This window comes from Rhinoraja longicauda, chromosome 12, assembly GCF_053455715.1.
Source record: "Rhinoraja longicauda isolate Sanriku21f chromosome 12, sRhiLon1.1, whole genome shotgun sequence".
Classification (NCBI taxonomy): Eukaryota; Metazoa; Chordata; class Chondrichthyes; order Rajiformes; family Arhynchobatidae; genus Rhinoraja; species Rhinoraja longicauda.
The window spans coordinates 14,843,856-14,988,034 of NC_135964.1; the positions used below are offsets into that span (position 1 = coordinate 14,843,856).

Consider the following 144,179-nt stretch of genomic DNA (forward strand, 5'->3'; position numbering starts at 1 on the left):
TTTTCTCTGTATCGCTGTCCACGTGGCAATAAACTCAACTCACGAGTTGACTGGTGTCAAACTGCACTGGTCATTTGCTTTCTCAAATGATATAGCAATAATAAGCTACCATCCATCTGGTATTTTAAAATCCAAAAAGCCATTTAGCTTAAACGCTTAGAAGCTTGTTGGCACACATTTTCTGAAATTGTTAGTACGTGGAAATAAACTTGATATGCCAAACAGTTTTAGTTGAGTTTTCTACTGTTTCATCTTTATGTGGCATTGGTATGCAAATATTCCTTGTTCCCTTCTGAAGAAAGTCCGACCCAAAATATCACCTATTCTTTTTCTCCACAGATGCTGCCTGAGATATTCCTGCTCGTTGTGTCTCTCTTTGGTATAAAACAGCATCTGCAGTTCCTTTCTTATTTCCCTCAATAGAAATGGAAGGAACCCTTAAATGTATCCGTTCCTATGATTTGAAAATTCATTTCTGCCTTTCTCAAGTTAGAGAGTAGTCCAGCATGGAAACGAGCCTTTCCGCCCAATTTGTCAATGTCAATCAAGATGCCCCATCAGCTAGAGTTTGGCCCAGATCCTTCAAAACCTTTCCTATCCATGTACCTGTCCAAGTGTTGTTTAAAGACTGGTATTGCATCAGTCTCAACTACCTCCTCTGGCAGCTCATTCCATCTAGCCACCACCTTCTGTGTGAAAGAGTTGCCCCTCAAGTTCCTATCACCTGTCCATGTTCTCCAGAGATACTGTTTGACCTGCTGTGTTACTCCAATACTTTGTGTCTTTTTTTGTACATCTGCAATTTCTTATTTGTGGTTAGGTACATGGATAGGATGAGTTTAGAGGGATAAATGCAGGCAAATGGGAATAGCCTAGTGTGGTGATTTAGTTGGCAAGGACCAGATGGGCCGACAGGCCTGTTTCCATGCCTTTATGAAGGTTTTCCTGCAGAATGGAGTGAAAAATTAAGTGACAGAAATAACTAGATTGATAAGCAACTGTATACACAGCAACAATAAGCTACGCAGCAACGCAACATTATAAACCACTGCAGCCATGCAAAATGTCTAAACTTTAAATTTATGTATCACTGATCGCCAAAGTGATCCATTATAAGTGGGAACAACTATCCATGTGAATTTATTCAGAAAGTTTCCAATTTTTGCCCTGTCTGCTTACTGTTGTTTTTGCAAACTTTGTGTGTTTTCAAACTCATGAAAACCCCACTGCTGACACTCTTTCTCTCAGGAAAACCAAGCCCATTTTCAGACTGCTTTTCTTTGGTATAAAATTACGGCACACTTTGAAATCAAAAACACCACGTACTATACCCTGGCAGAGCTGTTCTAACCAAATGCCATCAAAAGGAGGAACTCAGAACAGTGACTGAGTGTACACTGGATTTATCTACTGGCATATTATATACAATATCTATAGTGATTAGTGCACTTTGGATTCAAACTACATTTCACATTTGTTGGAAAATTGCACCACCTAGTGACTAGGTAAACCAGTACACGAGGAACAATTTACAATTTTTACCGAAGCCAATTAACCTACAAACCTGTATGTCGTTGGAGGGTGGGACGAAACCGGGGCACCCAGAGAAAACTGATACAAGGAGAACATACAAACTCCACGCAGACAGCACCCGTAGTCAGGATTGAATCCTGGTCTCTGGTGCTGTATGGCAGCAACTCTACCGCTGCGCCACTGTGCTGGCCCAAACCTTTATCATATAAAGATCATTTTGTGGTATCCATACTCCTTGAGATCTATAAAAATTGTGAGTAAAATCTTCATCAAATCATAAATGTGGTCAAGTAAGATTATCCCACAACTCCATAGATGCTGCCTGACCCACTAAATGAGTCAGAGGAAAAGGCTCTTCGGCTCAGCTCATCCAAGCCAACCAAGGTGTCCCATCCAAGCAAGTCCCATTTGTCCACATTGGCCAATATCCTTTGGTCTGAAGAAGGGTGTCGACCCGAAACTTCACCGATCTTTGTTCTTCAGAGATGCTGCCTGATTCGCTGAGTTACTCCAGCATTATGAACCTTTCCTATCCGAGTATCTGTCCACGTCTTTTAAATATTATTGTACCTGCCTCAACTACCTCCTCTGGCAGCTTGTTCCTAAACCCCACCACCCTGTGTGTGAAAAAGTTGCCCCTCAGTTTCCCAGTAAATCTTCCTCCTCGCACCATAAACCTATGCCCTCCAGTTCTTGATTATACATGGGAAATGTAAAACTGAGCTCCAAAAAGCTTGCCTGTAGTCCAAATGTCCTTTACATGTTATAATTATACCTGCCTCAACTAGTCCTCTGTTCAATAGGCACAAGACACAATGGTATGATTACCTCTTCGAGGTATGTCCACTTTGAAGAAGTTCTCCTCCTCTCTTCGATGAGAGTTTAGCAACATGCTCTCTCGCTGCTCCCCCTCTGTGATTTCTCCTGCCCTCCTACTCTACGACCACATCTTGACCCAGACTCGCTACCACAGCCACATCTGCTTTCTTGGGACTTGCCTGCGCCTCCATCTCCTGCCTCGTGGTTTCCAGCTCCGTTTCCAGACCTCCGAATTCGGACCCAACCCGGACTACCGGCTCCAACAGACCATCTGCCACTTCTCTGAACAGTTTTCTTTCCGTGCCCTGCGTTGTACCCTGGCTGGGATGCGCCGGCACCAGCAGCCCCTCTCTCTGACTCTCCCACAGCTCCGGGCCTCACTAACCCACACCTGCATCTCTTCATGGTATGATTATGCTTCTGTTACTAATTCCAATAAAGAAATCCTCCATTAAATTTAATGAAGTGTTTTCATAAAGTGACAATTAACAAATGAATTAATGTCGTGCAAAACAAAAAATCTGTGGAAAAAGCAGGACAGCCAGCTTTTGTTGAGGGAAATGAACAATGAACGTTTTGCATTGAGACCCTTTCTCTGGCCTGGGATTCACCAAGGTGCTGGCCTTAAAAAAAAAAGATCCATCAGAGATGATCTTCTTTCATTAAGTTGCCAGCATGATTCATTTGCCATGTGTGTGTAGATTTTTGTGCAACTGGATGCACATAAAAATAACTGAAGATTTGTAACAATGGATTCAATATACTGTAGATTACAGAGAGTGGTGATCCATCACAGTATTGACCTTCCCATCATCGAAGGGATCCACAGGAGTCGCTGGCTAAAAAAGGCAGCCAGCATCGTCAAGGACCCACACCACCCTGGCTGGCTATGCTCTCATTTCACTCTAGCCATTGGGAAGAAGGTACAGGAGTCTGAAAACCACGACCAGCAGGTTCAGGAACAGCTTCTTCCCAACAACCATCAGGCTCATGTGTAAGGGTTAAAACTGTGAAAACCATTTTGTGCCAACTATGGCAGACATTTTAAGCTGAATATGCTCCCGTGGGAAGTCGGCCTTCACGGTACCAGACACCTGTAGATAAGAAGTTGCTTCTCAGGGTTTAGAAGTTGTTTCTCATGGTTTATTGAGGACTGGACATTCCAATGTTCTAAACTAGATGCTATGGTGTCTCCTTATCACACAACGGTGCCTCTCTAATCATCTTAGCTATGCAACTCCTCTTTACTCCTGTTTGACTCCCTAACACAATTAAAGGAACTATACTATGGGAACTCTACTATGTTATTGTTAAGACTGGCTTATGTCATGTAACTGTGGAAAATTATTGAACGGTGGAAAATTACTGGATGTGCTTTTTGTGCTGCTTTGTGCTGTATAAATATTGCCTGTATTCAGGGTATTCTTTGAGAGGACAGAAGCAGGTACTTGAGTGAAGAACAGTACACTCAGGTCTCTGTGCCTTCTCCAACCTTGGTGTTAAAGTAAAACGTTTTGTTAACTGACTTCCGTGTTCTTTGAATTATTTCATAGATAAGTCTAGGCGACTATCACACATGAACACTGATCTATACTAGGTGTTTCTATGGATTGCCTTTAGCTGCATGAAGGACTCAGTTTTGTGTAGGAAGGAACTTGGTTTTGTGTAGGGCCGAACCGCTCAGTCCGTCTTAACCTACCTGATCTCCCGGTGGCTCAGCACTTCAACTCCCCCTCCCATTCCCAATCTGACCTTTCTGTCCTGGGCCTCCTCCATTATCAGAGTGAGTCTCAGTGCAAATTGGAGGAACGGCACCTCATATTTCACTTGGGTAGTTTACACCCCAGTGGTATGAACATTGACGTCTCTAACTTCAGATAGTCCCTGCTTTCCCTCTCTATTCCCTCCCCCTTCCCAGTTCTCCCATTAGTCTTCCTGTCTCTGACTACATTCTATCTTTGTCCCGCCCCCTCCCGACATCAGTCTAAAGGGTCTCGACCCAAAACATCACCCATTCCTTCTCTCCCGAGATGCTGCCTGACCCGCTGAGTTACTCCAGCATTTTGTGTCTACCTTCGATTTTAACCAACATCTGCAGTGTTTTTTTCCTACACAAGGAACTGCAGATACTGGTTTAAACCAAACATTGACACAAAATGCTGGAGTAATTCAGCAGGACAGGCAGCATCCTGGAGAGAAGGGATGGGTGATGTTTTGGGTCGAGACCCTTCTGACCGAGAGACAGGGGAGAAGTCGTCTAGAGATATGGAAGGGTGTGTAAAAACGACAGATCAAAGCATATAATGATAAGGAAATGTAGAATAGTTCTTGAGGGGAAGGTGACAACGAGGCACACAATCAGTAAATTAATCAAATGGACAGTGAAACTAGTCAGAGAACTAGAGTGAGGGAGGTATGGAGAGAAGGAAGGTGAGGGTTACTTGAAGTTAGAGAAATTAATATTCATACTGCTGGGTTAGAAGAGTTTGGTGTTTTGCACTAATATTATCGAGGAAATCTAGACTGCCTCATCACACGGACCTTGACATCCTACCTAGATCAACTGCGACATAACAAGCTTTTTACCGTAGCTTCAATCTAATTCTCTATTTTTGTAATCTATTCTTCCATTTATATAGAACAGTCCAGCACAGGAAACAGGCCCTTCAGCCCACAATATCTGTGCTGGGCATTATGCTGAGACAACTCTTATTTGCCTGCATGTAATCCATATCTCTCCATTCCTAGTATCACATATGGTTTTCTAATTCCATTCTCAGTAAATCCTGCTTTACTTCAACGTATTGGAGTCATCTCGTCATGCACCGTAGAAACTGACCCTATGGCCTAAATTGCCCATGCCGAACAACATGCCACATCTACACTAGTCTCACCTGCCTGCATTTGGGTCATATGCCCCAAAACCTATCGACGTACCTGTCTAAATGTTTCATAAACGTTGTGATACTTTTGCCCCAGCTACCTCCTCCAGTAGCTCGTTCCATACATCCACCACCTTTTCCTCCTATATCCGGTTTCCTCCTATATCCCAAGGATGTGCGGGTTTGTCGTTTAATTGGCTTCTGTTAATTGCCCCAAGTGTGTAGGGAATGGATGTGAAAGAGGGATAATATAAGTATTGTGAACGGATGATAAATGGTCGGCGTGGACTCGGCCTGTTTCCAACTTTTATCATCATATATATATACAGCCGGAAACAGGCCTTTTCGGCCCACCAAGTCCGTGCCGCCCAGTGATCCCCGCACATTAACACTATCCTACACCCACTAGGGACAATTTTTACATTTACCCAGCCAATTAACCTACATACCTGTACGTCTTTGGAGTGTGGGAGGAAACCGAAGATCTCGGAGAAAACCCACGCAGGTCACGGGGAGAACGTACAAACTCCTTACAGTGCAGCACCCGTAGTCAGGATCGAACCTGAGTCTCCGGCGCTGCATTCGCTGTAAAGCAGCAACTCTACCGCTGCGCTACCGTGCCGCCCGGTATTTAGGGATACTAATAGGAATATTAAAGCATTTGGAGAGCTTTTGTACAGTGCCCTCCATAATGTTTGGGACAAAGACCCATCATTTATTTATTTGCCTCTGTACTCCACAATTTGAGATTTGTAATAGAAAAAAAATCACGTGTGGCTAAAGTGTACATTGTCAGATTTTAATAAAGGTCATTTTTATACATTTTGGTTACACCATGTAGAAATTACAGCAGTGTTTATACATAGTCCCCTCATTTCAGGGCACCATAATGTTTGGGACACATGGCTTCACACGTGTTTGTAATTGCTCAGCTATGTTTAAATGCCTTCTTAATGCAGGTATAAGAGCTCTCAGCACCTAGTCTTTCCTCCAGTCTTTCCATTACCTTTGGAAACTTTTATTGCTGTTTATCAACATGAGGACCAAAGTTGTGCCAATGAAAGTCAAAGAAGCCATTATGAGACTGAGAAACAAGAATAAAACTGTTTGAGACATCAGCCTAACCTTAGGCTTACCAAAAACAACTGTTTGGAACATCATGAAGAAAAAAGAGAGCACTGGTAGCTGACTAATCACAAAAGGACTGGCAGGCTAAGGAAGACCTCCACAGCTGATGACAGAAGAATTCTCTCTATAATAAAGAAAAAACCCAAACACCTATTCAACAGATCAGAAACACTCCTCAAGAGTCAGGTGTGGATTTGTCAATGACCACTGTCTGCAGAAGACTTCATGAACAGAAATACAGAGGCAACACAGCAAGATGCAAACTACTGGTTTGCTGCAAAAATAGGATGGCCAGGTTACAGTTTGCCAAGAAGTACGTAAAAGAGCAACCGCAGTTCTAGAAAAAGGTCTTGTGGACAGATGAGACAAAGATTAACGTACATCAGAGTGATGGCAAGAGCAAACTATGGAGGAGAGAAAGAACTGCCCAAGATTCAAAGCATACCACCTCATCTGTGAAACACAGTGGTGGGGGTGTTATGGCCTGGGCACGTATGGCTGCTGAAGGTACTGGCTCACTTATCTTCATTGATGATACAACTGCTGATGGTAGTAGCATAATGAATTCTGAAGTGTATAGACACATCGTATCTGCTCGAGGTCAAACAAATGCCTCAAAACTCATTGGCCGGCGGTTCATTCTACAGCAAGACAACGATCCCGAACATACTTATAAAGTAACAAAGGAGTTTTTCAAAGCTAAAAAATGGTCAATTCTTGAGTGGCTAGGTCAATCACCTGATCTGAATCCAATTGAGCATGCCTTTTATATGCTGAAGAGAAAACTGAAGGGGACTAGCCCCCAAAACAAGCATAAGCTAAAGATAGCTGCAATACAGCCCTGGCAGAGAAGACACCCAGCAACTGGTGATGTCCATGAATCACAGACTTCAAGCAGTCATTGCATGCAAAGGATATGCAACAAAATACTAAACATGACTACTTTCATTTACATGACATTGGTGTCCCAAACATTATGGCGTCCTGAAATGAGGGGGGTGGGGGGAACGGGACTATGTATAAACACTGCTGTAATTTCTACTTGGTGAAACCAAAATGTATAAAAATGGCCTTTATTAAAATCTGACAATGTGCACTTTAACCACATGTGATTTTTTTCTATTACAAATCTCAAATTGTGGAGTACAGAGGCAAATAAATAAATGATGGGTCTTTGTCCCAAACATTATGGAGGGCGCTGTACGTACACATTTCAAAATATTATTTATTTGATGCGGTTTTGGCTGCTTACTTTTACAGCCTTGACTGAAATCTTCTGTATCCATTCTTGGCCCGAGCAGCAATCCAAAACTGTATAACGTCACCCCTCTTGCCGATCACTTTACAACCAAATGGAAAAGTAATTGAAGATACAAAACAAAATTCTAGTTTCTACATCATCCAATGTGCACACAGACCTTTCATGTAAACACGTGAAGAATTTGATGCAGCATCATAAATCCATTCAGCAGATCTGAATTCACCATGATAGTATTTCAAAAGAAATCTTCTACTGAGATTTTTTTAAACAGAAAAATTTACAATCTTTCACAACTCCATGCCAATAGTCATTTAGAAGGTACAGCAAACAACGTTTTTTCCTTCATGTACATGCCATTATAGATATAACCAAAAATAATGTCGAAATGTAGGAAGCATGCTTTCATCTAGCATAGAAACAAGGAACTGCAGATGCTGGTTTACAAAAAAGGACACAAAGTGCTGGAGTAACTCGGCGGGTCAGGCAACATCTCTGGTCCAACCATCTGCCAATCAAATAAACCTCCTCGCCTGTATCCATCTATCACTCATCCGGCTTTGTCTTGCCTTTCCTCTTTTCCAGCTTTCTTCGCTCCATCTAAAATCAGTGTGAAGGGTCCCGACGTGAAACGTCACCTATCCATGTTCTCCAGAAATGCTGTCTGACCCTCTGAGTTAATCCAGCACTATACATCCTTTTTCATCGAGTGTATCCTGTTCATCACATTTAACAAAGCTATGTTGTGGCCTATCTGTAAAATCGAATGCAGCAACTCAATAAGGTTTCTTTACCTATCCCTCCTCAGCCCACGAGCTCAGCAAGCTGGAAAGGGAAGCAAGGAAAAGAAAAATCATCTCAAAAGGCACAATGGCAGAGTTACTGCCTCGCAACGCATTCTGACTGCAGGAGCGGTCTGTCTAGTTTGCACGTTCTCCCTGTAACTGCGTGGGTTTCCTCTGGGTGCTCCAGTTTCTTCCCACATTCCAAATTGGCCTCTGTAAATTGCCCCTAGCGTGTAGGAAGTGGATGTGAAAGTGGGATAACATAGAACTAGTGTGAACGGGTGATCAATAAACAGTGCGGACTCGGTGGGCCAAAGGTCCGGTTTCCACGCTGTATCTCTAAACTAAACTCTTACGAACATGTTGGCCCGCCTTTTACAAGGATGTTGCCAGGTTGAGAGTACCGTTGCTGTAGGGAAAGTTTGAGCAGGCTAGGACTCTTAGTCCTTGGAGTGTAGGAGGCTTTGGGGTGATCTTGCGTACAAAATCATGAGAGGAATAGATCGGGTAAACACAGTGTCTCTTGCCCAGAGAAGGGGAATCGAGAACCAGAGGACATAGGTTTAAGGTGAAGCGGGAAATATTTAATATGAACCTGAGGGGTAATCTGGGTGGATGTAACAATCTGCCAGAGGAGGTGGTTGAGGCAGGGACTATTACAACGTTTAACAAGCATTTAGACAGGTACATGGATAGGATAGGTTTAGAGGAATAGGGGCCAAATGCAGGCAGGTGGGACTAGTGCCGATGGGACATGTTGGTTGGGCAAAAGGGCCTGTTTCCACCCTGTACGAGTCTATGACTGTTGCATCTCTACCTTTCCAGAAACTGAGTAACCCACTATCGTAAATAGTTATGCCTTAAACTTAGGTCGTGTAATAGTTTGAATTATGCCCAAACATTCCAGTTCAGAGACTATTAGAGTCATAGAGTCTCTGGCGCTGTAAGGCAGCAACTCTACTGTTGTGCCACTGTGACGCACGCAGTGCTTTCTGGGCCTCAAGTGTCAGGGGACACAGGGCAAGTTAGCTGGCTTCACTCGATCTGACCCAGGGATACTTAGGAATTCTTCGTAACAGGTTCCACAATTACAATGGAGGGTCTTCCCAGGTTGGCAATTGATAAATCTACAAGGTTATCAATTTACGTCACAAGATTAAATATCACCACAAACCTTAAAACAAACTTTAAAATAAATTTACATTGTCTCGTTTATAAAAAAAATGTTTCTTTGACAGTATGAAGTTAATCTTGAACCTCAGTAGTGGGAGAATCTAGGACCAGAGGGCACAGCCTCAGAATAAAAGGACATACTTTCAGAATGGAGACGAGGAAGAATGTCTTTAGTCAGTGGGGGGTGAATCTGTGGGATTCATTGCCACAGGCAGTTGTGGAGGCCAAGTTATTGAGTCCTTTTAAAGAGGAAATTGAACGGTTCTTGATTAGCAAGGGTGTCAAAGATTACGGGGGGGGGGGGGGGAGGGAGCAGAATGGGGTTGAGGCGTGATGGAATGGCAGAGCAGACTTGACGAGCCGAATGTCCTAATTCTGCTCCTATGTCTTCAGATCAGTTGTTGAGGAGAGTGGAGTCTTTGCAATATGTTCAAGGAGCGCAGCAGAGATCAGCAGATTTGGGATGTCACCTGCTCAAGCAGGTTAGATAGCACGAGACTGCAGACAGTGATAAATTCCACAAAAAAAGGGTGAAAATAATGGTGAAACAATCTAGTTAAGGTGTATGAGAAATAAAAAGAGCAGCAGGCAAGAAAGTATAAAACAAAAGAAATAATCTTCCCTGGAAGATAGAGGGGAATACAATTATTTATTAGTTTCAGGAGCCATTCTGTTTAAATATGAGAATTATCCATTTTATAAATGGGCGGCACAGTGATGCAGCTGTAGAGGTGCTGTCTTGCAGCACCAGAAACCCGGGCTGGATCTCGACTATGGCTGCTGTCTGCACCTTCTCCCTGTAACCACAGAGGTTTTCTCCGATGCTCTGGTTTCCTCCCATATCCCAAAGGTCCATGGGTTTGTCAGTTAATTGGCTTCTGTAAATTGCTTCCAGTGTGTAGGATAGCGCTAGTGTGAACGGGTGATCGATGGTCAGCGTGGACTTGGTGGGCCGATGAGACTGTTTCCACGCTGTATCTCAAAACTGATCATCACAGTTTTCAAAGATTAAGGATGGTTAGTTTAAGGGAAGGATGACGCGATAACTGATTTTTTGAAAGGGGAGGGATTGAAACCTAAACAGGGAATATTTATAATACAACCATGGGGGCTGGGCAAATATTGTGGATGTCAATATTTACTTTGTTCTGCATGGGTTTGGCAGGGATTATGAAATGGTAATGTTCCATTTACTTATTACAATTCAGTTTCCTGCAGCTGTAAATTGGCTCTCGAGGAAAGAACACCTCTTCCCTTCCACTGGATCCCTTGAATTAAATGTAACGCAGTTGATCAAAGCAGGGGATAAGTTCTTTTTGAACTTCTAGCAAACAGAAGGTAATAGAGTAAACATAAATCCTCAGAGAGACCAGCATGTTTAATCATTAGGTACACTTTTGTTTCAGTATGCATACATTCTACTCCTAATAATTCAAAGTCACATTTGCACTAAATAACTGAAATGCTCATAAATCTGAATTAAGCATAAATAATACATCATGCTGGGAATTTGGAGCTAGAATATTTTTTTTGTTGTTGAAATTCCAGGTAATTTAAGCAACTGAGTTAAGAGGAGCAGATTGTATAAAATAAATATATATTTTTAAGAAGTTTGGGGAAGTGAGAGACAAGCAACGTTTTTGCAGGATTCATTCCGGGTAACTTCTGAAATGTTTCACAGAACTTGATTGAGTGATGCTCACAATACAGATGTCTGTTTCCTCTTTAACACTGTAAAAGATGTGTACAAACTCCAGGAAGTGTGGATTCTCTCTCGTTTGGACGTCTAGCCTCAGGTGCTGAAGAACACCTTGATTAATCTTGAACACCAGCCAATTGTGAACCAAAAGATTAAAATCAGCCACCTTCTTGCCATTTTATCTCAATTCAGTGGCTCGGCCTCAAATGAATTCACCATCTGTGGAAACTAATACTGTACAATAATAAGTGCCACAGTTTCCCTGTCCAAATGAGAACAGAAACATCCTGGAAAAAGAACATCATTTTTTACAATACTGGAAAATACACTACAAGATTAAAGTTCTTCCAAAATAAACCAAGAATGACGATCGACTGTGCCTTCTCATTTGAAACAGTGATACCAATAATCTTTGGGGAAAAAAAACAACACAGACTTCTTTATGAGTAAAGAAAATTTGCAAAGTGCAGAGATATTACAAGCACACTTATACTGGTAAGATTCCACCAATCCCAATATATCAGCAGTCTTATGCTACATCAGAACAGGAACAAACCCCCTGTTCAATAAGGAAGCAGCCACTTGCAAGGATTATCCCTACAAAAATTGAAAGATCTTTTTTTTTTTGGCTAGGAAGAACCGTGTATAGACCGACTCCACAAAAGGGATACCATTTCTTTAAAAACTGAGGCTTTTCCACTCTTGCCAGGGACTCAATGGCTTTAGGTAGTGCAGAAGAAAAAAATCCTGTACTACTTACATACATCTAGTGCTGTTAAGCTTTCTTTGAACATCAGTCATACAGTTAATTGTACAGCAGTCACACTGTACTGATTGCCAACTACACCATGGTAAACTTGTACATTCATTGTTACTCTGCTGTGAAAGATGCATTATCCCCCAGTAGTCCACATCTTTCTTGCATGATTTAAACCTCAAATCAATCAAGTCTTGTTGATTAGGATCCTTTCTTTCCTCTGAAGATGAGTTGCACTTGTCCTGCTAGCACTACGACATAACAGCGGAGTTCACCTCCAGATCTCTTACAGTCCTCATTGAAATACTATATTTCCAGACAGGGTAGTGTTCATAGAACGTAAAATAGGAAGAGGATGAGCTTCTGTGTTAAAAACCCAATAGTCCAAGGGCAAGAGGTCATCACTAGAAAACAGGAGGTACAGGTACCTGAAATTAAAGAAAAACACATTTATGTCATGAAACTCTAATTACAGCAGAAAATGTGTCTAAATTAAAAAAATTAATAGTCATAGTCATAGAATCATAAAGGCCCTTCCCCCCCAACGCCCACTCTGAACAACAAGTCCCATTGACACTTGTCACACCTGCCTGTGCTTGGCCCATATCCCTCAAAACCTTTCCTATCCATGTACCTGCCCAAATGTTTTTTTTAAAGTTGTGATAGTACCTGACTCAATTACCTCCTCTGGCAGCTTGTTCTATATACCTACCACCCTTGGTATAAAAATGTTGCCTCCTCAGGTTTCTATTAAATTGTTCCTCCCTCACCTTAAACCTAGGTCCTCTGGTTCTCGATTTCCCTACTCTGGGCAAGAGACTCTGTGCATCTACCTGATCTAGTCCATTGTGAAATTACATTGCTGCCTCCACCACCAAAATGATCACGTGACTTGATATGGAGAACAGTAAAAACTTGGGACCCAAGCCTATTGGACCATCATACAAATCAACCTCCCTCCCACTGACTCCATCTGCACTTCACGATGCCTCCGCAAGCCCACCAGCATAATCAAGGACCAGTCTCACCCTGATCATTCCCTCTTCTCCCCTCTGCCATCAGGCAAGAGGTCCAGAAGTCTGAAAACGCACACCTCCAGATTCAGGGACAGTTTCTTCACAAGTGTTATCAGGGAACTGAACTATCCTCACACCAGCTAGAGAGTGGTCCTGACTTCCCATCTACCTCATTAGAGACCTTCAAACTCTCTTTAATCGGACTATACTTTGTACTAAATGTTCTATCCGTTATCCTGCATCTGAATACTGTAGATGGCTTGATTGTAATCATGTATAGTCGTTTCGCTGACTGGATAGCACGCAACAAAAAGCTTTTTGCTGTACTTCGGTACACGTGACAGTAATAAACTAAACTGGATAAGCTTAGCTAGAAGAGCCAAGGGAGGTTATTAAATAAGACATGCATTTTGTTAAGCAAAATATTGCACAGCTATTTAACTTAAATGTGCTTGAAAATTATGCATTTTTCTTTGTTCAAATAATTTTTAAGATCATGACGGAAATAGATAGGGTGAAAGCAAAGACTCTTTTACCCAGAGTAGGGGAAATCAAGAACCAGGAGACAGTGTTATTGTGAGAGGGGAAAGATTTAATAGGAACCCAAGGGGCAACGTTTTCACACAGAGGATGGTGGGTATTGGAACGAGCTGCAAGAGGTGAGACAGATCCTATAACAACATTTAAAAGACATTTGGACAGGTACATGGGTAATGAGGTTGTCTTTAAGGATGTAGGGCGAATTGGACTAACATAGATGGGGCATCCTGGGCTGCATGGACAAGTTGGGCCGAAGGGCCTTTTTCAGTGCTGTACTAAGATATTGTCAAGCTGGAAAGGGTAGTCAAGAATCAAGAGTGTTTTATTGTCATGTGTCCCAGATAGAACAATGAAATTCTTACTTGCTGCAGCACAATAGAATATGTAAACATAGTACATGTAAACAATATGATAGAGAGAAAAAAAAAAGTTCAGTGTGTATATATACACACATACCCATAAGTACACACACACACACACACACACACACACACATTTATATATATATACACACACGCATATATATATATATCCATATACACACACACATATATATATATACACATATACATATACATATCCATATACATACTGTATATAAACACATATATATACACACACTCAAAAAACAAACAAGAGAAGATTTACGAGGATGTTGCCAGGACTAGAGAGTGTGAGTTATAGGCAGAGGTTGAGTAGGCTGGAACTCTATTCCTTGGAGCACAGGAGGATTAGGGGTGATCTTATAGAGGTGTATAAAATCATGAGAGGAATAGATTGGGTAGATGCACTTGAGTCTCTTGTCCAGAGTAGGTGACTCAAGGACCAGAGGACATAGGTTTAAGGTGAAGGGGAAAAGATTTGATAGGAATCTGAGGGGTAACTTTTTCTCACTAAGGATGGTGGATGTATGGAACAAGCTGCCAGAGGAGGTAGTTGAGGCAGGGACTATCCCAACATTTAAGAAACAGTTAGACAGGTACATAGATAGAACAGGTTTGGAGGGATATGGACCAAATGCTGGCAGGTGGGACTAGTGTAGCTGGGACATGTGAGCAAGTTGGGACGAAGGGCCTGTTTCCACACTGTATCACTTTATGACTTTATGGCAATGACTACATATCCTCCAAAGAATATGCATTTGTTTATGGGAGATTATAAATTTTATTCAAAACATGGAATATCTATATGAGTGAAAACATGAACCCCCGTGAGAATGCAGTAAATTGCTTTCTCGCCTGCATCAGAACGGGGAGACAAGGAGACACTATTGCCATTCTGAGTGAGGCAAAAAGAGGAGAGAGTGAAGGCAAGGAACTGCAAGGCACATGATTGAGTTCCAAGTCAACAAATAATAATAATAATAATAATGTATTTTATTTATATAGCGCTTTTCATATACTCAAAGACGCTTTACAGAGATTTAGAGAACATAGGGAAATGAATAAATAGATAAATAAGTAAATAAATAAACGAACAGAGAAAGGAGACAGAAGGTGAGGTGACCTTCAGTGGTTGAAGGCAGTACAGAACAGGTGAGACTTCAGCGATGTTTTGAATGTGGTGAGTGTGGAGGAGTCTCTAACGGTTTGGGGTAGTGAGTTCCATTGGGTGGGAGCAGCGATGGAGAAAGCCCTGTCCCCCCAGGATCTGAGTTTGGTCCGGATGTGGGGGGATAGGAGATTGGCAGCAGCGGAGCGGAGGGTGCAGGTGGGAGTGTGCCTGTGGAGGAGGTCGGTCAGGTAAGATGGGGCCAGGTTATGGAGGGCTTTGTAGGTTATGAGGAGGATTTTGTACTGGATTCTCTGGGGGATGGGGAGCCAGTGGAGTTTATAAAGGACGGGGGTGATATGGTCACGGATCGGGGTGTGGGTGAGTAGACGGGCAGCGGATCCGCCTGATCTGATGAGTTCCTCCAGCACTTTGTTTTTTGCTCAAGATTCCAGCAACCGTTGTCTTGACTCTACATTGTATTGGTGACAGCCTCTTGCCATTATTTCTATAATTAGGGGTATTTTGTATTATTGTGCTACTGATATTGTATTCGCACTACTGATAGCTACTGTTTTTCCTCATATTCCGATTGATTTTTTTAATAGCATATATACCTTTAGATCATCACTAACAATGAATATTTCCAAATGTTTAGTTTTAGTTTAGAGATAGTGTGGAAACAGGCCCGTCAGCCCACCGAGTTTGTGCCAACCAACAATCATCTGTGCACCAGTTCTATCCTCCACACTAGGAACCATTTTACTGAAGCTAATTAGCTGACAAATCTGCACATCTTTGGGATGTGGGAGAAATCCAGAGCACCCAGAGAAAACCCATGCAGTCACGGGGAGAACGTACAAACTCCGCACAGAGAGCACCCATAGTCAGGGTGGAGCCCGGGTCTCCGGCGCTGTGAGGCAACAACTATATGATACATATTGCGATCCTGTAAAATGTTATTGTGGGAACAAGTGGTGAAATCTGCTGGAGGAACTCAAAATGTTCATGATAAAATGACAGTAGCTTCAATACTGTTAAGAATTATTTTTCACATTTTAAAATATTAAAGGGAAATATGGTAACCAGGTAATATTATAACAAGAACCAAGGTGAGCACAAAATATCCTATTAAAAAGTTACTGGCAGATATCTAGTGGCTGTTAAATTTATTTTTTGCTCACTTTAGTGTCTCAGCCAAGAAGAAACTCTGCTGTACATCATCGTAGGCTGGTGATGAAGAGTAGACATCTTTGACTCCTGAAAATCCCCCGATTACCCTGCAGTATTTGTCGATAGCCTGCCAACAGAAGCACGGTTAGAAAAATGCAGATTTTAAACCAAAGGTTTTGGGGTAATGTCATACAAGAAAAAAAGGTGCTAATGAAACACATATTTACGATTTATTGAAGCAAAGGAATCATAACTAAAACACTAAAAGATTTTGGCAACGTACCTAGGCTGAAATAATTAGTAGTGACATAATCAGTCTGAAGAAGGGTTCTGACCCGAAACGTCACCTATTCCTTTTCTCCAGAGATGCTGTCTGACTCGCTGAGTTACTCCAGCATTTTGTGTTTATCTTCAGTATAAACCAGCATCTACAGTTCCTTCCTACATGATTAGTATTACTTTAAGGTTTAATTTAGAGATACAGCAGATTTATCTTTCTCTCTCAACCCACTCGGGCTCACCGAATCCATGCCGACCACATTAGTTCAATGTTATCCCCACATTCCCAACCACTCCCTACACATTCGGGACAATATTACAGAGGCCAATTAACCTATCAAACCACACATGTTTTTAGGACATGGGAGTAAACTGGAATACCGAGAGGAAACCCACACAGTTCTTGGTTCTTGGTCCTCCAAAATATTCCAAATGGAATTTAAACTGGAGGTGGGAGTTACAGGGAGAACATGCAAACTCCACACAGCCAACATCTGAGGTTAGGATCAAACCCAGGTCTCTGGTGCTGTGAGGCAGCAGCTCTACCTGCTGCGACACTTTTATTAGAAACATAACTGGGTCTTACAATCTCTTTGGAAAATTATAAACAAGTGCTATTTTGTACCTGAATAATGATAATTGAAGAATTTAAAAGTGAGAAATTCTCAATAATTGCAAAGTCTCTCTTAAAATACAACACTTGAAGTGCAGTAAAATTTAATTTGAGTATTTTTTTTAAATGAACTAATCAATGAAATTAGCTCTAATATTCAGAACTTAACAGGAAATTTTTAATATAATGAAAAACATAAAATTACCATCAAATAAATCTGTTCCATCCACATTTACCCATAGGTACCTTTGAGAACTTACCACGGAAGCAAAGTACATATACTTTTAATATTTTATGCCTGTCTAAATCAAGGTAACACTCTAAAAAAACAAAAATCAGCCCCTTTTCCATCTGAAAACAGTACGTGGGCTCAAATGTTTTAAAAATCAGCTTTACACTGCCAATAAAATGGATATCTTAAAAGTCTAGCACAATTTCATAGCTATTTTAGTATCACTTTCCTGCAATACTACAGTCACATAAAGACAAATACATTGAATGTTTTGTCTTACAGTATGTAATTCTGTTTATAGATTTTCTTCACGGTAATGACAATTAATTACTTCTTACTTTAATTCAAAGATCCATTTATTTAAGACTACATTGTTTATAATGGAAATTTGTTTGTTTCTATAAACCATCAAAAGTGATGTGCAGGGGCTCTGTAAATTGAACTATTAAATATTTTTCAAAGATAACCAAATTTCCTTCCCGTTCTTTCCAAGGATTTGAAAAAAAGATGCCTGTTACATCTTCCACAGGAAACAGACAGTGACGGCTACAACCAAATTCAAAGACTGGATAGAGTGGATGTGGAGAAAATGTTTCCACTTGTGGGAGAATCTAGGGCCAGAGGCCACAGCCTCCGAATAAAAGGATGTACCTTAAGAAAGGAGATGAGGAGGAATTTCTTTAATCAGAGGGTGGTGAATCTGTGGAAGGCGTTGAGTATTTTTAAGGCAGAGATAGATAGATTCTTGATTAGTATGGGTGTCAGGGTTTATGGGGAGAAGGCAGGAGAATGGGTTGAGAGAGAAAGACAAACCAGTCATGATCTAATGGCGGAGTAGAATTGATGGGCTGAATGGCCTAATTCTCCTGCTAGAAACTATGACAGAGGAAAAAGGCAAGTGATACTCAAAATTACTTTTTCTTTCTCCCACAATGTGACAGTGCGTTTCTCACCTGAGCTGCCTCCCAGCCCCACTGCCTGTACTTGGGGTCGTGGGTGAATCTCCACATGTACCAGTAGGTTTCTATGACTTCTGGCCGAAGGATGTAGTATTTCTCATTTTGCCGCAGTGCCACTCCTTCCGTCCCACCTTCAAATTTGAATGCCTCGGGGCCCAACTTTAGCACTGGAAAATATTTTTTTTTGGAAAGAAATAAAGAAAATCAGCATGATAACAGGCAAACAAATCAAAGCAATTCAAAATTCTTCGGCTTCTAATTGTCCATGCGAAATATCACTTAAAGTTGTTATTAGTTCAAAGGTTTCAAAGGTCTTTTATTGTCACGTGTACCAATTAAGGTACAGTGATATGCGAATTACCATACAGCCATACGAAGAAAAAAAAGCAACAAGACACACAACTACATAAAAGTGAACAGAAACATCCTCCACAGAGGATTCCCCACATTCATCACTGTGATGGAAGGCAAAGAAAGTCCACACTACTTCCTCTTTATTCTCCCGCGTCCGGGCGATCGAAGCTCCCGCGTCGGGGTGATCGAAGCTCCCGCATCGGGGCGATTGAAGCTCCCGCGTCGGGGCGATCGAAGCTCCCGCGTCGGGGCGATCGAAACTCCTGCGGCTTGGAGTTCGCGAAGTCGGTCTCTGACCAGAGACCGCGAGCTCCGTGATATTAAGTCCACCGGATCCCACGGTTGGAGCTCCGAGGTCAATCCCTGGCAAAGGGAATGCGAGCTCCATGATGTTAAAGTCCCGTAGGCTCCCCGCGGTTGAGCTCTCAAAAGTCGGTCTCCAGCAAAGGCCGCCAACTCCTCGATGTTAGGCCACAGTGTGGACGGAGATACGATACGGGAAAAGAGCGCATCTCCGTCAAGGTAAGAGATTAGAAAAGGTTTCCCCCGACCCCCCCCCCCCAAATAAAATAAGCTTAAGAACACTAAAAACATACATTTAACACGTACCATTAAAACACAAAGAAGGGACAGACAGACTGCTGGCGAGGCAGCCATTGCTGGCGCCACCCGGTGGAAGTTAATACCATGCTTTGATCGGTAGCTACATAGAAAAAGTTTAAATCTTGTTTTAATTTTAAATTTTAAAGTAACTGAGATGCTAGGTGCAGCCTTTTGAAGGCAGCCCAGTGGTGCAGCTGTAGAGCTGTTGCCTCATAGCACCAAAGACCTGGGTTCAATCCTGACCCCAGGTAAAGTTGTGCGCAGTTTGCACGTTCTCCCTGTGACCACGTGAGTTTCCCCCGGTTTCCTCCCACATCCCAAAGATGTGCGGGTTTCTAGGTTAATTGTTCTCTATAAATTGCCCCAAGTGTGTCGGGAGAGGATGCGAAAGTGGGATAACATAGAACCAGTGTGAACTGATGATCGATGGTCAATGTGGACTTGATGGGCCGAAGGGCCTGTTTCCTCGTTGTATCTCTGCACTAAACTAAGCACAGCTTCCCCATATCAATCTATTACTAAACAAGGATGGAGATGACAGCGACGGGGAATTAAATTACAACATCATTCCCAGTAAGGATCTTTGATATGGAAAGTAAGGCGAGACCTTTCAAATGAACAACTAAGTAATTTAAGCAGATAACTATGGTCAGCTTAAAGGTTATCAGGGCCTTAATGAATAATAAAATCAGTATGTCAGCTAGCACTCATGGACTGAGATAAAGTTAACATTCTAGTTTGAAGACTTGACAAAGCTTTGATCAAGGGTCATCAACCGGCAATGTCAACTGTTTCTCTTCCATTGTTACTGTCTAACTTGTTGATTTCCAGTATTTTCCCATTCTTATTTCAGATTTCCAGCACAGACAGTCCTTTTAAAAATAAAATCAGCACCTGTTCTATTCTTCTGACAACGCGGCAAATAATTTAATTCTTGTTTGTAATGCATGACACAGGACAGCAGAATCCGAACGCTTCATCAATTCTTTATCAGAACGCTTGGGCGGATTTATTAGTGACAGGAAAGGTTCCGAACCTCAATAAATAACTACTACAAGAAATTTGCCTAAAAATAATGTTGAAGGTGACAGCTTCAAAGTTAAAACCTTGGACATTCTCTGCAGTCTTCTTTATATGGTCTCATGAATGCATTCCATCAATGCTTTGGATTGGATGCAAAGACTGAAAATATAATGCAGTAAATATTGGGAGTTATTCAGCGAGTCAGGCAGCATCTCAGTAGAACATAGACACGTGACATTTAGGGTCAGGATCCTTCTTTAGTCTAAAGGAAGGTCCTGACCCGAAATGTCACTAACCCATGTTCTACGGTGATGATGCCTGACCCACTGAGTTACTTCAACACCATGTCTTTTTTGGTAAACCAGCGTCTGCAGTTCCTTATTTCTCCATGTAGTAATTAATACTGCATTCAGATAGCACATAAAACACTTCTTCAAAGTGCCATTCCTTCAAGTTTTTTTTTTACACAAAGTGTGATGGGTGCCTGGGTTGCACTGAAAACGGTGGTGGATGAGGCAAATGCTATAGTGGCATGCAAGTGGCTTTTAGATAGGCAAAGATAAACACAAACTGTTGGAGTAACTCAGTGGGTCAATCTCTCGAGAAAATGGATAGGCGACATTTTGGGTCGGGGCCCTTCTTCAGACTGTGTCCGACCCACTAAGTTTCTCTGGCATTTTATGTCTGTCTATCTTTGGTATGAACTTGCATCTGCAGTTCATTTTGATTAAAGAAAGACACAAACTGCCGGAGTAACTCAGCGGGACAGGCAGCATCTCTGAAGAGAAGGAATGGGTGACGTTTCAGGTCAAGACCCGTCTCTTTTTTTATTACATCTTTTAGATGGGTACATGGATATGTAGGAAATGGAAGGGAAACTAGAATAATGATGTTCTGTGCGATCGTCTTACCTGTTTTGTCGTATGACTGGTGGCAGGTGTGAGCGATTTCTGCACCTAGCTGCAGGTAATGTCCTGCTTTATCGTCCGGGGATCCATCTGCCCCAAGAGCAAACATTCCTCCAGCAAAGCACGTCAGGTGACCCATTTTCCTCTCAAGGTGACCATTCTTCCATTCGCCAATGAAAGTCAAACCACTGTTTGATTTTCTTATCAGATGCTTTTCAATAGCCTATCAAAAATATAAACATTACATTGGCAGGAGTCCAAGTGCCACAAGTCATTTTTAGATTTTTTCAGGTAGAAGAGTCAGGTATGAATATGGTACAAGAGGTATGAATAGGAGTACAGACCTTCATGGTCAGGGTAAGAACTCTACAAATATTTTATTTTAATTTAGAGATACAGCACAGAAACCGGTTCATCAGGCCATTGAGTCCGCACTGACCAGCGATCCCTGCACACTGGCATGATCCAGCACACTAGGGAAAATTTACAATCTTTACCGAAACAAATTAACCTACAAACCTGTATGTCTTTGGAGTGTGGGAGGAAACCGGAGCACCTGGAGAAAACCCACGTGGTCACGGGGAGAACATACAAACTCCGTACAGAAAGCACCCATAGACAGGATTGAACCCAGGCCACTGTAAGGTAGCAACTCTACCACTGCGCCACCTTGCCATTTAGTTGTCCATAACAACTGGGACTTGAAAATGGTGCCAATGCTATCTCAGTGTACGACTTCTATACCCTTGTACTGTATCTGAGATGCTTATCTAAGATGCATCTAAGTGCTTATGTATAGTGATATGTACTGAACTGTGTACAAAAATGAATTTGACTGTAGTTCAGTACATGTGACAAATAAGGTGCCTTTGGAATCAATGTTGCAGGTTTGTAGGAGTTTGGTTCGGCTGCTTTTAGAGTATTGTTTGTAGTTCTGGTTGCCACATTACAGGAAGGATAGGGAGGCTTTGGAAAGCATGCAGAAAAGGTTTACCAGAATGCTGCCAAGATTAGAGCGTATTAGTTTCTGAGAGAAGTTGGACAAACTTGGATTTCTTTTTCTGGAACATCGAAGGTTGCAGGGGGACCTGATAGAAGTAAATCGGAATTGAGGACCAAAGGACATAGGTTCATGGTGAAGGGGAAAAGATTTAATAGGAATCCGAGGGGTAACTTTTTCACTCAGAGGATGGGTGATATATGGAACAAGTTATCAGAGGAGGTAGTGGAGGTTGGGACTATCCCAACGCTTAAGAAACAGTTGGACAGCTACATGAATAGGACAGGTTTGGAGGGATATGGACCAAGCGCAGGCAAGTGGGACTAGGGTAGCTGGGACATTGTTGGCCGAGTTGCGCCGAAGGGCCTGTTTCCATACTGTATCACTCTATGACTCTCTATGACTATATAAAATTGAGAGGCTTAGATAGGATGGATGGTCAGAGCCTTTTATCCCCCAGAGATGTCAAACACTAGGGGGACAGCTTTAAGGTGAGAGGCACAAAGTTTAAGGGAGATGTGCGGTGGAAAGCTTTTTTTTACACAGTGGTGGATGTCTGGAACACGCAGCCAGGGGTGATGTTGGAAGAAGATACAATAATGAAGTTTAAGAGGCTTTTAGATAGGCACATGGATATGTTGGGAATGTAAGGGTAAAGATCACACGCGGGCACATGAGATTAGTTCATCTTGACATCATGAACGGCACAGACATTTCAAGAGTTAGATTTAGCTCTTAGGGCTAAAGGAATCAAGGAATATGGAGAATAAGCAGAAACGGGGTCCTGATTTTAGATGATCAGCCATGATCATATTGAATGGCGCTGCTGGCTCGAAGGGCCGAATGGCCTACTCTACACCTATTTTTCAATGTTTCTATGACATTGTGAGCTGTCCTTGTGCTGTACTATTCTATGTTCTATATAAGCATTTTGTTTGGCAAAGACATTGTGGGTTGAAGGGCCTCTTCCTGTGCTTCACAGTTCTATGGTCTAATGGTGAACTTCATGAATTTTGTAAACCAGCAGGCTGCATTTCCCAGCAAGTTCCAATCCACAAACTTAGGGCAAAACAATGTGAAAGCCACTTGTGAAGGCAGAGACACGGGTTTGATCCCGACTATGAGTGCTTCTGTACGGATTTGTACATTCTCCCCGTGACCTCGTGGATTTTCTCCGAGGTTTTCGGTTTCCTCCCACACTCCAAAGACGTACAGGTTTGTAGGTAAATTGGCTCGGATTTGTATACTCGGTATAAGTGTAAATTGTCCCCTAGTGTATGTAGAACAGTGTTAATGTGTGGGGATCTCTGGTCGGCGCGGACTCAGTGGCCCGAAGGGCCTGTTTCCGTTCTGTGTCTCTAAACTAAACTAAACTAAAGCAATAGTGTTTGCTTTGTACCCAAAAAAATGCTGGTCTGCTGTATTGGCACCAACCATCACAAAAAAATGGTTACGTTTCTCAGGCATGGACTGAGAAAACACTGTGACAAGATATAAGCAACTTTGATATGCAAACAGCAAATGAAAACATAACACATTTTCACTTTGCTTAAAGGGTAATTGCCCCTAGTTTGTAGTGAGTTGATGAGGAAGTGGAATAATATAGAACTAGGAATAGGGGCGGCAGTGGTGTGGCGGGAGAGGTGCTGCCTCACAGCACCAAGGTTCAAGACCCAGGTTCCATCCTGACTCTGGGTGCTGTCTGTATGGAGTTTGTATGCCCTCCCTGTGCCCGAGTGGGCTTTATCCGGGTGCTCCGGTTTCCCCCCACACTCCAAAGGAGTAGAGGCTTGAAGGTTAATTGGCTTTGGTAAAATTGTAAATTGTCGCTGGTGTGTAGGACAGCGTTAGTGCACGGGGTGAACACTGGTTGGTGCAGACTCGGTGGGCCGAAGGGCTAGGCCAGTTTCCGCACTGTATCTCTGAAGTCTAAAGTCTAAACAATCGTGAACCGGTGATCGATGGTAGGTGTGGACTCAGTGGGCTGAGGTGTATCTTTCTTTCAATCAATTCAATCAAGCAATCATGTCTACCGGGTGGCACCAGCAATGGCCGCCTCGCCAACAGTCTGTCCCTTCCTTCTTTTGTTGTTTGTTCGTATGTGTTAAATGTATGTTTTTAGTGTTCTTTAACTTGTTTTATGTGGGGGGGTGGGGCTGGGGGAAACTTTTTCTAATCTCTTACCTTGATGGAGATGCTATTTTTTTTGTATCGTATCTCTGTCCGCACTGCGGCCTAACATCGAGGAGTTGGCGGCCTTTGACTTTTGAGAGCTCCACCGCGGGGAGCCTATAGGACTTACCATCATGGAGCTCGCGATCCCTTTGCCAGGTGGTCGTCCTCGGAGCTCCAATTGTGGGTGCTTGTGGACTAGCATCACGGAGCCCGCGGTCTCTGGTCAGAGACCGGCAACTCCAAGCCGCTGAGGTTTCGACCGCCACGACGCGGGAGCTTCGACCGCCCTGACGCGGGAGCTTTGACCACCGACTGCGGGAGCTTTGACCACCGGCTGCGGGAGTTTTGATCGCTCCTATGGATGGTTCGACTGCCCCGACCACGGGAGAAATAATGAGGAAGAAGAATGGACTTTTTTGCCTTCCATCACAGTGAGGAATGTGGGGAATCCGCTGTAGTGGATGTTTATGTTAACATTTATGTATTTGTGTGTCTTGTTGCTTTTTTTTCCTATGACTGTATGGTAATTTGCATATCACTGTACCTTAATTGGTACATGTGACAATTAAAGACCTTTGAAGTCTTGGAATTAAGAAAAACAATTCAGCCTTTTCCCACTTAGTGTAAAGTAATCTTGCACTTAGTAGTTAATAGCAACTAACTAATCAACCACTACACCTGTAGGTATAGATGCCCTCTCTCCTTGCTGAGAGTCACTCCAATTAATTTTTCAACACATGCTGGAAAGGATGCAGAGGTTTTGTGCTGGAAAGTGTGCAGTGAAGATTAACAGGCCTGTTGGCAAGACTCGAGAGCCTGAGCTATAGAGAAAGATTGTGCAGGCTAGGACTCTATTCCCTGGAGCGCAGGATAAAGGGGTGATCTTATACAGGTGTATAAAATTATGAGAGGAATAGGTCGGGTAAACGCACAGACTCTCTTGCCCAGAGTAGGGAAATCAAGAACCAGAGGACATTGGTTTAAGGCGAGTAGCATCCCCCCTACTCCTGATGCTTGATCACAAAAAATAGTTGAATCTTGAGTATATAGTACTGAGCAATTGCTGCATTGTCAGATGCATTACCTTTCTGAGGAACTGCAGTACCGATGGACTGTCGGCACTCCGAGAGATCTTACGGCACTACAAAGATCACCAGGGTGCCTAGGACAATACTTCCCCCACAATCAGCATTACCACAGAGAAAATTTACTTTAACAGAATATAACACTGACTGCAATTCAAGACAATGTTATCGTTGTGGAAATTTTAGGACAGTTTAGTTTATTATTGTCACTTTTACCAAAGTACAGTGAAAAGCTTTTTTTGTGCGCCATCCAGTCAAAGACGGGACTATAAATAAATACAATTAGGTTGCCCACAGTGCACATATAAAGGGTACAAAATTTAGTGCAAGATACAAAATTGAAGTCAGATTGAAGATAGTTCAAAGGTCTTTGATGAGATAGATGGAGGTGTGAATGTTACCAAATAAATGTAATTTAAATGATAATTGTTTGCAACAATTTTAAGAAGTCGTTCATTAATATAAACTCCGTCTTGATTTTTAATTTTAACATATTAAGTTGTTATATGAAGGAAACAAGGACTCAAACTCACGCAACAATTTGCTAACAGCCTTTCAAGCCAAAAGAATGAAAATTAACACATACTTGTTACTGAACAATTATGAAGAAAAATCAGCATGCAGAATTATCCACAGTGCATTTTAAAATTTACTTACGCAAACCTTACTTTAGCTAGGCTATTGGACAAAACAAACACCAACAAAATTCCAAACTGCTGTTTTTTTTGTACTATATTGTTTTTTTAAATGTTCGTTCATTATATTACCTATTGAGTACTGTGTTTACACACCTGTAATGCTATTGCAAGTAAGAATTTCATTGTTCCGTTTACGTACATATTGACAATAAAACACTCTTTGACCAAGCAAGTTTTTATCAATGCATATTCTTGCATTTATAGTCAAAATTAATAAAGCACCCTTTATAGAAAAATCACAAAAGTCACACAAAGCAGCCGGTTTGATTTTGAAAATCCAAATAAATGTTTCACTTTACCTGCATTGCATCATCGTACATTTTCCTTGCTTCTGTGTCAGTCTTATCCGACACCAGCCAAGCTTTCAGCAAGTATTCATAGAAACTGTCTCCTAGGCCACCCACCGAGGTATGATCTGCACAAAAATGGGGGGAAAATACCTATATGATATATTGTTAACCATCTGGGTGCTCAACATTGCACATTAATTCAACCCAAGTTGTACTGATTTCAAACTATAATCCTAATAAAATTAAGCTGTTGAAATAGAAAACTTTCAAAAGGAGAAACAAAAATACTGAAACAGAGAGCAAAAAAATACACATGGGTAGATTGGAACATGCTGCTGTACATAATCGCGTGAAGAGATTAATCGTAAGGAGGAACTCCAGATGCTGGTTTACACCGAGCATAGATATTCCAGCATTTTGTGTCTATCTTCGAAGAGATGAGATGTTAGCATTGACATGGAATTCAGCTTAAGAGAAAAATGCTATGAAGACAAAAGAAAAACAAAAGTTTATATATATTATGTACTATTACAAAGATCACAAGGTAACTTTTGGAAATAAAGATAAATGCAGATTGCAAAAGTATTTGTATTAATTAACATCATAAATAATTAGAAACATTAAGACATGTCTATTATGTTAGAATTATGTTAAAAATTAATCTGCAAAGAGATAGACCATAATACATCACTTAAGCGTAAATACTAAAGTGGATGCTGTAATAAAAGAAACATTGATTTTATTAATAAGGTTATTTTGTAGCTGTGGTGAGAATAAAGGACAAGCACAGATTGAGCCAAAATCAGTTACATTTGCGTTAGTATTCAGCAATCGATAAAAAACGATCACTGATGTAGGTGAAAGTCATTATTATATTGTAAAGAGTTCAAACTAAGGGCAAAATAAGAGATAAAAATGGGTTATCACCTTGGCTAGGAAATCAGCTAAACCTCCTACCTTTGAATACAACATTCAGAAATCCCCACTCCAAACAGTCAACTGGTTCAGATGCCAAGTGCACAAAAATCTGCGCGCCTATCTTTATATTATTGCAAATGAATAATAATATCATAAAATAGATACCTGGTGCTAATATGGAGGTAAACTGTGGCACGAGATAGCTTTACAAGGAAATGTAATTTATGATAGCTGTTAAAACGGGGTATCACAATCGTATATTTGAATTAGGTATTTCAATTGCCCAACACAATTGAACATACGTCAGGAGGAATAAAAAGGAAAAGCTGCTGGATATTTACAGCGCCCTCCATAATGTTTGGGACAAAAACCCATTATTTATTTATTTGCCTCTGTACTCTACAATTTGAGATTTGTAATAGAAAAAAATCACATGTGGTTAAAGTGCACATTGTCAGATTTTATTAAAGGCCATTTTTATACATTTTGTTTTCACCATACAGAAATTACAGCAGTGTTTATACATAGTCCTCCCATATCAGGGCACGATAATGTTTGGGACACAGCAATGTCATGTAAATGAAAGTAGTCATGTTTAGTATTTTGTTGCATATCCTTTGCATGCAATGACTGCTTGAAGTCTGCGATTCATGGACTTCACCAGTTGCTGGGTATCTTCTCTGGTGATGCTCTGCCCGGCCTGTGTTGCAGCCACCTTTAGCTTATGCTTGTTTTGGGGGCTAGTCTAGGGACCCTGATATGGGGGGACTATGAATAACACTGCTTTAATTTCTACATGGTGAAACCAAAATGTATACAAATGGCCTTTATTAAAATCTGACAATGTGCACTTTAACCACATGTGATTTTTTCTATTACAAATCTCAAATTGTGGAGTAGAGACGCAAATAAATAAATGATGGGTCTTTCTCCCAAACATTATAGATTTTTATCCATGCTATGGGCATTTGGACCTAGTTATTCTATCTGGGAAACAACACAGAAGAGATGGTCCCCACAGACTTTTCAAAGACTTTGTTGAAACAGATTACCATGTTTGGGTAATGCCACTGAGGGGCAACTCTGAACAGATACAAAGGAGGATTATTTGCACAGAGCTCCTTTGGAAGCCACAGAAGATAAAAAGAGATACTGCACCATGTTTCAGCCTCTTTGGTTATGTTAATTATGTGTAATCAGAGTTTACATTTACACGCACACAAATTTTCTGATGATATGAAGTCAGCAGAGTATAACTGTTTAGGAAAAGTACAACAGATCTTTCACTTACACTGACAGCAACATTCTTTTCAGAGGAAAGGGAACTGCAGCTTAATAGGTTTGCTAAATCTATGGAAAGCTCAAACTAGAAGCATGTAGAGGACGTGACTAGTCCAATGGAACATTTAAGGCCGACTGCAGAAACTTACATAATGTAGGTCCAAAGGAATTTTCTGTGTAGAATGGATTGATAAAGTAAAGAAAATGAGAAATGAAACAATTTTTATTAGCATGCCACCGACTATTTATATTCTAACAACTGTTTATATTCTCTCAACCATCCATTTTCCACTTTGCCAGCAGATCATTAATTTAGATACTTAACTTTAATTTGGGAAAGTCATTTAATTAGGAAACATAAAATAACCGTTATCTTGGTTAACACCAAGGTGGCGCCAGCAATGGCTGCCTCGCCAGCAATGGCTGCCTCGCCAGCAGGCTTGTCTCGTCTCCTCCTTCTCGTTGTTTTTTTAGTTTGTGTTAAATATATGTTTTAATGTTCTTTAGCTTGTTTTATTGGGGGGGGGGGGGAAACTTCTTTTAAATCTCATACCTTGACGGAGATGCATTTTTTCCCCGTATCATATCTCCGTCCGTACTGCAGCCTAACACCGAGGAGCTAGCGGCCTCTGCTGGAGACCAACTTCGGGAGCACCAACCGCAGGAACCTGCGGACTTCCCATTGTGAAGCTTGCGATCCTTGTCGGGGATTGACTTTGGAACTCCAACTGCAGGAGCTAGCACACTTTAACATCGTGGAGACCGACTTTGGAAACTGCAAGCTGCAGGTCCTTCGATCACCCCGACGCGGGGTTTTGATCGCCCCGACGCGGGAGCTTCGATCGCCCCGACTGCGGATGGTTCAACTGCCCCGACCGCGGGAGAATAAAGAGGAAGATTGGACTTTATTGCCTTCCATCACAGTGAGGAATGCGGGGAGTCTGCTGTCGTGGATGTTTATGTTAACTTTTATGTAGTTGTGTGTCTTGTTGCCCCTCATCTTAAAGCTTAGAGGTTCATTCATTAAAAATTCAAGTTTTACTAGTTAATTATGTAACATGAAGTCAGTGCTATCATCTACCCAGAATGGTGACCAAAGACTGCTGTAGAAATATTAGACTGGTTAATTTACACATACATATGATGCTTATCTACCAAAGAACACATCAATATTTTACCAAGGATAGGTTTCTGTCATTGTGCAACTGGAGTCAGTTGGACAGGTACATGGATAGGACAGGTTTGGAGGGATATGGACCAAGCGCAGGCAAGTGGGACCAGTGCAGCTGGGACATGTTGGCCGGTGTGGGCAAGTTGGGCCGAAGGGCCTGTTTCCACACGGTATCACTCTTTGACTCTATGGACAGAGAAGATTATTCAAGCACTGAATGAAAAGCGAAACTGGGTAGGCAGGAGTACACAGCCAATATTCTGCCTTTAACATTAACGGCCAAAACAATCTCACAGCCATAAATGTTACTCTGCAATCAAGTATCTTGTTATACACAAATGTAATTAGAGGAATGAATCGCTCTCTCTCTCTCTCTCTCTCTCGCAAATGGGTGAACAATCTGCAAAATAATTTGAGGGCACAGAGGAAGTGGCATTTCCTCCTCTGGAACTAAAAAGAACTTAGCTTTAGTTTATTGTCACATGTACCAAAGTACAAGAAAAGTTTTTTTGTTGTGTGCAATCCAGTCAGTGGAAAGGCTATACATGATTACAATCAAGCCATCCACAGTGCACAGATACAGGAAAAAGGGAATAAGGTTTAGTGCAAGATGAAGTACAGTATTAAAGAAGTTCGATTAAAGAGAGTCAGAGGGTCTCCAATGAGGTAGATGGCAGGTCAGGACCACTCTCTAGTTGGTGAAAGGCTGGTTCAATTGCTTATCTTAGCTTATGGAACTTTGTTCAGTTTAGTTTAGAGAGTGGAAAGCAGGCCCTTCGGCCCACCGAGACCTCGCCGACCAGCGATCCCTGTAAACTAACACTATCCGACACACTATGGACAATTTATAATTTTTACCAAATCCAATTAATCTATAAACCCAGAGAAAACTCCACGCGGTCACAGGGAAAACGTAGAAATTTCGCAAAGCTGGCACCCGTAGTCAGGATCCAGGTATCTGGCGCTGTAAGGCAGCAACTCTACTGCTGTACCGCCCGTTGTATCGAGTATTCTCTTATTTTCGATTTTCCAACTTCTGTACTTAAAATTTCTGCATGATTATTTTATTTTCTCCTTCATTGAAACATAGAAAATAGGTGTGAGGAGGCCATTTGGCCCTTCGAGGCAGCACTGCCATTCATTGTGATCATGGCTGGTCATCCACAATCAGTAACCTGTGCCTGCCTTCTCCCCATATCGCTTGATTCCGCTAGCCCCGAGAGCTCTATCTAATTCTCTTTTAAATTTATCCAGTGAATTGGCCTCCACTACCTTCTGTGGCAGAGAATTCCACAATTTCACAACTCTCTGGGTGAAAAAGTTTTTTCTCACCTCAGTTTTAAATGGCCTCCCCTTTATTCTTAGACTGTGGCCCCTGGTTCTGGACTCCCCCAACATTAGGAACATTTTTCCTGCGTCTAGCTTGTCCAGTCCTTTTATAATTTTATATGTTTCTATAAGATCCCCTCTCATCCTTCTAAATTCCAGGGAGCACAAGCCCAGTCTTTCCAATCGTTCCTCAAATGACAGTCCTGCCATCTCGGGGATTGGCCTCGTGAACTTATGCTGCACTGCCTCAATAGCAAGGATGTCCTTCCTCAAATTAGGAGACCAAAACTACACACAATACTCCAGATGTGGTCTCACCAGGGCCCTGTACAACTGCAGAAGGACCTCTTTGCTCCTGTACTCAAATCCTCTTGTTATGAAGGCCAACATGCCATTGGCATTTCATTCCATTTCATTCTCCTCGTTTGACTTGCATCTCCCTGTGACAGATCTGCTGCAATAAACAAACCTGGCTCAGCCAGCATCACCCCGCTGGTGTATACAGCATTTCTTGAGGTGCACCCTAACACAGGCATTCCTTTGGCTCTATCCACTCCCATCCCTTTTGTGTTTTGACATCCCTCATGTTTGATTTCTGACTTGTTTATTGCAGCAGATTGATCGGAAACATGAACATTTTCTCTCTTCAGATTTGATATGAACAGGGTGAAATCCATTCCATTTAGTTCAACTATGCTTTGGAAGAAAAACATCTTTGACAGAAATAACAGTTTGATGTATTTTTTAGAAAAAAAAGTGAGGCGCAAGTGAGAAAAAAAGGAAAAGCAGCATTGGTAATTCCAAGCTATCACAGCTGAACATATAGTAATGCAGGATGAAAGCACGCCATTCCACCCAACATGCCCAAGATGGCCCAATTCACTAGTCCCATCTGCCTGCCCATATCCCTCTACACCTTTCCTATTGTGTACCTGATCAATCATCTTTTAAATGTTGTTATAGTACCTGCTTCAACTACCTCCTCTAGCAGTTTGCTCCAACATACTCACCACCCTCTGTGTAAAAAGGTTGCACTTCAGGTGTCTATTAAAGCTTTCACCTCTCACCTCCTTTTGATTTCCCTACTCTCGGTAAGAGACTTTGCACATTCACCCTAACTATTTCTCTCATGATCTTATACACCTCCATAAGATCACCCCCCCATCCTTCAGCAAGTAATAAGATCCTTGCCTGCGCATCATCCCCCTACAGCTCAGGCCCTCAAGTCCTGGCAACATCCTCGTATATACCCATAACCAAATATGCACCATCTTTAAAAGCTCCCTACATTAACTGGCCCCTTTAGCAATAACAGAATACTTAGGGAGCCATTTAGAAGCTAATACTAATAGGACAGAATCCCTCTGAGGGACTATTAGTTTGATTTCCTATTATGCTACCAAAGCATCAAAATATAAACCCCATCTGCAAACCAAGGAAACAAAATGGCAATGATTATATTTCAAAACAGTATTTGGCAACTAGTTCAAGATTTGTGCAGCAGGACTATAAATAATTGTGTTTCAAGTGTGATAAAGTACTCACGTTGGCCCCAGCGACCAGTCCTTGGATTAAGGTAGTTAGGGTACAAGCCGTTAGGTCTATCCATATTCTGCAAAAGTTTCCGAATATGTAACACCTGCAATAAGTTGTAAAGATGTGCGTCAATGTCATCTTCAATCATCAGTTTCTTTCACCGCCATTTTAGTTTGACTAATGTTGGTAATTATCGCTCCATAAAAGACAAAGGGATCGGATAACGGCCTTTCTGTCCCTTTGCCTCTCAGACAGGAGTGCAAGTGAGCAAATCCGGCCCTTTCCCATTAGTATTGTTATGTCTACACATTCCCAAGCTCACACACATGTGGCGCGCATTAAGACAAGCAGATTCAAACTAAAGCAGTCCAGAAAAAGACACAAAGTGCTGGAGGAACTCAGCACGTCAGGCAGCATCCCTGGAGAACATGGATAGGTGGTGTTTCAGATTGGGACCTTTCTTTTGACCGACTATGGGAGAGGAAAAAAGCTAGAAGAGAGAATGGGCAGGACAAAGCATGACACACTTTGTCCTGCCCTCCTCTCTTTTAGTTTTAAAGCAGTCAAGAAACTTGAATGCTCTACATATCTGAATGTGAATCTGCAAATACTACATTAGAGACCTACACCCCAAGTAATATGATCCTCAGGAAGCAAGAGGACAAATACCTTATCCATTATCATTGCCAATGCCACATGTTAGCGAGCAAAGCATGTGGCTTGCTGAGAGTCGAGATGCAAGCTTACTGGCCAAGAACGGAGGATCTCATCGACATTGGAATGTTAATTGTCATTCCACATGAGTCTCAGATGAACAACACTTTTGATCAAAGCAGCTAACCTTACGACGCATCCATTTAAGAAGCACTCAATCCTTAAATTTGAATGTTGTTAATTCCATTCTTAAGACTGCAATTCTATTTCAGAGAAACATTATACCAAATTTAATTTAAAATCAACAGTGTATGAATTAACAGCTCCTGAATGAACGTGTGGTGGAGTTGGAGAGGCAGTTGGATGACCTCAGGGCCATCCGGGAATGCGAGTTTCCTCGACAGGACCTATTGTGAGGCTGTCACGCCAAGGGTCCAGGTCGAGCGAAGGTGTGAGACTGTTTCAGGGGGGAGTGGACGTGGACTACAGGAGACCCCAGTGGCTGTGCCTATTGCAAATAGGTCTACCCTCTTGGGAACTGTTGGGGCAGAAGACGATTCCAGTACGAGTGGCGGACCTGTTGGCAAGGATACTCGACAGGGGAGACCGAAGTCAGGAAGAGCCGTAGTGGTGGGTGACTCCATCGTCCGAGGGACGGACAGAAGATTCTGTGGCAGCAGGAGGGACTTGAGGATGGTCTGTTGCCTCCCTGGTGCCAGGGTTCAGCACATCACGGACCGGCTTCAGAAAATCCTAGTGAGGGAAGGCGATCAACCTGAAGTCGTTGTGCACGTGGGCACGAATGACGTCGGGCGGAAGAGGAAGGAGGTGCTACAGCGGGAGTTTAGAGAGTTAGGAAAAAGACTGAGAAGTAGGACGTCGAAGGTGGTTATCTCTGGACTGCTACCGGTACCTCGTGCTGGTGAGGCCAGGAACAGAGAGATAGAGGGTATGAATTTATGGCTGAGGGGCTGGTGCAGAGAGCAGGGATTTAGATTTCTGGACCACTGGGATCTCTTCTGGGCTAGGGGTGACTTGTACAAAAGGGACGGGTTACATCTTAACAGCAGGGGGACAAACATTCTAGCAGGCAGGTTTGCTAGTGCGACACCTGTGGCTTTAAACTAAGTAGTGGGGGGGAGGGGTTAACAAATTGTGAATATGAAGATGAGGTTAAAGGGAATACAGGAGATATTGCAGAAGACTCTCGGAAGAATGGGAACAGAAGTTCTAGAGGGGAAAAGAGATTAAGGGCAGGGTCATTTGTGACCGATGTGAGAGGGGAGGTAAATACAGAAGTTAAAGTGTTGTACTTAAATGCGCGTAGTATAAAAAATAAAGTGGATGAGCTTGAGGCTCAGTTAGTCATGGGCAAGTATGATGTTGTAGGGATCACTGAGACATGGCTACAAGAGGACCAGGGCTGGGAACTGAATATTCAGGGGTACACAACGTATAGAAAAGACAGACAGGTGGGCAGAGGGGGTGGGGTTGCTCTGCTGGTAAGGAATGATATTCATTCCCTTGCAAGGGGTGACATAGAATCAGGAGATGTTGAATCAGTATGGATAGAAATGAGGAATTGTAAGGGTAAAAAGACCCTAATGGGAGTTATCTATAGGCCCCCAAACAGTAGCCTCGACATAGGGTGCAAGTTGAATCAGGAGATAAAATTGGCGTGTCACAAATGTAATGCTACGGTGGTTATGGGAGATTTCAACATGCAGGTAGACTGGGAAAATCAGGTTGGAAATAGACCCCAGGAAAGAGAGTTTGTAGAGTGCCTTCGAGATGGATTCTTAGAACAGCTTGTACTGGAGCCTACCAGGGAGAAGGCAATTCTGGATTTAGTGTTGTGTAATGATCCTGATCTGATAAGGGGACTAGAGGTAAAAGAGCCATTAGGAGGCAGTGATCACAACATGATAAGTTTTACTCTGCAAATGGAAAGGCAGAAGGGAAAATCGGAAGTGTCAGTATTACAGTATAGCAAAGGGGATTACAGAGGCATGAGGCAGGAGCTGGCCAAAATTGACTGGAAGGAGGCCCTAGCAGGGAAGACGGTAGAACAGCAATGGCAGGTATTCCTGGGAATAGTGCAGAGGTTGCAGGATCAATTTATCCCAAAGAGGCGGAAAGACTCTAAGGGGAGTAAGAGACACCTGTGGCTGACAAGGGAAGTCAAGGAGAGCATAAAAATTAAGGAGAGGAAGTATAACATAGCAAAGAAGAGTGGGAAGACAGAGGATTGGGACTCTTTTAAAGAGCAACAAAAGTTAACTAAAAAGGCAATACGGGGAGAAAAGATGAGGTACGAGGGTAAACTAGCCAATAATATAAAGGAGGATGGCAAAAGTTTTTTTAGGTACGTGAAGAGGAAAAAAATAGTCAAGGCAAATGTGGGTCCCTTGAAGACAGAAGCAGGGGAATTTATTATGGGGAACAAAGAAATGGCAGACGAGTTAAACCGTTACTTTGTATCTGTCTTCACTGAGGAAGATACACACAATCTCCCAAATGTTCTAGGGGCCGGAGAACCTAGGGTGATGGAGGAACTGAAGGAAATCCACATTAGGCAGGAAATGGTTTTGGGTAGACTGATGGGACTGAAGGCTGATAAATCCCCAGGGCCTGATGGTCTGCATCCCAGGGTACTTAAGGAGGTGGCTCTAGAAATAGTGGAAGCATTGGAGATCATTTTTCAATGTTCTATAGATTCAGGATCAGTTCCTGTGGATTGGAGGATAGCAAATGTTATCCCACTTTTTAAGAAAGGAGGGAGAGAGAAAACGGGTAATTATAGACCAGTTAGTCTGACATCAGTGGTGGGGAAGATGCTGAGCATTTGGATAGCAGTAACAGGTTCATTCCGAGTCAGCATGGATTTACGAAGGGGAAATCATGCTTGACAAATCTACTGGAATTTTTTGAGGATGTAACTAGGAAAATTGACAGGGGAGAGTCAGTGGATGTGGTGTACCTCGACTTTCAGAAAGCCTTCGACAAGGTCCCACATAGGAGATTAGTGGGCAAAATTAGAGCACATGGTATTGGGGTTAGGGTACTGACATGGATAGGAAATTGGTTGACAGACAGAAAGCAAAGAGTGGGGATAAATGGGTCCCTTTCGGAATGGCAGGCAGTGACCTGTGGGGTACCGCAAGGTTCGGTGCTGGGACCCCAGCTATTTACGATATACATTAATGACTTAGGTGAAGGGATTAAAAGTACCATTAGCAAATTTGCAGATGATACTAAGCTGGGGGGTAGTGTGAATTGTGAGGAAGATGCAATAAGGCTGCAGGGTGACTTGGACAGGTTGTGTGAGTGGGCGGATACATGGCAGATGCAGTTTAATGTAGATAAGTGTGAGGTTATTCACTTTGGAAGTAAGAATAGAAAGGCAGATTATTATCTGAATGGTGTCGTTAGGAAGAGGGGATGTTCAACGAGATCTGGGTGTCCTAGTGCATCAGTCACTGAAAGGAAGCATGCAGGTACAGCAGGCAGTGAAGAAAGCCAATGGAATGTTGGCCTTCATAACAAGAGGAGTTGAGTATAGGAGCAAAGAGGTCCTTCTACAGTTGTACCGGGCCCTGGTGAGACCGCTCCTGGAGTACTGTGTGCAGTTTTGGTCTCCAAATTTGAGGAAGGATATTCTTGCTATTGAGGGCATGCAGCGTAGGTTCACTAGGTTAATTCCCGGAATGGTGGGACTGTCGTATGTTGAAAGGCTGGAGCAATTAGGCTTGTATACACTGGAATTTAGAAGGATGAGGAGGGATCTTATTGAAACATATAAGATAATTAGGCGATTGGACACATTAGAGGCAGGAAACATGTTCCCAATGTTGGGGGAGTCCAGAACAAGGGGCCACAGTTTAAGAATAATGGGTAGGCCATTTAGAACGGAGATGAGGAAGAACTTTTTCAGTCAGAGAGTGGTGGTGTGGAATTCTCTGCCTCAGAAGGCAGTGGAGGCCAGTTCGTTGGATGCTTTCAAGAGAGAGCTGGATAGAGCTCTTAAGGATAGCGGAGTGAGGGGGTATGGGGAGAAGGCAGGAACGGGGTACTGATTGAGAGTGATCAGCCATGATCGCATTGAATGGCGGTGCTGGCTCGAAGGGCTGAATGGCCTACTCCTGCACCTATTGTCTATTGTCTATTGTTCTGCCCACAAAGGACTAAGCATTTACACAGCTCGTGGTTTAAATGACCAAATTTTAAGAATTATAGAATAAAATAAACCAATCCAACCTACATTTCAGAATCTCTGAACAGAGAAACAGATACGGATTTCTAGCTTTTTCTCCTTTAGAAACATTTCTCGAGATATGGGCAGCAAAATATAGGCAGGATTTCTGATTAAGACAATGAATGTGTGGCTGATATGGCAACTTACAGTGCCCTCCATAATGTTTGGGAAAAAAGACCCATCATTTATTTATTTGCCTCTGTACTCCACAATTTGAGATTTGTAATAGAAAAAAATCACATGGTGGTTAAAGTGCACATTGTCAGATTTTAATAAAGGCCATTTTTATACATTTTGGTTTCACCATGTAGAAATTACAGCAGTGTTTATACATAGTCCCCCCCCATTTCAGGGCACCATAATGTTTGGGACACAGCAATGTCATGTAAATGAAAGTAGTCATGTTTAGTATTTTGTTGCATATCCTTTGCATGCAATGACTGCTTGAAGTCTGCGATTCATGGACATCACCAGTTGCTGGATGTCTTCTCTGGTGATGCTCTGCCAGGCCTGCTCTGCTCAGGCCTGTATTGCAGCCATCTTTAGCTTATTCTTGTTTTGGGGGCTAGTCCCCTTCAGTTTTCTCTTCAGCATATAAAAGGCATGCTCAATTGGGTTCAGATCAGGTGATTGACTTGGCCACTCAAGAATTTACCATTTTTTAGCTTTGAAAAACTCTTTTGTTACTTTTGCTGTATGTTTGGGATCATTGTCTTGCTGAAGAATGAACCACCGGTCAATGAGTTTTGAGGCATTTGAACTTGAGCAGATGGGATGTGTCTAGACACTTCAGAATTCATTATGCTACTACCATTAGCAGTTGTATCATCAATGAAGATAAGTGAGCCGGTACCTGCTGCAGCCAGACATGCCCAGGCCATAACACCCCACCACCGTGTTTCACAGATGAGGTGGTATGCTTTGGATCTTAGGCAGTTCCTTCTCTCCTCCACATTTTGCTCTTGCCATCACTCTGATATAAGTTAATCTTTGTCTCATCTATTCACAAGACCTTTTTCCAGAAGTGTGGTTGCTCTTTTAATTACTTCTTGGCAAACTGTAACCTGGCCATCCTATTTTTGCGGCTATCCAGTGGTTTGCATCTTGCAGTGTAGCCTCTGTATTTCTGTTCATGAAGTCTTCTGCGGACAGTGGTCATTGACAAATCCACACCTGACTCCACAAGAGTGTTTCTGTCAGACAAGTGTTTGGGGATTTTTCTTTATTACAGAGAGAATTCTTCTGTCATCAGCTGTGGAGGTCTTCCGTGGCCTGCCAGTCCCTTTGTGATTAGTAAGCTCACCAGTGCTCTCTTTCTTCTTAATGATGTCCAAACAGTTGATTTTGGTAAACCTAAGGTTTGGCTGATGTCTCCAACAGTTTTATTCTTGCCCCCAAAACAAGCATAAGCTAAAGATGGCTGCAATACAGGCTTGGCAGAATGGCTTCTTTGACTTTCATTGGCACAACTTTGGTCCTCATGTTGATAAACAGCAATAAAAGTTTCCAAAGGTGATGGAAAGACTGGAGGAAAGACTAGGTGCTGGGAGCTCTCTTATACCTGCATTAAGGAGGCATCTAAACACATCTGAGCAATTACAAACGCCTCTGAAGCCATGTGTCCCAAACATTATGGTGCCCTGAAATGGGGGGTCTATGTATAGACACAGCTGTAATTTCAACATGGTGAAACCAAAATGTATAAAAATGGCCTTTAATAAAATCTAACAATCTACACTTTAACCACATGTGATTTTTTTTCTATTACAAATTTCAAATTGTGGAGTCCAGAGGCAAATAAATAAATGATGGGTCTTTGTCCCAAACATTATGGAGGGCACTGTACATCGCTAAAGAGCTGGTTGTTTTTTTGTACTGACCATCTAACTTCTTATGTAGTCCATTTCCTAAGATAGAGCTCTTAAGGATAGCGGAGTCAGGGGGTATGTGGAGAAGGCAGGAACGGGGTACTGATTGAGAATGATCAGCCATGATCACATTGAATGGCGGTGCTGGCTCGAAGGGCCTCCTCCTGCACCTATTGTCTATTGTCTATAGCAAACAAGTTTCTAGATGTATTTCGCTGGACACCTTCACATTCCTTCTCTCTGTTCCTTCTCCACCTTAGTCTTCGTACTAGTTTCATTGTTGTCCTATTGAGTTTCGCTGTCTGTGTACCACCTAGTCCACAGCCAACAATGGACCATTGTGGGCTTCATCTTTACTTAATCATCATTATTTTTTGCATATCTTTCATTCATTTGTTCTATATCACCATCTATATCTCTTGTTCCCCTTTTCCCTGACTCTCAGTCTGAAGAGGAGTCTCGACCTGAAACGTTACCTATTCCTTTTCTCCAGAGATGCTGCCTGACCTGCTGGGTTACTCCAGCTTTTTGTGTTTATCTTCCAGCATCTGCAGTTCTTTAGTAACTTGTCAGTTTCTTTGTTGAACTAAATTAAGGCGCATGTTGCAATCAAAAGGGCTTGAACAACCAGCATCTGCAGTTCCTTCCCACACCAGATTTATTAAATTCATTTCTATGGTTTAACATAGGAGAGTTTAAATTCATGATATTCGGTTTGCAACGCCGATAAGACTTAAATCCATAACGATCTTCTGCCCTCAATTCTGTGGTCAAGATTTTATGGACAGCTTTAATATACTATTACAAACAAAGTTTTTTTTTTCCCAGGGGCAAAGCTACCATTTGATATACTGCTGCAGTACAATATTTAAACGTAAAAAGCTGCAAATCAGCGTTCAGTAATATCTAAAATTATAACAAGAGAGCATTACAATGAGTACCACTGGTTTATAAAATAACAGTGGCGAGCACACACTTACTTTTTTGTAGTAGATGGGGTCGCCTGTCAGGTAGCTCAGATGCACAAACTCCAAATGCAGAGTCCCAAATTCAGACAAAATGCTACTCCCAGCAGATGCCCAGCCCCAGTTCCGTCCAACACCACTGGCAATGCAAGAACCAGGCAAGAACAAACATATAATCACAAAAAGAGCAAAGCTGGTTATCAGATGGTTATGGGTTACTGAAAACTGCAAGCAAATAGATGACATTCACTTAATCATTCAGGATATTACCAAATTAAAAGAGGGGAATAATTTAGATTAGATATCTAGGATGTCAAAAACAAATCTGGTGACCCAAAGAGGCATCACGTTTGGCTTTGTCTCTGCTTGATGTTAAATGTTTATGGTTTGCTTCTTGCAACTATTTCTTCTGTCGTTCATCTAAAAGCTGTGTGGTGATCGTCCACTTCATCAAACCGCTGACAATATACGAGTCATCCTGACAAATCACCACATTTCTAGACGACGCTTGCAACTTCTGTCACATCACTCCCTTTAGGAAGGTAGATACAAAATGCTGGAGTAACTCAGCGGGACTGGCAGCATCTCTGGAGAGGAGGAGTGGATTACGTTTCGGGTCGAGATGTCACCCATTCCTTCTCTCCAGAAAAGCTGTCTGTCCCGCTGAGTTACTCCAGCATTTTGTGTTTACCATCGATTTAAACCAGCATCTGCAGTTCTTTCCTAAACCCTTTAAGAAGGTGATATATTGTCCACAAACTCTCTCAACTATTGGAGTTTAGCTTCTTACAACTTCAATTCAACCAGAATGATTACTCCACACTGTCTAGTTATTTTAATCCAAGAAAGTAACATAGGAAGGATAGATGTAGTTTATGAGCTGGAAGTATACGTTCAACTTCCCACCACTTTGCTGTCAATAACCTTTTTGTTTATCAATAAGATCTTCATCGATTGCTGCGAACTTTCCGTAGCCATTTTGACATCAACGCTTACACCTGCTGTTCTCTGACTTGGACAACTGTTAATTTTCCAGCTACAAGTCTAACCATATAATGCCATGGAATAACCTCAAGCTTAGGCCCAGATTTGTGTTGCCTCTATGAAAGCCCAATTCCATACTTGAAAAGAACCTTCATTTTGATCACTTCCAGGTGAGCTCAATGCTCACTCTGAAAGGGAGGACAACGATGGACCTTCATAGCCCCTGATACCCATGTGATCTTAAACATCAAGGTCAATGGCGAATCACGAGAGTGAATACGTAGTGTTTGGCCTGATGGTGTGCCTGCCATGTTTTCAAAATCTGCATGGATCAACTGTCTAGAGTTTTTGTGGCTATCTTCATCTCCCCACTGCTATACTAAACTAAACTACTATGGTCCTCGGTCCCTACCTGCTTTAAAAGAATCCTGGTGCCCAAAAAGAGCAAGGTAACATGTCTCAACAACTACCAACAATGGGACTCATATTCATTGCAGCGAAGTGCTTTGAGAGGTTAGTTATGACGCAAATCAATCTGTGCCTCAGCAATGACGTGAGGCCACTTCTTTACGCCTACTGCCACAACAGATCACCAGTAGATGCGATCGCATTCGCTCTTGAATCTTGGAACATGTTCATCAGGCTGTTGTTCATCACTTCAGCTTGGCGTACAACACAATCATCCCGAACAATCTCAGAGTCAAACTCGGGGAACTGGGTCTCTGCACCTCCCCGTGCAACTAGATCCTTGACTTCCTCGCCGGCAGACCTCGCAATACAGATTGGATTACACTTCCTCCTCTCTGATGATCAGCACAGGGGCTCCTCAAGGCTTCGTGCTCAGTCCCTCTGCTGCTCTCTATATCCATGACATATGTAGCCAGACGCAGCCCCCACGCCATCTTTAAATTCACCAATGTTCCAACCGCGGTTGAGCAAATAATGGGCAACAACGGGTCAGTGTACAGGCGGGAGATCAGCAATATGATTGAATGGTGCCGGAACAGTAATCCTGCATTCAACATTAGCAAGACCAAGGGATTCAGGAAGGGAAAGCTGAGGGGCCATGCATCTATCTTCACCGACAGGACATTGGTGGAGAGAGTCAACAGCTCCAAGTTCCTAGGCGTAGACATGTCAGATGATCTGTCCAGGGCCCAGCAAAGGGATGCATTCAGAAAGAAAGCACACCAATGCCTCTACTTCGTTAGACATTTGATGAGATTCAGAATGTGGGCGAATACCCGGTCAAGAGTGAAGGAGGCTGCAGACAGTAGTAGATATTGGCCAATCCATCATGGGTGCTAACCTCCCTACCATCAAAGGGATCGACAGAAAGTACTCCCTCAAAGGCAGCCAATATCAAAGACCCACACCACCTTGGTCATACTCTCTTCTCCCTTCTACCATCAGTTATAGATGGTACAGGAGCCCGAGAACCATTACATCCAGCTTCAAGCAGTTACTGCACTTAAACCATTGGCACTGCTGGTGGAGCTTCTGCCTCACAGCACCAGAGACCTAGCTTCAATCCTGACCTCAAGTGCTGACTGTATGGAGTTTGCACGTTCTCCCTGTGACTGCGTGGGTTTCCTTCGGGTGCACTGGTTTCCTCCCACATGCCAAAGACGTACGGGTTTGTAGGTTAATTGACCTCAGTAAGTTGTCCCTAGTGTACAGGGAGTGGATGAGACAGTGGGATAGCATAGAACTAGTGTGAATGGGTGGTGGATCGATGGTTGGTGGGATGAAGGCCTGTTTCCATGCTGTATCAATCAAAACATTCAGCCAGTATATTGGATGATAAAAAAAAAATGTTTTTCGATAAAAATAAGACAAATAAATATCAGTGATTTTGATGAGATGCCACAGTTCACTGTTGTTTTCTCAGGTCATTTACCACCAAGACTTGACCACACACCTTAATGTTTCACTGCAATACTGAAAAGAGTATTATTTTGCTGCTATTGCTATGTTTTAAAGGAGTACACACACGTGGCTACAGTGAATTAAAACGGAATTATTCAGAGAAGAGCACAAATGTAGTACAATCAAACACCGCAGGTATAAGTTTCCTCTTGTTATTGATTGTCACTGCGCCCAAAGTGTCAAAACTGCCAAAGTAAAAGCCACAAATAAAGCTCCGACAGAATTTATGAAGCAAAGAATGCCGAAACATGAGAAACACCTTCCAATAACTTCCATAATTCACGTCACACGCGTGCCTGGGCAAAGGCACTGAAGGAATAACTATGATAATATCAGACAATACGTCACGCAGAGTGAGGGTAGCAGATTGATGGCCCCGGGCCTCCCACTGCCACTTCCTTGATGTAGCACCAGGCAACATGTACTGTGCAGTACTGCTCTATTTATCACCGCTGCTAAAAACAACTGAGAATCAACTCAACATGTTTGGGCAAAATCAATTTCATACTACTAATGGGATAAGCAGACCAATTCTTCAACAACTAATGTTGAAGAATTGGAGGAATTAAAAGAAATATTAAAAAAGGAACCTAACCTATTGAACAGTAATTCCGCAGTGAATAAGACAGACTTAAACAACACTATCTTGCAACCATTTACCCAGTGTATGGTATTCAAGATCCAGAGGTCATTGGTTTAAGTTGAGAGGGGAAAGATTTAATAGGAAAGTGAGGGGCAACTTTTTTATGCTCAGAGTGATGGGTATATGGAACAAGCTGCCAGAGGAGGTAGTTGAAGCAGGTAGCAGAACATTTATCATCATATATCATCATATCATATCATATCATATATATACAGCCGGAAACAGGCCTTTTCGGCCCTCCAAGTCCGTGCCGCCCAGCGATCCCCGTACATTAACACTATCCTACACCCACTAGGGACAATTTTTACATTTACCCAGCCAATTAACCTACATACCTGTACGTCTTTGGAGTGTGGGAGGAAACCGAAGATCTCGGAGAAAACCCACGCAGGTCACGGGGAGAACGTACAAACTCCTTACAGTGCAGCACCCGTAGTCAGGATCGAACCTGAGTCTCCGGCGCTGCATTCGCTGTAAAGCAGCAACTCTACCGCTGCGCTACCGTGCCGCCCATTTGGACAGGTACATGGTTCAGAAAGGGTTGGATGGATCAGGGCTGAACGCAGGCACGTGGCACCGGCGCACAGGGGGCATCTTGGTCGGCATGGACATGTTGGGCCAAAGGGCCTGTTTCTGTGCTGTGTGACTCTTATGTACTTCACATGTTTAAATGCTATAACACTGCCAACAAATATTTTGCCCTTTGCAAAATTTCACAAACAGGACTGAGATGAATGACTGATAAACAAGACTGCAGATTTAGACTTTACTTTGGACTTTAGAGATACAGTGGGGGACCAGGTGCTTTGGCCCACTGAATCTGCGTCGACCAGTGATCACCCTGTACACTAGGACAATGCTACACACCAGGGACAATTTATAATTTTACTGAACTCAATCAACCTACAAACCTGTACGACTTTGGAGTTTGGGAGAAAACCAGAGCACCTGGAGAAAACCCACACAGTCATAGGGAGAACGTACAACTCCATACAGACTGCACCTGTAATCAGTGTCAAACCCTGAACTCTGGCGCTGTGAAGCGGCAACTCTACTGCCGTGCCCATGTTGAAATTTAGAACAAAATCGGGATGCTGGAAGAACTCAGCAGGACAAGGTGCAACTGAGGTGGCAAAAGATGCAAGTTGAGGTCTCAGGTCGAGACCCAGCAACAGGAGGGAGGGGGAACAGGAAAGATCACCCGTGTTGCTGTGTGTAAGAGGGTGGAATCGAAGAGGGTAGATGCCACCATTTTGTGGAGCGCCTGTGCTTTGTCCGCAATGACCATCCCGAAATTCCAGCTGCATGTCATTTTTACTCTCCTTCCCACTCCCACATTGTCCTCTCTGTGCTCAGCATTACAGAAAGGCCAAAATCACATAGGAAAATAACATTTCATATTACAATGGTATATCTAATTTTCCAATAAATTGTTCTTCTCCCCCCTCCCCCCACACACACACACACATTCTCCTATCCATCTAGTTTTCTTCTCCCTTTGTTCATCTCTCCCCCAAACTCGTTCCATCTGCCTATCATAAGGTATCAGCTACCAGCCACTGCCCCACTGCTCCCTTTCGGCCCAACTTACCCACGCCAAAAAAGATGCGCATCTACACTAGCCCCACATACCTGCATTTGGTCCATATCCCTCTAAACCTTTCCTATCCATGTACCTGTCCAAATATCTAAAAGTTATGGTACCTGCCTTAACTACCCCCTCTGGCAGCTTGTTTCATATACCTGTTACCATCTGAGCAAAAAAGTTGCCTCTTGGGTTCCTATTTCATCTTTCTCCTCTCACCTTAAACATATGTCCTCTGGTTCTTTTTTCCCCTACACTGATTAAAAGATTCTGCGCACCTACCCTATCTATTCCCCTCATGATAGTATACACCTCTGTAAGATGGGATGAGTTAGCAGATGAATTAAAACACACACCAACAAAAACAGCAGAAAGTTGGTAATATGGCTCCTCTTTGGATCATGCAATGCAGTTTAGTGTTACATGTCGGTGCTAGGCATGTCTGCTCCAGAACACATAACCACAGATTTTACCTTCTCCTCATAAACAGGATTCCCCAATAAACAGGAAATGTGTAGGAACTCCAAATGAAGAGAGCCAAACTCTGCAAGAATGCTGGCTCGCTGAGAGGCCCACACATAATTACGGCCTATCCCACTGAAAAGAGAGAGTCAGGTTCAGTTATAAATGGCACCTCCTCTCCCACTTCTGTTTCCAATGTGTGCAATGCCCCTTGGCCACAAACACAACTAGAAAGACTAAATTTGCAAATCAATATTACTGATCTCACCTCTAACATTCTGCAAAAAAACACAGCAAAGCATGCTTTTAAATGCAACTCCTGCAATATGAATCCATCTGATTTGGCAAACCAGCTTAGTTTAGTTTAGAGATACAGCATGGAAACAGGCCCTTCGGTCTACTGAGCCCATTCTGACCAGCAATCACCCATACACTAGTCCTATCCTACACACAAGGGACAATTTTACAGAGGCCAATTAACCTACAAACCTGCACATCTTTTGGGATGTGGACAGAAACTGGAGCACCCGGAGGAAACCCATGAGGTCACAAGGAGAACGTACAAACTCCGTCCAGACAGCACCTACAGTCAGGATCGAACCAGAGTCTTTGGCACTGTACGGCAGCAACCCTACCACTACGCCACTGTGCCGTCCTCTTGCATTAACTTTGGAGAGGGAGAGATGGAAGATTGCAACTGCATTTGCATCCAGATTTTCCTAGATTTCTAGTCAGGCAAAATAAAAAAACACATATGGCCTTCAACATATCCAAGCTCAGAATCAATGAATGAGAAAAAATGAGAAAACAGCTACAGAATTTTTTTGTGAAGATGCAAGGAACTGCAGATGCTGGTTTACAAATAAAAACCACAAAGTACTGGAGTAACTCCGCAGATCAGGCAGCATCGCTGGCAGAAGTGTCCCGACCCAAAATATCCCTTTTACACGTCTCCCAGAATTGTGTAGGAAGGAACTGCGAATGCTGGTTTAAATCGAAGGCAGACACAAAATGCTGGAGTAACTCAGCGGGACAGGCAGCATCTCTGGAGAGAAGGAAAGGGTGACGTTACGGGCCAAGACCCTTCTTCAGACTATGAGATGTTGTTCCTCCAATTTGCATTCAGCCTTACTCTGACAATGGAGGAGGTCCAGGATAGGAAGGTCAGTGTGGTAATGGGAAGGGAAATTAAAGTATTTGGCAACCGGGAGATCAGGTAGGTCCAGGAGGACTGAGCGAAGGTGTTCAGCGGATTCCCAGAGAAGCAGCCTGACCCACTGAGTTACTCCTGCACTTTTGTGTCTTTTTTTTTTAAAACAGGAAAAAACGTATGTTATCACCAGCATAATTTTGGAGCAAAGCAGCATCTCATTGCAGTTCATTACCATTACTTTGGAAACAATGCCTCTTTCCTCACAGACCAACATTACCTCATGGAATTAATCCTGGACTTTTCCCATTTATCAATATGGTGGGTATCGCAGCACGTAAAATACTGGCAACATCACAACTAAAGTTAGGTCAATAAGTAAATAAATTTGCCCAGGCCTCAAAAAAACAAATAAGTAAAGTCTTCCAATCACTGGAATTCCAAAAAGCTATCTTTCACATATCGAGCATTTCTAGACATGCTACTATTTGCGATCCTTTCAATGTACAACAATTTGGGATATAATTCATAGGGATATTTGTTGTCCAAAACACTGCTTACCTAATGCAGTCGGAGAGAGAGAATCCCAAGTGTAAATATGCAGTGAACCATTAGATAACAAAGTGATAATCCACAATTCCAAATAATGACCTTGTTCGTAATATTACATAATAATTTTCAAAGCCATCATAGTTCATTGTCTGCTTTATATCGTATACCATTTTAATTAGAGAACAATATATACAACAAAATCCGTGTTCATTGGTGTCTATATCATTGGTGCTGAAGAAGAGATGGTCGAGAGCTTCAAGTAAATATATCCAACCATTTAACCTTGTCCAACCTCATTTACTCTACGGTCAAGAAAGCATATCTGTTTCTTCAGAAGGCTAAGGAAATTTGTCAAGTCTCCAATGACTCCTACTACTTTCCACAGATGCACCATATAAAGCATCCTATCTGGATACAACACAGCTTGGTCAGGGCAACAGTTTTGGCCAAAACCAAAATAAATTGCAGAGTGTTATGAATACAGTTCAGTCCATCACACAAACCAGCCTTGCTGCCTCCTCCCACCCATCAACTCCATCTACTCTTCAAGCTGCCTTGAGAAGGCAGCCAATATACACACAACTTTGGTCATTCTATCTTCTTGCTCTCCTGTCACGCAGAAGATGCAAAAGCTTGAAAGCACGTATCACCAGATTCAAGCACAGCTTCTTCCTTGTTTGCATTCTTGAATGAACCTCTCATTAACGAAGGATCAACCCCTGGCCTTCCAATCTACCTCTGCAGCACAAGCGCATTTTTTTAACCTCCACTTTCTCTGTAGCTGTATTACTATATTCTGCATTGTTCTTTTTCTCTCTTTCACTACCTTTGTGCTAATGGCATGATTTGCCCAGAGGGCACGCAAATAAAGATCTTCCAGCATCTGCAGTTCAATGCAATAGTTCAATGGCACATTATTGTCACATGTACCTAGATGCAGTGAAATTATTTGTTTTGTATAAAACCCAGTAAAATCATACTCTCCATAAGCACAATCATGTGTGCACGCATACACACACACTCCAAAATCAATCAAGATAGTGCCCAGGCGACTCTATGCAAGCTGGTCCCAGAAGTGGATCTGCAATCACCCATTACACAGTATACAATGTCTGCAATTATCACAAAGCAATGGTAATCACTTGTATGACAAACTTAAAGTTTACATCTATTTTCAGATCATTTGCTCAGCGACTTTTCCCAGTACATAAAGCTACACAGCCATAGTGTGTGCCACGATTCTCTGAAAGTATTCTCAAAAGTGGTAGAATGGGAAACTATTGAAAATCTATATATTAAGGAAATGCTCACAATATAGAGCCCTGTCTTGTTTCTGCTATCCTGATGGTGAAAGTTAAAAATGCTACCCTTTTGGTGGAATATTCTACATCTTATTCACAATATGTCCATCCATTTTGTGCCAACGTTAAATGACATTAGCTAGTTTTACAGCATGGAAACCAGGCCTTTGACCCACTGAGTTCACGCTGACCAGCGATCACCCGTACACTAGCCCTATTCTAGGGACAATTTACAGAAGCTATTTAACCTATAAACCTGTACTTCTTTAGAAGATGGGAGGAAACCGGAGCACCCGAAGGAAAGCCACTCTGTCACAGGGAGAATGCATAAACTCCGTAAAGACAGCACGCGAGGTCAGGATCAAACCCAGGTTTCTGACGCTGTTAGACAGCAACTCTACCGCTGCGCCACTGTGCTGTGACTAATTTGTTTTCAAGTGGATTCAACTTTAAATATATAAATTGGCAATAAAGGTCACTGAAAAAAACTATCATACCTCCACATGAAAAAAATATAATTCACATGGGTCATTTAACAAAGATGGGACAAACATTGCGAATGAGGAATGAATCTTACTACTAAAAAACTAGCATGTTAAACTTATAGCAGCTGGATGGCAGAGTCAATCCAGCATTCTGGATTGTGATCATTGCCCTAGCATCTAGATTTTTAAAAATTGCAGCATACTGTCGGGTTGAATAACCACTAGGTTTGGCAACAGCTCTGTCCAAGACTGCAAGAGAATAGAGAGTTGTAGATGTGGACGCAGACCAGAGTCCTCGCCACTGACTCCATGCCGCCCTGAAAAAGCAGCCAATTTAATCAGAGACTTGTCCCAACCCGGTCATTCCTTCTTCTCCCTGCTCCCATCTGGCAGAAGATACAGAAGCTTGAAAGTGTGCACCACCAGATTCGGAAACAGCTTCTTCCAGGCTTCTTCCAACAATCTGTCCATGAGCTCAGAGACTATCCAATTCACCTCTACCCCATTTCAAATGTTGGGGTTTGTCTTTGTAACTGATGCGCTGTAATGTTGAAAACTGTATTTTGCACTCTGCATCTTCCCCTTTGCTCAACCAATTTTATCCTGTATCTATACATTGTAAATGGCCCGATTGCAACTGTCTTTCAGTTGTCTGGATAGCACGCAACAAAAACTGCTCACTGTACCTAGGTACACGTGACAGTAAACTAAATTGCAACTTGAGTTTTGTCCTGATTAATGTATCTGATCTGATAGTAGGCAAAACAAAGATTTTCACTGTACCTCAGTACATGAAATAAACTCAATAATAAACCTGAACCTGAAATGGATTCTATAATAAAAAAATCTAAAAGTTAAGGAAATAATCACAATATAAAACGCTGAATTGTCTCTGAAATACTATTACTATAAATTTAAAATGCTCATTTTTGGTGGAATATTTCATTCCCCATTCACAATCTTTGTCCAACCACCGTGCTAAATGACCCATATGACTTAATTATTTTTTCATATGGAGGTATGACAGTTTCATTTTTATCAATCTTTATAGTCAATTTGTATATTTTGTGATATTTTTAATAAAAAACATTAATTATATGTATTCTTCCATGAAATAATCTCCTTTTTAGAATAACCGTCAATTTATAGGTTGATGGTAAACATGAGAGTCAGTGACACCAAGATATCAATTTAAATCAAATCAGCAAGTAAAATGTAAAAAAATAAAATCATTTTGTAATTGAGTAAGAAATGTCTTGCAGTTTTCAGCATATTTGGGAATGCTATAAGCCCTATTTAATTGTAGTCATATTGCATTTGCAAATCCACACATAGTTTGTATTATAAATATGCAAGCCACCAATCAGAACAGATTACTGCCCAGATTTACGAACTTCTCAGTATTGGCAAAGCATGTTCCAGTCCCACACAACATACGTGCACAGAACACAAGCAGTAAACATGCATAATTGTCCATGCATAAATATGATCACACCAAAGTCACTCACTGAACATGAAAATTGGTTTTGAAGAAACGTTTTAAACTTAAGGACTTTGAGAAAAAATGTGATTTTGCATTTGAACAATATTGCAGATGGTTTGATGCCCTCATCAAATATCCTTCATGTACTGACAGATAATTATATTGCTAACCGTGAACTGTGGTAAAGTAACCGACCATTCTGCAGATTCCAAGCCTCCTTACTTTAGGAGATGGTGGAATTAAGGTGGCAGTAAGGCAAGGGTAGGGAGAATGCATGGGGTGTACAACGTTGTGCAAGTTAGCTCACCTCTTTAGATTCACCATTGCCCAAGGGATACCTGTGGGGGTGTTAAAGGAAGGCAGCAGCTTCTCAGCAAGTTGTGCAGCTTTCTGCTTAAACACCTGGAAAAGCAAAGGAGATTTTTTTTCAAGATACTTACACGTTACTTTCACTAGAAGTAAAACATGAGCAGTTACAATATTTAGACTTTTCACAGGCATCGTAGAGTGGGAATGAGTGAACAGAAGTTGATTTCAAATTCGGACCCCATGCACTAAAAATAACAATCAAGGCACCAAATTTTTTTATATAGCTCTCTGTATCAGTCGCACCCAGGAGGCCAGTATCCAGTTATACTAACATCCCATTGCAAGGCTAAATGCAACTTAAAAAATGCTACATTACAAATGCTAGAAATATGAAACAAATCATAAAACGTTGCAAATTCTCAGATGGTCAGGCCACGACACAGCTAACTTTTTGGCTGAAGATTCTGAAGTCAAAATGGGGGAGAGTTAAAAGTTAACTCTTAAAAACGTAAGATTGTGGTACAGTGGCGCAGCGTGGTGTTGCTGCCCTGCAGCGAAAAGCACCCAGGGTCGATCCTGCTGTCTGTTCAGAGTTTGACATTCTCCCTGTGACCACGTGGGGTTTCTCCGCATGCTCCGAAACCTGGATTTCCTCCAACATTCCAAGGATGTGCAGGTTTGTACGATAATTGGCTTCTGTACATTTCCCTTAGTATGCAGGATGCAAAAGTGGCATAACTAGTGTACGGGTGATTGATGGTCAGCATGGACACAGTGGGCTGAAGGGCCTGTTTCCATACTGTCTCTCTAAACTAAACTGAATATCAAATCGCAAACTATCGAAAATCGGTGTGGAGCAATTGGATTTTTAGATTTTTATATTTAGAGATACAGCGCGGAAACAGGCCCTTCGGCCCACCGGGGCCGCGCCGCCAGCGATCCTCGCACATTAGCACTAACCTACACACACTAGGGACAATTTTTACATTTGCCCAGCCAATTAACCTACATACCAGTACGTCTTTGGAGTGTGGGAGGAAACCGAAGATCTCGGAGAAAGCCCACACAGGTCACGGGGAGAACGTACAAACTCCGTACAGACGGCGCCCATAGTCAGGATCGAACCTGAGTCTCTGGCGCTGCATTCGCTGTAAGGCAGCAACTCTACCGCTGCGCCACCGTGCCGCACGGACAAAGGGAATGGCAGTGTAGGCTGTAACCAGGGCTGATAGACACAAAGTGCTGGAGTAACTCAGCGGTCAGGCAGAATCTGGAGAAAAGGAATAGGTAACTCTTTGGTTCGGAGCCCTTCTTCAGACTGGACTGAAAGCCTTCTTCAGATTGTAATCAGGGTTGTTACGTGGCTGGCTTGCTAAGGCAGGGTAGTTACAGGGTGAGAAAGTCTAGTTTAGTGTCACGTGTACCGAGGTACAGTGAAAAGCTTTTTTGTTGCATGCTATCCAGTCAGCGGAAAGACTATACATGATTACAATCAAACCGTTCACAATGTACAGATACAGAATAACTGGAATAATGTTTAGTGCCGATAAAGTCCAGTAGAGTCCGATTAAAATAGTCAGAGGGTTTCCAACTTGCAAAAAAGATAGGTATGATAAAAAGAAATAATAGACAATAGAAATTGCTTTTTAACATAGCGATAATAGGGTTATGGAAATCTTTATCAAATTAAGAGATTTTCAAAAAAGACTTGCAATACTTATTCGATATTACTTTCCCCCTTCAGAATGAAGCTCGCAGTTTCACTCATCTCAGTTCCCCCAGCCCATTTTAGAGCCAGTTCCTTCATTCATCTCTAGCTAGGCAGAATGGAAATTTGTTGCTGCTATTAATTGGGATTGAAGCGAGGAAACAGAAATTACTGTGCAACATAAATGCATAATTAATGCACCAGCTGCTATTTAGCTGACATTAGCACCGTTTTTTAATCATTTTCATATGGGCTATAAAAGAGAAAGTACAAAGCAACAAAATTAGGCACATATTGTATTCCAGCAGAGAACAAGGTAAAGCTATAAAAAAGCAATTCCTTAAACTTCTTTACTGAAAACTCTTAAAAATTAAATTAAAAACGCTAATTAAAAAGTTACAAATGTGTTATTTTTTTAATGGAGTAGAATTGCACAAAAATTGGAAATTCTGTGTAAGATAATGATATTTTCAACTTAGAGGTGAACAACATTCATTTTTATTTCAATTATTTTGGATTAACAACAGTAGCATCTATGTAGAAACAATTTTATAAGAGAATCGTAATGCTCTGAAAAGGTGGGGGGGGGAACAAAATTAGCAATTTGCAAAAAGTTTAGTTTATGATAAACAAAGCTATGAAGGAAAGTCGGAAATATAAGCTGGTAAGGTGTAAATACTCAGGATGAGCAGCATCTGTGAAGAGAGAAACATTAGGATCACGTGATGAACTTACACCTGGAGTAAAAACACAAAGTGCTGGAGTAACTCAATGGGTCAGGCAGCATCTCGGGAGGATGTGGATAGGCGACGTTTCGCGTCCGGATCTTTCTTCCTGGTTGTAGTAGTGGGGAGAGAAGAAAGATCCCGACACGAAATGTCACCTATCCATATCCTCCAGAGCTGCTGCCTGACCTATTGAGTTACTCTGTCATTGTGTGGTTTGCTCAAGATTCCAGAATCTGCAGTTCCATGTGTCTCAGTTCCTGGACTGGCCATTCCCGACACAAAAAGGCTGGCCATCCAAAATTATTGATTGCAATGTCAATTCCTGGGAGGTCTAATGTCAGATAGACACGTGTAGGAGGGAACTGCAGATGCTGGTATACACCGACGATAGACACAAAAAGCTGGAGTTACAGGCAGCATCTCTAGATAGAAGAAATGGGTGACATTTAGGGTCAAGACCCTTCTTAAGACTGGGAGTCAGGAGGGAGGGAGACAGAGATATGGATGGGTAAAGTATGAAGGTGACAACGAGGCATACAAAGATAACATTTAATCAGGAGCACGGTTGGACTGGTTGGAGAACTAGGATGGGGGAGGGATGGAGAGAGAGAAAAAGCAAGGGTTACTTGGTTAGAGGTCATACCACTGGGTTGTAAGCTGCCCAAGCAAAATATAATGTGCTGTTCCTTCAATTTGCTTTGAGCCTCACTGACAGTGGAGGAGGCCCAGGACAGAAAGGTCAGTGTGGGAATCGGAGGGGAAAGTTAAAATGTTTAGCAACCGGGAGATTATGTAGGTCTAGGCGAACTGAGCGAAGGTGTTCAGCGAAACGATTGCCTAGCCAGCTCTTGGTCTCGCTGAGTCCACACCTGGATCGGCGGATGCAGTCGATGAGGTTGGAGGAAGTGCAAGTAAACCTCTGGCTCACCTGAAAGGGCAGTCGGTGTCCTTGGACAGAGTCGAGGGAGGAGGTATAGAGACAGGCGCTACGTCTCCTGCGGTTGTGGAATAAAGTACCTGGGGAGGGGGTGGTTTAGGTGGGATGGGATGAGTTGCAGAGGGAACGGTCGCTGTGGAAAGTGGAAAGGGGTGGAGATGGGAAGATGTGGCTAGTGGTGAGATCCCGTTGGAGGTGACAAAAATGTCGGAGGATTATGTGCTGTATGCGACGGCTGATGGGGTGAAAGGTAAGGACTAGGGCGACCGTGTCCCTGTTGGGACTGGGGGAAGGGGGAGCAAGAGCAGAGCTGTGGGATACCAAGAAAATTCCTAATGTCATATTCCTTGAGCTTAGAAAAGTGAACGAAGACAGAGTCAAAGTGGGTGCAGGATGGAGAATTAAAATGATAGGGAAGCTCTTGCAGCTCTGAGCCACACTTGCAGACTGAAAGATGTGCTGTAAAGTGGTAAGGCAATGTATATTTGTTTTTAATTCAATGTAATGTGGGCCACATAATGAGCACCAATTTTAAAACGTTAAATTAGAAGCACAAGCGAAACACTGCATCATTAAAAGTAACACTTCTGTTTTATGTCAAGGCATTCAACCATTAACGCAGTGAACCCTGCTCACCAACATGACCCACCATCACATCTGCACCTCTAAAAATAGGCATTAGAGATACAGCATGGAAACAGGACCTTCGGCCTACCGAGTCCGTGCCAACCAGCGATTACCCATACACTAGTTCGATATCATCCCAGTATCACATCCTACGCATCCATAGTCAGGATCAAACCCAGGTCTCTGACGCTGTAAAGCAGCATCTCTCCCGCCCACTGTATCGCCCCAGTCATCAGTTAATTTGGTATATCTGTATAAACAATACCATAAATCTACATCTAACTATTGCGATAGTTTCAACCATTCCAGAATCAGTTTCATGGCGACATAAGGAAGTGCAGGTGCTGCTTTACATAAAAAAGACCAAGTGCTGGAGTAATTCAGCGGGTCAGGCATCTCTGAAGAACATGGATAGGTGACGTTTCGGGTTGAGATCCTTCTTCAAACTGATTGTGGTGTGTGGGAGAAAGCTGGAAGAGTTGTGGCAGGATACGGCCTGGCCTGGATAAAGCCTAAGTGAATACGGGTTAGGAGGGGGTTTTGATAGGTCAATGGTTGGACAAGGCCAGAGATAAAGAGGCAAAAAGTGTGAGATAAGGATAGTGCAAATTGTGTAGCCTGAGGAAGGGGTGTAGCTTACATTGCTTCCAACTTAAGATATTGTTCTCAGAATCAAGACATTGTTCTGAGAATCTTGGCAAAGTGCCCAAGTGCATTGGACTGCAGGAAACATTTAGATATTTAATTAGACTACTTCATTTTTCCACCTCACACAATTTGCTACAAAACAATTTAATGCTTCAACTGGATGATTTAATATTATTGTTTACTAACTGGCAATGCAGGTACAGATTTTTAACATTTGATTCACGTGGTGTACAAGTTGACGTCTAATTATTTTCAATGAAACTATTTTTGACCTTTCAAAGCACATTTCTGAACTGCCACTCGCACACATGCATGGAATTGTGGATGGAGAAACGGTCATTTAATATTGGACATAAGAATCAAATACTAAATTTGCTAATAAAAATATGAATCCAAATTTAGTTTAATGAATGTGTTCAACAAATTAAGTGGTACAATTAAACAGTTCCTGACTGCAGCATTTGAGTTTGGCTCTGCCTTTTTGGTCTCTTCATCTCTGGGTGTACATGGATCTTGCCCCAAAACTGGAGAATGTTCAAGATGGAGATCTTGAAATATAACACCACGTTTGAAAAATTGCAGTGAATTTGATAGATTACAGAAAATAGGTGCAGGAAGAAGCCCTGAGAAGCCAATGAAGGAAAGTAATGTAGTAAGGAACTGCAGATGCTAATTGATGATATTTGGGGCAACAAAATCTGCCCATTGTTTACTGCTTAGTTTACAGTTACAGCAAGGAAATAGACCCTTCCGCCCACCGAATCCACACTGACCGTAAATCAACAGTTCACACTGCTTTACAATAAAAAATAACCAAAGTGCTGGAGCAACCCAGCGGGTCAGGCACCATCTCTGGAGAACGTATATTCAGATCACATGTATTCATCTCCAGACTGATTGTCAGGGAAGGAAGCTGGAAGAGAGGAGGGGGCAGGACAAAGCCTGCTTTGATACAGATGAGGAGGGTTTTCTGTAGTTTTGTCGTCCTGCAGTATAATTTTAAAGAGGTTGCAAGATTGTCGACATATGTTGAAGCCCTAGAAACTAACAGCAAATCCTTGGTTTATAAATGAAAAGATTAGGATGGTAAGCTGAAATGTAAAGAGTAGCGGGAAGTCAGAGGATTGGGAAACTTTCAAAGGACAACAGAGGGTAAAAAAAAGGGCAATACAGGCTGAAATTATGACGTACAAGGGTAAGCTGGCAAAGAATATAAAAAAGGATAGTAAAAGCTTCTTTAGGTATGTTAAGAGAAAAAGATTAGTAAAGACAAATGTGAGTCCCTTGAAGGCAGAAACGGTTGAAATTATAATGGGTAACAAGCGGGCAGTAGAGTTGAACTTCGGAACTGTCTTCACTAAGGAAAACACAAACAATCTCCCAGATGTACTAGAGGACAGAGGATCTAGGGAGACAGAGGAACTGAAAGAAATTTGCATTAGGCGAGAAATAATATTGGGTAGACTGATGGGATTGAAGGCTGATAAATCCCCAGGGCCTGATGGTCGGCATCCCAGGGTACTCAAGGAGGTGGCTCAAGAAATCGTGGACGCATCGGTGATCATTTTCCAATGTTCTATAGATTCAGGATCAGTTCCTGTGGATTGGAGGGTAGCTAATGTTATCCCACTTTTCAAGAAAGGAGCGAGAGAGAAAACGGGGAATTATAGACCAGTTAGCCTGACATCGGTGGGGAAGATGCTGGAGTCAATTATTAAAGAGGTAATAATGGCACATTTATTGTCATATATGCCAGGGTACAACGATATTCCTTGCCCACATGAGAATCAACACCCAACGTTACGAAAAGAAAACAATAACAATGGCAGCACAGTGGCACAGCAGGTGGAGCTGCTGCCTCCAGCACCAGAGCCCAGGGTTCGATCCTGACTTCGGGTGCTGTCTGTGTGTGGACGTTGCGTGTTCTCCCTGTGATCACGTGGGTTTCCACCGCATGCTCCGTTTTCCTCCCACATCCCAAAGACGTGCGAGTCTGTAGGTTAATCAGCCTCTGTAAACTGCCCCCTAGTGTGTAAGGAATGGATGAGAAAGTGGGACAACATAGAACTAATGCGAATGGGTGATCAATGGTCGGCGTGGATTCAGTGGGATGAAGGGCCACTTTCCATGCTTGATTTCCAGTCTGTTACTAAACAGTGGGCAGATTTTGTTTCCCCAAGTATGGTTGGTTGCTTGGCCCCACACTATATCATTTGATCCAGCACGGCACACGACGCAGTCTTCTGCTGGAAGCTGAGCTCGTAACTCTTGGCCAAGGCCATGTGCCAGAGTGGAACTGTCTCAGCAGAGGCAGCGTGTTGCAGAACACCTTTGATAGCCACACGAGGAACTGCAGATGCTGGTTTTCCAAAAAGAGTAACCACCAAGTGCTGGAGTAACTCAGTAGGTCACGCAGCCACACGAGGAACTGCAGATGCTGGTTTTCCAAAAAGAGTAACCACCAAGTGCTGGAGTAACTCAGTAGGTCACGCAGTATCGCTGGAGAACATGGTTTTGTTTAGTTTATTATTTTCATCACGTGTACAGTGAATAGCTATTTATTGCAAGCTATCCAGAAAGACTATACATGATTATAAACAGCATCAGTGGAGAGAATGGACAGACCACATTTTGCTTCGGGACCCTTCTTCAGACTGCAGTAGAGGGGGGAATCCTGGAAAAGAGAGATGGGGGGTGGGCCAAAGCCTGGCATGTGATCGATCAGAGAAAGACATAAAATGAGAAGATTGCCCAATTGTCTTTCTGTTGATCACTGATTTTTTAGGAGACAAATACAGTAAACCAGAGATGTGAGATGCTTCCTGACCCACTGAGTTATGCCAGCACCGTGCGTTATCTTTAATAGCCATTCAGACCAATGCACAGTTGGAAATTGGCAGGCATGATGTTGTGGGCATTATGGAGAGGTGGCTGCAAGAGGATTGGAGCTGGGAGATGAATATTCAGAATTGTACATCCTATCAGAAAAACAAAAAGGTGGGGTAGCTCTGTTGGTTAGGAATGAAATTCAGTCGTTAGTGAGGAGTGACATAGGATCAGAAGATGTAGTCATTGTGGATAGTGCTGAGAAATGATAAGGGTAAAAAGACTCTAATGGCAGTTATTTACAGGCCCCCAAACAGTAGCCAGGATATAGGGTACAAGTTACATCTATCTATATTTTATATTATTAAAACTCTCATCTTGTTTATATCTATATTTAACCGTTTGCTCCCGAAATACAGCCAATACGGTGCACGATAGAGTGACAAGTTTAGGCCCACCTTACTCACAATTGTCCTGGGGTGTGCATTAGCGAAGTTTCATTCAAATTGGTGTTATATTAAAAAACTTATTGACATTTTAGAGTTTAAAAAATCACGTCTCCCATTTTTCCTGGCTGTCAGCCACGTTCAACGCCACAATGGGACCCACCCAAGGACGGGAGTGACGTCCAATGAGGGGGGCGGGGGGCCCATGATGGCCGCCGGGGGCGGGACCCGCCAGAGTGACGGGAGTGGCAGCCAATGAGTGGGGGGGGGGGGGGTCGCTGAGCTGAAACTTTAATAAATGCACTGTCCCCACCCCGCCTCCCCTTCTGGGTTGACCGGAGTCCGTCCCGGCCGAATGCCAATGGTTTTCTAGAGAGTAGAAGTCATGGATGAGTTGCTGGAGTATCTTTTATAGATGGTACGCACTGCAGCCAGCGTGTTGGTGGCAGAGGGAGTGAATTCTTGGGGTACCAATAAAATGAGTAGCTCTGCCTCCGTTGGTGCCAATGATGGTAATTGGGGCTACACTCATCCAGACAAACAGAGTATTCCATCACGTTCTTGACATGCTACAGAGAAGATGGGTTTTGGGTGTACAAAGATCAGTTGTTTGCCTAAAGATACTTCTGATCTGTGTCAGAAGGAACTGCAGATGCTGGTTTAAACCAAAGATAGACACAAAAAACTCAGCGGGATAGGCAACATCTCTGGAGAGAAGGAATGGGTGATGTTTTGGGTCCTTCTTCAGTCTGAAGAAGGGTCTCAACCTGCAGCATTTCGTATGTATCTTCGATACTTCTGATCTGTTCTTTCGCCAATGTGTGTGTATATGTGCAACTGGTCCAATTATATTTCTGGCCAAAGATAATTTTACACTTTCAAAAGGCAAATTCAACATTTTAGGGTTTACTTTTGGCATTGTGTTTCTCCACCCATATTAAAACCTGTACAAAGGCAATTCAACAAGATTTATAAAACTCCATAATTACAAGGGAGGAACATTTATTAAAATAAAGTTAATAGTTACACTGTACCTCCTCTCCTGAGAGATAATAGGCAGCCAGAAGGCCTCCAATAAACCTGATATTCACTTCAAAGACAGAGACTTCTGCATTCTGTAGGGAAAAAAAAGAATTAAGCTGTGACACAACATTCATCAATATTAAATTTGAAGTCCTATAGATTTTTGAGCGCCTGAAAGATATAGTATGGAAACGCCGACCACAATCATCTGTTCACAAGTTCCATGTTATCCCACTTTCTCATCCACTCTGAGTAATTTACGGAGACCAGCTAACCTATAAACCCGCATGTCTTTGGGACGTAGGAGGAAACCCACGCGTCCACAGGGAGAACGTGCAAACTCCACACATACAGCATCCAATCTGTGTCTCTGGGGCTGTGAGGCAGCGGCTCTGTCAGCTGTGCCACTGTTTTCTTGATACATAATAAATTGTCCAATTGTCTTTCTGATGATCACTGATTTTTTTTTAGGAGACAAATACTGAAATTTTAAAACTGCTAACTTTACTCAGCATCAGCATGAGTATGGAAGTTGGAAGGTTACGTTGCAGTTATATAAGACGTTAGTGAGACCACATTTAGAGTGCTGTATTGAATTCAATTCTGGGCACCATGTTAAACGAAAGATGTTGTCAAGTTAGAAAGTATGCACAGACGATTTACAAGGATGTTGCCAGGACTCGGGTCCGAGTTACAGGGAGAGGTTAACCAGGCTGGTACCCTATTCCCTGGAGCACAGGACAATGATGGGTGATCTTATAGAGGTTTATAAAATCATGTGAGGAATAGATCGGGTAGACGTGGAGTCTCTTGCCCAGAGTAGCGGAATTGAGAACTAGAGGACATGGTTTAAGGTGAATGGGGAAAGAATCTGAGAGGTAACTTTTTCACACGGAGGGTGGTGGGTGTATGGAACGAGTTGCCGGAGGAGGTAGTTGAGGAAGGGACTATCGCAAAGTTTAAGAAGTATTTAGATGGGTTGAACGATGACTCGTGAGGTAAATGCTCAAATTTTCTTCAAGTAAAAGTTTGATCACTCAATAATATTAAAATTGTGTGCCTTTTTTTTCCATCAACAGCTGTCACAACGAGAATCCAACGTGTTTTGCTCAAATTGTTGCGCTAACGTGTACCGTTTTGGCTGCTTTCTGCCCAACCAATTGTTCAAGCACTTTTGATTGCAACATGTGCCTTAATTTAGTTCAACAAAGAAACTGACAAGTTACTAAAGAACCTTTAGTAACAACGGGACCCAACGGGTCGTCTAGTACCAATTAAATTTCTACCTCCTAACTTATTCCGTATCAAAAATGGCTGAACCTTCTTACAATGGAAGCTGCAGTAAGATTTTATAATTTTAACTAAATATCTCGTGGGATTTACATTAACCCTTTCTCCTGCAATGGATATGTTTTTAGAAATATATACTAATGCATGCATGAATCTATTGTCTGAAAATATTACAAATATGCCTGCATTGACAGGGGTTGGCCAGCAGGTGGAACTTGCTGAGCAATGATGTCCCAGCAATTCAAGGATTGGTCTATCCTTGAATAATCATTGCCCTTTGGAATAGTCATCTAGAAAACCAATGTTCCTGGAAAAGTTACCCAAATGGACTCCATCAAACTGAGTGCCAAATCCAGCATTTTGCTTTCTTAAATCCTTTAAGTAACATTAGGAATAATGGACATGATCAGCTACGGTACAGGTAGTTCTTAGAATGTGATTTGGCATTCACTAGTAACTTAGTGTTCGAGAAAATAACATTAAACAACTGTGCCAGTGCAGAGATAGGGACTGGGGGTCAGAAAATTTAAGACTCGCATTAACAAAGCTTTTTTTTTACTTGTCGGATCATCAAAAATAAAGATTCTTTTAATTGCTTTAAGTTAATTTTTGTTGCTGCAAGCTAAAAATACTAAAGGCTGCATGTCACATTGTTTGATAGCGAGTGTATCATTGCATACATTTCCATCGAAGCAATTGCTTGTCAATTTCTACGGCTACTCGTGGTTAAACTGACAGATTGGGTTATTAAGAGACACCGATTTCTAATTACTGCGGCAGGTTCCATTGAAGTTTTATTTTTCCCTGGACTAGTTTTTTTTTATTTACAAGCAGTTTGTTTTCTGCTTGTCAAATTCCATGGCAACTTTTAAGTAGTTATCTAGTTCCTGATCAAAATTGCGTTAAAAGCATTTCAGCCCACAGAATACAAATAGTGCCCCCTAATTCATCAATCCTGTTATATCCATGAAACACAGTATAGCAGAACTAATTGTATTCAGCCTGTCCCACTGAGTTACTCCAATTTTTTATGTCTAATTATATTTAGCTTTCTGTACCATCAGTTACATTTTGATTGCCAGCAATTTATCAATCTGAAAGGTTTTAAACTAAAATCTTGCAAAATACAGAGCCATAGATAATAATAGATGTAGGGGATCGCCTAGTACCATACATTTGTGGCAGTAAGGACAGTAGGAGAGAACAATACGAGGAAGGGTGCTGCACAGATGGAGGCGATGAGGACAGAGTAACATCATATGGAATCAAAGAATAAAGTGTGGATCTCTCATTGAACAAGCCAACTCATTATCCATGTTCTGCAGAGATGCTGTCTGAGCTGTTAAGTTACACATTGTGTCCCTTTCTTCTACACCAACTCATTTGCACTTGAGACACTCGACGCTGGAATAACTCGGAGGGTCAGGCAGCATCTCTGGACAAAATGGATAGGTGAAGTTTTGGGTCAGGACACTTCTTTGGACTTATTTATATATTTTGAGGTTTAAGCAGCTACCATAAATACAAAAACAAATGGTTTCAGGACTCAGTTAGGGAAGGAAAACTCATGGAAAGAACATAGTTTCAGATCAAAAACCCTCCCTCAGAATTGAGAAAGACAAGAAAGACAAAGCACTGGTCCAGGTATCAGTAAAGGTGGGGAGGGCAAAGGATGGAATGAAACTAAAGTGTAAAATGGGGTGAAATTAAGTTAGCATTGAAAGAACAGGTAAACTCCCTTTTTCCATGTAACGTGGTGCTAATATTGTGATATCAGGATGATGTGAAGTCTCGCAATGTAGTACATTTACCATTAATACATTTCCCTTCATCTGAAGCAGGCTTCAGACCTTTGACTTACCACACTGAAATCTAGGTTCTTCTCGATCCATTCTTTCCCATCTCGAAACTCATCAAAAAGACCCATGATGTAGAGGGTATCTAATGCATCCACTATGGTAGCACCCAATTGAGAATTTCCTAAAAGAAACAACAACATTCAATGGTTTACGTGGTGTTTGTCTATAACTGAAATTTGATCAAAACTGATTGCCCAACTAACACTTGAGAATCCAGAGTTATACGGCACAGAAACATACCTTTCAGCCCAACTTATTCATGCTGAGTAAGATGACCATCCGAGTTTATCCTATTTATCTGCATTTAGATTCATAGAGTCATAGCCATACAGCATGGGAGCAGAGCTTTTGGCCCAACTTGCCCATGCCAACCAAGATGCTGCATCTACACTAGTCTCACCTGACTGCATTTGGCCCATATCCCTCGAAACGTTTCCTTTTCCATATACCTGTCCAAATATCGGTTATTTGGCCAATACCCCTCCAAATCATTCTCATCCATGTACCCAGTATGTTTAAATGTCTTTTAAATGTTATAATTCCACCCATGTCTACAATATCCTCTGGCAGCTCGTTGCTAATATTCACCACACTGAAACATGTTGCTCCTCAGGTCCCTATTTAATCTTTCCTCTCTCACTTTAAATCTATGCCCTCTACATTAAGATCATGACCATCTATCTACCTTGTGTACACTCCTTACAAATTGAGAACCCCCTACAATGTCACCCCAAGATCTCCTACACCCCTACCTAACCATCTCTCCTTATATCTAAAACCCTCCAGTCTCAGTTACATCCCAGTGAATCTTCTCTGCACCCTTTCCAGCTTAACGACATCCTTCCTATAGTTGGGTGACCAAAACAGCAGAGTAATTCCAATACATTACACTGTATTTCAGTACATATTTACAGCTCATTTGCAACGGACTGAATACTGGAATCATCGCCCCCAAAGGTATCTGCCATCGTCTCACCCATTTGTGCTTTCCAAACCCTGTTGCCTTTCTGTTCTGCCTTATCATAAGATAGCTCGTTACTGCTAAACAAAAATGCTGCAGGCGACTGCATAGAATGGAGCCATACAGATGGAGGGGTAAATCTCACCAGATCCAAAATTACTACCAGTAACACAAAACAACAAGGTACCAGTATCGGCATGTGCAGACGATTAAAGGAATTGGAATCGGTAGTAAAAGGTTCTTCCGAAATTCCAATTAGCAAGGGGCAATAGGCAGGGGTGCATGTTATCGCCCCTGCTATTTGCACTAGTGATAGAGCCTTTAGCTGAAAGTATAAGAAGTCATCCGAATATTTATGGATATAATACCAAACACTCAAATAATAAAATTTCATTATATGCAGACGACATATTATTATATATTACAAATTCGCAAATTAGCATACCAAATATACTAAATTTAATAGAGGAATTTGGTTCTTTTTCAGGATATAGAATAAATTGGAACAAAAGCGAAATTATGACGATAAAACCTCAAGAGTCGACACATTTGCTGAAATTTCCTTTTAGAATTACAACAGAAAAATTTAAGTATTTGGGCATCCAAATTACTAGGAACTATAAATCATTACTTAACGCAAATTATATGCCTTTATTAACTAAATTAAATGGGTTGATTAAATTTTGGAAAACACTGCCAATGTCTCTAATAGGCAGAATAAACGCGATAAAAATGATCTTCTTACCACAAATATTGTACCTATTTCAATCAATACCAATATACTTACCTAAAAAATTCTTTAAAAAATTGGATTCTGATATTATAAATTTTATATGGGATTATAAATCACACAGAATTAAAAAAAAACACTTGTGTAAATCTAAAGAATCAGGGGGACTGACACTCCCTAACTTATTGTATTATTATTGGGCAGTGAATATTAAAAATATAATCTACTGGTTGGACAGTTCTGCCCAACAGGTAGATTGGATAAGAATGGAGAAAGAGGATTGTTCCCCTTACAATATAGGAGCGATCCTTCTTTCCCCGATAAAACTGAACAATATAATATATAAGAAGAATCCAATTATTCATAGTATAATACGAATTTGGAAACAAATAAAACTAACTTTAAAATTAAGAAAATTATCGTTTCTTTCTCCAATAGCTAATAATCCTTCATTCAAACCATCTATTATTGATACAACGTTTATCCATTGGGAAAGAATAGGAATCAAAACGATGGGAGATATGTATGAAATGGGAATTTTTTTACCATTCCAACAATTACAACTAAAATATAATTTGAAAAGTAATCAATATTTCAAATACCTTCAAATTCAAGATTATTTGAAAAAATATATACAAGGATATCAAACCTCAACCCCAGACTTATTGGAGGAAGGAATGAATAGAAAGGCAGAATCAAGCAATTTAATATCTTACTTATATAATATAATTCTAAATATAGAAACACCAACGACAGAGGCAATTAGAAGGGACTGGGAACAAGAGTTATTGATAAAAATTCCGAACGATAGATGGGATAAAAATTTATTATATGTAAATAAATGTTCAATGAATGTAAGACACAACCTAGTTCAATTTAAAATTTTACATAGATTATATTATTCGAAAACTAGACTGAATAAAATATTTTCAAATGTTTCCCCCATCTGCGACAAATGTCTAACTCAAAAAGCCACTATAGCACATTCCTTTGTCTATTGTACAAAACTGTATAAATTTTGGAATGAAATTTTTGGAATTTTTACAAAACTATTTAACACAAAATTGAACCCCAGTACAGAATTGATTATCTTTGGATCAATGGAAGAGGGAAGTAAACTAACTATATTCCAAGAAGCTTTTCTTAATTACGGTCTAATAACAGCAAAAAAACTAATACTCAAATTTTGGAAAAACGCACCTACGCCAACATTCAAAATGTGGATTTCAAGCATGTCTGAAACGTTACATTTTGAAGAAATGAGATTCCTCCTATTAGGCAAAGTAGACCAATTCTTAAAGATTTGGTCTCCTTTTATCAATTTTTTGCAAGCATATGGTGCAACATAACATAACCTTAGAAATTAAACGGTTTAGAACCGGGTGACGGATGGGCAAAAATACGAGATAGGTAGATCTCCCCTAATCTTTCTTTTCTTTACTGTCTCCTTTTCTTTCAATCTTTTAACTTTTCATCTCTATCCTTTATTTCTTTTGCTTTCTGTTTCTACTCGCTTGACTATCTATTCCGACACTCTTTATTTCTTATTTCTTTCTTCTCTCACTGTTCTTTTATTATTAAATCAAAAGTATGAAGTTGTACAAGAATGGAAATATGTATTTATGTATTAGGTACTCAAGTACCACACTATTGTACTTACTTCTAACAAAAAAAAAAAGAAGAAAAAAAAAAAAAAAAAAAAGAAGTGGATGTTACACCAATTGCTCCTTGTGCATCATAGTAAAGAAAGCAAACTCAATGCTAGCATTTATTTCAAGAGGAGTTGGATGCAAAAACAGGGATGTAATGTTGAGTCTCTATAAGGCACTGGTAAGGCCGCATTTGGAATATTGAGAGCAATTTTGGGCACCATATCTGAGGAAGGATGTGCTGGCTCTGGAGAGGGTCCAAAGGAGGTTTACGCGAATGATCCCAGGAATTCGTAATTTAACCTATGATGAGCATTTGTCGGCACTGGGCCTGTACTCGCTGGAACTTAGAAAAATGAGGGGGGGGGGGGACCTCATTGAAACGTACAGAATAGTGAAAGGTTTGGTTAGAGTGTATGTGGAGAGGATGTTTCCACTAGTGGGAGAGTCTAGGACTTGGGGGTCATAGCCTCAAAATTAAAGGATGTTCTTTTAAGAAGGAGATGAGGAGAAATTTATTTAGTCAGAGGGTGGTGAATCTGTGGAATTATTTGCCACAGAAAGCAATGGAGGCCAAGTCAGTGGATATTTTTAAGGCAGAGATAGATTCTTGATTAGTACGGGTGTCAGAGATTATGTGGAGAAGGCAGGAGAATGGGCTTAGGAGGGAGAGATAGATCAGCCATGGCTGAATGGCCTAATTCAACTCCTATTTCTTATGATCAATGTCCACAATAAAAGCAGCTTCCTGAAAGTCGAAAATTCTTATCACATTCTTCCCTCAACTTACTTTTGAGACTAAAACGCAGCTATGTTTTATTGGTGGCACCCGACCAGAGAGCAATGAGCTGCTCACATTCACCAATCCCCTACCATTCCTGCTGCCAGTTTGCCCAGCTGCACCCTGATTGACAGTGCTCTCCACAATGAACATGGAAGGTAGAGCAGTTCAGCACAAGAACAGGCCCTTCGGCCCACAATGTCTATACCGAACACGATGCAGCAACTTCATGCCGCAAATGGCAAGCCCTTCCCAGAACTGCCTTGATAATTACTTAAACCAAACCCTCAGCTTACCAGCAGTCAAAAATGTGACAGAGTGTAGAGTACAGCTAACGGTCAATAATCTAGTACACTTGGAATTTGCAAGGTGCCACATTTGTAGATTTTCTGGAGTTTGGTTTGGTTTATTATTGTCAAGTGTACCAAGAGTGTTAAGATTTTGTTTGCGACGATCCAGTCAAATCAAATTAAACTAATCACAGGTAAATAGGTTTTAGGTTTATTATTATTGTCACATGTATCGAGGTACAGTGAAAAGCTTTGTTTTGCATGTTATTGAAACAGATTATGTACCATACATAATTGAAATCAAGTCATACACAAGTACAATAGGTAGAGCAAAGGGGAAGATACAGAGTGCCGAATATAGTTCTCAGCATTGTAGCGCACCAGTTCCAGAGACAAAGTCCACATTAGGGTAGAGGTGAATTGGACAGTACCTTAGCTTATGGAAGGAGCATTCAGAAGCCTGATAACAGAGGGGAAGAAGCTGGTCCTCAGTCCTGTGGTCCGATGAAATGTGAATGGAGTGAATGGTGGGGAGTCTAGTCTGTATGAAACCAGGCCACACACAAGTACAACGGTGCAAAGAGAAAAACACTAGGGTGCTGAATATAGTCTTACACCATTGTAATGTAAGAAAATAACTGCAGATGCTGGTACAAATCAACGGTATTTATTCTCTAAATGCTGGAGTAACTCAGGAGAGAAGGAATGGGCGACGTTTCGGGTCGAGACCCTTCTTCAGACTGATGTGTTTATTCACAAAATGCTGGAGTAACTCAGCAGGTCAGGCAGTATCTCAGGAGAGAAGGAATGGGCGACGTTTTGGGTCGAGACCCTTCTTCAGACTGACGATCAGTACGGGAGCACCTCAAGGCTGTGTGCTCAGCCCCTGCTCTACTCACTCAATACTCATGACTGTGTAGCCGGACACAGTGCAAACTCCAAGTTTGCCGACGACACCACCGTTGTTGGACGAATTACAGATGGTGATGAGTCAGAGTATAGAAGCGAGATCGAATGATTGACCAAATGGTGCCAGCACAACAACCTGGCTCAATATCAGTAAAACCAATGAACTGATTGTGGACTTTGGAAGAGGAAGGATGAGGACCCACATCCCTGTTTATATCAACGGGACAATGGTAGAGAGTCAAAAACTTCAAATTCCTGGGCGTGCATATTTCCGAAGATCTTTCCTGGACCCAGCACACTGATGCAATTATAAATAAAGCACATCAACGCCCCTTACTTCCTGGTTACAGAGATTCGGTATGTCAGAGAGGATTCTCTTGACTTCTACAGGTGTACAATAGTGAGCATATTGACTGGTTGCATCATGGCCTGGTTCGGCAACTTGAACATCCAGGAGCGGAAAAGACTGCAAAAAACTGAACACTGCCCAGTCTATCACCGGCTCTGACCTCCCCACCAAGGGATTTATCGGAATAGCTGCCTCAAAAAGGCAGCCAGCGTCATCAGACCCACACCATCCTGGCCACACACTCATTTCAACACTGTCATCGGGAAGAAGGTACAGGAGCCTGAAAAATGTAATGTCCCAGGTTCAGGAACAGCTTCTTCCCTACAGCCATCAGGCTATTAAACAACCTCAAATAAACTCTAAACTACAATAGACTATTATCATTGCACTACTATTGTTTGTTTTTTGAGTATGTGTGCATGTGTATATGCATGTGTGTGCATTTGTGTGTGTGCATGTGTGCATGTGCATATGTATGCATGTGTGTGTGCATATGTGTGCATGCATGCGCGTGCGTACTTGAGAGTATGTGCATAGTTACGCACTAGACTTTTTCTCTCTCTCGTTTATCACACTCTCGTTTATCACATTGTTTACAGTGCACTATGTTTACATATTCTGTTATGCTGCAGGAAGTAAGAATTTCATTGTTATATCTGTTACATATGACAATAAAACACTCTTGACTCTTGATCCATGTACTTGTCTAACTGTTTCTTAAACGATGGGACAATCCCAGCCTTAACTACCTCCTCTGGCAGCTTGTTCCATACACCCATCATCACCCTTTGTGTGAAAAAGTTACCCCTTCGGATTCCTATTAAATCTTATCCCCTTCATCTTGAACCCATGTGTTCTGGTCTTCGATTCCCCTATTCTGGGCAAAAGACTGCATATACCCGAACGATTCCTCTCATGATTTTGTACACTTCTACAAGATCACCCCTCATCCTCCTGCCTCCATGGAATAGAGACCCAGCCTACTCAACCTCTCCCGACAGCTCACACCCTTTATTCCTGGCAACATCCTCGTAAATCTTTTCTGAAGCCTTTGAAGCTTGACAATATCTTTCCTATAACATGGTGCCCAGAACTGAACACAATATTCTAAATGCGGCCTCACCAATGTCTTATACAACTGCAACATGACCTCCCAACTTCTATACTCAATACTCTGACTGTTGATGGGCAAGATGCCAAAAGCCCTTTTGACCACCTTATTCACCTGCGACTCAACCTTCAAGGAACCATGCACCTGTACTCCTAGATCCCTCTACTCTACAACACTACCCAGAGGTTTTTCGCCTCTCCCAGGAGATCACTCAAGTCTTTTGGGTGGGCGGTTGGAGCGGTTGGAGCAGCGGCCGGGCGGTAGGTTTAGTAACCGAGCACGGGGCTTTGTTTGGGGAGTATGAGTGCCAGGGCAGTTTATTGTTCTGGGTGTCGGATGTGGGGAATCTGGGAGTCTGATAGTCTTCCAGACATCCACATCTGCGCCAGGTGCGACCAGATGGGGCTCCTAAGGGACCGTATTAGGAACCTGGAGCGGCAGATTGATGACCTCCGTTTGGTCAGGGAGAGTGAGGAGGTTATAGATAGGAGTTACAGAGAGGTGGTCACTCCAAGACCACGGGAGGTAGACAAGTGGGTCACGGTTAGGGGGGGCAAGGAGCAGGGACTAGGGAGTACCCCGGTGGCTGCACCCCTTGGAAATAAGTACTCCTGTTTAAGTACTGTTGGGGGGAACAGCCTACCTGGGGGCAGCGACGGTGCCCGGGCCTCTGGCAAGGAGTTCGGCCCTGTTGCTCAGAAGGGTAGGGAAAGGAAGAGGAGAGCGATAGTAATAGGGGACTCTATAGTGAGGGGGTCAGATAGGCGATTCTGTGGACGCAGTCGGGAGACCCGGATGGTGGTTTGCCTCCCTGGTGCCGGTGTCCGGGATGTGTCTGAGCGTGTCCAGGATATCCTGAAAGGGGAGGGAGATGAGCCAGAGGTCGTGGTACATATAGGTACCAACAATATAGGTAGGATAAGGGAAGAGGTCCTGAAAGGAAAATTTAGGGGGCTAGGAAGAGAGTTAAAAAAAAGGACTTCCAAAGCAATAATCTCAGGCTTACTGCCTGTGCCACGCGTTAGTGAGAATAGGAATGGAGTGAGGTGGAGGATAAATACGTGGCTGAGGAACTGGTGCAAGGAGCAGGGATTCAAGTTTCTGGATCATTGGGACCTCTTCTGGGGGAAGTATGACCTGTACAAAAAGGACGGGTTGCATCTGAACCTGAGGGGAACCAATATCCTGGCGGGGAGATTTGCTAAGGTAATTGCAGAGACTTTAAACTAGTACGGTTGGGGGGAGGGACTCAAACACAGATAGCTAATAGGCAGTGTGTGAGGCAGGAGGCAGAAAAGGGAAACACTCAGACCCAATATATAGGAGAGAAAGAAGGGAAAAGAAATAAACTGAGAATAAGAAATGATGGGTCCCTTAAATGTGTATATTTTAATGCTAGGAGCATTGTAAGAAAGGTGGATGAGCTTAGAGCCTGGATTGACATCTGGAAGTATGATGTTGTGGCGATCAGTGAAACATGGTTGCAGGAGGGTTGCGATTGGCAATTAAATATTCCAGGATTTCATTGTTTCAGATGTGATAGAATCGGAGGGGCAAGAGGTGGGGGTGTGGCATTGCTTGCCAGGGAGGATATCACAGCAGTGCTTTGGCAGGACAGACTAGAAGGCTCGATTAGGGAGGCTGTTTGGGTGGAACTCAGAAATGAGAAAGGTTTAGCAACACTTATAGGGGTGTATTATAGACCGCCAAATAGGGAACGAGAATTGGAAGAGCAAATATGTAAGGAGATAGCAGATATTAGTAGTAAGCACAGAGTAGTGATTGTGGGTGATTTCAATTTTCCGTATATAGACTGGGAATCACATTCTGTTAAAGGGCTGGATGGTTTGGAGTTTGTAAAATTTGTGCAGGATAGTTTATTGCAGCAATACGTAGAGGTGCCTACCAGAGAAGGGGCAGTGTTGGACCTCCTGTTAGGAAATGAGACGGGTCAGGTGACGAAGGTATGTGTTGAGGAGCACTTTGGGTCTAGTGATCACAATGCCATTAGTTTCAATATCATTATGGAGAAGGTCAAATCTGGACCAAGGGTTGAGATTTTGGATTGGAGAAAGGCTAATTTTGAGATGAGAAAGGATTTAAAAGGAGTGAAATGGAACTTTTTGTTTTATGAAAAGGATATAATAGAGAAATGGAGGATATTTAAAGGTGACATTTTGAGAGTACAGAGTCTTTATGTCCCTGATCGGTGGAAAGGAAAGAATAATAATTTGAAAGAGCCGTGGTTTTCCAGGGAAATTGGACACTTGGTTCGGAAAAAGAGGGAGATATACAATAAATATAAGCGGCAGGGAGTAAATAAGGTTCTTGAGGAATATAAAGAATGTAAAAGGAATCTTAAGAAGGAAATTAGAAAAGCGAAAAAAAGATATGAGGCTGCTTTGGCAAGTAATGTAAAAGTAAACCCCAAGGGGTTCTACAGATATGTCAATAGCAAAAGGATAGTGAGGGATAAAATTGGTCCATTAGAGAGTCAGAGTGGACAGCTATGTGCTGAGCCGGAAGAAATGGGGGAGATATTAAACAATTTATTTTCTTCGGTATTCACCGAGGAGAAGGATATTGAATTATGTGAGGTAAGCGAAACAAGTAGAGTAGAGAAGGAAATTATGAGGATTAAAGAAGAGGAGGTACGGACACTTTTGAAAAATATAAAAGTGGATAAGTCTCCAGGTCCTGATAGGATATTCCCTAGGACATTGAGGGAAGTTAGTGCAGAAATAGCAGCAGAAATAGCAGGGGCTACGACGGAAATATTTCAAACGTCATTAGAAACGGGGATGGTGCCAGAAGATTGGCGCATTGCGCATGTTGTGCCTTTGTTTAAAAAAGGTTCTAAAAGTAAACCTAGCAATTATTGACCTATTAGTTTGACGTCTGTGGTGGGAAAATTAATGGAAAAGATACTTAGGGACAATATATATAATTATTTGGACAAACAAGGCCTGATTAGAAACAGTCAACATGGATTTGTGCCTGGAAGGTCATGTTTGACTAATCTTCTTGAATTTTTTTGAAGAGGTTACCAGGGAAATTGATAAGGGCAAGGCTGTAGATGTTGTCTATATGGACTTCAGTAAGGCATTTGACAAGGTTCCACATGGAAGGTTGATTAAGAAGGTTAAATCATTGGGTATTAATAGTGAGGTTGCAAGATGGATTCAACAATGGCTGAATGGGAGATACCAGAGGGTAATGGTTGACAATTGTATGTCAGGTTGGAGGCCAGTGTCTAGTGGAGTGCCCCAGGGATCTGTGTTGGGTCCACTGTTGTTTGTCATTTACATTAATGATCTGGATGATGGTGTGGCAAATTGGATTAGTAAATATGCAGATGATACTAAGATAGGTGGTGTAGTTAGTAATGAAGTAGAGTTTCAAAGTCTACAGAGAGACTTGGGCCTTTTGGAAGGGTGGGCTGAAAGATGGCAGATGGAGTTTAATGTTGATAAGTGTGAGGTGCTGCATTTTGGTAGGACAAATCAAAATAGGACGTACAGGGTAAATGGTAGGGAATTGAGGAATGCAGTGGAACAGAGGGATCTGGGAATAACTGTGCATTGTTCCCTGAAGGTGGAATCTCATGTGGATAGGGTGGTGAAGAAGGCATTTGGTATGCTTGCCTTTATAAATCAGAGCATCGAGTATAGAAGTTGGGATGTAATGTTAAAATTGTACAGGGCATTGGTGAGGCCGAATTTGGAGTATGGTGTGCAGTTCTGGTCGCCAAATTATAGGAAAGATGTCGACAAAATGGAGAGGGTACAGAGGAGATTTACTAGAATGTTGCCTGGGTTTCAGCACTTAAGCTACAAAGAGAGGTTGAACAGGTTGGGTCTTTATTCTTTGGAGCGTAGAAGGTTGAGGGGGGACTTGATAGAGGTTTTTTAAATTTTGAGAGGGACGGACAGAGTTGACGTGGGTAGGCTTTTCCCTTTGAGAGTGGGGAAGATTCCAACAAGGGGACATAGCTTCAGAATTGAGGGACAAAAGTTTAGGGGTAACATGAGGGGTAACTTCTTTACTCAGAGGGTGGTGGCTGTATGGAATGGGCTTCCGGTGGAAGTGGTGGAGGCTGGCTCGATTTTATTATTTAAGAGTAAATTGGATAGGTATATGGATAAGAGGGGATTAGAGGGTTATGGTCTGAGTGCAGGTAGATGAGACTAGGTCAGGGAGAGTGGTCGGCGTGGACTGGAAGGGCCGAACGGGCCTGTTTCCGTGCTGTAGTTGTTATATGGTTATATGGTTATATGGAGAAGCATGTTAATTGCAATTGGGACATGCAGCTCCCTTGATAGCAACAGGATTACAACCGCGTCTATCCCCAGTGAATTATTTTTTGTTGTTTGTCAAATACAATGATGTGCTTTAGAGAGTCACACAAAAATCCTTGCCGTGCAGATGAAGAAAAAACATGTTGATAGTTTAAGCACTCTTTGCTCTTCAAGTTGCATCCTCACTAGAAAGTATTTTTTCCAGTATTGATAGTTGTTTTACAATGGGAAGAAACTATGTAAGCAACTGCAACAAAATATGAAGAAAACAAAAAGATGCTTCAAAGTCAAAGCCACAAGGAACTGGAGATGCTGGCTTACAGAAATAGATACAAAGTGCTAGAGTAACTCAGTGGATCAGGCAGGAAAAACGGCCCCACGGTGGCACAGTGGCTCAGCTGGTAAAGCCGCTGCCTTACGTTGCCAGAGTCCCGGGCTTCATCCTGACCTTGAGTGCTGTCTTCGTAAAGATTACACGTTCTCTCTGTGACCACATGAATTTCCTCTGGGTGTTTTGGTTTCCTGCCGCATACCAAAGACGTGCGGGTTTGTTGGTTAATTGCCATGGTAAAATTGCCCCTAGTTTGTAGGTAGTGGATGATAAAGTGAGATAACATAGAACTAGTGTGAACGGGAGATCGATGGCTGGCATGATCTCAGTGGGCCAATGGTCGCGTTTCCATCCTGGATCTTTAAACTCTCTAAACGGACGTGAAGCGTCACTTGTTCATGTCCTCCAGAGATGTTGTCTGACCTGCCGAGTTACTCCAGCACTGCGTGTCTTTTTCAGTCACCCGTTGTGCAGGCACGGATACTTGCATCATGTAAGTAAACCACATTAGGAAGATGGATGCTTCGAGATTTAAAGATTGACTTTAAAATATTCATAAAACAAATCAGCTTAATTCATTTTGCTCAAAATACTCCAATATTGTAGATAAAGTTTCCAAGATAATAAATGAATTCAGTTCTGCCTTTTTACCTTATTTTTTAACTAAACATATTACCATTGCTACCCAGTTGCACACGTACTTTTTCCTGTGGGAAACAGCTTTTGGAAAGTCCAAGGTCACCACTTCTTGATGATATGGCTAAAACAAAAATCAGGGAAATCATTTCTATTCTGATCTAATGTTGGCTCATCTTCTCCAAATCATGAGCATAAATCTCTGTAGTAATGTAAAATAAATTTTCCAAACACTACCAAAATGTTGGCAACTTCAGACCTCCTAACTTACCCCACTAGAATCCACTGAGACTACACAAACTTAGAATGTTTGACCCCTGCGGGTAGAAAAATAAAGATCTTTATCAAATAAGCAAAAGAAATTTGAGGCCGGTAAACAGGACTGGTGGCAGTCCTTGGAAGTCTAGGAATGCCTATGTTGGGCAATGTTGAGAATGAAAACAGCATTTTGTTTCCTGGAGAATTTAAATCGCATTTTACATAAACTGCAACAATGGATGCATCCATTTGGGCAGCACAATGGTGCAGTGGTAGAGTTGCAGCGCCAGAAACACGGATTCGATTCTGACTACGGGGGCTGTCTGTGAGGAGTTTGTACATTCTCCCTGTGACCGCGTGGTTTTCTCTGTGCTGCTTCGGTTTCTTCCCCCACTCCAAAGATGTACAGGTTTGTAGGTTAATTGGTTTTGATAAAATTGGCCCTAGTGTGCAAGGATAGTGTTAGAGTATGGGGATTGCTGGTCTGCACTGCCTCGGTGGGCTAAAGGGTCTGTTTTTGCACTGTATCTCTAAAGTGAAAATTTCTAAGTTAGTAATTTTTAATTTTCTGTAATTGTATGGTAAATGACAGCTAAAGCACACCCAGCCAGTGTATAAGCAACAGACAAGGCTACAACTACAAAGTACTACTAGTGTTTCCCCCTCTCAGTCCCATCAAACCAATAACCTCAACAATCTCAAACTTGCTAACTGATCTTCACTGGCCGCAGTTCTTGAGCAAATCTCCAGTCATTGCGCCTATAATCTCAGACTAGGTTTACCGTTGGAGCATTATTCTAATGGAAAGGAAAGGCAGGTAGCGAGGAAGGCACGTACAATTACATGAAGAAATTGTAAAATGCTTCAGTTGCTTTAATGTTACTAATTGTTATTAAAAATAAAAGTTTAATTAATTGACTTGTCTTTAAATGTTTTTGAATGGTAAGTATTTGAAATCCTTGACAGGTGACAATGTAGGTTTTTATCTGACAATCTAACTGCTAAAATTCATCTTGGGGGAAAAAACTTATCTTCTACATTAATATTCATGATTTTCATTATCCATTGTTTAATTTAGTTCTATCATTATAGCCATTAAGTCATAGATTTTGTTTTCTAAATACTAATACTGGATAAATAGTTTTCCAGACTTCAAAGTATTAGGCTCTGAATTTAATTAAATCACTTAATTTTTTTTCCAATCGCTCTAATCCCTATAATCCCTCTGGACCACCGACACGGGGAAATATTCATGGAGTGCTTTCTACACTATAAAATCAGACAATGCTTCAAAGCGCAATTGCTTACCCATCTAATCATCACCCTGTGTCCCCAAATGTTAGGACTACTTATGGTCCGAGTGCCATTAGATGAACATTAAATCTGATTACCAACTGAACAGTCAGCAAGAATGGAACCTCTATCTTTGTGGAAAATATTTTAATTGCCCGAAAATCATAAGATTTTTCTTATTTTATCGTAGGTACATACCATGCCAAATTTCTTTGCGTCTGCACTGGATGTGAACATTTTTCTCTCAAATCTTTTTCTACTAATTCAACTGCTTCATCATACTGTCAGTTCAATATGTAGTATTAGTTCAGAGTTGGTCTCAATCATCTCTATGCTCAGACATGTGTAGGAAAATAACTTTTGTGATACCTTCTGCGCTCAGACAAGTATTTTCAGGACCAGATTCTCCAGCCAATGGATCAGCTTGGACTGCTTTGGAGGAGATGCAGGTTTCACCACCGGCCCCAATATGGCCACACGTTTGAGATAGGAGAACAGCATCACTCGCTATTGGCTTTTCATTCTGTTTTGCATGTTCTCTTAGTTTCCAGTTTATTTCCTCCGACTCTTCAATTAACAAATGTCTTTCAATTGTTCTTTTTTTAGCCTCCTGATCTGTTCTTCTTCTTCTTCTCCAATCTCACGCTGGCTTTTCAGGAAGGCAACCCATTCCAAGATGCAAGAGTACTAACTTCCACAAAATGAAGAAAAACATTTTCCGTTACGGATTCCATTCTGATGTCGCCACGTTGTGGCTGAACATCAGATCTAACCAGACATATTTGTACGTCACTATCCCATTAAGACGTGTTGACATACAGTCGTATCTTCACAAGAATTCAAAACAAGCTGACATCTTGCGATGCTCAAGGTCACTTCTTTGTTCTCAGCATTCCAAAGTTTTCAGTGGCAGCTTTTCAAAGCAACTTCTGAAATACAGCTTTTCCAATAAAACTTAATGCTGAACTTACAATTCCTGCGTGAAGGCTTTCGAAGTATCCAGTCTCCGTTAGTCAGATCAGCGCAGGTAATGATCCTGTCCGTTCGTGGAATTCAGTACAGGCTTGCCAGATAAAACAATCCCTGTTCCGCCCAGTCGATTTCGGCTTCAAGGTTTTTGCCATAAAGAATCCTTGTTCCATCCAGTCGCTTCACAAGCTCCCATCTCACTCAAAGAGACAGGTCTTACTTTTATCTTCACTCACCGAGGCCAGTTCTTTATTCTTACAATATGGTGGAAACTTCAGTCCTTCCTACTGAAGTCCTCTCTGCTTGCCACCTTCACGGAGGAGTGGAGTGATCATTCTTGACGCACACAACAGAGAGACCTTCACGACATTTCAGTTTAATTAGTCATTTATTGAGGTAGTGATACAAATATATTAGTATTTCTCCCGTCATAAGTCTGGTAAGAATTGTATCCCGCCACACCTTCTCGGCGTCTGATGCATCACGTCTCTGCATTCCCAATTATACTCCTAATTCTGGCTCCTCCCAGTCCATATGGGCCCATTATGCCCATATAAGTATTCATCTGACGACAACCCCCAGGTGTCCAAAAATAATACAGCACGATACAAAATAATATAATATGCTAAGACAGCTAATAAACACAAATGGCCCCTACACTGATTATTATACGCTGGAATGCAGGATATCATATATATAGAATTCCAGAGTAGTGGTATCTAAATTTTCCAAATATGCTTGTTTCCATTCTAAGAATTTCACAGGATGTAGAAGATCCAGAAGAAAGTCTTTGTAATTTTACAAAGAATTTCCTCTGTACCTTCCATACACTGTGCTCCTTTGACAGATTTCTATCCCAAATGCATGTGGAAATCTTTTATTGAAGAAAACAAAGATTCAACCATGCAAAGCAATAGATGACTAATTACAGAACAAATCTTTACATGTAAATTGGAATTAAACTAATTGAGAACACAAAACACAAGATATATTCATCATTCGTTCTAGTTACAAGGTAGGTTTCTGAAACATTGAGATACAAGGAACTGCAGATGCTGGTATATAGGGGAAAAAAAGACACAAAGTACTGGAGTAAATCAGCAGGTCTAAATAAGCGTCCCGACCCAAAACATCGCCTATCCATTTCTCCAGAGATGCAGCCTCCCGGCTGAGTTACTCCAGCACTTGGTCTTTTTCTGAAACCTTGCGATTTGGTTACCTCTACAGAACTAGTGGAAAGGAGCACCACAGTTGACATCTTGAAAGAGCTTCCTCAGAAATCCAGATGTTTCCTTCTCTCTGTTGTGCATTGCTACATTCAAAAGTGTCAGCCATTTTCACAAAGCAAGATCCCGCCAACCAGCTTCGCCACAATGTTGCCATATGGGATCACTAATACCACTGTAACTTAAGCAAGAAAGACACAGTGCTGGAGTAACTCAGTGGTTCAGGCAGCAACTCTGGAGAACAAGGATAGGTAATGTTTCAGATTGGGACTCTTCTTCACACTGATTGCACGGGTTTTGGGGGGGAGGGAAAAAGAAAGCTGGAAGAGAGGGGGGGCAGGACAAAACATGGCCGGTAATAGGTGAACATTGGCAAGGGAATTTTTTGATAGGCTAAATGTCTTAGTTTTTAAATAAAATCCCAAGACATCCTAAGCATTAAAATTGTGTCTGTTAAAAATGATAGGTTATTATATGGAATAAACTATAAATAAGGCTTAGAGCAGAGGCAACGCCCAAAAGATTATAAGTTACAGCTCCAGCTAAACACACAGCTCCATGTCACACAAATGCCAGCTCTGCACAACAACGTCATGGATCCCTGATTCGACCATATTCGATTATAACATAATACAACCTGATCTCCCCCACGGCCAAAGTTCAGGGGGGATCCAGTCACACGGAGTGCAAGGAATGTCTTCCAGAAGGTGCACTACTCTCCCTAATTACAGAAGTAGGGCAGAGACTGGAGGCAGGCTGTAGTATTTGAAAGCTATTTAATATGAATGAAAATCAACACCATAACAAAACCTGATATGTGATGCTCACTCCCCCCATCCATTTATTCCCCCATCCATTTATTCCCATTACCCTATTCCCTTCCCCTCTTCCGTACACTCGCCTCCCTTCCCCACCTCCCCTTACCTCACTCTGTACTCACCTCCCTTCCCCTGCTCCCCTTACCTCACTCCGTACTCACCTCCCTTCCCCTCCTCTGTACTCGCCTCCCTTGCCCTATTTCTCCATTTACTCTTTAGCCCCCCACTTTCTCCTCTTGCGTTCCATTCCACCTATATCCCTGCCTTCAGCTTCCTTGCCTCCTTTTCAGCTCTAGTCTGTTACTTACTCCATCCATCTCCAATCAAACCTCCCCCCTCAACTGCATCTGCCCCGAAGTGTCAGCTATCCATGTCAACCAGATATATAGCCTGACCCGCAGGGTTACTCCAGTGCTTTGTGAACCAGCATCTGCAGTCCCTTGTTTAGTTTAGTTTAGAGAGATACAGTACAGAAACAGGCCCTTCGGCCCATCGAGTGCATGCCGACAGTATCCTCCACAAACTAGGGACAATTTACAATTTTACCGAAGCCAATTAACGTACAAACCTGTACGTCTTTGGCGTGCAGGAGGAAACCGGAGCACCCACGCAGGTCACGGGGAGAATGTACAAACTCCGTACAGACAGCACCCATGGTCAGGATCGAACCCGTGTTTCTGGCGCTGTAAGGCAGCAACTCTACCGCTGTGCCACCGTGTCTCCACCTATCATATGCCAAGCTTTGACCTGCCCCCACCTCTCTTTTCCAGCTTTTCCCCCATCACTCTGAAGAAAGATCCCAACCAGAAACATTGTCCATTCCCCCCTCAGATGTTGCCTGACCCGCTGAGCTACTCCAGCATTTTGTGCTTTACTGATATAAAAACATTTCTGCGTAAATCATGAATTCAGTTATCGTTATAAACTATAATTTTTTATTTCAATGGCAAACTGGAACCGACAAACATACTATCCATAAATGCAATGTTGTGCAGAAAGATTTTACTTATTCATTATGCTTTTAATGTAGCAACACTTGTTGAGAACTCGACACACTGTTTCAAGGGCTTTTACAGGGTTATTACTAAACCGAAACAAAAGTATTCCTTCCATTTTGAAACAAACTGCGAGCCAATATTGTACGCCAAAATAAAAAAAACAGAAAACGCTAGAAATAGCAGTTCCAGTAGAGAGAAAAAAATAATAATATTTCAAGTGCTTGACCTTTCATCAGAACTTGGAAATGTAATAAATCATACATGTTTTGAAGTTGCAGAGACGGGGAATGGAGGAAGACAAAGCGAGTGTCTATGGAGATGAAATGAGAGGGAATAATAGAAATGGTGGTGTTGCCAGGTTGTTAATCACAGATGATTTATCCAGAGATTTAAACTGATGGATACAATTGAGAACAAACAATAAAAACAAAACAGTGGGATACAAAACACTGGAAGAACTCAATAGATCAGGCAGCATCTGTAAAGAAAAATGTTACAGGTCAATTAGTTTAGAGATCCAGCATGGAAGCAGGTCTTTTGGCCCACTGAGTCCATGCCAACCATTGATCACCCGTTCATAAGAGTCCTATGTTATCCTACTTTTCCATCCACTCCCGACACACCAGGGGCAATACACAGAGGACCAATTAACCTGCATGCTTGGGAAATGGGAGGAAAGTAGAGGAAACCTATGAGGTCACAAGGACAACGTACAAACTCCATGCAGACAATCCCGGATCTCTGGCGTTGTAAGGCTTCGGTTACATAAGATAATCAGCCTTTGAGGTTTGTATCAGAACCAGCCAAAGTCTGATGAAATATCAAACTGTAGTGTTAACTCAGTATTTTCTGCCAGAACAGACATTCCTTGACCTGATGGTAATTTGCAGCAACATTTGTTGGCTGTCTGTCATAATTCCAGCACTGTTTTAGTGTGTCTCTCTCTATCCTCAGTGCTCTCCTTTTATTGCATCTCACCAATGATTAACAAGCCTTCACCTCTCACCAGCACAACTACACGTCAGTTTCACCATCTCAGATATTTCTGTGTCATTTTCCCCCTTTCTTTCGCAGCAATCCAAAACATGATTGATTTCTAACTTTTCCTTTTTTAATACTTACCTCAATTATTAACCCTAATTGGTTTCTCTTTTCTCAAAAAGGAGGAGGAGGAGATACAGGAAACAAAAGCGGGGATGCCGGTCGGATCTACTTGCTAGACTAAAGAAACAACCGCATAAACCATCTCTTCCCAGCGTATTTCTTACTAACGCCAGATCCATCATCAACAAAATGGACGAATTACATCTACAGATTTCCACGAACAACCTCATAAAAGACTGCTGCATCCTACTAATAACAGAGACATGGTTAAACGCGCTCACACCCGATGCCGCCATGGAGCTAGCAGACCGCACAGCGTTCCGTTGGGACAGAAACAAAGACTCCGGTAAGACCAAGGGCGGTGGGGTTTGCATCTACGTACACAACGACTGGTGTACTAATACCAACATCGTAGACAGCCATTGTTCTCCTGATCTGGAATACCTAACGGTCAAATGCAGGCCCTTTTACCTTCCTCGGGAGTTTACCGCTATAACTGTTACAGCTGTTTACATTCCACCGGACGCTAATGCTAGCACAGCTCAAGGCTACCTACTAAACGCCATAAACTCTCAACAGAAGACTTATCCCGAGGCTGTCCATATTATAGCCGGTGATTTCAACCACGCAGACTTAAAAGCAGTTCTCCCGAAATTTCATCAACACATTAAATGTGCAACCAGGGGGAAAAATACTTTGGACAAAGTCTATTCAAACATCAAGAGTGGCTACAGGACAACATCGCCACCTCACTTGGGACAATCAGACCACCTATCCATACTTCTAACCCCAGCATACACCCCCTTAAGAAGGAAAGCCCCCCCCCGCCATCAAAATGGTTAAAATGTGGCCTGAAGGAGCATCCTCGCAGCTTCAGGATTGCTTTGAAAGGACTAATTGGGACATTTTTGAGGACCAGGATTTGGAGAAGTACACATCAACAGTACTCTGTTACATTAAGAACTGTGTTGACATTGTCACTGTCGACAAATGCATCCGGGTGCACTCAAACCAGAAACCCTGGATGACAAAGGAGGTCAAAACTATCTTAAAGGATCGTAATGCTGCCTTTAGGTCCAAGGACAAAGCCCTCTACAGCGTGGCTAGAGCCAACCTTAAGAGAGCCATCAAAAGAGCAAAAGGAAAACACAAAAAGGAGATTGAGGACCACTTCACCCACAAGGACCCACGACGACTTTGGCAGGGAATCCAGCACCTCACAAATTACAAAACCAGCAACTACAAGATCGCTGATGCAAACGCCTAGATGGCAGAGGAACTTAATGGCTTCTTTGCCCGCTTTGAGGTGAGAGCGGCAAAGTTAGTTACACCATCTACACCTGCCTTCAACAGCCACACGCTCACGGTACAGGAGCATGAGGTGAGGCGTGTGCTCAGGGCTGTCAACACAAGGAAGGCTGCAGGCCCGGATGGAGTGACGGGAAGGGTGTTGAAAGAATGTGCAGACCAGCTCTCAGTGGTCTTCACGAAGATCTTCAACCTGTCCCTGTCCAAAGCCATCATCCCATCCTGCCTGAAATCCGCAACAATAATCCCACTGCCAAAGAAACCAGTCATCCGTGATCTCAACGACTACCGTCCTGTTGCACTAACCCCAGTCATTATGAAGTGCTTTGAGAAGCTGGTCCAGCAGCACATCAAAGCCAGCCTCTCAGCCACTATCGACCCACACCAATTCGCTTACAGATCAAACAGGTCTACAGAGGACGCCATTACTACTGCCCTACACACCGCACTGACCCATCTTGAGCGGCAGGGCAGTTACGTGAGGATGCTCTTCATAGATTATAGTTCAGCATTTAACACGGTCATCACGGACAGACTGGTTTCTAAACTAACTGATTTAGGACTCTCCCAATCTATCTGTAACTGGATTAAGGACTTCCTGACCAATCGGCCCCAGATGGTCAGATTAGGCCCTCACACATCCTCCACTCTCACAATCAGCACCGGCTGCCCACAAGGATGCGTGTTGAGCCCTCTTCTCTACGCCCTTTACACCCATGACTGCACCCCCACTCATCCTACCAACGCCATCATCAAGTTTGCGGATGACACGACTGTGGTTGGACTCGTCTCAGGAGATGACGAGACAGCCTACAGAGATGAAGTCCAAAAACTGATAGGATGGTGTGCGGAAAACAATCTGGCTCTGAATCCTTCCAAGACAAAAGAACTCATAATAGACTTCCGAAGACACAATATGGGCTACACACCACTGCATATCAGCGGGGTTTGTGTGGAAAGGGTCCCTGCCTTCAAGTTCCTGGGCACGCATATTGCTGAGGATCTCTCCTGGACCACAAACACCATAGCGGCAGTCAAAAAGGCACAGCAGCGGCTCTACTTTCTGAGGATCCTCAGGATGGGGGAACACACATCTAGCTCCCTCACCCTGAACATAGGATCCCCCCAGGGCTGCGTCCTTAGCCCCCTACTGTACTCCCTGTACACACATGACTGTGGGGCCAGGTTCAGCTCAAACTCCATCATCAAGTTTGCTGATGACACTGTGGTGGTGGGCCGGATCTCCAACAACGATGAGAAGGCCTACCGGGAGGAGGTGGCTGATCTGGCACTCTGGTGTCAGGACAATAGCCTCCTCTTGAATGTCACTAAAACAAAGGAGCTGATTGTGGACTTCAGAAGGGCTAAACATCCAAGGACGTACACGCCACTCAAGATAAATGGGTCTATTGTGGATAGGGTGAGCAGTTTCAAATACTTGGGAGTCCGCTTCGCAGAGGATCTGACGTGGGCAACGCACATTGCCGCACTGGTGGGTAAGGCTAAGCAGCGCCTTTACCACCTTAGACAACTGAGGAAATTCAGAGTGTCGCTGAGGATCCTTCATTGCTTCTACTCTGGGGCTGTAGAGAGCATCCTGTCTGGCAACATTACAGTCTGGTTTGGGAACAGCTCTGCCCAGGACAGGATGGCCCTGCAGAGAGTAGTGCGTTTGGCAGAACGCACCATGGGAACTACACTCGTCCCTCTGCAGGACCTATACATCAGGAGGTGCAGATCCAGAGCAAGCAAGATCATGAGGGACCCCTGCCACCCCAGTAACGGACTGTTCCAGATGCTACGATCAGGCAAACGCCTCCGCTGTCACGCTGTGAAAACGGAGAGGATGAGACGGAGCTTCTTCCCACAGGCCATCAGGACTGTCAACTTTTATAACCCCAGAGACTAAATTTTTGTCGACACTTTTTGTGCTATGTTTAGTAACTTATTAACTTTATTTATATGCTGTAACTGTAATTCTTTTTGTGCACAACCCGCAGGCATTGCCACTTTCATTTCACTGCACATCGAGTATGTGTATGTGACAAATAAATTTGACTTGACTTGACTTGGAAGAACAACCTGCAAGAGCAGCTGCTAGTGACTTTCTACCGTTGCACCATCGAGAGTGTGCTGACGTACTGTATTTCTATGTGGTACACCAGCAGCTCAGAGGCAAACAAGAAAGCCCTTCAGAGGGTCATCAACTCTGCAAAGAAAATCATTGGTTGCCCACTGCCCTCTCTAGAGGAACTTTACTCCCTCCGCTGCCTCAGCAGAGCAGCCAACATCCTGAGGGATCCTTCCCACCCTGGTCATCAGCTGCTCCAACTGCTGCCCTCTGGTAGACGGTTCAGGTCCATTACATCACGGACTAATAGACTCAAGAACAGTTTCTACCCCAGTGTCATACGTGAGCTGAACACTGCCAGACACTCACATAAAACTGAAGGGAAGGAACGGAACTGTCAGTTACTTGTCAGAAAACATAAGCCTCAATTTAATACAAGTTTACATTCTACTGCACTTATATTGTTAACATTTGCTAAACTTATTACATGTTACAACCGACCGCACCTTATATTTAATTACATTATTTTTTTTTTATTTTTTTTTTTAAAACGGCACTTGCAATATGTTAGCTCTCATTGCTGTGCAATAACTTGCTGTCTTGATTGCACTGTACACTGCCTCGACCGTATTGTAATTGTTTTGTCTATATTGTATTAGAGGTCAGTTTGTTTAATTCAGTAGATTAGGTTTAGCTTGTTATGGATAAAGGTTTATCCTTTGTACTGTCTGCTGTGTGTGATTGCATCATCTGGACTGCTTTAATTTCACTGTACTTTGTGTAGTGACAATAAAGGTTTTTAACAAATTTTACAATTAACATGGTTTCCAATTATTAGGGAGCAGGCCACGTGAAGCAAGTTTTGAAGCATGAAAACAAAACTAATAGTAGTCAAATTTGAATAAAGAAAATATTTTATTGGTTGAGTAATGGTATAATTTTAGTTACTTGAAACACCGTACAGTAAAATACAATTGGACTTTACAATTTTGTATCAAATTTACAATTTGATACAAAAATTGTATCAAATTGTAAGTGCTTGCAAGTATGGACAAATATGGATAGGTGGGTTTCACAATGGGGACTTGAGTCCAAGGAGGCAATCAGAAAAAGGCAAAACATGGATGGCGAACTAATTTACAGGATTCCAGGGAGAATGGTTCCAGAATCTAAACAGCCAAATACAGACATGCCCCATTAATTCAAACATGAAAATAAACAATTTAATTGTGATGCCTTTATCCTCAAAAAGCATATTAAAAAATGACACAAATTAGATGTTTCGGCACTTATTTTGATTGACTGAACACATTTTTTTAGAGATACAGTGCAGAAATAGGCACCGGCTCACCGAACCCACACTGATCGCCCATTCACTCTCGTTCTATGTTATCCCACTTTCTCATCCACTTCCTGCACACGAGGGGCAGCTTACAGAGGGCCAATTAATCTACAAACCCGAACGTCTTTGGAATGTGGGAGGAAACCGGAGCACCCGGAGGAACACACACAGATCACAGGGAGAACAAAGCAACTCCACACAGACACCACCTGAGCTTAGGAACTAAGTCGGGTCTCTGGCGCTGTGAGGCAGCAGTTCTACCACTGCCCCACTGTGCCACCCTTTAACTTGAGCACAATTTAAGCAGAAGTAAAGACAGCTGGTCCAGGCAGTATTATTGACAAGGCTATAAAGCAGATGCAATTCTCAGACAATCTGAAAATAATCAAAGCAACAATGTTTCTATGGTTAGATTAGTCTCAGAGAGATTGAGAGCTGCTAACATTGAAAAGTCACTGCAAATAAGTGAATGCAGTTATCTTTTCCTTTCCCCTCAAAGAACAGGCAACAATAACAACCTAATGGAAAGCAGACATGCAGACTGTCAAAAGGTTCCTGCCTGATCTTTGTGAAACCGACATTCACTGTGCACACTGGAAAATGAAATGATATATAATTTATCTAGACTGCTACAAACCGCATAGAAATTAAAAAAAAGATTACAAATCAAGTTCAATGCACTGAGAAATCAGGATAAACTTTGGCATTAAGAAATATGTAGCATTACAGCTTCTATAGATATGAAAAAATATTGAATGAGATGCCCCAAGCAGCAGTGTGGGAATATCGAGACACAAGAAACCATAAATGCTCTAATATTGCATAAAAACAAAGTGCTGGAGTAAACCAACATCTGCAGTTCCTTCCTACACAAAGTGCTAGAGTAACTCAGCGGGTTAGGCAGCATCTCTGGAGGACATGTTTCGTGTTGGGAACCTTCTTCAGCCCAAAGCAGGGTCCTGACCCAAAATGTCACCTGTTGATATCCTCCAGAAATGTTGCGTGACTCGCTGAATTACTCCAACACTGTGTGTGAATATTCATGATTTCCACTTTTTAAAAAATTCACACCAATGCAAATTTACAGACAACGTCCACCAAGGAAGCAGATGACTGAGGACACACGGTAAAACTCTGATAATCCATTAATAAATGGTTTGGAAATCTCGTTGTTTCCACATCCCCTCTGACACGCCAGGACCCTAGTAGCAATGGCTGCCTCGCCAACAGTCTGATGTCCCTTCTTTGTTGTTTGTGTTAAATGTATGTTTTTAGTGTTCTTTAGCTTGTTTTATGTGGAGGGTGGGGGGGGGGAAAGGGTTGGGGGAAACCTTTTCTAACCTCCTACCTCAACAGAGATGCAATTTTTCTCCGTATCATATCTCTGTCCGCACTGCGGCCTAACATCGAGGAGCTGGCGGCCTTTGCTGGAGAGCTCCACTGTGGGAGCCTGTGGAATTAACATCACGGAGCTCGCGATCCCTATCGGGGATCGACTTTGGGGCACCAACCACGGGAGCCTGCGGACTTTAACATCACGGAGCTCGCGGTCTCTGGTTAGAAACTGACTTTGGGAGCTCCAAGCCGCAGGAGCTTCGACCGCCCCGACCCAGAAGCTTCGATTGCCCCGACGCGGAAGTTTTGATCGCGCCAACGTGGGAGCTTCGACCACTGACTGCAGATAGTTCGACTGCCCCGACCGCGGGAGAATAAAAGAGGAATAAGATTGGACTTTATTGCCTCCATTACAGTGAGGAACGTGGGGAATCCGCTGTGGTGGATGTTTATGTTAACTTTTATGTAGTTGTGTGTCTTGTTGCTTTTTTTTTTGCATGGCTGTATGGTAATTCGAATTTCACTGTACCTTAATCGGTATACGTGACAATAAACTGACCGTGAAACCTTGAGACCTTGAACTCACAGAAAATGTATAAGTTTTTTTTAAAGTTCAGAGGATTGTGTTGGAGTATTAATGGAATAACATCCAATTTTCTGGAAAATCTGGCACCAAGGGCATAAGCATACTAACTTATTGGTTTTATTGGTATGCATCACAGCATGGTTTGGGAACAGCTCCATCCAAGACCACAATAAATTGCAGAGAGTTGCGGACACAGCCCAGACCATCATGCAAATCCACCTCACTTTCCTAGATCACGCTTTCTCATCATGGTCACCAGCATAATCAAGGACCAGTCTCACCCCGGCCACTCCTCTCTCCCACCTTCTTCCCAGCTGCTGTCAGACAACTGAACCGTCCTCTCACCAGCTAGAGTGCGCTCCTGACCTCCCAACTACCTCATATGAGGCCTTTGAACTATCTTTAATCGGACTTTATCTTGCACTAAATGTTATGCCCTTTATTCTGTGTCTGTAAACTGAACAGCTCGATTGTAATCATGTTTAGCCTTTTCTTGACCGGATAGCACTCAACAAAAAGCTTTTCACTGTACCTCAGAACACGTGACAAGAATAAACTAAACTAGCATGCAAATTGCTAAATATAATTGCAGAATTATGATACCTAATGTCATCTGAAAACTTGCATACAGAAATCTATTTTTCACAATTATATGTTGACAAGCTGAGACTCGATTGCAGGATTCTTGCACAACCATGTTTCAAATTCAAACAATCAGAACTATTTCTCTATCTTGCAAACCAATTTCCCAGCCAACTAAAGAACCCCCCTTATTAGAAAGTCACTCCTGTTCAATTCAATGCACTGTTTGTTTTTGCTAATAAGCAGCACCAGCCTCCAATATCAAATGGCACATTTTCATTAACCAAGTAACTCCAGGTAACCTTAAATGCAAACAATGTTTTCCAGACAAATTATTTGAATAATCACCTCTCAATCATAATTCAGGACATGGACAACATATGTAGTAGCTAAATTAAAAGCGAGTCCTCATATTGCATTGCTCACACCTTTACGGCTTTTGCAACTTAATTGATCTTTGACTGAATATCAAGACACTTACCAAAGATATTGGTGGAATGGCCTTTCCTTGAAATAGGTTTCAATTCATTGTGCCCCCAAGCATACTGCCTATAGTTTCCCCAAGCATGCTTCATCATCTGCAGAAAAATAAATATTCAATGTTAACATTTTGAAATAAATGCAAAACACAGTATATGCTGAAAAACAATTGGAAAATATAATTGGCCCTAATAAACAGAATTCCACTCAGGCTAATAACCACCCTAGCTAAAGGCTGTCTTTTCTGCATGGGACGACTGCATTTTCTGCATGGGACTCCCTGAATGTTTTCCACATGGCACGTCTGTGGTTCGATAGAAAACACAGGAACTGTCTCTTCCCCTCGGTTGTCAGGCTTCTGAACGGTCCTTCCATAAACTAGGGTACTGTCCAATTCACCTCCACCCCATTGCGGTCATTGGACTTTGTCTCTGGAACTGATGCGCTACAATGCTGAGAACTATATTCTGCACTCTGTATCTTCCCCTTTGCTCTACCTATTATACTTGAGTTTGACTTAATTGCAACAATGTATAGTATACAGATGCTCCCCGACTAACGATGCTTCGGCTTGCGATATTTTGATTTAGCGATGGTGCAAACGGCAGCGACCCGTAGCGAGCCGCAGCTCGCTTCCGGCCATGTGATCACGTGTATTCAATGCATTTTAACATATCATATTTTTGGTTTACGATGGGTTTCTCAGAACGTAACTCCATCAAAAGTTGAGGAGCACCTGTAGTCTGATCTGTTTGGATAGCATGCAAAACAAACCCCCTTTTCGCTGTACCTCAGTACACATGACAATAATAAACCAAAACTTCATTTGACTGAACTGTATTCAAAATAACTATTGGGTTCACATCATACTTTCAAACATTAGCTGTGGCCTTAGTTCAACTTCACAGTAATGACAGATGGGCCGTGAAGTTTTTGATGTTTTCCATATGCTCCATTTTGAGAGTGTTTTTTCAACTTTTATAGGTGGTTGGCAAATCTGTCAATTCTGTTTATTAAGAAATTACAGTAATGAGGGACATCAACTTTTATAATCTAGCACTGTGTTGAGAATATTTTCAAGTAATTTCACAAATTGCCAGACATGTAAATAGTTATGCCACAAATACTATAAATAAACGTTGGTCAAAGGCTGTGTTTCCTTTACGGGACAACTCCCCTCTTAGAGGTAAAGGGACCAAGCAGTGGAAGACATGGGTTTAAGATGAGCGGGGAAAGATTTAATAACAACCTGAGGAACAATATTTTCGACACAGAGGGTGGTGGGTATTTGAATGAGCTCCCAGAGGAGGTAGATGAGGCAGGTACTACAACAGCATTTTAAAGTCATTTGGACAGGTAAATGGAAAGAAAGGTTTAGAGGGATATGGGCCAAATGCAGGCAGGTGGGACTAGCATAGATGGGGCATCCTGGTCCTGTATGACCCCAATGCGGCTGAAGAGGAAATAATTTCCAGAGTGGCCATTATAATATTCCTCCTGTTATTATTCCCGTTATCACAAAATGTGACCAGAGCACCAGCTGCTTCATCATCATCCTTCTCTCACCTTATAGAGTCAGAGAGTGATACAGCGTGGAAACAGGTCAGTTGACCAAACTTGCCCACACCAGCCAAAATGTCCCAACTACATTAGTCCCTTCTGCCCGTGTTTGGTCCATATCCCTCCAAACCTGTCCTATCTATGTACCTGTCCAAATGTTTCTTAAATATTGGGATAGTCCCTGCCTCAACTACCTCCCCTGGCAACTTGTTACATACACCCACCACTCTTCGTGTGAAAAAGTTACCGCTCAGACCCTAGTAAATCTTTTCACCTTCACCTTAAAACTATGTCTTCTGGTCCTCAATTCACCTACTCTGGTGACTTATGCAAGAGACTCTGTGCATCCACCCAATCTATTCCTCTCATGATTTTATACACCTCTATAAGATCACCCCTCATCCTCCTGCGCTCCAAGGAATAGAGTCCCATCCCACTCAACCTCTTCCTATAGCTCAGACCCTCTAGTCCTGGCAACATCCTCGTAAATCTTCTCTGTATCCTTTCCTGCTTGGCAACATCTTTCCTCTAACATGGTACCCAGAACTGAACACTATACTCCAAATGCAGCCTCACCAACGTCTGATACAACTGCAACATGACCTCCAAACATCTAGACTCAATACTCTGACTAATGAAGACCAACGAGCCAAAAGCATTTTTGACAACCCTATCTACCTGTGATTCCACCTTCAAGGAACCATGCACCACAGGCCACAGGAATACAGGCCATTCTTATACATTTTGGATTCACCATGTAGAAATTACAGCAGTATTTATACATAGTCCCCCCCATTTCAGGGCACCATGTTTGGGATTTAGCAATGTCATGTAAATAGTAGTCATGTTTAGTATTTTGTTGCAAATCCTTTGCATGCAATGACTGCTTGAAGTCTGTGATTCATGGACATCACCAGTTGCTAGGTGTCTTCTCTGGTGATGCTCTGCCAGGCCTGTGTCGCAGCCATCTTTAGCTTATGCTTCTTTTGGGGGCTAGTACCCTTCAGTTTTCTCTTCAGCATATAAAAAGCATGCTCAATTGGGTTCAAATCAGGTGATTGACTTGGCTACTCAAGAATTTACCATTTTTTTAGCTTTGAAAAAATCCTTTGTTGCTTTAGCAGTATGTTTTGGATCATTGTCTTGCTGTAGAATGAACTGCCGGCCAACGAGTTTTGTGGCATTTGTTTGAACTTGAGCAGATAGGATGTGTCCATACACTTCAGAATTCATTATGTTACTGCCATCATCAATGAAGATCAATGAGCCAGTACCTTCAGCAGCCAGACATGCCCAGGCCATAACACCCCCACTACTATGTTTCACAGATAAGGTGGTATGGTTTGGATCTTGGGCAGTTCCTTCTCTCCTCCATACTTTGCTCTTGCCATCACTCTGATATAAGTTAATCTTCGTCTCATCTGTCCACAAGACTTTTTTCCAGAACCGTGGTTGCTCTTTTAAGTGCTTCTTGGCAAACCGTAGTCTGGCCATCCAATTTTTGCAGCTAACCAGTGGTTTGCATCTTGCAGTGTAGCCTCTGGATTTCCTTTCATGAAGTCTTCTGCGGACAGTGGTCATTGACATATCCACACCCGACTCCTGAAGAGTGTTTCTGATTTGTCGGACAGGTGTTTAGGGATTTTTCTTTATTATAGCGAGAATTCTTCTGTCATCAGCTGTGGAGGTCTTCCTTGGCCTGCCAGTCCCTTTGCGATTAGTAAGCTCACCAGTGCTCTCTTTCTTCTTAATGATGTTCCAAACAGTTGATTTTGGTAAGCCTAAGGTTTGGCTGATGTCTCTAATAGTTTTATTCGTGTTTCTCAGTCTCATAATGGCTTCTTTGACTTTCATTGGCCCACCTTGGTCCTCATGTCGATAAACAGCAATAAAAGTTTCCAAAGGTGATGGAAAGACTGGAGGAAAGACTAGGTGCTGAGAGCTCTCCTATACCTGTATTAAGGCGGCAATTAAACACACCTGAGTAATTACAAACGCCTGTGTGGGGGGACTATGTATAAACACATGGTAATTTCCACATAGTGAAACCAAAATGTATAAAAATGGCCTTTAATAAAATCTGACAATGTGCACTTTAACCACGTGATTTTTTTCTATTACAAATCTCAAATTGTCGAGTACAGAGGCAAATAAATAAATGATGGGTCTTTGTCCTAAACATTATGGAGGGCACTGTAAATGCAAATTAATCCAACCATCTCTCCTTGTTCCCTGCTATGCTCTTGTCTGTCTTATATACTGAACTTGCTGCTGTTGACTTCTGCACCAACATCCACGCTCTCATCTGCCTCAGTACTGCTTTGGATCGGTACATCTAATTTAAACCCTCCCGAAAAGCACAAGCAAATCTGCCTGCCACGATATTATTCCCCCTTCAGTTCAGATGCAACCTGTTCCTCTTGCACAGGTTACTAATGCCCCAGAAGAAATCTCAGTCATCCAAAAATCTGAATCCCTGCCCTTTATGTTTACTCAAAATAAATGCCATGGCATGAAGATTAAACCATATTTGCAAAGTTTTGCATAGTTACGAAGCAAGGCAACGTGAATTGTGCACAGATATTTAGTTTAGCTTAGAGATACAGCATGGAAACAGGTCCTTTGGCCCACCGAGTCCACGCAGACCTTCGATCACCCGTTGACACTAGTTCTATGTTAGCCCACTTTCTCATTCACTCCCTACACACTGGGAGGGAATTTTACAGAGGCCAATTAACCTAAAAACCCAAATGTCTTTGGGATATGGGAGGAAACCGGAGCACCCACAGGAAACCAGAAATAGGAACAACATGCAAACTCCATACAGACAGCTCCCAAAGTTAGGATCGTACCTGGGTGGCTGGTGTTGTGAGGCTGCCCACACTACTGGCTGCAACACTGTACTGCCCTCCGATGTACCCAAGCATTTCACACAAATAAAACTACATTGTAACCAACTGCTTAAGTACCAGACTGCTAGATATGTGCTGCGAATTAGGAATGGAAGTACATTCTTTCAAGAAATTACATGTCAACAAACAATACGAAACAATCCCTCATATGAATATAGTCTGAAAATTTAGCACAACCATTAATTTACTGTTCAAATCCAGGCCACACTACACAATGTTTGAATTAACATAGCAACCATTAACCCCAACAAGCAACAAAAGATTGTTAAAATCCAGATGGGGGGTCACAGAAAATTGTCAGGTTGTGAATGTTTAAAATATCGAAAGCCACATAAAGTAATGTTGCTGTCGATCATTTGTCCAATTCTAGCTCAGACTTCTGTGATGTACTTTTATTTCATGTATCATTCAAAAGCACTTTGTCAATCTACCAGATTATATGTTTTCAAGCAGGCAATGTATGGTGACGCACAAAGCATTAAATTGTGAGCACAAGGCTTGGAGAGATTGGATATTTGAAATGGTACAGCCAATCTGTAGACAGCAAGGAGCCACTAAGAGCCCTGAAAATATTACAGCAGAATATATTGTAATGAGAACTGTGAGGTTAACAGCAATCATTGTTATGTATGAATCAGACAGAAACATCAGGCAAGCAGAGTAAAGCACAAACATTTGGCGGCACGGTAGCGCAGCGGTAGAGCTGCTGCTTTACAGCGAATGCAGCGCCGGAGACTCGGGCTCGATCCTGACTACGGGTGCTGTACTGTAAGGAGTTTGTACGTTCTCCCCGTGACCTGCGTGGGTTTTCTCCGAGATCTTCGGTTTCCTCCCACACTCCAAAGACGTACAGGTATGTAGGTTAATTGACTGGGTAAATGTAAAAATTGTCCCTAGTGTGTGTAGGATAGTGTTAATAGTGTTAGTGTGCGGGGATCGCTGGGCGGCGCGGACTTGGTGGGCCGAAAAGGCCTGTTTCCGCGCTGTATCTGAAATATGAAATATGAAAAATAATATTTGGCTGTTGCTGTCTTCCATAATTGCAAGAAAATGAAATTTTGCAGTGTGAATTTCCTGTACATGCACGCACACTGGATTAAAAACAACTTTTAGTCCAAATAGTCCTTTTGACTGGATGCCATCTCTTAAGAAATGGCAATCCACCCCATTGCCACCAAACAAAGTGCAAAGGAAGACTAACCTTACCTTCATTGGAATTTTTAAAAAAACTTTTTAAAATCCTCTTTTCACAATCTCTTTCCCTTTCTCAATCCAACCCTTCCCTCGATTTTGATTTCTGTACCTGAATAAGCCGACAAGCCTTCCAATTGTTCACAGACTCAAATCATTTGTTTTTATATTGTTGGATTGGACAGATATTGGCCAGGGCAATGACTAGGAGAATTACCAAGTTTTTCTTTGACTTTAAAGATAGTGTTGAAATAGGCCCAGCGGCTCCCCAAGTCCGCGCCGACCAGCGATCGCCTCATAACACTAGCACTATCCTACATGCTGCGGACAATTTACAATTTTTACCGAAGCCAATTAACCTATAAACCTGGAGTTCTTTAGAAGGAAACCGGAGCACCTGGAGAATATTACAAACTCGGTACAAACAGCACCCGTATTCAGGAGTAAACCCGAGGCTCTGGCGCTGTAAGGCAGCAACTTTACCGCTGCGCCACCGTGCCACCCCTGGATAGCATTACAGGATCTTTTACATCCACTCAAATGGGACCAAAGATCTTTGGCTTTAGATCTCATCCACAAACTGCATCCTTAAAGTGCTCAGGGCCTGTCATCCAGGCCTGGATAGAGTGAACGTGGAGAGGATGTTTCCACTAGTGGGAGAGTCTAGGGCCAGAGGACATAGCCTCAGATTAAAAGGACGTGCCTTAAAATATATAACGAGGAATTTCTTTAGTCATGGAGTGGTGAATCTGTGGAATTTATTGCTGCAGACAGCTGTGGAGGCCGTCAATGGATGTTTTTAAGGCGGAGATTGACAGATTCTTGATTAGCAAGAGTGTCAGGGGTTATGGGAAGAAGACAGGAGAATGGTGTTGAGAGGGAAAGATAGATTAGCCACGATTGAATAGCAGAGTAGACTTGATGGGCCAAATGGCCTTACTCTGTTCCTAGAACTTATGAACTTAAGTTTGTGGTGGGCTGCCAATCCACAACCTTCTGATTTGCAGTGAAAATATTACTGACTGAGCCATGGCACTTGCAGAGATACATAAACATTATGCCTATGGAGCCACTTTAAGCAGTATTATTCAGTTCTTCAATAAACACAAGTGGTGAAATGGTTTCAAGGAAAATTAACAGCTACAGTCATTCCATTTAAAACAATGCAAGCTTTTCATGCATCTTATGTATTACCTCTTTAATCTTCTCTTGCTTTTCTCTCGTATCTGGATCACCAGGGTCTCCATTATTGATTCCCACCAGTTTTGGAATAGGTACTTGTGGTAACCGTTTGCCTTCCTTCTTCTTCGCGTCTTGCGCCACTCGATTTTTCTCTGTTTGAATCTCCGCACGGATTTGATCTTTGGATTTTTTCAGCTTTTCCTTGGCCTCCTCTAGAGCCCTCTCGTGATCTGCCCTGATCATTTTCCGCAGTTGTTCCTCTTCCTCCCTAGGGAATGGATGAAGACTTCAATTTTTCAGTAACAGACCCTCCACATCAGCGACTTAAGTTAAAATCACCATTTCAGAATCTAAACGTTACAAGCCTAAGATTTACATTACCTTCTCGATACAAGGATACTGCAGATGCTGGTTTACAAAACAAAAAGTCATAAACTTGCTTAGTTGAGAAAATGCAGTAACTGAGTATCAAAATGTATATTTCCAAATTATACAGAATACAACCATAACAGTCAAGAGACAGAAATTCAAAACTTTGTGTCTCACATTTTTAGCCTTCCATCAGATATGTTACCACATCGTGCAGAAAGACAACATCAATGCCTCATGACAGATAGATCTTTATATGCAAGATATTCAGTAATGCAGCATTCCCAAAATGTGAAGGCAAACACACCCTCAACACATTAGCTTAAAATTTGCATGGGCTACCCAGTGAACTTCCAAAAGCAAAATTTCATGCTTAATTATCAATGTAGAAAAATGCATCTTTCAATGAAGATAGACACAAAGTGCTGGAGTAACTCAGCAGGTCAGGTAGCATCTCTGGGGAAAACAGATGGGTGACCAGAGGTGCTACCTGACCCGCTGAGTTACTTCAACACTTTGTGTCCATCTTTGCATAAACCAGCATCTGCAGTTCCTTTTATATATCTTTCAATGAAGATGGGTGTGAAAACCTTAGCTGACAGTTGCTCTGGATGTAGACTTCAATTAAGAGTAGAAGCAGAGGGTTTAACTAGGATTTTTTTTACGCTGTGGCTTGAAATAAGTATGGGTGGACGAGGCAGGAGGTGGAGAAACCAAGAACACGAGAAGACCTTGAGGTAATTATAAAGATCTGACGGATTTTAAAAAAAAACAGAAGTAATTTGAAAAGGAAGCACCAGAGAACTCAATCAATTCAAGATGACCGCGGGCCAGGCAGCAACTCTGGAGAAAAGGAGTAGGCGACGGTTTGGGTCGAGACTCTTCGTCAATAGACAATAGGTGCAGGCGTAGGTCATTTGGCCCTTCGAGCCAGCACCACCATTCAATGTGATCATGGCTGATCATTCTCAATGTACCCCGTTCCTGCCTTCTCCCCATACCTCCTGACTCCGTATCCTTAAGAGCTCTATCTAGCTCTCTCTTGAATGCATTCAGAGAATTGGCCTCCACTGCCTTCTGAGGCAGAGAATTCCACAGATTTACAACTGACTGAAAAAGTTTTTCCTCATCTCCGTTCTAAATGGCCTACCCTTTATTCTTAAACTGTGGCCCCTGGTTCTGGACTCCCCCAACATTGGGAACATGTTTCCTGCCTCTAATGTGTCCAACCCCTTAATAATCTTATGTTTCGATAAGATCCCCTCTCATCCTTCTAAATTCGAGTGTATACAAGCCTAGCCACTCCAGTCTTTCAACATATGACAGTCCTGCCATTCCGGGAATTAACCTAGTAAACCTACGCTGCACGCCCTCAATAGCAAGAATATCCTTCCTCAAATTTGGAGACCAAAACTGCACACAGTACTCCAGGTGCAGTCTCACTAGGGCCCTGTACAACTGCAGAAGGACCTCTTTGCTCCTATACTCAACTCCTCTTGTTATGAAGGCCAATATTCCATTGGCTTTCTTCACTGCCTGCTGTACCTGCATGCTTCCTTTCAGTGCCTGGTGCACTAGGACATCCAGATCTCGTTGTACGTCCCCTTTTCCTAACTTGACACCATTCAGATAATAATCTGCCTTCCTATTCTTACCACCAAAGTGGATAACTATTTCTTTTTTCCAGAGATTCTGCCTGACCTGGTCAGTTACTCCAGCATTTGGGTCTATCTCAATGTCAACCCTAATGTCACCTCAGAGATATTCTCTTAGCCCTATCCATCCCTTCCCCAGCTTCCCATCAATTTTAACTTGTTCTCTCTCTTTCTCTGTTTTGGCAAAGGGTCTAACCTTGACTGTGAACTTTGTTTCTTTCCACACATGCTGTCTAACCTGCTGAGTGGTTCTAACCTTTGTTAGTTCACATTTCCAGAAGCTGCAGTTCTATTCTGACTTTAATCTTGAGAAAAGTCCTCTCGATTTCGACTGGATGCCAACAATTTTAGAAACTGACAAACTGAGATAAAGCTGGAGACGGATATAAGCAGCCACTGTGAAGAGTATAATGTCAGTAGTTTAGCTTAACAAAATAAGAGAAAAAAATGACTGCAAGACTAACCTTAGCCATCATTAATCAACAACGTTAAAAGTAGGGTTAGAACAACTGAATCAAGTTATTATGGATTTTATATGGTTACACAATTTCTCGATTCCTTGATTAAAATAAAAACTTTACTGCAGAAAGTCTCAATCATAGATTTTCAGAACAATTCCTGGCCTCACAAACTAGAGAACGAGGAGGCTTTTTTCAAAATACATAATAGCCATGAAGTTATTGGAAAGCGTGGAGGGGAAGGAAAATCACTTCAAGAATTAATTGGATAACAAGATGCTTATTTCACAGTTGGCCAGGCATAGAAGTGTTAGGCAACAGATGGCAGGAGCATGGGGCAAGCAACTCAAACCAAAACATCTAGAAACATGGCCAGTATTAATGTTAGTAACTCCATTGCCTAGCAACACACCTCAACACAAGGATTCTGGATATGATATCTGAACCACAGAAATTAAACATCGCACCATTCAAAATGCAGGACATTGTTAAACAATTCACAGATATGGTAATCAAATAAAGTTTATCAAAATATTCTGATAGTTTTCTGAACTACAGTAATGAAAGAATTCAATTTGCTATAATGTCACATTAGACACAGCATGCTGGAGTAACTCAGTGGGTCAGACAGCATCTCTGGATTTTACAGCATTTTGTTTCTATCTTCAGTATCTCAGAGATGTGGCCTGAGCCGCCGAGTTACTCCACCATTTTGTGTCTATCTTCGGTATAAACCAGCATCTGCAGTTCCTTCCTACTGACTGACTTGTTTTCAGGCCATTCATAACTTGAAGACATTCCATAGGATTCACATTTAATGAATAGGACCTTTTCTTAATTCATATAAACCTCAAAGCACCCCAAAGGCTTATATGGAAAATCATTAACTGCTTTACTAATGAGTGGGGAAAAATAACATTTTAATGTCTGCCGATAAAGCAATAAAACCAGCAGTTAATGTCAAACATTCAGAATTTACATTTTCATTAACATTTCTCTCAGACATTGGCATCATTGAAAATGCTTGAATGGGATTACAGTGATGCAAAAGACCAGAAGAAGAAAATATGTGAAAGTGTGGAGAAAACCCAAAAGGTTTTTGCAATAATAAAATGTAAAGATTTGTTTAAAAAAACAGTAAGGTAGAGGCAGACTTGAATGTTTGCCATTCTTATTGATTTTGATGTATCTTTGCAGTGCAGACACCAAAAACTGCTAATGTATTTATTAATAACCAAAGGTACTTATATTTTCACGACCACAGTGAAAACCAAAAATGAACCAATCCCACACCCAAAACAAAAATGAATGCCTGTTACTAGATGTATGAATGATAATTGATCAGTTTTAGTGTAAGAAAGAACTGCAGATGCTGGTTTAAATCGAAGATAAACACCAAATGACCAGCTTTAGTGATGTTTACTGAAAAGGGTAATATTGACAACACTTATTTCCCTGGTATTCTCCAAAATAGTGTCACAAAGAATGTAATGTCTGACAGGAGGATAAAAGCAGTGCTTCAGGTATTGCAGCCAGACACAAAATGCTGTAGTAACTCAGCGGGACAGGCAGCATCTCTGGAAAGACGGAATGGGTGACTTATCGGGTAGAGACCCTTCTTCAGGCATTGCCGCTCTCCCATGGCAGGCTCGAAGAGCAGCACAGTAGCTCAGCTGGTAGAGCTGTTGCCTGATATTGCCAAAGACTCGGGATCGATCCTGACCTCGGGTGCGGTATGTGTGCAGTTTGCATATTCTTCCTGTGACTCCTTCCTCCGGTTTCCTCCCACATCCCAAAGATATGCAAGTTTGTAGTAGGAAGTATTTGTGAAAGTGGGATAACATAACAAGCGTGAATGGGTGATCAATGGTTGGCACCTTGTATGACTTGATGTCAAACATGGGCAGCTGGGACTAGTGTAGATAGGGCATCTTGGGCCGAAGAGCCTGTTTCCATGTTGTATAACTATGGTGTGGACTTGGTAGGCTGAAGAGCCTGTTTCCATGCTGTTTCTCTGAACTAAAATCTAATTAATCTGGTTAATTTTCTGGAATGGTACTTGAACCTGTAATGTATTGCCTCGTGAGGCAAGAGCGAGGCAAAAGGCTACATTTAATAAAAAATATAACTAATTTTAATTCAGGACAAAATACAAGTTCAATATTAAACTGGATACTCTTGTTTCATATTCACAATGTATTTATTTGGTAAAAATTGTTTCAAGAATTGATCCTGTATCCAATAACGCAAGATACTTTTTATTCCTATTCTGACTTTGGAAGCAGAAGGATGAGGACCTATCCTGTTTATATCAACGGGATGATGGTGGAGAGAGTCAGAAATTTCAAATTCCTGGGTGTGCATATTTCGGAAAATCTTTCCTGGACTCAGCACACTGATGCAATTATTAAGAAAGCACATCAACGCCTCTACTTCCTGAGAAGATTACAAAGATTTGGTTTTGAATAAATAATCAGAGAACAAAACCTGGGATTTGGGGGAAAAAGCGAAACTCAGTGGGTCAGGAAATATCCCAGGAAAACATGGATAAGTAACTTTTCTGGTCGGCACCCTTCTTCAGACCCACCTTGTTTTGGGGATTTGAGATTCAAGTTGCATTACAAAAGGTTCACAAACGTTTGTGACATGGTGGGCTCATAGAGCTGTAGGGCGATGAGCAAGGATAATCAATTCAAACAGAATAGGGAAGAAAATCAACGTCGTTTTCACATTGATAAGTTAGTTTAAATGGGTTGGACTATTCAAATGTAAATCAACAACTATGACAAGAAGTGTTTAACAGTACACAAATGAAGCTAGAATCCTGATTTTTTTAAAATCGCAGATGGTCCCGATTTGAAACATCAACTGTCCATTTTGCTCCACAGATGCTGCCTGGCCTGCCAAGTTCCTCCAGCACTTTGTTTCAAGTGTATAATACACCCTAGTTTGCAAATGATTAGGATTAACACAGAATAAGTGTAAATGGGTGGCTAATTATTTCATAGTGGGCTGAAGGGTCTGTCTCTATGCTATTTCTCTACGACTCGATGCTATAAAAGGAAAATGGAAAGCAAGCTGAGTGGAGAATATAAGACTGCAAAGATTTTTTAAAAAGGCACGTTCAAGCATGTGGAAAAAGTGACAGATGGAATTTTTTTTGTTAATATGAGAAAATAATGAAGGGTGCATAAAGGAATCTGGGTTCATTAAATCAGAAAGCAACCAGGAAGGCAAACAGCATGATCCTTTATTACAAGGGGCTTGTAGAAAAACAGTAAGGAGTACTTGCTGATATTTTATTGAAGAATACATTGGGGTATTAAAGTCAGTTTTGGTCCCCATTTTAAAATAAATTTACATTGGCCTTCAGAGGCAGTGTAGTGCAAATTTACGAGGTTGCCCTATGCAGACACCCGATAAAATTGCCTGGGTGGAGATTAAGAGTCTGAGATGCAGTCTCATTAGAAAGAACTGACTGCATAGATACTTAAACGTATTCCTTTAGCTAGAGACTCCGTACCAGGTAGAGAAACAGCCTCAGCTACTCAGCGTGGTAGCAGCTATTTTTTGATAATTTCTTCTGAATTTACTGTTGGATTTCTTTGACACTATCTTACATTGATTGCGTCTCTCCTCTTTCAACATTGACCGTTTGGCCAGGAAACCACACCAATGCCTCCACTTACCCTGAAGGCTTAAGGAATTCATGTTTAGCAAAGAACTGCAGATGCTAACCAAAGATAGACACAAAATGATGCGGAGTAACTCAGCAACACAGGCAGCATCTCTGGAGAGAAGGAATGGGTGAAGATTCGGGTCGAGACCCTTCTTCAGACTGAGTCTGAAATTCAGCATGTCTCTACTGACTCTTACCAATTTCTACAGATGCACCATAGAAAGCATCCTATCCTAGCTTGGTGTGGCAACTGCACTGCCCAAGACCACAAGAAATGGCAGAGATGTGAACGCAGTCTAGTCCATCAAATAAACCAAAATTTCCCCTCCTCCCAACCCCACCTCACACCTCCTTCACCATCGACTCCATCTACTCTTCACGCTGCCTTGGGAAAGCAGCCAACATAATCAAGGACCACTCACACCCCTGTCCTTCTCCCGTCTCCCTATTCTCACCAGGCGGAAGATGCAAAAGCATATAGCACCAGATTGAAGCACAGCTCCTTCCCAGTTGTTATCAGGCTGATAACATACCACTCGTATGACGATGGCTAGAGGCCTGCTGCAGCCTGGGGCTTGTCTGGACTGGGCACTGCTCATAAGAACTAGAGCGTAGACTGGACTCTGAAAATTGCACCAACACATGGCACCTCTCACATGCATTCTCAATGGACTATTTTGGTATAGGGGGATTGCACAGCAGGCGAGATCACAGCCCCTGACCCGTACTGTTGCCACGCAACGCCTACTGGAGGGCACGCCGAGTACTGCAGGCAATCACTCACTAGGGCTTTCAGTGCAGTTTCGTTTTTTCTTCTATTTTATGTTTGGAACTTTTGTTGTGGAACAATTCGTGAGTCCGAATGAGAGGGTGTTGCAGTTCAATTTGCTGCAGCTCGGCTTTCCCCAGACCCTCCGCTTGGTCTTCTCCCATCAGCGCGTCTCCGTCTCCCACCCGGCGCTCCCAGTGTCCCGCCACTTTTCGGCCCCTCGCTGCTCCTGCTGGCCCTCCAGCCCTTCCCGCTCTCCAGGGTCAGCCAGGGTCCACAGCCACTTGGCCGGCGCTCAACACCTCGAGACTGGGACCGCCGAACAGAGCCGTGGCCTGGTGTTCCGCCTCAGCTCCCAGCCCAGCTCTCGCTGCTGCTCGGCCTCCACTGCCGATTGGACTCTCCCCGGTCATCTTCCTCCTCCTCCTCTTCGGGCTCGACACTCCGCTCGTCTTCCATCGCCTCCTCCTCCAAGGCCATCGAGCCTTTCCTCCCTGGGCCCTTCGCCCTCAGGCCCCGGCGGGTCGCCGACCTCCAGCGCTCGCTGCTTCTGCCTCTGCAGACCCTCCAGGCCCCTGGGCTCGGGTTCTTCCCGCTGCTCCTCCCCCAGCTCGCTCAACCCCGTCCTTTCCTCCTCCTCCTCCTCCTCCTCCCCCGGTCGGCGGCCCTCCGCTTCTCGGCCTTGCTCTCCTGCCTCCCTTCCCGGCCTCATTTCCCCTTCTCCCGCCGGCTGGCCAGATGTCTTTCCATCTGTTTCTCGCGTCCGCGGGCATGGCAGCCCTTCTCCCGGTTCCTCTTCTTCCGCCAGATCCTCCAGCTTATTCCTCATTTTTTACAGCACAAAAATTGACCTTTTGGCGGCTTTTTAAAGGTAAGAATGTACCTGTTGCATGTATTGGTAACGTATGCTGTAAGCTGCCATGTCCTCCAGACGGCTTGAGCGACTCCGTGTGTCACGGACTTTGACCTTATGATACTTTACTAGTCCGGCTGTGCTTACGTATGGCAATACTCTACTGGACTGTTTATAAAAGTGTTTCACTGTGCATTTGCACAAGTCACAATAAAGCATAATTAAACCATTGAGCTCCTGATCTTCCAATATACCTTGTTGGGACCACTTTAAGACCTCTCTATGGCCATAATATTATGCTCCAAATGTTATTTTCCACAGCCTTATGTACTCATGTGTGGCACAATTTGTCTCGATAAAGTTTTTCACTGTATCTTGGTACACATAATATTAAACCAACAATTAAAAAAAGCACAAAACCAATGGCAAAGAATCGTAACATAGGCCATCAGCTCTCATGGTTACTGAAGAATGAATCATGTTGCAATTTGCAGCAACCACATGCACAGCTAACTGCAAAAATGAATAAGCTGCTGCCAAGCAACAAAAATTGCTTTTCTAATTTATACAATGCCATATGCTTTTGTGAGTCAGTTGCTATTAGTCTTCTATTGGTAGGATAATTAAAAGTTTGTTGGAAAATTTAAGTATTTTATGTTACTATAATAGAAAACAAATTGCTACATTATGATTAACGCTGCAAAGACATAATCTAAACACTTAATGCCCGTGTTGATTTCAATTCTTTGGTTTCAATTCCTGCTACTTCACCGAAAAATTAGGTCAAACAGCAAAGGATTTAAAAATACAATATTTGAGCTGCCATTACAGCTCCCTTCCTTCAACATTCCTATAAAAATAAATAAAAGTATCCATCTCCCATAAAGTTAAGGTCGTAGAGAGTCACAGTGATCCAGTGTGGAAACTGGCCCTTCAGACCAACTTGCCCACACCAACATGTCCCAGCTACATTAGTCCCACCTGCCCGCGCGCGTTTGGTCCATATCTCTCCAAACCTGTCCTATCCATGTACCTAACGGTTTCTTAAATGTTGGGATAGTCCCTGCCTCAACTACCTCCCCTGGCAGCTTGTTCTATACACCCATCACCCTTTGTGTGAAAAGGTTACCCCTCAGATTCCTATTACATTTTTTCCCTTTCTCCTTGAACCGATGTCTTCTGGTTCTCGATTCACCTAATCTGGGCAAGAGACTCCAGATTATCCGATCTAGTCCTCTCATGATTTTATACACCTCAATAAGATCACCCCTCATCCTCTTGTGCTCTAAGGAATAGAGAACCAGCCTACTCAACCTCTCCCTATAGCTCACACCCTCCAGCAACATCCTTGTAAATCTTCTCTGTACCCTTTCCAGCTTGGCAACATCTTTCCTATAACACGGTGCCCAGAGTTCAATACAATACTCTAAATGCGGCCTCACCAACATCTTATACAACTGCAACATGACCTCCCAACTTCTATACTCAATACTCTGACTGATGAAGGCCTATGTTCCAAAGGCCTTTTTGACCACCCTATCTACCAGCGATTCCACCTTCAAGGAACTCCTGCTCTGCACTCCTGTTCCCAATGCTGTAGGTCCTGCCCATGTTGGACTTCCCAAAATGAAACACCCCACATTTCTGTTTGGGCAATAAATTCCATAATTCTGAACAGTTATGTTATCATATCTCTTTTCCTTTCAAAGGATTTAATTGCATGCACGGTAATAAATTAGATCTGGGACCACATAGATGCACACCAACAGGCTGAAGGGTAGCTATGCAGCGAATGGAAGGATATGGATGATGTGCAGGCAGATGAGATTAACTCCCTCCACCCCCCACCCCCCCCCCCCCCCGACTTGTATCCACCTTTTAGTTGCCCACACCAGTCTTCCAGCTTTCTCCCACTCCTTCCCCCACCACAGTCAGCGTGACAAAGGGTCCCAACTCAAAACTTCATCTACCCATGTTCAAGATGCTTGATCCTCCGAGTTACTCCAGCATTGCGTTTTTGTTTGGTAAAGTTCCTTGTGTCTCTGAGATCTTGACATCATATCAGGTGCAGACATTGTGGGCTGAAAGGCCTGTTCCTGAGCTGTATTGTGATATGTTCTAAGTAATCTTGTATGGTGGAAAAAAAAGGCACCAAGTGCTGGCATTCACCGCCAATGCTACAGTCATGTCTACCTGACCAGAGGGCCAGGCAGCATCTTTGGAGAATATGGAAAGGTGATGTTTTGGGTCAGGAGTCTTCTTCGGTTTGATTGATTGTACTTGGTAAAGGCCAGGCAAGGACTCGGATATTTAATGTTGCATTAGTCAGATAGGTATTGTTTCAAGAAAGATGAATATTATGAAGATCCATGCCATGAGCACTTGTTTCCCAAAATGTACTCACCTCAAAGACGTGTGGGTTTGTAGGTTAGATGGCCGCTATAAACTGTTCCGTGTGTAGGGAGTGGATGCAAAATTGGGATAGCATAGAACTAGTGTGAAAGAGTAATCGATGGTCAGCAGCAGGCCAAAGGGTTTGTTTCCATACTCTATAGAGCCGTAGAGTCATAGAGTGTGGGGATTATCAAACTTTCCAATTGGTACCTTTCAATCAATTTAATTAATCAAACATTTGGGATGTGCCCCACAGAGTCCCACATCTCTAGAATTGCCAAAAAAAACTGTCTACTTTTAAAAACTAGATTCGATTTTTTTTATCAGTGGTTGAAAATTTCTAATTTGCCCTACTGGCAATGGGCAAACCAAATAATGATCAAATGCACAAATAAAATCAGCAATGTATGTTCATAATTGGCATCACAACAATTATTTGCTATGCAATCGTCTTCTATAAAGAATAAATCTAACCTAAATATAAGAACCACATTTTCCAGTGGGAGAAACTTGTGGCCTGGATCAGAATCCAAAAAAGATTCAGGGCAAAAGCAATTTTTAAGTGTTTACAGCTATTCCAAACTCAGCTTAATTTTTATTTTCAGTAGCTCTTCAATGTGTTTTATCAAACTCACCTGGAGAAAGCAGGCTCTAAAACCATTGACAACACTAAAGCTATATTGCAGCATTACTAGTATTTTGTATTCTCAGCACAGAATTTGTCCCAAATCAAACGTAGAATTTGGACAACTCTCTTGTGGCTCCATTACTTATGAATGCTTCCGTGTTTATGCCATTTCTAGAATAAAGTCCATACTTCGGTTTTCAAGGATCCTGTTTTAGCCCATCTGTTTTTGTCGATCCAGAGCATTACAGAAAGTAAAAACTAATGTAACGGTGCCAAAAGAAAATTTGATTATTTTCATTAGCCTGGCAACAAACACTCTCAGAGAACATTATGCATTTTAGGATCCTAAAGTGTTGAGACGGGTGCACAGCCTGAAATTGTTTATTTCTGCTTTTATTTAAGATACTCGAGGGAAGCAGCCTTTTATAACTGACATACCAGAGCTTACACAACTCACAGGACTCTGGCGAAGCCAGTGAATGCCAAGTTCTTCTCACCATAATAAACAGCCGCAAACCCACAGTCAAAGGGTGGACCAATGAATGTATATTTAAGCTCTTGCTTTGAAAGACAGATCACAAAAGTTAACTTCAATGTGTTACACTATACTGAATTTTTGGGAGCAAATACAATGTGCAAGCACAACGTTTCCAAGCTGTCAGGTACATCTTAAATAACCTTCATAAAGTGTTGATTGGAACCCAATTTTTGAACACAAAGCATTTGAAATATAATAAAATGAAAAATAAGTTCCTTTTAAAGCAAACATTAAATAAAAACCTCAGCACCACAAAAAAAGATCAAGAAAGACCGAATGTTTGTTGGAATGAATGGGGAGATTATGAAAAGGGATTAAGATATCCCCATATTCGGGTTACGAGCTAATTTAGGATATCTGCAAATGTAGGAAGCCACGGTCATAAGACCCTTCAACCCATCATACCCATGCTGACCATCAAATACCGTTCCATATTAATCCCATTTACCAGCACTGGGTCTGCAACCTTCCACGTGCTGGTAATTCAAGTGGTCATCTGTGCAACGAGACCTTGGTGTCCTTGTACACCAGTCACTGAAAGTAAGCGTGCAGGTACAGCAGGCAATGAAAAAAGCTAATGGCATGTTGGCCTTCAAAACGAAAGGATTTGAGTACAGGAGCAAAGAAGTCCTTCTGCAGTTGTATAGGGCCCTGGTGAGACCACATCTGCAGTATTGTGTGCAGTTTTGGTCTCCTAATTTGAAGAAGGACGTCCTTGCCATTGAGGCAGTGCAGCGTAGGTTGACGAGGTTAATCCCTGGGATGGAGGGACTGTCATATGAGGAAAGATTAGAAAGACTAGTCTTGTGTGCACTGGAGTTTAGAAGGATGAGAGGGGATCTTATAGAGACGTATAAAATTTTGAAAGGACTAGACAAGCTAGATACAGGAAACATGTTCCCAATGTTGGGGAGTCCGGAACCAGGGGACACAGTCTGAGAATTAAGGGGAGGCCATTTAAAACTGAGGTGAGTAGAAACTTTTTCACCCAGAGAGTTGTGAATTTGTGGAATTCTCTGCCACAGAAGGCAGTGGAGGCCAATTCACTAGAATTTAAGAGAGTTAGATAGAGCTCTAGGGGCTAGTGGAATCAAGGGATATGGGGAGAAGGCAGGCACAGGTTACTGATTGTAGATGATCAGCCATGATCACAATGAATGGCAGTGCTGGCTCGAAGGGCCAAATGGCCTCCTCCTGCACCTATTTTCTATGTATTAAAGGTTTTGTCTCCAGCACCCACTGAAGCAATGTGTCCCAGTCCAACCATCCTCTGGGTGACAAATTTCTCCCTCAGATCCTCTCTATCCGTAAAACATCTTTACCCAAAATCTTTGACCTCTAGTTTTAGAGAGCTCTACATGAGGAAAATGCATCTAACTACCCTACCTCTGCCCTTTATAATCTGAAACTTCGATCACGTCACCTCTCAGGTTTCTCCATTCCAAGGGTAACAAAATGATAATGAAATGCTCCAACCAAAACAACATCCCAGGGTGGTCCTTTCCAACCTCACCAGTGCAATTGTAGCACTACTGCGTAACCAATGTTTTGTGTTGCCATACCCTAACCAGTCTGCTTGTTTTTTTGCCCTGACATTTAGGCAAGACCCTTCTTCAAAACAATATTTTATACTTGGGTAAACATCAATGGAATGGGACCCTTTAGCATTTGATGTATTAAGAACAAGTTTGCTTTTTTAAAACAAATAAACTCTTACTCTTTGTTAAATAATAAATATCTCCTACTGTATACGGCTACAATTTTTTGCATTTTGGTAAATTACCAAAATCACATATCTGTCACACAAAATGTTTTAATTAAGTAAATGCATAATTTAAGATGCACTTCAGGATCTGATCATAGAGCATACAGCATAGATACAGGTCCTTTGGGTTCACCTCATCCATGCCAACCATCTTTGCTAATCCCATTTAGAGTCATAGTCATAACGTCTTACAGTGTAGAAACAGGCTCTTTGACCGAACATGCCCACACCGACCAACATGTCCCATCTACATGCGTTTGGCCCATATCCCTTTAAACCTGTCCTAACCATGTGCCTGTCTAAATATTTCTTAAATGTTGCAATAGTATCTGCCTCAACTTCTTCCTCCGGCAGCTTGTTCTATACACCCACCACCTTTTGGGTGAAAAAGTTACCCATCAGGTTCCTATTAATTGATTCCCCTACTCTGGGCAAGGGACTTTGTGGCTACCTGATCTATTCCTCGCATGATTTTGTACATCTGTATAAGATCACCCCTTATCCTCCTGTGCTCCAAGGAATAGAGTCCCAGCCTGCTTAACACCTGTCTATAGATCAGGCCGTCAAGTCCTGGCAACATCCTTGTAAATCTTCTCTGCACCCTGTACAGCCTGACAACATCTTTCCTATAACATGGTGTCCAAAACTGAACACAATACTTTAAATGCAGCCTCACCAACATCTTAAACAACCTTCAACATGATCTCCCAACTTCTATACTCAAAAATGCCCACATTAGGCCCATATCCTTTTACGCCTGTCCCATTCAAGTACCTGTTAAAAAGCTTTTTAAATTGTAGTTGATTCCACCAGCAACACCACTAATCCTTCAGAGTTGCAACTGAGTCAGTTTAATGGGAACTGTCCCACATTGGAAACTCTAATATGGATTATTAGATGTTAATTACTATGAACTGTATAAATCAAGTTATGTTAAATTTGTTGACAACAATTTATTCCGCACAGCAGGCTCTTAACAACATTAGCTGGCTTCCTATTCTCCCAGTGAAGAGATTTTCATTTAAGATTGAATCACAACCTCATTCAATCCCTTTCACGTAGACCCTCCCAAACTCCCATGGTCAATGCTAATACTTTCCTCTTCAGATGGACTCTACTAAATACATCTATCTCTTACTCTTTCAATATATTTTAATGACTGAGAGGAAGAAAGCAATTGGGCTGTAGTCAAATTAAGAGATAATCCAATAAGCAGAAAGGCAGCACACAGTTGCAGCTGCTAATCGGGAAGGCTAAAGAAATTCTAGGTTTTCAGTACAGTAATGAGTCTTCCTGCAACTGCACAAAGTATGATAGATGCCATGTCTAGAGTTTGGGTCCACTTATTTAAGGGAAAATATTACTGGAGGAGTTTCAGAAGGATATTCCCAGATATAGAAGGATTGTCCTATGAGGAAAAATTGAGTCCATACTCCAGAGTTTAGAAAAATGAGAGTCAATTTTACCAAAGCACAAGATTTATAGGGGCCTAACAGAGTAAATGCCAGGAAAATGTTCTCATTCACTCATGGGAAAGTACTGTATAGGTTGAAAGAGTATGGTTTCAGAATAAGGGAACAGCCAATTAAGACATAGGAACAAATTTCTTGGCTCAACTGGTCGATAGTCTTGGGATTTCCATGCCCCAGAAAGTTGTGGTGGCTAAATCCATGAATATATCCAAGGCTGAGAAAGATAGATTTGTTGTTAAATCATAGGGGAAATCAAGCATTAGAAGGGTAGGCCAGGAAAGTAATGATCAAAGCTGGTGGAGCTATTGAAGGGACAAACTTTTTGAAAAATAAAAAAATTATGGTAACCCACAACTAATGTCCAAGCCTGCAGTCACCAAAAAAATGGAGTTTGACATTTTGTTTCTAAATTTATGTATGCCTCAAAAAATGTTCTTTGATCATTCGTTGTGAGATCCTTCACAGTTGTCTTGTGCTCCCTCACCCATGTTCCGCACCATAAATATATTAAATCAACACAAATATTGTTGCTGTCACCAAGTAGGAAGGAATACTTTGCCACCCCATCAACAAATATCTATTACTGTCAAACTCATCAACTCATGGAAGAAATCTCTGCGGTCCTGCCACATCAGGCCAAGTCTGCGATGGACAGCTAACGGGAGAAGACAAATACAGTAACATCCTCTTCTCATGCCAAGGACCAACATGCGACTTGTGAAGACAAACCCAAGGCTCTAAGTGCAGAGTAAACCATCGGCCTTGCTTCCTCCCGAGGCCATCTCCACTCCTCAGCACAAAAGCTCGGCTTCAACAAATTTGATTTACTGCTTGAAACAGCTGAGCACTGGATACAACGACGATTATAGACCAGACCACATCCCAGCAATAGCAGTGAAAGCCTCCGTGCCAGAACAAGCCTCGCTTTTCTCAAAACTGTTCAGATCTTCTAACAACACTGGCATTTACCTCACCACTTAGATTACCCAAATATATCATGTGCAATAAAAATGCACGAAAAATCCAATCTGGCAATTTGCCTCCCAGTTTACCTTCTATCAGAGAAACGTTGAGATGCATCCTCTCAACGCTATGTAAAAGCAATAGCTCTGCAGTAACCTGCTTATGGCTGCCCAGAATGCCTTTTCCAGGATGACTTGGCACTAGATCTTATAAGCCCACATGTACAAAATTTGACTGCATTTGTATACCATCAAGAATCCCAAGTAAAACTGAAACTAATAGGCATCATTGAGGAAACCTGTAGCTGGATTCATTCCCCACACAAGGTGACTGTGCTTGTTGAGACAACTGCCTCTCTGTTTAGTTTAGTTACAGTGTGGAAACAGGCCCTTCAACCCACTGAGTCCGCACTGACTACTATCCTACACACCAAGGACAATTTACAGAAGCGAATTAACCCACAAACCTGCATGTGGGAGGAAACCAGAGCACCCGGCAAATACCCACGGTCACAGGGAGAATGTAAAGCTCTGTTTAGGCAGCACCCATAGTCAGGATCGAACCCAGGTCTCTGGCACTGTAAAGCAGCAACTCTACTGCCACCCATTCAGTCCCCTTCCCCAATCTCAGACTAGAGTCACAGGTCTTCCCCAATCTCAGACTGAGTCAACAATTCTCAGACTAGAGTCACAGGTCCATCCATCTTCAGCTACTTCAATTAACTCTTCTTTCATAATGTCAAAAATGAAGTTGTCAATACAATGTTCAGTTCCATTCGCACTCTTCGTGAAATGAGGTCATCCACATCCATGCACATGTCCCATACAATACACAAACGTGTACAGGCAAATTAAAAGTAAAGTCTGCACCACAAATGTACCAGACGGTGACTATATTCGCAAACAGTCTGACAACATAATCCTGACATTGAGTGGCAAAACTGTCACCCAGCCTCCTATCATCAACGTCCTGATATCATTAGGATCTGAAACTCAGATAGACTGGCAATGTTAACATTGTGACTGCGAGAGCAGTTGAAGAGACACGAAAGACAAGTGTCTCCTCAAAGTGACGAGACAAAGCCATTCCACAATCTCAAGCCACAAATCAGGAGCGTAATGGAATATTCTCCACTAGTTTGGAAAAGAGCTTGCAACCGTGAAGATAGACAGCTACTACTAGATCGAATCTCCATTCATCAGCCAAAACATTTCATTTCGCCAACATTACACTGTGCTGCAATATGTACTGCCTACAACATGCTCCACAATTATGCAGCTTGGCCACTCCAAGAGCACCTCCCAAGTTGGCGAACCTAACCATACAGGAAGACATGGGCAAAAACAGGTGGCAACACCACCAGAAAGAAGCAAGGAACTGCAGATGCTGGAATCCTGAGCGAGTGGTGGAGGAACTCAGTAGGTCTGGCTGCATCTGTGATGGAAACGTGACTAAAATCTGAAAGAGCCCTGTCCCAAAATGTCGGAACACCACCACGATTAGGTTTCTCCCCAAGTCACAGATCATATATACACCTGTAATTTTATTAAGACCAAGTTTAAATCTTGAGCATGGTGGAAGCAGCTTTGAAGAAGGACTATAGCAGTTCAAGAAGTCAGCTCAACGTCACCTTCCCAAAAGTAAATATAGATGGGGAAAAATGCCAATTTGTCAGATGGGCATGTGGCAAGAAAATTAATTTTGATAATGTATTTTCAAAAAATAAAGACAGACAGGAAAAGAAATGATTCAAGTATAATAGCAATTCTGTTGACTTCCTTCAAAATATATTTTTTCTAGCTCTGTTCATCGACAGGGGTACAGCAGAGAGCACAATGACTGGAAGCATCATGGCCTGGTTCAGTAACTCAAAGAGACTGCAGAAAGTCTTGTTCCTTGTCTGATCTATCATAGGTACTGGCCACTCTACCGTGAAAGGGATCTACAGGAAGTCTGAAATATCAAAGAGCCACACCAACCTTGCCAGTGTCTCATCTCACTACTACCGTTGGGAAGGTAGTACCTAAGAGCCATGACCTCACAGTTCAAGAACAGTTTCTTCCCAACAACCTCTTGAACACTACAAAACACCAATCCCTGGATTTTGTTTTGATACTTAAGCTTCATGCTATTTTGGTCCGGTCACCACACATTACCGATGCATTGTATTCTTGGTTATTGTATTTATGTGTTATTACAATAACGGGCCTGTAAAACAGCAGAAAATAAGAATTTAATTGTTCTGCAGCCAGTACACATGCCAATCAAACACTCATGAAACCTTGATCTTAAATTATAGAACTGTTTTAAATTGAAGGTATAAGAACGAACAATATAGCACTGGAACAGGCCCTTTGGCTTATAATGTCCATGCCAAACATGATTCCAAGTTAAACTAATTTCCTCTGTATGCACGTAATCCACATCCCTTCATATCCATATGCCTATGCAAAAGTCTCATAAATGCCACTATCATATTTGTCTCCATCACCACCCCGGCAGCTCATTCCAGATCCCCACCACCCTCTGTCTAAAAAAAATGCCCCACGCATCTCCTTTAAACTTTGCCCCTCTCACCTTTAGGCTATGCCCTCTAGCTTTTGACATTTCCACCCTGGGGAAAAGTTCTGACTGCCCACCTTATCCATGTCTCTTTTAATTTTATAAACATAATCAGCTCTCCCCCAACCACCAAGTACAAGGAAAATCTATTCCTCCCAGTGGTAATTATTTAAACAAAATAAAATAAACTACTGTACCTTCATAAAATCTCATCCCATGAATTTAACCATACCCTCTTCCCCCAAATCCCAAGCACAACGCAAGTACCAGAAAATTACCCACATTCATGTGTAATGGCCGATGATGGCCAACAAAGGGAAGGCAGGAGGAGACAAAACCAAGTACCTCTAAAATATAATGTACAGCATCAACGTATCAATAATTTAAAATATGTATTCCAAAGATAAAATCTGAAAGAGGGCCTGAAAATGTAGTAATATCTTAAACCCTGTCAAAGATGATCGAATTTTCAGGCAAATTGTGGTTTCAAAACAAGTTATCCCAATTACTAAGATAAAAACATTAAAATATAGTTCACGTGCACACAAGTATCAACCTTCGTATGAAAATGCATTGGATGTCACAGCAAAAGAAATAACCATCCATGCCCGTCTCCAATTGATTTGAACACCCCAACAACATATTTTCTATTCCTTTCTCCTGCTGTACCTACTTAGCATGAAATTGCCAACAATACCAGGCAACGAGTGCCAGAGGCACATTCTGACTTAATTTTAAAACACCTTGTGTACGTTTTAAACAAATATCTTGAGATCACAGTGCTAATCACAAATAGTTCTGTGGACCAAGAGCTACAAAACAGAAATCTATATTTTGGCCCCATGAACACAAATTAGCTCCACTTTTGACTAAGATGGGAAAAAATAAGATTCGAATTTGCTTCATCAATGCATTCCATATCCGGCATGCAAGATGATTGCATGAAAACCTCATCTTTCTCAAAGGCAAATTAGGTCACCCTTACTGATGAAGATCATCCTTGACATTTCATTCAATGGTGACTATTTTAAACAGCACATGAACAGTGAAAGTGTGTGTGACTGAATGGCCGTGTGACTCCTGCACTAATTAACTCAACCATTCATCAGAGTTGGGTGTTTTATTGTCATATGTTCCGAAACGGAACAATTAAATTCTTACTTGCAGCAGCACAACACATATGCAAACATACATAGTACTAAGTAACGTTTTATTCTTGGCTTCTACCTAGAATTATTTCAAATTTGAAATCTTCATATTTCCTTTACTCCATTTCAATTCTGCCATCACCATTTTCTTTAACGTCAAAGATAAATTTTATTTGCGTTAAAACCAAAACCGCGCAAAACTCTTAATATATTCTTTGTGTGTCTACATTCAATTTTGCTTGTGTTATACTGAGTAGTACTAGCATCTCTCTTTTTTTCTTACACATAATTGCCACTCATGGCTCTCTAGGTGATGTCCCTTCCCTTGTTTGAGGGGTGTCTGTGTAAAATGAACAAAGCAGCTCGGACACACGGAACAGCAGCACACCAACTCAGCAGGTTGGGTCACTGCAAGTTCAGGTCCACATGAGAGAAGAAAGTGCAGATGTTGGAATCTTGAGCAAAACACAAGGCAGTGGAGGAACTCAGCGGGTCAGGCAGCATCTGTGGAGGGCATGGATAGATGACGTATTGGGTCAGAACCCTTCTTCAGACTGATTCTGAACAATCATAGGCATGAAGTGGAGCAATGTTCTGAAGACAGTTGCTGCCTGACCAGTTAAGTTCCTTCAACACTTTGTGTTTTGCTCAAATTCCAGCATCCATAGTTTCTTTTCTCCACAGATCATCGATCATAATTCTTATCTCAAGGAAGCATTATGTTATAGCAAGACACAAGGAACTGCAGATGCTTGAATCATGAGGGGAAAAAACAAGGTACATGGGGAACTGAAGCATCCCAACCAAAGACGTATAGGTATGAAGGTTAATTGGCTTGGTAAAATGTAAAAATTGTCCCTAGTAGGTTTTCGGATAGTGTTAATGTGCGTGGATTGCTGGTCAGCACGGACCCAGTGGGCCAAAAGGGCCTGTTTCCGCGCTGTATCTCTAAACTAAACCCGAAGAAAGGTCCTGACCCGAAACGTCACCTGTTCATTCCCCACGCAGATGTTGCCTGACCTACTGAGTTCCTCCAACACTTTGTGTTTTGCATTACATTACAGCACTCTTTTATCTGAAAAATAACTTTTCACTACCGTCATATGCATGTCTTTGTAATCGCAGTCCCTATCAATCCGAGTTTTTTCCCTACATCTCTTATGTGATAATCCAGCAAATACAAACTGAAAGTCTTATTTTATGTTGGAGACACAAGGAAATGGAAATGCTGGAATCTTGAGCTGGAGAAACTCAGTCTGAAGAAGGGTCTCAACCCGAAACGTTGCATTCCCTCCACAAATGTTGCCTGTCCTGCTGAGTCCCTCCAGCACTTTGTGTTTTGTATTCCATTGCATCTCCTTTCATCGGAAAAATAACTTCAACTTCCTGAGCCTAGGCTAATTACATGCCTTTGCAACCACAGTCCCTTTCAACAAGGTTTTTTTTTCATCTATTATAGATATTACAGCAAATATAAAATGACAAAAGGTCTCCAATTCTTATCCAAAGGAAGCATTACATACTAGTAAGGAGGAATAGGTGACGTTTCGGGTCGAGACCCTTCTTCAGACTGAAGAAGGGTCTCGACCCGAAACGTCACCCGTTCCTTCTCTCCTGAGATGCTGCCTGACCTGCTGAGTTACTCCAGCATTTTGTGAATAAATACCTTCGATTTGTACCAGCATCTGCAGTTATTTTCTTATACATACTAGTAAGACTAGTAAGATTGTCTATCCATTCCCTCCACAGATGTCACCCTACCAGCTGAATTCCTCTGCTCATTGTGTTTCACTCAAGATTCCAGCATCTGCAGTTCCTTTTCTCTGCAGACCATCAGTCCATTGAAAGAAGAGCAACAATCCTAATTTTGATCTCAAGGGGGCATTATATTACAGCAAGATACAAGTATCTGAAAATGCTGGAATTATGAGCAAAACACAAGGTGCTTGAGAAATGGTCAGGCTGCTAGGGGGGGGATGAGAGCCCATGGGATTGAAGGGAAGATACTAGCGTGGATGGCAGGTTGGCTGGATGGCAGAAGGCAGAGTTGCAATAAAAGGAACTTTATCAGGTTGGCTGCCAGTGACTAGTGGAGTTCCGCAGGGGTCGGTGCTGGAGCCGCTTCTCTTCACGTTCTATATTAATGATTTGGATAAGAGGATTGAAGGCTTTGCGGCCAAATTTGCAGATGACGCTAAGATAGGTGGAGGGGCAGGCAGTGTAGCGGTAGCAAGGACTCTGCATAAGGACTTCGGCAGGTTACGAGAGTGGGCAGAAAAGTGGCAGATGAAATTCAGTATAGCAAAGTGCGGAGTCATACATTTTGGTAAATAAGAATGAAAGGCGTAGATTATTTTCGAAATGGAGAGAGAATCCAGAAATCAGTGGTGCAAAGGGACTTGGGAGTGTTGGTGCAGGACTCCCAAAAAGTAAATTTGCAAGTCGAATCAGTAGTAAGAAAGGCAAATTCAATACTACTACTTTACAGAATAATGAAAGGCATAGATAGAGTGGATGTGCAAAGGATGTTTCCACTGGTGGGAGAGTCTAGGACCAGAGCTCATAGCCTCATAATTAAAGGGTGCTCTTTTCTAAAGGAGGTGAGGAGGGTGGTTAATCTGTGGTACATTGCCATAGAGGGCTGTGGAGCCCAAGTCAGTGAATATTTTTAAGGCAGAGATAGGCAAATTCTTGATTAGAACAAGTGCCAAGGGTTACGGGAAAAAGGCAGGAAAATTGAATTAGGAGGCAGAGATCAGCCATGATTGAATTGCAGAGTAGACTCAATGGGCCAAAATAGCCTGATTCTACTATAACGTGAACGTGTAGAAATTCCCCAATTCCGATCATGTCATTGGGGCTGAATTAGGTCATTCGGCCCATTGGGTCTACTCCACCATTCAATCATGGCTGATCTGCTTTCTCTCCCAACCCCATTCTCCTGTTTTCTCCCCGTAACCTTTGATACCCTTACTAATCAATAATCCGTCAATCTCTGCTTCAAAAATACCCAATGACTTGGCCTCCACCGCCACCTGTGCCAAAGAACTCCACAAATTCACCATCCTCTGGCTAATGATCACAAGAACATTACATTATAGCCAGATGCAAGGAACTGTAGATGCTGTAATCAAGAGCAAAACACAGTCCCAAACCAAAACCTGTCCATTTGTAATAGCTGTCACTCTTAAGCTGTCACTTAAGATTTTATTGTATCTATTATGTAATATTCCAGAAACTATGAACTGAAGGGTCCCATTTTGTGTAGGAGACACAAGGAACTGTAGATGCTAGAATCTTAAGCAAAAGTGTTGGAGGAACTCAGTCCCAACTCGAAACGTCGTCTGTCCATCCCTCCACAGATGCTGCCCGACCCGCTGAGATCCTCTAGTAATTTGTACTTTGCTTTGACACCTCTTTTATTTCCAAATTGCAATCACTTCTTTGTTCATTTGTAATACACTGAAGGTGCAGAGCCAGCCCCTGGGGTAGTGCTCCGGCCCCTGCCCAGTACCTGTGTCGGTGCCGATGCTCCTCGCCGCCTCCATGCACCATCACACCGCCGCCTGCTACTGCTGCTACTGCTGCTGCTCCGCCGCCGCCGCCTTGCGGCCCGTCCCGACCGTCCCGTCCCGCCGGCCGGGCCTGCTCGATGTGCGGGATGAGCACGTCCTGCAGCCCCAGGTCGAAGCGCCTGTGCTTGGATGAGTCGGGTAAGAAGAAGATGGCCCCGAAGCACAGGGTGATGAAGGCGCTGAGGATGAGCAGCAGGATGAACTTCTCCGACAGCCGCAGGGTGGTCCGGTGGTGCGGGTAGAAGGAGACGGACGAGCCGGGGCTGAGGGCCGCCATCCGGCGACTCGACAGCGGCAGGAGGGCCGGGCTCGACATCCCGGCCCGGGGTGGAGTGGGGGCGATGCTAGGCCCTAGAGCAGCGCTGGAGAGTACTTGGCATCTGCCGGGTGCGGGCCGCCTCCCCGACAATCACCTCGTTGCCGTTGCCACCGCCAACGGGCCGCCCGCACGACCCTCCTCGCTCATGGAGGCAGCTCAGGTAGGGCGGCACTGCGCCTGCGCAGCCCGGCGGGCGGGGCGGGCGATAGGCGTGGCCTGTGATGCCCCGCCTTCCTCGTCCAATCCGCTCCCGCTCTCCCTCTCCTCCTACAATCCGCACCGCCTCCCTTCACCCCGTCGACCAATCCGCTCCGCTCCTCCAGCCAATCCACTCCGCCCCTCTCTTCAACCAATCCGCTCCGCTCCTCTCTCCAACCAATCCGCTCCGCCCCTCTCTCCGGCCAATCCGCTCCGATCTGATCTCAAGCTCGCCTAATCAAATGCGTCCTGCTGCTGTATTCCATCCTATTCCACACCGCCCACTCGCCTTCGTCGTCCAATCAGCAGAGTCCCTGAGCATCCTCTGGGTCCCACCTCCCTCTCGCCGGCCAGTCCGCTGGGCGGCCGTGCGCAGGCGCGTCGCCATTGTCAGGCAGGGCGGGTTGTGGATGGCAGCTCTCCCGCGGGAGGACCATGCTCGGGCCCGGACCCCACCCCACCCTGCCCTACCCCACCCTGCCCAACCCCACCCTGCCATACCCCACCCTGCCATACCCACCCTGCCCTACCCCACCCTACCCCACCCTAACCCCACCCTACCTTCTGCCTATCTTGAATAAGACGCATTGCCTTGGAAAATGTTCATCAGCCTAACCGCGGGACAAGACGGCAGGGAAGAGAAAAGACATTCTGGCCTTCCATCACAGTGAGAAGGGACAGGAGGAGACTCACTGTGATGGATGTTTCTTTTGTTTGGTGTTAGTGTATGATTGTATGTGTTATTGCATTTTTATTGATTATTCTTATTGGTCTTAGTGTTTCAACTGCGGGTAATGTTTCATTTCACTACACATTTATGTGTATGTGACAAATAAACGACTATTGACTATTGAATGTAATAACCTTGACCGTATCCAAACTTCCATATTCATATTGCAGGAGGTAAATGTGCACAATGGTGCAGTTTTATGAGGGAGAAAGTAAATATTTGTGAAGAAGGAAAGTCTGCTGCTTTATGTTTTCTCAGTTATGACAACATAACTCTAAGGGCACTTTTTGGCAGTTTCTGACAGTTTATTTAGGATGAGTATATGAAGCCATAATCTATTTATTCTGGAGACACCACAGTCATGAGTGTTTTATTATCTTATGTCCTGAAATGGAACAATGAAATTCTTATTTGCAACATAACAAAAGATATGTAAACATATTACGATGTAAACTACATAATAAACAACAAAAAAGTTCAGTATGTATATATGTGTATAAAAAATAAACATACAAAATAATAGACAATAGTAAAAACAAAGTCAAAAAGAATGTCCCCAAGTCTAGAAAGTTTGTAGCCCATTTGGAGGTTGTAGTGTTTAATAGTATCATGCAATTGTGGAATATTGTGCAAAACACAAAGTGCTGGAGGATCTCAACAGGTCAGGCAGCATTGGTGGAGGGAATTTGTGGAGTCATACAGCATGGAAACATGATCTTCGGCCCAACTTGTCCATGCCGTAAGACATAGGAGCAGAATTCGGTAATTCATCGCTGATCTATTTTTCCCTCTCAACCCCATTCTCCTGCCTTCCCCTTGTAACCTTTGATGCCCTTACTAATCAAGAGTTAGTAAGAGCCTTACTAATGCCAACCAGCATGCACCATCTCTGCTGGTGCCACCTGGCTGCGTTTGGCCCATATCCCTCTAAATCTCAGTAACAAGGAACCGCAGATGCTTGTTTACAAAAAAAGAGACAAAGTGCTGGAGTAACTCAGCTGATCGGGCGGCATTCCTCGAGAACACGGATAGGTGATGTTTCGGGTCGGGACCCTTCTTCCTGGGTCTGAGGAAGGGTCTCAACCTGAAACATCACCTATCCGCCTCCGTGGGGCCACCACCACTGCTGCCGCCAATTCTCATCACCACCCCGGGGCCACCACCGCTGCCGCCGAACTTCACCACCACCCGGGCCATCCGTTGACTGAGGCCACTAAACATGTCTGCCGACCCGTACCTCTACTCCAGCCCCCTGCAGGCCTCCACCAGCAATTCCGCCGACCCTCGCCTCTCCACCGCTCACCATCGGGCCGGAGCCATCACCTCACCTGAGTTCCAGGTTCAGCACCAGGCCCACTGCCTCCACACTGCAAATTCCTACACCACTGGGTCCCACTGCTCACCCACTCAGACAGGCAACCTGAGTGGTGGTTCCACTAGGTCTTTCCCTTCCCCCTCTTTTAACCAGGTTACCGCAACTACTCGCCACCCATACACTGATCCTCACTCCCCCCCTCCTCTCCGAACCCCCACCACACCTCGCCTCAACCTCCGTCCACTTGCCTTCCGCCCCCCAAACTCCAATCCCCTCCCTTGTCATGTCTTCACCATTCCTCCTGACCTCCATCTTTTCGATACAGAACGGTCTGTCCCAAACAGAGGCCTTCCCTTCGTTCCCCTCTGCCCCCACCTCAACGGGTCAGGGCCCGCCACGACGTAGAGCTTTTCTTCTGCCGCCTCCGTGCCTTTTTTATGAGAAGGTGTCCTCAACACCCAGTGATGATCCCCTTCTCCCGTCTCCACTGATGCCCCTCCGCTTGGACTCCCTCAGATGCCTTTCAACCCTCTTCAGACCTCATTATTTCTACCTGCTGGCGTGACATCAACCGTCTCAACTATTCCACTCTTCGATAGTCTGAACAAGGGTGCCAACTCGAAACGTCACCCATTCCTCTCCAGAAATGCTGCATGTCCCGCTGAGTTACTTCAGCATTTTGTGTCTATCTTTGGTGTATAACTTGCATCCGCAGTTCCTTCCTACACATCATGTGTCCATGTTCTTCAGAGATGCTGCCTGATCCACTGAGTTACTCCAGCACTTTGTGTCCCTCCAAACATTTCCTGGGCATAAAACACTTCGGACTGGGATCCTTCTTCAGATTGAGACGTCGCCTGTCCATTCCCTACCTGATCCATTAAGTTCTTCCAGCACTGTTAATTCTGCACTAGGTTATATATTTTCATGGAGAAAGTGGTCAATCATTTAATATTCATTTTTTGCTGAAGGGAATTTCCTCACTCAGCAAGTCCCTCAGCTGAATTACATTATTTTACAAATAATGCTCTACAGGCATACTTACCGCATCATAAGTTATTGAAAAAATATATTAATAATCATTCATTACGTAAAGGATTCATGTCAAGGTCATATTAGAACACCACATCCAAGATTATGAATGCCCGTACATATCCATCGAATTGTGAAGATAATATATCACTCAATCTTCTATCTAACATATCTTGCTCAATCCTGTATACACCGATCAGCCAAAACTTTATGACCTGATGGGCCAAAACATTATGACCACTTGCCTAATATGCTGTTGGTCCTCCGTGTGCAGCTCCATATGCAGCAGGGTGCGATGCACTGTGTATTGTGACACATTCCTCACGTACCACCATTAAAATTTTCTGTGACTTGTGCCACAGTAGACCTTCTGTCGGTTCGGACCAGACGGGATAGCCTTTGTTGCCCTCGCGCATCGATGAGCCTTGGGCGCCCAACACCCTGTCGCCGGTTTGTGGTTTTTTCCCTCCTCGGACCACTGTCAGTAGGTACTCACCACTGCTGACTGGGAGCACCCCCCAAACCTTGCCGTTTCAGAGATGCTCTGATCCAGTCAGCTGGCCATAACAATTTGGCCCTTGTCAAAGTCGCTCAGGTCTTTACTCCTGCCCATTTCTCCTGCTTCCAACACATCAACTTCAAGAACTGACTGTTCACTTGCAGCCTAATATATCCCACCCCTTGACAGGTGCCATTGTAACAAGATAATCAATGTTATTCACTTCACCTGTCAGTGGTCATAATGTTTTGGCTAATCGGTGTAAATCCCAGTATTTTCAAAAGATCTTTTGATGAATCATGATATTATGAGGGATAGGACACAAAGTGCAGGATTGATCAGTGGCTCAGGAAGCATCTCTGAACAACTTGGATAGGTGACATTTTGGATCGGAACCCTTCTTCAGATGGAATCAGTCTGAAGAAAGGTGCCGGCCTGAAACATCACCTATCCAAGTTCTCCAGAGATGCTGCCTGTCCCGCTGCATTACGCCAGCACTTTGTGGCCTTTTGTGTAAACTTGTAAACCTCCTTGGGACCCTCTCCAGAGCCAGCACACCCTTCCTCAGATATGGTGCCCAAAATTGCTCACAATATTCCAAATGAGGCCTTACCAGCGCCTTATAGAGCCTCAACATTACATTCCTGTTTTTGTATACAAGCTGTCATGAAATAAATGCTAGCATTGAGTTTGCTTTGATTGTGGCCCATTTCTGCTTTGTATTGTTCTTTATAAAAGGTCTGTTGCCAGTTAATGTGGAGGAAGTCATTTTTATATGTAATAAAAGTGAAATTAAAAGCATAAGCGGACGCTCATGGCAATAAGGAATAGATAATTTTCTTGGAATCATTATGGGCATGGAGTGCTATAAATTTGTACTCATTGCATACCAGAATTGACCTTCTACCACTACTAGACATGAATAGCACATGAATCTCTGCTTCTCCAGTGCAGTGCTCAAGGAATGCTGTCCACTGGGTGTTGAGGTTTTTTTAAATGAAATATAAAACACTGGTTCCATTTCTCAAAGTACTGGAGGAACCCAGTGGGTCAGGCAGCGTATGCGGAGAGAATGGACAGACGATAATTGTCTATGTAGAAGAAGAGTCCCGACCCAGAACGTCACCTGTCCATTCCCTTCTAGGTTGTTACCTGACATGTTGAGTTCCTCCAGCACTTTGTGTATTTTTGCTCAAGATTCCTGCATCTGCAGTTCCTTGTGGCTCCATTTCACTGATGAATATAAAAGACATCATTTCAATAAACAGTATCCTGTGCTAAACCCAAGCTGTCATTGCATCAGTGGATGCATGAAATGTACCAAGACTGACATCTACCTACTCTCTGGCATTGGCCCTCCTGAAATCAGAAGAGCTGTAGCCAGTCAAAAAGAACGCCTCAGACAATGAGGATGAAAGACACCCCCTACATGACCACCCTTTGCTACCTCAGCGTTTGAAATCACGCAGAGGTTTCCTCTCTTCTGTCCATCCCCTGGACTGCAGTGCATCGTCCAGAAGGTTCAAACTCTGGGAAGAGAGACTATAGAAATCTCCGGAAGACACTCACATGGCAATCGATCCCTCTGAGAAATTCCCACCAGGTTCCAACCAACCATGGATAACCTGGCGCAGTCTCAACAGACTGCGGACAGGCATGGGGAGGAGCAAATCGAACATGCTGAAGCGGGGATATACTGAAGATGCGGCAGACTGCGAGTGCAGACGGGGCCTCCAGACTATGGAACATCTCCTGAGCTGTGACATACTGCATGACACATGCGCTGTAAAGGATCTTGCAGAGGCCAACGACGTGGCACTAAAATTTGCTCGCTATTGGCAAGCAGTTGTGTGATGACACAAACAAATAAAAAATAAACAGAAAGGAGTTATTCCTAATGTAATCCCATTGGCAACATTACAAAATTAACTCACTGACTATTATCACATTGTTATTGAAGACAGGGGGTTGGGTAAGGATTCTAAATCAAGGTGGCTATTGTGTTTCCTACATTAAAAGGGGGTCATGCTTCATTATCTTTAAGGTGCTAGGAAGTATCCTGGGATTATGAATGTTGAGTTTAGTTTATTGTCACGTGTATCGAGGTAGAGTGAAAAGCTTTTGTTGCGTGCTAACTAATCAGTGAAAAGACTATACATGATTACAATCGAGCCATCCACAGTGTACAGATGCAGGGTAAAGGGAATGACATTTAGTGCAAGTCAAGTAAAGTCTGATTAAAGATAGTCCAAGGGTCTACAGTGAGGTAGATGGGAGGTCAGAACTGCTCTCTAGTTGTTGATAGGATGGTTCAGTTGCCTGATAACAGCTGGGAAGAAACTGTCCCTGAATCTGGAGGTGTGTGTTTTCACACTACTTTACCTTTCGCCCGATGGGAGTAGGGAGAAGTGGGAGTGACCGGGGTGAGACTGGTCCTTGATTATGCTGCTGGCCTTGCCGAGGCAGCGTGAGGTATATATGAAGTGAATGGAAGGGAGGTTGATTTGTGTGATGGTCTGGGATGCGTCTCCAATTCTCTGCAATTTCTTGTGGTCATGGATGGAGCCTATCCCAAACCATGCTCTGATGCATCCCAATAAATTGCTTTCTGTTGTATACATGCAGGATATGTTATTTTTTTAAAGCTGCTAACCATTAAATGCTTCCAAAGTAAATAAATGCCCAATTTCTTTTCATCTCCCCCGTTAGCAGTTGTTTTACATGTGAATTAATGTATCCTAATTGTTGCATCTGCATTGCTTTATGCTGACATTATGCAAAGCTAACATCTCTATATTTTGTATTAAATCTTAATATCAATTCTCCAGTCAGATGAACCTTCTGGCCAAAGCCAAGTTCTAATTAGCTCCAAAATTGAAAATTTATAAACCTATCTAAAGTCTTGGCAAAGACATCAAAGAACATCAATGTTGTATCAGTCGGAGGTTCTGGTAGCCCTCACTGCCTTTTACATCTGATCGCATTTGCAGAAAACATTTGTATTTTATTAGAGTATTTCTATTATTTTATTAAAGTATTTCTATTACTTCCATTTCATGGATAATTCGAGTGTTCATCGCATGTTTACAAGGCTTCAGCTCGATTAACATGTGAATATAAATATTCAGCAGAATTTCATTAGCAGCATGCCTGGTCCATAATGACAAATCTTGGCAGTACACTGCAGGCAGAGGTGTTTAGCTGAAGATCTTTAGAACAGCTCTGTATAGTTTCAAGAAACATATGTTAGGGAATTTACCAAAGCTTCATAAAGATGAATCTGGCTTTAATCGAAGATAGACACAAAAAGCTGGAGTAACGCAGGCTTTAATGGTATATCTTGCACTGTTATTGTGCAAGATATAACAAAGTGCTTTGTGACTCTCTGACTCTATTGTAACACTTTCTCCTTTATCGGTGCACAGTGGACAGCTTGATTGTATTCATGTGTAGTCTTTTCTTTGACTTTGTAGCAAATAAACAAAAGTTTATCGCTGGAATAAAGTAAACTACACAAAACAAGATTTGCAAATGGTGAAATCTTCCTGCGCCTGTCCGGCAGAAAGTACAGAGACCCAGCTTCTATCCTGACTACGGGTGCTATCTGTACGGAGTTTGTATGTTCTGCCTGTGACAGCTTGGGGTTTCTCCGGGTGCTCCGGTTTCCTCCCACACTCCAAAGACGTACAGGTATGTAGGTTAATTGGCTTTGGGAAAAATTGTAACATTGTTCCTAGTGTGGATAGTGGTAGTGCACAATGTGATCGTTGGTCGGCGTGGACTTGGTGAGCTGAAAGGCCTGTTTCCGCGCAGTAACACCGAAGTCTCAAGTAGCCCACATCTCTGTGAATTTTGGATGAATGACTGGAGTGATTACTGTGGTTTGGAGTGATTGACGACAGATACACTGTGGAAAGCAGTCAGCTTGTAGCACAGCTCGGTTTGGAACAACTCTGCCCAAGACGATGTTGCAAGGAGTTGTAGATGTAGCCCAGTCTATCACACACACAGACCAGACTCCCCACCATTAACTCCATCTACACTTCACACTGCCCTCAGGAAAACAGCCAACATAATCAAACACCTTTCCCAGCCATTTCATTCCTTCTTCTCCCAGCTCCTGTCTGGCAGAGATACAGAAGTTTGAAAGTGCGCACCACCAGACTTAGGAACAGCTTCTTCCCCTCTGTTATCAGGCTTCTGAACGGTCTTTCCACAAGATAGGGTATTGTCCCATTGAACATTGTGGACTTTGGACTTTATCTGTGGAACTGGTGCGCTACAATGCTGAGAACTATATTCTGCACTCTGTATCTTCCCCTTCGCTCTACCTATTGTACTTGAGCTTGAGCCTGGTGGTTGGATGATTCAGTTGCCCCAGAGAGCAGTGCTGAACTACTATCTACCTCATTGGTGACCCTCGGACTATCTTTGATCGGACTTTGCTGGCTTTACCTTACACTAAACATTATTCCCTTATCATGTATCTACTGTATATGGCTGGATTGTAATCATGTATTGTCTTTCCATTGACTAGTTCACTGTACCTGTATACTGTACACGTGACAATAAATTAAACCAAAATAAAGCTTTTCATTGTAGCTCTGATCATGGACAAACCTAATGGTAACCTAAACCTAAAGGGAAATGTTACTGTCTTTTCATTATCTTTACAGAAGTAGAATTAAAATGTCTGAATTTACATCTGATCTGAATTTACACATGGAGAAAATTTCACTGCAGAATACCATTATATCCCTAATTTTATTGTGGTTTGAGCAGCTTTACAATTATTCAAAACTGGATTCATTGGGTGTGGAGTTGGAGTGCAGGAGTGGTACTAATTAATTGCACACATTGAGGTGTGCCAGGCTGGTGCTTACAATGGAACACAGGTAATGGAATAGAGAGAGTGAATGCACAGAATCTTTTACCCAGACTTGGGGGAATCCAGAACCAATGTTTAAGGAGAGAGGGTCAAGATTTAATAGGAACCTGAGAGGTAACTCTTTCACACGGAGGGTGGTAGGTACGTGGAATGAGCTGCCAGAGGAGGTAGTTGAGTCAGGTACTATGGCGACATTTAAAAGACACTTGGACCAGTACATAGATAGGAAAGGTTTTGAGGGTTATGGGCAAAACGTGGGCAGGTGGGTACCAGCATAGAAGGGCCACTTAGACAGGTATATGGACAGGAAAGGTTTTGAGGGTTATGGGCAAAACGTGGGCAGGTGGGTACCAGCATAGAAGGGCCACTTAGACAGGTACATGGACAGGAAAGGTTTAGAGGGATATGGGCCAAATGCAGGCACAAGAGATGAGCATAGATGGGGCATCTTGGTCAGCAAAGACGAGTTGGATTGGAGGGCCTGTTTCCACGCTGTAGGATGCTCTGACTCTATATAGGGCTGAGCTTCAGGTGGGCCTGGGTTTAAGTGTGGGTTTATTCGCTGTAGTTTCAATATGGTTGGTCAAGGACCAATATTACAGTTATTAATGTATCTACTTGTAAAGTGCCTGCATTTGAGGAAAAATAACATTATTTCCATTCATTTTTATAAGGCTGTCAAGGTCTGGTGAAATAGTTATGCAAGTAATGCATGGCAAATATTGAATTTAATATAAAAACCACTCTAGCTCTGAGGCCCATTAGGTGGATGAGCAACTCACTGAATCTGTTCCTGTCACTTAAGATTGTCAACCATCATTCATCCTTGTTAATATGGTCTTGAATAATATGCGGAATGGCACTGCCAAAACAAAATCCCTTTTTGTTCTGGGCATTTCTGACAGGATTATGGCACGATATTAACAGTGTTGATGCAGGATATACACATGTGGCATATTGTGAGCAGTTTTGGGCCCCATATCTGAGGAGGGATGTGCTGGCACTGAAGATGGTCAAGTGGAGATTTTCGAGAATGATCCTGGCAATGATTAAGTTAATGTATGAGAAGGGTTTGATGACTCTGGACCTGTGCTCACTGGAGTTTAGAAGGATGAGGGGGAATCTCATGGAAACCTACCGGATAATGAAAGGCCTGGATAGAGTGGATGCGTAAAGGATGTTGCTAGTAATGGGAGTGTCTAGGACGAGAGCGCACAGCCTCAGAATAAAAGGATGTATCTTTAGAAAGGAGATGATTTTCTTTAGTCAGAGGGTGGTGAATATGTGGAATTCATTGCCACAGACGGCTGTGGAGACCCCAAGTCATTCGGTGTTTTTAAAGCGGAGATGAATAATTTCTTGATTAGTAAGGGTGTCAAAGGCTATGGGGAGAAGGAGGGAGAATGGGGTTGAGAGGAAAAAATAGCTCAGCCATGATCGAATGGAGGAGCAGACTCGATGGGCTGAATGGCCTAATTCTGCCCCAATGTCTTTTGGCCTTATATACGACAATGCATGTAGAGCTATAGCAGGGAAGCAGACATTCAACCCAACTGGCCTATGCTAGTTTTTGTACTGTGCAGAAGATTTAAAGACTGCTATAGGTAGTGGTAAGGTTGAAAAAGTTGCCCCTCAGATTCCTATTAAATCTTTTCCCCTTTACCTTAAACCTATGTCTTCGGGTCCTTAATTCACCTACTCTGGGCAAGAGACTCTATGGATCTACCCGATCTCTTCCTCTCATGATTTTGTACACCTCTATAATATCAATCCTCAATCTCCTGTGCTCCAAGGAAGAGTTCCAGCCCACTCAATCTCTCCCTATAGCTCACACCCTCCAGCCCTGGCAACATCCTCGTACATCTTCTCTGTACCCTTTCCAGCTTGACAAAAAAATTCCTATAACATAGTGCCCAGAACTGAACACAATACTTTAAACGTGGCCTCACCAACGTCTTATACGACTGCAACATGTCCTCCCAATTTCTATACTCAATACTCTGACTGATGAAGGCCAATGTGTCAAATGCCTTTTTGACCACCCTCTCTACCTGCGACTCGACCTTCAAGGCACCATGCACCTGCACTCCGAGATCCCTCTGCTCTACAACACTCCCCGCAGAGTTATATCATTCTCTGTGTAGGTCCTGCCCATGTTAGACTTCCCAAAATGCAACACCTCACATTTCTCTTCCCAGTCCGAGAAGCAACCTTCCATCATCACCTTCTGCTTCCTTCCATGAAGCCAATTTTCTATCCATTCAGCTATCTCTCCTTGGATCCCATGCGATTTAACCTTCCAGAGCAGCCTACCATGCGGAACCTTGTCAAATGCTTTGCTGAAGTCCGTATATGCAGCATCCACAGTTCTGCCTTCATCTACCATTTTGGTCACTTCTTCAAAAAACTCAATCAGATTTATGACACATGACCTCCCACGTACAAGACCATGCTGACTATCTCTAATTAGTTATTGGCCGATTAAATGCCTGTAAAACCTATCCCTCAAAATTCTCTAGTAACTTTCCAACTACAGATGTTAAGCTCACTGGCCTATAGTTCCCAACATTTTTCCTGCAGGCCTTCTTGAAAAGAGGCACAACATTTGCCACCCTCCAGTCTTCCGGCACCTCTCCTGTATTTAAAGACGACTCATAAATTTCAACCAGGGCTGCCGCAATGTTCTTGTATATATCTGATCAGGCCCTGGAGATTTGTCTACCTTCATACACAATAATAACTTCAGCACCTCTTCGATCATAACACTGGCTGCTCTCAGGACACTTCCAATGATTGTCCCAAGTACCTCTGTCCTCTGTCGTTCTCCTCAATAAATACAGAGGAGAAATATTCATTGAGGACCTTGCCCATCTCCGGTGACTCCACACAGAGTTGACTGCTTTGAGTCCTGAGGGATCCCACTCTCTCTCTAGTTACCCTTTTCCCCCTTATGTATTTATAAAATCTCTTGGGATTATCCTAAATGCTATCTGCCAGAGTTATCTCCTGGCCCCCTTTTGCCCTTCTGATTTCTTTTTTTACTTTGTTTCTTAGTTCCAGAAACTCCTCCAGGGATGCACTTGATCCCAGCTGCCCATACCTGCCCCATGCATCCTTCTTATTCTCGACCAATGCCTCAATTTTTCTCGCCACCCAAGCTTCCTTATTCACTATCTACACTGGTCCCACCTGCCTGCTTCTGGCCCATATCACTCCAAACCTGTTCTATCCATGTACCTGTCTAAATGTTTCTTAAACGTTGCGATAGGACCTGCCTCAACGACCTCCTCCGGCAGCTCATTCCACACACCTACCCCCAGCCTTTGTGTGAAAAAGTTACCCCTCAGATTCTTATTAAATCTTTCCCCCCTCACCTTAAACCTAAGTCCTCTGGTTTTCGATTCCCCTACTCTGGGCAAGAGACTCTGTGCGTTTACCCGATCTATTCCGCTCATGATTTGAAACACCTTAATTTGATCACCCCTCATCCTCCTGTGCTCCAAGGAATAGAGTCCTAGCCAACTCTACCTCTCCCGATAGCTCAGGTTCTCGAGTCCTGGCAACACCCTTCTCTATACCCTTTCCAGCTTGATTATAACTAAATGTATTGCAAGAGTCATTATAGTCCTATGGAAATAGTAAAAAAGCTAAAACTGATGTTTGTGACATCCCTTACAAAAAGTGAGTGCAGCTTTGGAATGTGAAAAGTACAAGCCCCTGGACACCATCCTAGGAGTTCTTCAGATTAATGTCCAGGACATCATCAATTAATGACCTTTCTTCCATCGTAAGGTCAGAACTGGAATGTTTGCTGTCGATTGCACAACATTCAATTCCACACACAATTCTTCACGTGCAGTTCATGCCTGCATTCTGACTAAAGAAGTTCCTCCTCGTCTCCTTTCTAAAGGTACGTCCTTTTATTCTAAGGCGATGGCCTCTCGTCCTAGACTCTCCCGCTGGTGGAAACATCCTCTCCACATTCACTCCATCCAGGCCTTTCACTATTCTGTACATTTCAATGAGGATCCCCCCTCATCCTTCTAAACTCCAGCGAGTACAGGCCCAGTGCCGCCAAACGCTCATCATATGTTAACATAATCTAAGACTTGTCCCACCCAATCATTCCTTCTTCCTGCTCCCATCCGGCCACAGAAGTTGAAAGTGCAATGAAAGTGTGTAAGAAGGAACTGCAGATGCTGGTTTAAACCGAAGACAGACACAAAATGGCTGTGCAGCATTGGTTCTCGAGGTTAATCCCCGGGATGGCGGGATTGTCCAATGAGGAAAGATTGGAAAGACTGGGCTTGTATTCACTGGAGTTTAGAAGGATGAGAGGGGATCTTATAGAGACGTATAAAATTATAAAAGGTCTGGACAAGCTAGATGCAGGAAAACATTTCCGAATGTTTGGGGAGTCCAGAACCAGGGGCCACAGTCTGAATATAGGGGAGGCCATTTAAAACTGAGGTGAGAAGAAACTTTTTCACCCAGAGAAATTCTTGTGGAATTCTCTGCCACAGAAGGCAGTGGAGGCCAATTCACTGAATGAATTTAAAAGAGAGTTAGATGGAGCTCTTGAGAATCAAGGGATATGGGGAGAAGGCAGGCTCAGGTTACTGATTGTGGATGATCAGCCATGATCACAATGAATGGAGGTGCTGGCTCAAAGGGCCAAATGGGCTCCTCATGTACCGATTTTCTATGTTTCTATGTTTCTTACATTTGCCTGCCTTGCCCTTCACTCTAGCAGGAGCGTGCATATCTTGAGCTTTTAAAAACATCCCACTTGGCTGATGTTCCTTTCCCATCAAATAACCTGCTCCAGTCAACTTGAGCAAGACCTTCTCTCATACCCTCAAAGTTGGCCTTACCCCAGTTGAGCATTTTTTTAAACGTGGGCCCACTCTGTCCCTATCTATAACTATCTTAAACCTAATCGAACTGTGGTCACTGGTCCCAAAAGGATCCTCCACAAACACTTCATTCACTTGCCCTTCCCAATTTCCCAAGACTCGATCAAGTGTTGCCCTCTCACGTGTCGGGGCCTCTACATATTGCTGGAGAAAACTCTCCTGAACATCTTTGAGAAATTGCACCCCATCTAAACTTTTCACACTATGATTTTCCCAGTCAATATTGGGAAAGTTACAATTCCCTACTATAAAAACCTTATTTGATCTGCGGCTGTCTGCAATCTCCTGGTACATTTGTTCTTCTAATTTCCTTGGACTATTTGCGGGTGTGTAGTACACCCTCAACAAGGTAATCAAAGCCATGGAAATATTTGAACACATTGGAATGTATCTGACTCAGGAGCCCACCACAAGCAGTCAGGAACTGAGTGTTCGTGTAGAAACAAGGAAGTGCAGTCGCTGGTTTAGACAAAAGGACACAAAGTGCTGACACTCAGCGGGTCAGGCAGTGTCCCTGGAGAACATGGATAGGTGACGTTTTGGATCAGGACCCTTGTTCAGACTGAATGTGGGGGGGGGGGGGGGGGGGAGGGGGAGGTGAGGCAGGACAAAGCGTGGCAGGTAATAAGTGACCACAGGCGAGGGGGGGGGGGGGGGTGAATAACACTTGATCTGAGATAGGATGTGGACAGCAAGGTTTAAAATGAGCTGAGATTTTCAGAGGACAAAGATGGGAAGTTGAATTACTGACTGAGGAACAGCCTTTGCAGATGTTAAGCTGAGGTCCCATCTGCTCAAAGACAATGGTTTGCTTTTTCTAATACTTAATTGGAGGAACATTCTGTCCATCCATCACTGGATGTAAAACAAACAGCATAACAAATCATGGGCTTAACGAGGCAGCGAGGGCTTAATTATGAAGACGCAAGGAACTGCAGGTACTGGCTTACAAAAATAACACAAAGTGCTGGTGTAACTCAGCAGATCAGGCAGCATCTATGGAGGAGATGGATAGATGATGATTCATGTCGAGACCCTTCTTCAGACTCATCATCTACCCATTCCCCCCACAGATGTTGCCTAACCCGCCAAGTTACTTCAGTACTTCGATTTTTTTTTAGTTTTAAATTATAAGTAACATTGTAAATAGTTTTGGAGTAGGTTGTATCCTGTTGATAAACAGTGGCGCAGCAGTAGAGTTGCTGCCTCTCAGTGCCAAAGACCCAGGTTCAATCCTGACCTCGAATGCTGTCTGTGTGTGAAGTTTGTACGTTCTCCCTGTGACCATGTGAGTTTCTTCCGGGTGCTCTGGTTTCCTCCCACATTTCAAAGACGTGTGGGTTTGTAGATATGAGAAAGTGGGATAACATAGAACTATTGTGACTGTTGGACAGCTACAATGATAGGAAAGGTTTAGCGGGATATGGACCAAACATGGGCAGGTGGGAGCAGCATAGACGAGACATTTGGGCAGGTATATGGATAGGAAAGGTTTTGAGAGATATGGGCCGAATGGGGGCAGGTGGGTCGAGCGCAGATGGTGCATCTTGGTTGGAATAGGAAAGTTGCGCCGCAGGGCCTGTTTCTGAGGTGTTTGACTCTATGACCTTCTTCAGATTACATAGAAGACATAGTAAATAAGGGCTGGAGTAGGCCATTCAGCCCTGCGAGCCAGCACCACAGTCTTTGCACCGCTCTGCTATTTCGCATTTGTCGTTATATTTTACTGTTGTACTTATTGCATTTTTTGCTGACTGTGTGAGCTTCATGCGAACAAGGAATTTCATTGCACCCTAGTGTGTAGGACAATAAATTAAGCTGAATCTAATGTGAATCTGAGTGAGGATTTACATGCCTGATAGGTAACAGGAAACATCTTGCCTCAAATAATCATTCCATTGAAGACATCCCTATGTGACACATTTAGCACCATCAACTTTAGACTTTAGAGATACAGCGCGGAAACAGGCTCTTCGGCCCACTGAGTCTGCGCCGACCAGCGATCACCCCGTACACTAACACCATCCTACACACTGGGGACAATTTACAATTTTACCGAAGCCAATTAGCCTGCAAACCTGGACGCCTTTGGAGTGTGGGAGGAAACTGGAGCACCTGGAGAAAACCCATGCGGTCACAAGGAGAATGTACAAACTCTGTGCAGACATCACCTGTAGTCAGGATCGAACTTGGACCTCTGGCGCTGTAAGCAGGAACTCTACCACTGTACCAATGTGCTGCCTGAATTTGAATGATTTCTTAGCATGCTCGACTGGCACGAAATGCAATCTTTTCTTGGTTAGCCATGAGTAATTTCAGCAGCCTGACATACCAGCTGAAAGCAACTAGCTGGCAATGTCGCCGGTGATTAGTTATCATAGATGTGGTTCTGGCATAAATTAAATGTTCAACCCGTCACTTTGGATTCGCTCTTCTATCCCTGATTTGGAGCTGAAGTAGACAAGGAGATGATCAGAAAATGAAGGGAGTTAAAGGTAGTTTTTAATTTGTCATCTGCACCAGGGCAGCCCAGTGAAGCCAGAGGAAGGGTAGGGGAAAGGGGAGGAATGGGTGAGAGTCCAGGTGAGGGTATAGAGTGGGGGTATACATTAGTTACCCAAAATTGGAGAATTCAGTGTCCTTGCCGTTGGATTGTAAGCTACCAAAACGGAAAGGTCAGTAGTTAGTTTAGTTTATTGTCACGTGTACCGAGATACAGTGAAAACTTTTGTTGTGTGCTAATCAGTTAGTGGAAAGTTTATTGTCACGTGTACCGAGATACAGTGAAACCTTTTGTTGTGTGCTAATCAGTTAGTGGAAAGGCTATACATGATTACATCCACAGTGTACAGATACAGGATAAAGGGAAGAACTTTTAGTGCAAGATAAAGTCCAGTAAAGTCCTATTAAAGATAGTGTGAGGGTCTCCAATAAGGTTGATGGGAGGTCAAGATCACTCTCTAGTGTTGATAGAATGGTTTAGTTGATAACAGCTAGGAAGAAACTGACCCTGAATCTGGAGGTGTTCATTTTCACACTTCAGTACCTCTTGCCTGATGGGAGAGTGGAGAAGAGGGAGTGTCCTGGGTGAGACTGGTCATTGATTATGCTGGTGGCCTTGTCGAGGCAGCGTGAGGTGTAAATGGAGTCAATGGAAGGGAGGTTGGTTTGTTTGATGGTCTGGGCTGCGTCCACAATTCTCTGCAATTTTTTGCGGTCTTGGATGGAGCTGTTCCCCAAACATGAATGGGAATGGGAAAGGGAGTTAAACTGGTTAACAACCAAGAGTTAAGTTCATAAATTCATGGGTGACAGGAGCAGAATTAGACCATTCAGCCGATCAAGTCTACTCTGCCATTCAATCATTTTTATCTTTCCCTCTTAACCCCATTCTCCTTCCTTCTCCCCATAACCCCTGACACCCGTACTAATCAAGAATATATCTATCTCTGCCTTAAAAATATCCATTTACTTGGCCACCATAGCGTTCGGTGGCAATTAATTCCACAGGTTCACCACCCTTTGACTAAAGAAATTCCTCCTCATCTCTTTCCTGAAGGAATGTCCTTTTATTCTGAGGCTATGACCTCTGGCCCTGGACTCTCCCACTAGTGGAAACATCCTCTCCACATCCACTCTGTCCAGGCCTTTCACTATTCGGTAAGTTTCAATGAGGTCCCCCCTCATCCTTCTGAACTCAGATCCAGCAGGCCTTGGCAGACCGAGTGCAAGGTTTCGGTGAAACTTAAATCAGCATTTGTAAAGCAGCATCTGCTGTCGCTTGTGTCTATATTCTCTGCTGTACTGAGCCAAACAGAGTAACATGCAAGAAAAATGCTGCAAATTTCACTTGGTCCAAACGTGAAACATGCTACAAAATCTATTATGCTGTCAGTTTCCTGGCAGATCTCCATATAATTTACTAATCAAACAACCCACGTATATCTCCCCTGCGCCTTCTCCCATACCTATCACATACTACAAATAATTATCTTTCATTCATCACCAGAATTGATATGTTCTCCATCTTAAATGTGCAAGTGCAAGGATTTTCAATACTTACAGGAAAAGGCAATTCATAACAGGATTGGATCTAAAATACTGAAATATTGATCCAATTCCTGATTATTCTAGTTGAATTTGTCCTTAAAATGTCATCTTGCTGGCCAAGTAGGTACAATTGCTGTGAGCCAGATAAAGACATCAAACCAGGGAATATAACACTTTTAAAGTGGCTTTTAATGTATAAAGGTAAAGTGGCGAAAGGCCTGGAAATTAAAGAAGAAATTTAAATGGCAGAGAGCAACTTTTAAAAAGATAAAGAGGGCTAAAGGGTTTCGAGAGCGATGGAGGCAAATGGGGCTCGCTGAATCTGCGAGTGTTCCAACTTGGTCAGCATGGACTAGATGGTCCAAACGGCTGCTTCAGCACTGCTTAGCTCGAGAGCTGTACAGCGGCCCTTCAGGCCCACCTTGTCCATGGTATTCTTTGGAGAAGCATATCAGTGTGAAGTAATTATTTGAGAAATGATATTGCATATTTACAATTATTTGCTCGGGCAAGGGAGATGTTAAATAGTAAGTTTAGTACATCAGTAGAATTTGAGTTTTTACCTCAGTAAAAACAGAGTGAAACTTTCAACAATATTTAGCAGCTCTCAAACGATTGATGTGCTTGTCAGGTCACTGATGTCAGTGGTGAAGGCTGTATTGATGTGCTCTGTGCAGCAGCTGGAATTGCCTGCAGTAACAGCTGGAATTCCATGTTTAACTGCACAGCGTGTTGCGAAAGAGAAGTCAATGAACAAACGGTGTTCCAGACGGTACACATAAAAGGGAGGTGCAAGGAACAGCAGATGCTGGAATCTTGAGCAAAGCACAAAGTGCTGGAAGAACTCAACATCTGTGGAGGGAACGGACAGATGACCTTTCGGGTCAGAACCCTTTTTCAGACTCATCTTTACACTCCCTTCCTCTCCAACTCATCTCTGCCAAGGCTACATTATTCACCAGCCGAGGCATATCTTACATCTAAAACAATTGTGGCAAATATTGTTTTTGAATGGAATCTCCTGCCAGTTCTTCTATGGCAGAAACATGGCGATTCCTAGTTTTAAAAATGACCCACTGCTCAAAGTTACAAATTGCAGTCTGCAGAATTTCATTGTTATTTTGTGACTTGTCAAAACATTGTTTCCCGTGGCTGAACATTAGCTTGAAAGATCAAGGGAAACTGAAATTAATTACCCGCCCAGTAAGTACAGTGGTAAGTACACACTCTAGCCTCTATATCAATGACAGGCCAAAGTAATGATAGAAATTTGTTTTAACCATAGAAGCATATAACATATGTGTTAAAGATTTACATTTATATACCACCTTTTGTGCCACTTTCAGAACATTCACAAGAATATCATATCCAAGGAGAGAAGGAATGGGTGACGTTTTGGGTCTCGACCCGAAACGTCACCCATTCCTTCTCTCCTGAGATGCTGCCTGACCTGCTGAGTTACTCCAGCATTTTGTGAATAAATACCTTTGATTTGTACCAGCATCTGCAGTTATTTTCTTACAATATCATATCCAAGGAAGTAGATTTAGAGTGTAGGCATTGCTAGAATGTAAGAAATTTATATATTCTCTGCATTATCGTGGATATAAGTTTAGGTCCAAAGAAGTGTCTCAATCTAAAACGTCGTCTATCCATGTTCTCCAGAGAGGCTGCCTGACCCACTGAGTTACTCCAGCATTTTGTATCTTTCTTTGGTATAAACCAACATCTGCAGTTCCTTGTTATTGCATTAATTATCACCATTTTATTTGATCTCATGATGCATCTCTATAAAACTTAGATTAGGCTGCATTTGGAGTGTTGTTTACAGTTCTGGTCACCCCATCACAGGAAGGATGTGGAGGCTTTGGAGAAGGTGCAGAGGAGGTTTACCAGAATGCTGAAGAAGGGTCTCAACCCTAAATGTCACCCATTCCTTCTCTCCCGAGATGGTGCCTGACCCGCTGAGTTACTCCAGCATTTTGTGTTTACCAGAATGCTGCCTGGGTTAGATGGCATGAGCTGTAAGGAGCAGTTGGACAAACTTGGATTGTGTTCTTTTGAGCTTAGGACATTGAGGGAACACCTGATAAAGTACATAAAATTATGAGAAGCGTAGATGATGTAGACAGACAGAACCTTTTCCCAATGGATCAATTACATTTTTGCTTGCAGCAGCAGCACAACAGATTTGTAAACACAGTACTCAATATATAATATAATAAATAACAAAAAAACATTCAATAAATAAGAAAAAAACAATGGAGTGCAAAAACATAAAAAAACAAAGGCGATGTGAACCCAGGCAGTTTGCAGTCGGGGTTTGTAGTTGGAGTTTGTAGTCAGAGTTTGTAGTTGGGGTTTGTAGTTGGGGTTTGTAGTTGGGGTTTGTAGTCGGGGTTTGTAGTCAGGTTTGTAGTCGGGGTTTGTAGTCGGGGTTTGTAGTTGGAGTTTGTAGTCGGGGTTTGTAATCAGAGTTTATAGTCGGAGTTTGTAGTCGGGGTTTACAGATGGAGTTTGTAGTTGGAGTTTGTAGTCGGGGTTTGTAGTCGGGGTTTGTAGTTGGGGTTTGTAGTCCGGGTTTGTAATTGGAGTTTGTAGTCGGGGTTTGTAGTCGGGGTTTGTAGTCCGGGTTTGTAATTGGAGTTTGTAGTTGGGGTTTGTAGTCGGGGTTTGTAGTCGGGGTTTGTAGACGGAGTTTGTAGTCGGGGTTTGTAGTCGGGGTTTGTAGTTGGGGTTTGTAATTGGAGTTTGTAGTCGGGGTTTGTAGTTGGGGTTTGTGGTCCGGGTTTGTAGTTGGGGTTTGTAATTGGGGTTTGTAGTCGGGGTTTGTAATCAGAGTTTGTAGTCGGGGTTTGTAGTTGGGGTTTGTGGTCGGGGTTTGTAGTTGGGGTTTGTAGTTGGGGTTTGTAGTCGGGGTTTGTAGTCGGGGTTTGTAGTCGGGGTTTGTAGTCGGGGTTTGTAGTCGGGGTTTGTAATCAGAGTTTGTAGTCGGGGTTTGTAGTCAGAGTTTATAGATGGAGTTCCTTGTGTTCAAGAGCCTGAGGACATACTGTAGGTTTAAGGTGAAGGGGGAAAGATTTAATAGAAATCTGATGGGCAACCTTTTCACACAAAGGGTGGTGGGTGTATGGAACAAGCTGCCGGAGGAACTAGTTAAGGGAGGGACTATTGGAATGTTTAAGAAATAATTAGACATACATGGATAAGACAGGTTTAGAGGGTTATGGGCCAAACGCAGGCAGGTGGGACGAGTGTAGATGGGACCTGTGGAATGGTGTGGGCAAGTTGGGCCTAGGGCCTGTTTCCGCCCTGTCTGACTCCTGGTTGTAGGGACGATGTTGTGCCTGTATCTGGACATTACCGTTTTCAAACTCCTTTATTCTTTCCCGATGGCAGGAGTGAAATGAGAGTGTGGTCGGGGTGGTGTGGGTCCTTGATGACGCCGACTGCCTTTTTGAGAGAGCGCTTCCTGTAGATCCCGTCAATGGTGGGGAGGTCTGTACCAGTGATGGACCAGGCAGTGTCCACCACTTTTTGTAGTTTCCTTTGTTGCTGGGTATTCGAGTTGTCAAACCAGACTGTGATGCAACCAGTCAATATGTTCTCTACTGTACATTTGAAGACGTTCAAGGGAGTATTCGTCAACAACAGGTCAAAGGGCCTGTTCCTGTCTGCACTGCTTTAAATGCTCACATTTCTCACGGTCTCAAACTGACCCGCTTCAGAGTCTGATGTTTGCATTGAGTGAGAGCAAGCAGGACACTAATGGATCTGTTGGCATGATGACTACGTCAATAGAAATGAAAAACAACGCGCATATTCCTGTCTGCATTTGCAAACTTTCACAAAATCTTCCAATACTTGCAAAACTTTCTTCAAATCCATCGCTCTGCAGAATGAACACCTCTTCAATTATTAATACAATCCATTCCAACACCAACTGCTCAAATTGATTGGAACAGGACATCTCAATATGTGCATTCTCATTCACTAAATCCAAAGTAATTCACCATTCATCAATATTTTGTGTGAAGGGAAGACAGCCCTTGGCTCACAGTAGAGATTGTATCGAGCTGTGCATCATCAGTACGGTGATACATGTTCCTTGTTGAGAATTCAAGGAACAAATTGGGCAATTCTCCAGCAGTTTTCTGAGGATGGAGATTTTTTAAAAGTTTTCGCAGAGCTTAATCATAATTTTTCTCCTAATTTCCTTACCTCTATTTTGGGCATTGTGAAAAGGCCACAGGGTGGAAGCTGCAGTGGTTGAAGGCTGTTGCAAATCATTTACCTGCTAATCAAATATTTCCATGGTTCAGATGAACTTGCAGATAAAATAACAGAACTCCAAGATTGTAATTTTCCATTCCCCAATCACAATACAATACAATACCACAAAATAGGACAAGAGGTTTCCCACTTGAATTATCCCTTTTGTGTACTTTTGTTTAGAAAGTGCAAGATTAAGCAGACAACCTCGCCAGACGTAAGACACAAGGAACTGCAGATGCTGGGACATTGAGCAAACACACACATTTTTTTATTTTCTAATTATATTTTTGCATTTGTTTTTTGCAGTCTTCTTTCTTTTAGAATGGTGTATGTGTAACACATGTATAATTTATGTACACTTGTTCGTTATGTATTTCTCTGCGTTCATGTGTCGGTGATGTTCCTGCAAGCAAACTTTTCATTGTACCTGCACCTCACCATACTTGGGCATATGACAATAAACCTGAACTTGTACATGCATATCCATGAAGGAGGTATGGATGTGCGATATTGTATCGCAACGTCCACAACGTTATTGACCATCACCAAATCGACTGAAACACAAAGTGCTGGAAGAACTCAGCGGGTCAGGCAGCATCTGTGAGGGAATGAACAGGTGAGTATCACAGGTATCGCAAGGTGATATCACCTGTCTGTTCCCTCCTCAGATGTTGCCTGACCCGCTGAGCTTGGTTGAGGGATACAGCCTGGAAACTGGCCCCTCGGCCCATCAAGTCCACACTGACCATCCGTTCACACCAGTTCTTTGTTATCCCACTTCCGCATCCACTCTACACGAGGGCCTATTTTACAGAGGTCAATTAACCTGCAAACCTGCAGGCCTTTGGGATGTGGGAGGAAACTGGAGCACCCGGAAGAAACCCACGTGGTCACTGGAAGAACGTGCAAACGTTGGGATCGAACCTGGGTCTCTGGTGCTGAGAGGCAGCAGCTCTACCAGCTGTACCACTGTGCCACATAGGTTCCTCCAGCACTTTGTGGTTTTCTCTAACTTCCAGCATCTGCAGTTACTTGTGTCACCTGGATGGTTTGATCTAAACCGTTATGTGTAGAATTGCTTTTCTCAGTCATGGAGTCATAGAGGATGGAAACAGGCCCTTCCACCCAACTTGCCCTTGCCTCATCTCCGCTAGCCCCACCTGCCCGCATTTGTCTCATATCCCTGTAAACCATTCCTGTCCAGGTACCTGTCCAAATATTTTTTAAACATTGTTATGGTACCTGCCGCAACTACCTTCTTTGATAGCTCGTTCCATGTACCCACCACCCTGTGAGTGAAAAAGCTCCCCCTCAGATTCCTGTTAAATCTTTCCCCTCCAACCTTAAACCTGTGTCCTCTGGTTTTTGATTTCCCTACCCTGGGTAATGGAGTCTTCATATTCACCCTATCTATTCCCCCCGTGATTTTATACACCTCTATAAGATCGCCGCTCATCCTCTTGCACTCCAGGCAAAACAGTCCTAGCCTGTCCAACCCCTCCCTAAGGCTGAGCTCCTGGAGTCTTGTCAGCAACCTTGTAAATAGGTCGACAGCCTGTAGTGTTTTGGTGTTTAGAATGTATGGAAATCTGTCCTGGTTTCACAAAATTGACATCTAATTTTCTAACCTTACATCAATCAATGATATAAAATCAAGCAATATCACAGAGTAGCCACAAAAGCAATTCATAAGTCATAAAAATTTTTACAACAGAATACACGGCGACTTGAATTTTATAACCCAGTAAATTCCAGCTTTGTTGGTGCTATTAATATGAAAGGCTCCAACAATGTTTTCGGGCTTCTGTTGACAGTGATTTATGGTTGCACCGAGTTCAATATATATCCTGGAAGCTAAGTAACTAATCTAGGAAATCATTAGCAGGAAGAGAGTTACACAGATATGCGACATGTCTCCACGAATCTTTGCTCATAAACTCGCGGGTAGACACTTATTTGCACTAGAGAGTTGTCGAGGACTGTGCAAATCTAAAACTGGGTAAAATTCAAACTTATGAATGGCACAGTGGTGCAGCGGGTAGAACTGCTGCCTCACAGAGCCAGAGACCTGGGTTCGATCCGTACCTCTGGTGTTGTCTACGTGTGGTGTTTGCACATTCTCCCTGTGACCACGTGGGTTTCTTTAGACTGGAGCACCCGGAGGATAGGATTGTAGTAGTGTAGACTAGTGCTCGTGTGGAGGCGATCGCTAGTTGGGCCGAAGGGGCTGTTTCTGTGCTTTATGACTCGATGACACCAGTCCCATTACCCACGTTTGGCCCATAACCCTCTAAACCTTTCCTGTCCATGTACCTGTCCAAATGACTTTTAAATGCTGTTTCTATACCTGCCTCAACTACCTCCTATGGCAGTTCATTGTCTGTACCCGCCACTCTTTGTGTGGAAACATTGCCCTTCGGGTTCCTTTTAAAGGTTTCCCCCTC

The 144,179-nt window shown here is 42.7% G+C and overlaps 1 protein-coding gene across 2 annotated transcripts; it reads right to left on the bottom strand.

Annotated features, from left to right (window-relative positions):
* Positions 1–7,900: 7,900 nt before the first annotated feature.
* man1a2 (mannosidase, alpha, class 1A, member 2) lies at positions 7,901–120,013 on the bottom strand. 2 transcript variants are annotated; one of them, XM_078409113.1, is made up of 14 exons: positions 119,453–120,013; positions 96,698–96,953; positions 89,842–89,938; positions 63,428–63,546; positions 60,288–60,368; positions 51,332–51,426; positions 40,466–40,589; positions 32,718–32,811; positions 28,822–28,845; positions 26,483–26,598; positions 21,229–21,448; positions 18,332–18,504; positions 16,266–16,381; positions 7,901–12,462 (listed from the first exon to the last, which is right to left on the bottom strand). In XM_078409113.1, the coding sequence occupies exons 1-14, from the start codon at positions 119,827–119,829 to the stop codon at positions 12,330–12,332; spliced, it is 2,025 nt and encodes a 674-aa protein (XP_078265239.1). In that variant the 5' UTR covers positions 119,830–120,013; the 3' UTR covers positions 7,901–12,329. The 2 variants fall into 2 exon arrangements, with proteins under 2 accessions (XP_078265239.1, XP_078265240.1); XM_078409114.1 differs by lacking the exon at positions 28,822–28,845 and having other exon boundaries at positions 119,453–120,012.
* Positions 120,014–144,179: the final 24,166 nt, after the last annotated feature.

Bases quoted from the DNA above. Each gene is read 5' to 3' on its own strand.
- man1a2 (XM_078409113.1), bottom strand. From the start codon at position 119,829: ATGTCGAGCCCGGCCCTCCTGCCGCTGTCGAGTCGCCGGATGGCGGCC. The intron at 40,590-51,331 runs GTGAGCTAACTT...TTGCATTGCCAG, and splicing joins GCAATGGTGAATCTAAAGAG to TGGTGTTGGACGGAACTGGG. The intron at 21,449-26,482 runs GTAAAGTGAAAC...TATTTTTGATAG, and splicing joins TGTACGATGATGCAATGCAG to GCTATTGAAAAGCATCTGAT.